The sequence below is a fragment of the Siphateles boraxobius genome, unplaced genomic scaffold (genome assembly GCF_051911475.1).
Source record: "Siphateles boraxobius isolate OS27281-9 unplaced genomic scaffold, OSU_SipBor_1 22, whole genome shotgun sequence".
Classification (NCBI taxonomy): Eukaryota; Metazoa; Chordata; class Actinopteri; order Cypriniformes; family Leuciscidae; genus Siphateles; species Siphateles boraxobius.
This window is the reverse complement of record NW_027508833.1, coordinates 12,997,934-13,142,112: the sequence shown is the minus strand read 5'-3', so window position 1 is coordinate 13,142,112 and position 144,179 is coordinate 12,997,934. Positions and strand designations below refer to the sequence as shown.

General features: G+C 39.5%; 2 protein-coding genes across 4 annotated transcripts in view; both read left to right on the top strand.

Annotated features, from left to right (window-relative positions):
- Positions 1-47,701, top strand: part of znf292a (zinc finger protein 292a) — a 59,934-nt gene extending 12,233 nt beyond the window's left edge. Inside the window, exons 3-8 of one of the 3 annotated variants that reach the window (XM_077238629.1) lie at positions 9,146-9,224; positions 16,431-16,566; positions 16,719-16,921; positions 18,881-19,017; positions 40,878-41,016; positions 41,099-47,701. In XM_077238629.1, the coding sequence (XP_077094744.1) occupies positions 9,146-9,224; positions 16,431-16,566; positions 16,719-16,921; positions 18,881-19,017; positions 40,878-41,016; positions 41,099-47,089 (6,685 nt within the window). In that variant the 3' untranslated portion in view covers positions 47,090-47,701. Of the gene's footprint in view, positions 1-9,145; positions 9,225-16,430; positions 16,567-16,718; positions 16,922-18,880; positions 19,018-30,926; positions 31,006-31,218; positions 31,304-40,877; positions 41,017-41,098 lie in introns of those variants that run through there. The other 2 variants (XM_077238631.1, XM_077238630.1) reach the window with 2 other exon arrangements.
- Positions 47,702-71,793: 24,092 nt separating this feature from the next.
- On the top strand, positions 71,794-136,959 carry mthfd1b (methylenetetrahydrofolate dehydrogenase (NADP+ dependent) 1b). The gene is made up of 28 exons (XM_077238690.1): positions 71,794-71,953; positions 76,513-76,597; positions 82,895-82,954; positions 101,554-101,607; positions 101,694-101,830; positions 101,968-102,068; positions 106,854-106,990; positions 108,273-108,384; positions 108,920-109,047; positions 109,176-109,273; positions 110,363-110,536; positions 110,667-110,801; positions 111,039-111,087; positions 111,173-111,280; positions 115,512-115,586; positions 116,342-116,444; positions 116,667-116,743; positions 119,054-119,194; positions 119,847-119,915; positions 120,133-120,244; positions 120,439-120,578; positions 120,751-120,792; positions 134,064-134,164; positions 135,373-135,550; positions 135,717-135,824; positions 135,960-136,112; positions 136,301-136,409; positions 136,499-136,959. The coding sequence occupies exons 1-27, from the start codon at positions 71,916-71,918 to the stop codon at positions 136,388-136,390; spliced, it is 2,805 nt and encodes a 934-aa protein (XP_077094805.1). The 5' UTR covers positions 71,794-71,915; the 3' UTR covers positions 136,391-136,409; positions 136,499-136,959.
- The last annotated feature ends 7,220 nt before the right edge of the window (positions 136,960-144,179 follow it).

Here is a 144,179-nt window from a genome sequence, read left to right as displayed (position 1 = left end):
ACAGGACATTTTATCATAGTGAGTCTAATAGGGTTAATATTGCTTACATTTTAAGTGTTATCATAACATTGTGCTATAAAATAGAAGTTAAGGTCTTTTGCCTTAGTAGGACAGTACTGTACTTTAACGTTTTGAACTTTTGTACTGTTCACAGAATACAGTGACTTGGTCTCAAGTGAGTTAGATGTTTATTGAGAATACTCAGGGTTGCTTTATTCATAGTGTGAATTCAGGACACACTTGTATCCTTTATAAAAATGTATTTTTATATAAATATTTATTTTTTCTTCTGAAAATCTGATGACATATTTTGCACACAGGTAAAGGTGCCCAATATCAGTCATTTCTGAAAATAAATTACAAAAGTAAAAAAAAAAAAAGTGTTTTGGAAAATAGCTCTTTATTTGATTATCATAAAAATGTGTTTTCTATACAGAGATATCGACATCGGTAAATATCGGTATCGGCCATAACATCAATATTAATATCGGTTATCTGTATCGGCCACAATTTTCACATCGGTGCATCACTAATTTATAGTATGAGCCCCTGATTATATGTTGCATGTTCTCTTATTTTTTAAAAAAAGACAAACCATACATTTTTGGAAAAAAATTGATGGATTTATAGCGTTCTGAAAAAAATGGATGGATTTATAGCATTTTGAAAAAAAATAAAATTAACTTTTTATTTATCATAAACAATATTGTTGTTTGATTTAATAATCATTGTTCAACATGTTCAGACTGAGCCAATAAAACATTTTTACAGGATAAGTGGAATATTCACAAAATGTGTGGGTCTAGGTAAAAAAAATAATTTTTCTGAAAACTACTGAAATGGATTTATAGCGTTTTGGAAAAGAACTCCTCATATTTACTGTCCTCTGAAAATAACTTAACATACAGCCATTATTGTCAAAATATCTGGCAACAAAAGTGAACATGTCCAAAGTGTCAATATTTTGTGTGAGCACCATTGTTATCTAGCACTGCCTTAATCCTAATAGGCATGGAATTCACCAGAGCTGCACAGGTTTTTGCTGGGGTCCTCTTCCACTCCTCCACAATGACATCACAGAGCTGCTGGATGTTAGACACATGGCGCTTCTCCACCTTACACTTGAGGATGCCCCACAGGTGCTCAATAGGGTTCAGGTCTGGAGACATACTTGGCCACTCCATCACCTTCACCTTCCTCAGCAAGGCAGTTGACATCTTGACTTGGCGGTGTGTTTGGGGTCGTTATCATGCCGTTTGGCCCAGTTTCTGAAGGGAGGGCATCATGTTCTGTTTTAGAATGTCACAGTACATGTTGGTATCCATGTTTCCCTCAATGAAGCGTAGCTCCCTAGTACCAGCAGTACTCATGCAGCCCCAGTCCATGATGCTAGCACCATGCTTGACTGTAGGCGAGACACAATCTTCTTGGTACTCCTCACCAGGCCGTCTCCACACATGCTGGAAACCATCTGAGCCAAACAAGTTTATCTTATCTTATCTCTTCAGACCACAGGACATGATTCCAGTAATTCATGCTCTTGGACAGGTTGCTTTCAGCAAACTATTTGCGGGCTTTCTTGTGTGCCAGCTTCAGAAGAAGCTTCCTTCTGGGACGACGGCCATGCAAACCGACTTGTTGTAGTGTGCTGCGTATGGTCTGAGCACTGACAAGCTGAACTTCCGCTTCTGCAACCTCTAAAGCAATGCTGGCAGCACTCATGCGTCTGTTTTTTGAAGCCAGCTTCTGCACCTGACGCACAGCACGAGGACTCAACTTCTTTGACTAACCCTTGCGAGGCCTGTTCTGAGTGGAACCCGTATTGGAAAACCTCTGTATGACCCTGGCCACTGTACTGTAACTCAGTTTCAGGGTGTTACCAATCTTCTTATAGCCTAGGCCATCTTTGTGGAGAGAAGCAATTCTAATTCTCAAATCCTTAGAGAGTTCTGTGCCATGAGGTGCCATGTTGAACATCCAGTGGTCAGTATGAGAGAATTGTACTCAAAGAACAAATTTGAACTGCTCTCATACAAGATGCACAAATTTGTATGGTTCTGTCAAGCAGACAAGAACATGAAAATTATTAATAGGACATGTGGCTTTGCATGGTTAAACGACATACAGCTATTATCACTTAGGGTGTACTCACTTTTGTTGCCAGCTATTTTGACAATAATGGCTGTATGTTGAGTTATTTTCAGAGGACAGTAAATATATACTGCTATACAAGCAACACAATGACTACTCTATATCAAATTTTCATTTCTATAGTATTGTCCCTTGAGAAGATATATATATATATATATTAGTGCTGTAGCGGCGCGTTAATGACGTTGACACTTCGACGTCAAAATTATGTCAACGCCATATTTTTGCGTCAACACTTCTTTATTTATTTATTTTTTGCACCGTTTCCGGCGGTACAGCTCGCCACCACCCCTATGGCCACCACACTTGGGAGACCGAAACATTGCAGAATGGAGGACGAAGACAACTAGAAGTTAATGTGCTTTCCATTAAATGAATCACACACAGTAAACAAACCATCTTCAGGGTCGACGATCACGCCGGCGTGATCAAGTTACATGACTAGTTTAAGACGTCGAAGCATAAAAACAAAGTCACGTCAAAGCCGTCTAAGAAAAGCCTGGCCACACCCTATTAAGCCCTATTGTACCGAATTTTGGTTGTAGTTCCACCAGAGTTCCACTGGGGGGCGATTGTCCGAGTGCAAAATGAATGGGAGTCTATGGGGCTAGACGGCTAAATTTGTTTCTTTCACCCGATTGCCGTTGAGAAATCTCAGATTTGAATGTAGATTTTGCAAATTCAACATGGGTTATAGGTCCAAAGTTGAATGAACAAGTACTTATGTCCTTTCGATTTCTTACAGGTTGAGTTGTGGTTGCCCATAACACGCTAGCATTCTGCTAATGGACTTTGATTGGTCAGTGAAGGACTGATTACGTCCAGAGATACCGCTTGATGGCATCGTGGCATCCGAAGTATTTTCGGCGTGGTCTTTTAAAACAACAACAACAAAAAAACTCTTCTAGCACGTGTATTTACCTGTGTCAGCGGTGTTGTCGATGCCTCGAGAGAAAAGAAAGTGCAGATCGCGAAAGCACCAAAGTGACTGAAGGATTTCCGTAAAGCAGTTCTCTGGTCGTACAATGTGTATGACGTCATTGCCATTTTAAAAGACTTTTTAAAGCAAATAAGTGACTCTAAAAAATCTAACACCCAGTAATCTGTAATTTATTTGCATCTCCTTTCAAAAACAACATTCAAATTACTAGACAAAAAATTATATCCTGAGAAAAGTGGATTTTTAGGGTTATAGCTCCATAGACATCCATTCATTCTGCACTCGTCCTGTGAGTGCCCTCATATGGAGCCAGAGATGAACTGCAACCAGTTCAGAACCAGGAAGTTTACTGCCAGTGAAACTTCGCCCCATATTAGACATTCTCTGGTCACATTGAGCGCTGCCGTCCACTTCTGTCGAAAGTGCTGGCTTGAAATTCTATTATACTTTTTGTTTTGTGTTGATAGACCAAGTAAAAAAGAGATATGATCATTTAAACTTTATATAAAAAAATGTTGACGCGTTCGTAAAAGAACACCAGATGGGATGCGACAGGCGTTGCATTTATTCTAATAACTTCGTCGGTTTTTGTCATAAAACAAAATGGAGAAAAATGTGTGAATCTGCTGACTCTGCTCTTCAGGCTGCACGTTTGAGGGAATGGAGGAGGAGCCAGCTGAGCAAACAAGCGAAATTGAAAGTAGGGCTGGACGATTTTGGCTAAAATCATAATCGCGATTAATCGAACAAGTTACCTCGATTACGATTATTGAACGATTATTTAAAATAAATTATTTCTCATGTGTCACTGGCAAGGCTTATACTGTAAATATTCACGGTTATTTTTTTTAATGAAAGAATGCATAATCCTATCTTTGTGATTCTAAAATAAGGAAACACATAGATAGCTTTTAATGCTTACTTATTAAATATTTCAAACAATTGAATCAAACAAAGCATACAATGCTTGAAATAAAAACATCTTATAAAAAAGTAATTAAGTTTTAATGTAAAAAGAAAGTTTCCTAAAAATGTAGAAAAAAGTTATTTTTGTAAACAAAATAAATTACTGTAAATATTGCCATCTTAAAAGTAAAATATAACTTGTATAAAACTAAAAAAACTAATCCTTTTCATATTGTGTAGCATTTGTAAATGCTTGTGTTATCGCAACCTGTTTTGTGGAGTGGAGGCACTTGTTGCTGGGCGTTTGTCAGTCTCTCTCTTTTTTCGCGTGTTTCTTTGGTACAAGCGGCTCCTGTTGCTGAGTTGACTCAGTGTTTGAGTTCCCATTCACACAGAGGTTCCGAAAATAACCGGATAAAGTGGCCCGGGATTTGACCCGGGTTCGTTTGACTTTGGTTCATTCACACTGCAAGTGATTTTCCGGAATCAACAGAGTGCGTTCACACAGACACACACAACCCGCAAAGACACGTGACATGTCCCAGCGGCGTCTATAGTTTGCTTATGAGCTGCGATTTTCTCTCGAGAAACTACGCTTGTGCATTTTTTTTTCTCTGATTCGATCATAAACTATCGCATTACGAACCGTTTCACGCTGGCGAACGATCCCGGCTTAGCGCCATCATTACGACACGGCATTGATTATGGCTTTTTTTCACACAGCGCGCGTTCCGGGACTGAACACGGCAATGTTACTATGTCCCCAACCTGGCATCAATCACGGGTCGTGTTTGCGTTCACATAAGGTGTTGGTTCTGCCAATTTCCCGGGATCAACGCGCTGTGTGAAAGGGGCTCATGTTGCTTCAATGTCGCAGACTGGACAGGGCGGAGTTACGTGACTACACACGCGGTAATATGTTTTAAGGGGAAGTTTTAAGGGGAACACACAGTGGGCGGAAAGAGATTTACAGAGTAGACAAAGAGAGACATATATACGTTATATATAGAGAGAGATATATTATTGCTAGTTTTTGGAAGAGTTTGAGTAGATTTTGAGAGTAGTTTAGGAGTACTGTAGATAGTTTAGGTAGTTTAGGAGTAGTTTACGAGTAGATATAGATAAACTGTTTTGAGGAGTGGCACAGATAAAAAATAAAATAAATAAAAAACACCTGATATTTGTTGTAAATAGTTATATGTATAGTTTGACTTTGTGTTAATTTTACCTTTTGTATGGTATATTTGCACTATTGAGTGCAACCCCTCTTACTCAAGGAATGAAAGCCCTGTAATGTTGATATCTGTGTAATTATACATTAAGTGTGTAGAGTTTCTAATCAAAAAAGAAAAGAAAAAACGCCTATTGCCACACCTACTTTTTGCTGTATATAGTTTGATTTTATCTCAATTTTACCTTTTTTATGTTGTATTTGCACTATTTGGGAACCCTCATACTCTGGGAATGCAATGCCTTAAATATAGCTCTCTGTATAATTGTGTGCACAACATTTTTTAAAAAGTGGCTAAGTTAAAAAGAAAGAAAAAAGCCTATGGCTACACCCGCTTTTTTTTGGTAAATCATATTTTTTTGTATATAGCTTGATTATATCTGAATTGTACCTGTATATGTTGACATTTACAACTTGTGTTTACATTTTAAACCTTTTAAAATGCTTCATTGAGCATGCTTGTGCAGGGTTCCCGCGGATCCTTAAAAAGTCTTAAAAAGTCTTAAATTAGATTTTTAAAATTTAAGGCCATAAAAAGTCTTATAAAGTCTTATTTTTACTTATGAAAGGTCTTACATTTTAGATGACACTTCGACTTAGACATATCTAAATGTTTTCCAAATTAAAACTATCTAATTAGCGTAATATTATTTTTTATTATTCTATCTTTGTGGATTTGCTTGTTCACGTGACAATTCGCATCACATTCGCGGCCGGCAGAATAACGTCTGTCTCCTGCACGCGAGAGAGGAGAGAAGAAGAAAGTTGGCAAATGTCAGTTCAGTAGTAAGTTCATTCTTTGTGCGTAGGGGTGTGCGATGTGTATTGTCTACTATGATATTGTAATCATTGTTTTAAGGATGTACGAGGCACTGTGAGCTGACATCGCATTTGTCTCTCGTGCTTTCACTGCGTGATGTGTCAGTGCAGTTATAGGTAGGCCTATGTCCCCAAATTAGTTTTTGTCTTATATTTATATTATGTTCTTATATTAGAATATCACATCAGTAAGAGTGCCGTTTTCCCGTGCACAAGTGTGATATTTTGTTATACAATAGTTAAATTAAAAATAAATTAACATTGTGAGTTACTTTTTAGACACCATATTGACAAAATTATTTGTTTTCCCTTTATTTCGCTGACGAGAATTTCAAAATGAAACCGTAGCAGAGTCTAATGCAACAGACACCGATGATTTCTTGACTGAAATCCACGTTTTAAACGAGTCATTTTAACGATTCAATGAACAATCACTTGTTTCTTTCCCGATTGAATCAGCCGTTTGAACAAATCGGTTGAATGAATGAATGACTCCCTCAACTCGCTTACGGTATTAAGACAGTGACTTGCTGCCGCCTACTGGCGGTTTTAGTTTCATATTTAAAGTAGGGGCCTACCCTTTAATTAAAACGTTAAAATTAGAAATCATTTCATATTTAAATATTGAATATGGATTTTTTTTAAACTATCTCATAGCTTTATTTATGCAATTGTAAATGGAGTGTAAATATTAATGCCTCTTCTGATGCTGCTTCTGTGTCACCTCTGAACTGCAAAGATGGATTTTGATTGAATGATTTAATTTGACTGGTAACGGTGGTACTGTATAATTATTGTGTAATTAAGTATTATTTTATAAATAAGTATAATTACTGTATAATTTAATTTGAATAATTTGAATGTTAGTATTTGACATAAAAGGTGATGCAGAACTCTAAATAAGTTTAGAAAAAATGTCCATATATAGGTGAAAATGCCCCTGGAAATCAATTTAAGGTGGCAAATATTGCACGTTAATTAATCATTTCTGTCACTGCTGTGAACTGACCACTGCATAGAATATGAAAAATATGAATATCTTCGTGAGTCTGCTGTCAACAACAGGCCTAAACCAGCCATTGCACCAGCACAAAAACATAATCAGTAAAATATCATCTAATTATTATCAACAAAACGTTTAAAATATCGAGATATATTTTTGTCAATATTGCACACCCCTAATGTACGGTCTTAATTTTGATTTCTTCAAGTCTTAAAAAGGTCTTAAAAAGCCTTAAATTTGACTTTAAAAAGTGTGCAGGAACCCTGTTGTGTTTTTTGTAGTAGAAAAGCTATAATTTTTCTATTCGTTCATCCTCGGTTGCGGCGAGGGCGCGCTGTTATAAAAAGAAGCCGTGCACACAGCCAAAGCGATATGGGGTCTTGCCGGTCTCCCAACGCGTCATTTTTAGGCTTTAAGCCTTGTTTATACTCAACGCGTCCGCACTAGTGCGAGTCTCAGCTGACAGCGCGCACCTCTCCAAACGGACGAGGCGTTTATACTTGACGCGCTCGCCGTTGTGCTATTCTGTGAAACGACAGGGGGCGACTCGGAGTAATTCTCCTCTAAACCACCAGGAATCAGCTGTGAAGAAGTAGTTTGCTGTTTATTAGTAGTTTATTAATAGCTGATTCATATTAAAAGAGTAATAAATGCAGTAGGTTTATTGTACTTTTTTGTACAAACTAGTTAAACAACTGAAGCCTTATTGAAGAGTGTTTAAACCTTAATTTCATCAGCAGGGCTTACTTCTGCTACTGTAGGCTTATTTTGTAAATTTAAGCAGTTACTTTAGACAAGTGTAAACTGGGTCCTTAATGCAAATGTGATCCTATTCACAAAATGAGAGGCTTTTTTGGTCACCCATCAATGCACATCTATCTGTGTATAGAAGGATAATAACATGCAGGTACAGACGTACCAGTTCGGCCAGATTCGGCTCAAAGTCGTTCATCTTCGGATGCGGTGCCGCGCGCAGGTGAAATGGGGTCTTGCGCACCCAATGCGCACGACCGCCCACACCGCAATGACGTCATTTTGCCGCGCGCACCTTCGCGCTCTTGCGGACATGTCGAGTATAAACAAGGCTTTACTCCGTGTCAGCGCGCGCTCTGATTATGTTTTTTTATTAATCGAGCAGCAGAAAAATTTGTCGTTAGATTAGTCGACTAATCGATAAAATAATCGCCCAACTAATCGTTTAGTTAATAATCGTTTACCCCAGCCCTAATATATATATGTGTGTGTGTGTGTGTGTGTGTGTGTGTGTGTGTGTGTGTGTGTGTGTGTGTGTGTGTGTGTGTGTGTGTGTGTGTGTGTGTGTATATTATGAATATAATTTCAGTTACATTTTAAATGAATATAAATATAATTCTAAAAACTTGTGTTAAAGGCTAAAATGTGAGGTTTATCATTTTCTAAAACTTTTTTTCGGCTTTCGACACTAGTGTAATGATGTTGGGAGGAAGGAAGGAAGGAGCTGGGAACCAGCGAACGTACACAAACTTTATTATATAAATAAACACAAAATGAAAGTAAAAGCAACTCATGGACTTAAACAAAACACAAAGTAAAAGTCTAGGCCTGGTCCTCTCTCGTCCTTCACTGTCGTCACTCGTCCTTTTATGCTTCCGAAGCTCCTCCGTGAGAGATCCTCAGTGTGTCCTAGTGTTTTAGGACCCCTCTTAGCCCAAATAAAATCACTGTAACAGACAGGGGCCAGGCCGGAAATGTTCAAAAGGGTGGGCCTTCATAAGAAAGGGTGGACAAAAAAAACAACAACAAAAACTGCATACTAAATTATCAGAAAAAAAACAGCAGTTTTTAAGTTCAAAGTTACAAAACAGCAAATAAGAAATAACCTACATGATTGAATGAATTTATATATGGTCAGACACTTGCTCGTGTCACTGTATTATTAACATTTGACCGAAATCAAGCTCATAGTTATGAGGTTTTTGACCAGCGAATTTCGGTATTTTACCATATAGTGCATTGTGTGCCTTTCACTATATAGAGAATAGTGCTAAGTAAACAAGTAAGTCAGTTTGAACGCAGTGTAAAGGAAATTTACTGAGATGTGTTTGTTCCCTGCTAGGAGCTGTCTGAATCTTCTGTTGTCATTCTCCGGGAAAATCCCTGGTGCCTTATGGGAAGAGTTTCAATCTTCTGTCAAGGTCAGAGACAAGACTTCATTAAATTTTTTTATTAACACAAAGGTAATGTGCAGTATCTTGTGGAATTGGTGGATGGACCTGGCTTATCAAATTATTATTACATTCATATAAGCATCACATATCAGCATTTCTAATTATTATTATTATTTTAAGAACGTATTGGGTTAGATGTCCAAATAAAGAATAAATTCCAGATGGCTTGGTTAATTGCTTTATGGGTTCACCAAACACGGAAAACTATTTTCAATGCACAATATATTTTCAATATCATCTCTGTGCCGTCAAGTATATGATTGCTGTCATTACACAGTGAATATGTGTGATCTGTGTTGGCAAAATAAGTCAGAATGAGCAAATTAAATATATATATATATATATATATACACACACTCACCTAAAGGATTATTAGGAACACCTGTTCAATTTCTCATTAATGCAATTATCTAATCAACCAATCACATGGCAGTTGCTTCAATGCATTTAGGGGTGTGGTCCTGGTCAAGACAATCTCCTGAACACCAAACTGATTGTCAGAATGGGAAAGAAAGGTGATTTAAGCAATTTTGAGCGTGGCATGGTTGTTGGTGCCGGACGGGCCGGTCTGAGTATTTCACAATCTGCTCAGTTACTGGGATTTTCACGCACAACCATTTCTAGGGTTTACAAAGAATGGTGTGAAAAGGGAAAACATCCAGTATGCGGCAGTCCTGTGGGCGAAAATGCCTTGTTGATGCTAGAGGTAAGAGGAGAATGGGCCGACTGATTCAAGCTGATAGAAGAGCAACTTTGACAGAAATAACCACTCGTTACAACCGGGGTATGCAGCAAAGCATTTGTGAAGCCACAACACGCACAACTTTGAGGCGGATGGGCTACAACAGCAAATAGGAAAAAGAGGCTACAATTTGCAAGAGCTCTCCAAAATTGGACAGTTGAAGACTGAAAAAATGTTGCCTGGTCTGATGAGTCTCGATTTCTGTTGAAACATTCAGATGGTAGAGTCAGAATTTGGTGTAAACAGAATGAGAACATGGATCCATCATGCCTTGTTACCACTGTGCAGGCTGGTGGTGGTGGTGTAATGGTGTGGGGGATGTTTTCTTGGCACGTTTTAGGCCCCTTAGTGCCAATTGACCCTTCGCAAAGACCCGCCCCCCTTAGTTACTGTCGCTATGTCCGACAAGCTACGCTGCTCTCACGCACACCATGTTCTCACGCAGTGAAAAATACATCGCGGATCAGAGAGGAGACTGACAATACGCTGACAGACAGGGCAGACCAGGTTACTTTTCGGTTACTTTTGATATTAAACATATTAAACAAAGACTCACCTTTCAAATTTGGTCATTTATAAAAAGAAATTTAAACAATAAATACCGTTTTGTGGCTCTTTAATGTGTCGTGACAGATCCCTGTAGAGCCTCAGTTAATGCTGCTCGTGAACCGATCATCTCTTCCTTCTAGTTCATTTATAGCATCAAATAAACATGAATGAACATAAGAAGGAATGTTGTTTTAACAGCGGAAAGACGTCAGTATATTCAGTTTTTCAAGTTCAAATCCTCCCATGTTAATCTACTAACTCTCCTGACTGCTTTGTCGGACAAAATGGCGGATGGCGAAGTATGATTGGTCAGATCATCTGTCAATCAAGCTCCCTGCGAAGGGTCAATTGGGCATTGTCTAAATGCCACAGCCTACCTGAGCATTGTTTCTGACCATGTCCATCCCTTTATGTCCACCATGTACCCATCCTCTGATGGCTACTTCCAGCAGGATAATGCACCATGTCACAAAGCTTGAATCATTTCAAATTGGTTTCTTGAAAATGACAATGTACTAAAATGTCCCCCACAGTCACCAGATCTCAACCCAAAAGAGCATCTTTGGGGTGTGGTGGAACGGGAGCTCCATGCCCTGGATGTGCATCCCACAAATCTCCATCAACTGCAAGATGCTATCCTATCAATATGGGCCAACATTTCTAAAGAATGCTTTCAGCACCTTGTTGAATCAATGCCACGTAGAATTAAGGCAGTTCTGAAGGCGAAAGGGGGTCAAACACAGTATTAGTATGGTGTTCCTAATAATCCTTTAGGTGAGTGTATATATATATATATATATATATATATATATATATATATATATATATATATATATCCGGTCCTTCTCAAAAAATTAGCATATTGTTATAAAGTTCATTATTTTCCATAATGTAATGATAAAAATTAAACTTTCATATATTTTAGATTCATTGCACACCAACTGAAATATTTCAGGTCTTTTATTGTTTTAATACGGGTGATTTTGGCATACAGCTCATGAAAACCCAAAATTCCTATCTCAAAAAATTAGCATATTTCATCCGACCAATAAAAGAAGTGTTTTTAATACTAAAAAAGTCAACCTTCAAATAATTATGTTCAGTTATGCACTCAATACTTGGTCGGGAATCCTTTTGCAGAAATGACTGCTTCAATGCGGCGTGGCATGTGGGCAATCCGCCTTTGGCACTGCTGAGGTGTTATGGAGGCCCAGGATGCTTCGATAGCGGCCTTAAGCTCATCCAGAGTGTTGGGTCTTGCGTCTCTCAACTTTCTCTTCACAATATCCCACAGATTCTCTATGGGGTTCAGGTCAGGAGAGTTGTCAGGCCAATTGAGCACAGTAATACCATGGTCAGTAAACCATTTACCAGTGGTTTTGGCACTGTGAGCAGGTGCCAGGTCGTGCTGAAAAATGAAATCTTCATCTCCATAAAGTTTTTCAGCAGATGGAAGCATGAAGTGCTCCAAAATCTCCTGATAGCTAAATGCATTGACCCTACCCTCGATAAAACACAGTGGACCCTCACCAGCAGCTGACATGGCACCCCAGACCATCACTGACTGTGGGTACTTGACACTGGACTTCAGGCATTTTGGCATTTCCTTCTCCCCAGTCTTCCTCCAGACTCTGGCACCTTGATTTCCGAATGACATGCAAAATTTGCTTTCATCCGAAAAAAGTACTTTGGACCACTGAGCAACAGTCCAGTGCTGCTTCTCTGTAGCCCAGGTCAGGCGCTTCTGCCGCTGTTTCTGGTTCAAAAGTGGCTTGACCTGGGGAATGCGGCACCTGTAGCCCATTTCCTGCACACGCCTGTGCCTGGTGGCTCTGGATGTTTCTACTCCAGACTCAGTCCACTGCTTCCGCAGGTCCCCCAAGGTCTGGAATCGGTCCTTCTCCACAATCTTCCTCAGGGTCCGGTCACCTCTTCTCGTTGTGCAGCGTTTTTTGCCACACTTTTTCCTTCCCACAGACTTCCCACTGAGGTGCCTTGATACAGCACTCTGGGAACAGCCTATTTGTTCAGAAATTTCTTTCTGTGTCTTACCCTCTTGCTTGAGGGTGTCAATGATGGCCTTCTGGACAGCAGTCAGGTCGGCAGTCTTACCCATGATTGCGGTTTTGAGTAATGAAACAGGCTGGGAGATTTTAAAAGCCTCAGGAATCGTTTGCAGGTGTTTAGAGTTGATTAGTTGATTCAGATGATTAGGTTAATATCTCGTTTAGAGACCCTTTTCATGATATGCTAATTTTTTGAGATAGGAATTTTGGGTTTTCATGAGCTGTATGCCAAAATCATCAGTATTAAAACAATAAAAGACCTGAAATATTTCAGTTGGTGTGCAATGGATCTAAAATATATGAAAGTTTAATTTTTATCATTACATTATGGAAAATAATTAACTTTATCACAATATGCTAATTTTCTGTGAAGGACCTGTATATATAGAGTTACTTTCATATTCTACAATTAAAAAACCTTCAAAATGATATATTTTTTATAATTTAATGAGCTACACCTGTTTGAAGACGATAAAGTCAGCAAAGTCAATTTTGAGAATGTTCAGATGTTCTCTGAACGTTCCGAAACAAAATCACCAAGCAACCATACCTTAAAATCCCTGGTAATAACACCAAATTTGGCACACACAAAGTCAAAACTCATCTATCATGAAAATATTTGTTCAACGTTCCGAAACAAAATCACCAAGCAACCACACCTTAAAATCCCTGGTAATAACACCAAATTTGGCACACACCAAGTCAAAACTCATCTATCATGAAAATATTTGTTCAACTTTATTGAGAATATTTATAGAATATTTAACATTACCTAACTGTTTTTTCTGCTTAGCAGTCAGTTTGAGAAACGTGTCTCTGGTTAAGGGCTTCACATGTAGCAATTCATGTAGAAAAATTATGCAACAAGATATCATTAATAACAATAAATAGCAAATTGCCCATTTCATGTTAACAAGTTTATTTAAAAAGACTAAATTCTGTGAAAGAATTTTCATGATTTTTCCTGCGTGGATGTGTGGCCAGATAAATAGTGATCAACACAGCTAGCAAAGTTCATTTTAAAACATACAGTTTCATATTGTGTCCATGCCCAACCATTGTTCAAGATTTGCTACATTAATGTCCACAATCATCTTATTTTTGTTAAGGCATAATAAGTTGAGCTAAATCTCAATTGCTCCGACAAGATTCGCAGTGCATTTATAGCATTAGCCATCGACTGAGCACTCTCAATATCCATTACAAAACAGGGATACATCGAAGAAAAATGTAATTATTAAAAGCTTGAAGATTTTTTTTTCTATTTCCGCCCACTGACATCTGGTTTGGCCAGACAAAATTACAGAAGACATTTGATTGCCAACAGTAGCAATAGTGTTGGGGTAAGGTGTGTGGCAGAAAGTTTTGACGCAAATCGACCAGAGATCGAATCCGCCTTTTGCCGAACTCGCTCTACTCCCTTTTCCCATCACATATCAGATGTGAAAGCCATTTATTTTCAATTAAAATGAAGAAAATATTCGTAAAGTGGAAATAAGGTGTCTAACGTGTGTTTAATAATAAAGTGTTTATTGGTTAGGGGGAGGTGTAGGGAGGGCTTTATTGTCCTAATAAGGCGGCATTCAATTTCTCATAATATACATTGCACATCACCACATTTTTCATGAATTCTCAAACAACTCGATGGATGATTCAGTCTCTCGAAATCCCTCCTTTCCGCGAGCCTGCTCTGCTCTGATTGTCCAGATGGCCCAGTCTGTTGTGATTGGTCTACGGCTTAAAGCGTATTTCGGAAGCTAAACAGCTATTATATAACCGGAGGCTTCCTAAAGCTCAGCGACTATACACACTACACACACACACTACACAGTAACGATGATGTGATCTCACCATATCAATCCAAGCATGAGTCCCATGATGAAAAATTGTAAGAACTATTTATTCAACCCGAACCTCCATGGCAAGGATGACTCAGTGATACACTACTCATGTTGAGGTACATTATGAGATGTTGCAACTGTAATTCACCATCAGCATTAACAAGTGTATGTCCATCAATAAACCCATGTGTGTATTTCAAATTTATTGCGGTGCACATGCGGGAACTGTATCAATAACGGTGAATACGTTCACCCAGGACTAACGTGAATGACTGATGTAACAAACGTTTGTAAAACAAATCTTGCTTCATCCTTTATCTTTACTCAAAGTAGTAAGAACAACAGACAATCTGCATTAATAGACACAGTTTGAGGTAATATTGGCTTTTGAGAATTTGAGAATCCCGTGTTGAACTCCGAGATTGAGAAGCAGTCGTCAATAAAGTGACGTGTTGTGGGCTGGTTAAGTTGTTTGCGGGTGGACAACGTACAACATAGGCGGGCATTATGCACATGTATTTTCTAGTGACGTAGAACTGTCACACAGTGAGATTCGAAATACATACGACGATTTCTTTTGGGAGACAATAACTTTATTTATTGGGCACTTTCGACTTTACAACTTTGCCGAATATTTACATTCACAAACAGCTACACACTGCATGAAAGGGAATATTCGGGGGGGGGAAACATAATAGGGGCTAGGGCTGGGTAAAAAATATCGATTTCTCGATTTTAATCGATTCTCATTTTTACGAACCGATATCGATTCTTAAATCCCAAGAATCGATTAGTCATCCTGTTTTCAGTTGATGAATGAATGGAACATTGTAGCGCGCATCCCATCCAATAAACGCAATAATCTTTGTGCTTTGTTACTATTGATATGAAACAAAGTCTCAGATTTCAAATTACGTCCATTTTCTTACGAAATTCAAAAACATAAATACCGTTTTGGCGCTGTGGCGTGAGATCGCTCTGGCGCAGCTCAAGAGAAGCAGCAGTGCCGAGCACACATAATCTTCTCTTCCGCCTTAATATTACCAGTTACAGCGTGAAATAAACATGAATGAGCATCTGAAAGTGTGTTAAAAGATAAGAGTATAACTTATGGAAATCCTTATTGTCACATGGAATCGCTCAATCATTGTTTCAACCAAGGAAAGACGTCAGTGAAACAGCTTGTAAACAATGTCATGTAACGTCACATTTACCTCAGAAAAACTATATCCAGTGACCATGAACTCGTTAGTCAGCTAGAAAAATTAACTCTAGAGAGGAGCATTTTGCTAAATATATGCACCATATTACATATGCATTTTATGTTATTTTATAATTATTTTATGTTTTTCAATATTTAATGCATGTTTGAATAAATCTGGCAAGTTTTTATGACAGCCACCATTTAAATATTTATATTTCATATAGCTTTATTATTAGAAAAATAAATAAAAGTGTAATTGTTTGTATACAAATCAGTAAATCTTTACCTTTAATAATAGGCTATAGTAGGCTAAGGAAACAATTTTAATGATACAACTGACTCCCATAGTTTACAGCATTGGTTAAGAGATTTGTTTTCCTTGAGAAAATTTGCCATGTATTGTACCTGATATCCAAAATAATCAATATTGAATCGAATCGAATCGTAATCGAAATCGAATCGAATTGCTAGCTTGTGAATCGAAATCGAATCGAATTGTGAAATTTGTGTCAATACCCAGCCCTAATAGGGGCACTTTAAGCTCACCGAAACTTCCAGTAGTTGGCGATTTCTGTTGAAATTGAAAAATCCTGATCATAGCACCCTTAGTTTTTGAAAAAGAAGAATCTAATGACTCTGCACGTAAACCACTTGCCAGTCATCTTGTGAATATCAGGGATAACGATTATGGGTAGGGTTAGGTGTGGCTGGAGTTAATTAAGATTTAAAAAGCTTTGTTTTTGTATTGTATTGATGATTTCTTTGATGCAGATGGCTCATGACATCCTTCAGGCACGTGGAAACTCGCAGCTTCACACCCTGTTGACTCTGGTGGAGGAGAATGGTGTGTGGTCCAACTCCACTCTGTGTAGCCTTCTCTCAAGTGACATCCCTAATTTAGAGATAGGTAAAAATGCTTTTACCATCTATCACTTTTTTATTTGAATATTCTCTCTTTTATGGTTCATACTTATTTGTTCCAAATTTTGGTAATAATAACATTCATTTATAATTGTACTGCTACTATTTTTAACTTGTTTGGATGTGCGTCTTCTGTAGTACATGAGTTTTTATCTCGAGAAGGACCTGAACTACTTCATATGCGTATAAAGCACCTCATCAAACTGAAGTGTATGGATAAAGCTGCAATACTAGCAAAGATATGCGCAGAGTTTCCTGAATTTGGAGGAAAGAAGAACTTTAAACAAATCTACCTCGTATGTCTGTGTGAAATAAAGCCACAACAAGAACTTATGCAAGAGGTGAGGGTCTTTTTTTTTAATCAGTATATATTGTATTAATGTTGAAGTTCAAGCATATTACAAATTTATTTCTGCTCTAACATTTTTTGTTTGTTTTGAAATTATAATCAGGCTGTTTGTGTTCCTTATGTTATCGGCAATTACAGTTGTATGCATGAGTGGATTGTACATGAAAAGCTCTCCTCTGTAACAAGCAGTCTTTATTTGTTGAATTAAGCTGTTTGAGCACCTCCAGAGGTTACTTCCTACCTTTTTTAAAAAATTTGTTGAACTTCAGAATTAATATTTCAATCGTATTTAAAATGTATAGTCTTGCACAACATGAATATATGAATGCCTCTTTTCGGTGTTATGATAGAATCGCTATAATTTTTAAAGAGTTAGCTCACCCAAAAATTAAAATGTAACATTTTTTCACTCACTTTCGTGTTGTTCCAATCCCAGAAGACTTTCTGAAGAATCTCTAATCTTTAGAGCACAATTGAATATTTTTAATATGCTCTTATTCATGATCAGTGCATATAAATAGAGTTCCTCAAATTTGGTAAGCATGAAGGCTCAATTATATTTGCTTGGCATGTGGGAACAAACCGCATTGGGCTTCTGTGTTTGCCCTGTTTGATGTGTGTTTGTACATTATGAATGTGTGTTGTTCAGTGTTTATATTGGAATAAAAAGCTAAATCTTACTGTAATATCATATAAAGTTCTTCCGAAGACTGCGATTAAACCGCTCAATTCATACGGATTACTTTTACCATGTTTTTTTGTAGGTTTTGATGACATTTTTTGTTGCATTCAGTTTCAATAGCGGGACAAAAATTATGAGAATTTTCATTTGTGTTGCAAAAGATAAAGGATTAGTTCACCTCAAAATGAAAATTTCCTAATAATTTACTCACCCCAATGCCATCCAAGATATTCATGTCTTTCTTTCTTCAGTAGAAGGGAAATTAAGTTTTTTGAGGAAAACATTTCTGGATTTTTCTTTGAATAATGGACTTCAATGACAACCAGCGTTTTGAAGTCCAAATCAATGCAGTTTCAAAGGTCTTTGAAGTGCTTCAGCGGACTGTGCACGATCGCAGCTGAGGATGAGGGTCTAATTTCGCGACATGATAGGTCATTTTCAAAGAAAAAAAAAATATATAATATACTTTTTAACTACAATTGTTCTCGATGTCGCGGGGGGCCGGCAGAAGTACCGCCCCACTGTTTACAAAGTGACCAATACAATTTGAACTATCCTCCTTCGCACGGTCGAGTGGGGCGGTACTTCCGCAACATCGAGCCTGACCTTTCAACGTGATGGCGTAGTTCCCGGCGCGTTGCAGATCAGTGCAATCCGAACAATTGTAGTTAAAAAAAAAAAAAAATTTTTTATTTTTTTTAAATGACCTATCGTTTCGCAAGATAAGACCCTCCTCCTCAGCTGCGATCATGTACAGTCCGCTGAAGCACTTCAAAGCCCTTTGAAACTGCATTGATTTGGACTTCAAAACGCTGGTTGTCATTGAAGTCCATTATTCAAAGAAAAATCCAGAAGTGGTTTCCTCAAAAAACTTAATTTCTCTTCTACTGAGGAAAGAAAGACATGGATACCTTGGATGGCATTGGGGTGAGTAAATTATTAGGAAATTTTCATTTTGAGATGAACTAATCCTATAAGAACAGACAAAAGAACAGAATTCTTTTGGGTTTGGACCAGGGACGAAGGCTGCAAATTAGCTTTATGCTATATTGGCTATGTACACGGCATTGGTTGTCTGTGTGTAACAATGCCTAGTGTATTGTCCCTGTTAAACAAACAAAATGGTTAAGCAAATGTTAACAAAACTTTCCTTTTTTTGTGTGATCTATCCCTTTCATTAATCTGTTATTATTATCTTTTTTTTTTTTTGCATAATTTTGACTATTGCAAATAATGTGTAACCTAAATTTACTCTGTTATGTTTGGTAGATAAAGGAGGTAGACTGTAAGGAGGCTCTGGACATGATTTGTAATTTGGAGTCCGAGGAAGACGAGAAGGGAGCTCTCAGTCTTTGTACTGCATTTTTCAAGCGCCAGCTTCTCAGTGGGGATGTTTATTGTGCCTGGTAAGACATTTGTTCTGATTTTTAAAGGTGAAGTGTGTAGTTTCTGCAACACTAGTGTCACCTAGCAGAATTACAGAATTAAAAGATATTTTCAATCAACCTTGTAAACATTGCATAGCACCTCCACCAACTCAAACATCACATACACAGCTCTTACGGGTCCTTGTGAAGGCATATTTTAACTGGTAAAAGTTGGGCTTATTTCAATAAAAGGTCCAAAATATTAGGAGTACTTTAAGCTTTGTTGCTATGGGTCATGAGTAAGCAACTGAGGGTTGGCTTGCTTATAATAAACCCATCCAACGTATCTGTACCAGGCACATTTTTGACATGATTTGCCACACCTGTTTGAGGCTGAGTAAACGTTATAAACTTAGATTTAGTAACAGCTGGCATCAGCGCAAACCCTCTTTTGGCATTAAAAAACTACTGACAGGATTTACTAAAGAAACGCAGTGGAAAATTAGTCAAGTCAACTCACCTGCATTTATATAGCACTTTTAACAATATGGACTGTTTCAAAGCAGCTTTACAGTGATAATAGGAAATTAAAGTAACAGAGATTGTTTTAGCTTTACAGCAGCTCAAAATTAAAGTTATTGTCCAGCTAAAGTTAGTTTGAATTGATTCACTTCCTTCGCAACGGTCATTAGCTATTAACTTAACTCTCTGGGGTCGAGAAACGCGCCGGCGCGTTTTGCTGTTTTTTTTCCACATAGCAGCAACATAGACTTAAAATACTCCGTCATTTTTGGTCATATAAATAAAATCAACACATGATTATAAACTATAGAGGGTCTTCTTTTTTTTGTGTACACTCACATTAACATCAAAACCGTGTGCTTTTGTAAAATGAAGAAAATAAACAGGGTGTGCTTTCTGCCTCTCTGTCTCCGTTAAATTTTTTTCTGGTGCACGTCTCTAAACTTAAACAAAGCTCAGCGAATACTATTCACACAAGCACGAGCAATATATCTTTATTATCATTTAAGTTTGTACTTTTAAAATATATAATTCAAAACTAAAATAAATATTCTCTGTTTATGTAATCTATTAAAAAAGAGAGAGGTGTCAGCCGATCTCATTATCGTTCTCTTAGCTCATTATTCTGCTAATCTGACACGCCCACGGAGAGCGCGCGGTATTCAAACGCAAATGATCTGAAACACATGCAAAGTGTCAACGCCCCTCATAAACGCGATAACACAACAAATGTAATCATCAGATTAATGTAGCCTACTATTTCTTCTTGCGAGGCTGTGTGAGGAATAATCCTGGGACATTTACCTCAGAACATGTACTGTTTTTTTTCATTTCGAGGAGCAACGGATCCATCTGATAAGTACGTTTTTTTTTTATTATTGTTCTAATCGCGATATCATAGTGTATGTAAACCGCAAAAAGACTGTTTAAATATGAATCGCGTCTGTGTGTGAATGAATGAACTGAACAGTTTTTACCAAACCCTATTGCTATACTGAGATGAGTGAAAATCGACTGAAATATGTTGAAATAACGTTAAAATGTCTTTGTATTAGCAACGTATTAAACTGCAAATTAATATGTATGCCCTAATATAGGCTCATAAAAACAAAAAACGACATGCCTATGTTACAGACGAAATATGAAAGACAACATTTCGTCGACTAGTTTTGGATAGATTATTAACTGTTTACTGTAAACTAGACTACTGCCACATTGAATAAGCTTTTGTTCACCAATTTCTGCTCAAATGTTATATATTAGGCTATGTTTGTTTTGTCAAAAATAAAGTCATCAACTAGGATGCTATTATAGTCTTTGTTCCAATGTAGGCTTTATTCAAACTAATGAATCCTTAACTTTGAAATATGTATGATAAAATGTATACTTTAGTTTTTACAAAGAAATATGAAATATCCATCTGAGAAGTAAGTTTTTTTACTATTGTTCTAATTGCGATATCATAGTGTATGTAAACCGCAAAAAGACTGTTTAAATATGAATCGCGTCTGTGTGTGAATGAATGAACTGAACAGTTTTTACCAAACCCTATTGCTATACTGAGATGAGTGAAAATCGACTGAAATATGTTGAAATAATGTTAAAATGTCTTTGTATTAGCAACGTATTAAACTGCATATTAATATTTATATGCCCTAATATAGGCTATCATAAAAACAACAAACGATATGCCTATGTTACAGAAGAAATATGAAAGACAACATTTCGTTGACTAGTTTTTGGATAGATTATTAACTTATTACTGTAGCCTAAACTATAGACTACTGCCACATTGAATAAGCTTTTGTTCACCAATTTCTGCTCAAATGTTAAATATATTAGGCTATGTTTGTTTTGTCAAAAATAAAGTCATCAACTAGGATGCTATTATAGTGTTTGTTCCAATGTAGGCTTTATTCAAACTAATGAATCCTTAACTTTGAAATATGTATGATAAAATGTATACTTTAGTTTTTACAAAGAAATATTACACTTGAAATATTGTTATTTTAATTGTTGCTGTAATTGTAACCTTTTTAATAAAATAGCAAATAATATATTTACAAGGTAGATGTAAACAAAATCTTAAAAGGTCTATATAAGCCTTCTCTTCAAATTATTTGTATTGTGTTTTATTAGTAACAAATTTGGGGAGAGGATACATATCCAAAACTTTCTGAAAATACAGTATGAGAATTAACTACACAATTACTAGAAATGTTCACCTTGGATATTATACAATTTGCAAGCAAAAATACAAGTGGAAAAATACTATTTTTTATAGATGTTTCCAACTGTGAACCAATTTTGTAGTATATATACACATTTCTTTTCTTGTGTCCTTGTATTCTTTCTTGTGGCTCAGTGACACACCTGTGAAAAGCTCATTATGCAGGCTCATTAAGCAGGTCTTTTGTCTTCACAGGTGTGAATCAGACCATTATACATGAGTCACGCCCATTTCGCATATTGCCTTTCCAAACAAAAAGTGTTTTACTAAATTTAAATCAATGTATTGTTTTATGTGAATGATTTGGAAGGATGATTTTCAGATCATTTTGAAGCAAAAATCCTAGGCAGGAACATCCATTAGTCAAAAGTCTTGTGGACACATATTTAGTATGTGTTTTGTGGCCTTATTTCAGAGACTTTAAGTTTTAGTTTTTTCAATAACCATGCATAAACAATATTCTCTCAAAAATACAAACATGTACATACATCTTGCTAACATATTATGGTAGCCCTGTTTGTGCTATATAGAGTGAATTTACACCTATGCCATTAACATGTTTATAAATAACTGAAAAAAGCACAAATGTTAGACCATGTCAGAACACCTCCAGGACCCCAAAAACACATAGGACCCCAGAGGGTTAAGGGCCCCTAACAAGACACCGTTCTAACAGATAACCTTTAATGTGATCCGGCCGCTCATTTGCACAACACAGTGCCTGGTGGCTCTGAGAATTTTTTATCGTTTCCGAATAGCCACGTAAGTCACCTGTTATCCCGACAACGTTTTATCTGTACAGAGGTAAAGGGAAGGAGGCCTTCACAGGGGAGAGACTAGTGACACTTCAGGGATGCGTTGTCGTCATGTCTAGGCGGAGGTCCTTCATCAGATACGGCCTGGATCCGGCGGACTGCGGTAAACCTCGGGATAAAAAGAGAGACTAATATTAGCGTAGACGCCATCCTTCTTATGATGTATCAAGTACATCAGGATTTATGGCAAGTGTTCCTGGTTCTGGCTGATCTAAACTATGCAGCCTAACATTGAATTATAGAAGTCTATAATGTGTATAATGTCTATAACTGACAGACTGTGTCTGCTTCCCGGACAATGTTAGGAAGATTGTTCCAAAGTTTAGGTGCTAGATAGGAAAAGGATCTACCGCCAGCAGTCGATTTTGTTATTCTAGGTATTATCAACTGGCCAGAATTTTGAGATCGCAATAGACGTGAAGGACTATAATGCATTAAGAGCTCGCTCAAGTACTGGGGAGCTTAACCATTTAGTGCTTTGTTAGTCATCAGCAATATTTTAACATTTATACGATGTTTAATAGGGAGCCAATCCAGTGTTGACAGAACCGGGTTAAAATGGTCATACTTCCTGGTTCTGGTAAGAACTGTAGCGGCTACATTTTGGACCAGCTGTAGTTTATGTATTAAACGTGCAGGTCAACCACCCAGTAGAGTATTAAAATAATCTAGCCTTTATAACTACTTAATATTTTAGAAATAAAAACGGTACAAGTAATTAACGTTCACCTTTTATTTCCATTTAACCTTTATACAAACAAGAAAAGTCAAATAAACATAAGACTCTCAGACTGACCTTATTAATATATTTAAATTTAAACCGTAACATAGGCTGATTATATTATTCTTTACACAAAACTTCTTGTAACAAAACTTGTTCTTATAAACCAAAGTGCTTCAGCCAGGATAAAAAAATATTAAAAGTGCTCAGCTGCAGAAAAAAGAGAGAGCAACAACAAAACACATGTTGCTGGGGGCAGGGACATTGTTAAGTGTTGATGACACCCTATGACAGGCTCTAGAGGTTTCTGGCAAGAAATATTAGCTGGTCTACATTATCTGGCTTCAGAGATGCTCTTTTACATGTGACAATGTTGCCACCTGTACTAAAAACCCTCTCAGAGGGGGAGCTTGTGGCCTGAATGCACAAGTAATGTTGTGCCAGTTGGCTTACTCTAGGGAAGTTCTTTTGATAGACTTTCCACCAATCCAGAGGATTTGAGTCATTGTCAGCATTTGGAGACAGAAGGTAGTTGCCGAGCTCCCTTTCAACTGCCTGCTGTGCACTCAAATCTTCTGTGTTAGTAGTAGTGGTGGGCCTATTTGAAAAAAAGCTAGCCAGGGACCTCTTTGTTTTCTTGGCTGGTATAGAAGTTTCTCCCATGGCTTCTTCTCTGGACTCCTCTTCCCTGACCACAACAGATTTCTCTCCCTTCAGCATCTCCAACACAGCTCTCCCTTTGATGTATTCTCTTTTCTCCTCCTGAGTGTACTGGAGCTTGAATCTGGGGTCAACGAGGCATGCCATGTTAAGTAGATCATCCATGGTTGGGTCATTATACTTTTGGTTGAGGTATCCCATCACTGTTGTCTTTATGGTCCTGGTGAGCTCTGTGTCATCCTCTGCTTCCTTCAAGATGGAGGTGTTGAAGAGATGCACCACTGGTTTTAGAAATGATACACTGACATAGGACTCTCCAGACAAGGCATCAGTGAATTCGAGGAGTGGGCTTAGAGCTGCATCTATAGACTGTAAAACATCCACATCTTGCCAGGTAGGAACCAGCGGTCTGGTCTTCTTGTCCTTTGAGTGGACTTCAGTGATGGCCCTTTTCTGTTCCAGAACCCGCTTCACCATTTGTTGACGGGAGCCCCATCTTGTTGGTGTTTCACTGATGAGCTTGTGCTTTGGCAAGTGATACTCCTCCTGAGGCGCTGCAAGGTCCCGTTTCTTCTTCCAGGAGTAGGAGAAGGCAGCCACCACCTTTTTACAGACTCCAATTGCTCTGTCCACCCGCTTGTCTTGGTTAACTTTCTCGGTAGACAGATAGAGGGGAAAAAAATTGCAAATTGCAATATATACTTATAATTTGTATATATATTTTAACTACAATTTTTTGTTTATTCATATTATTCTTACTGCAAAATTCTTCTGCTTGCATAATTTTTTTTGTTTTAACTTCACACCTGATTTGGCAAAGTAAACATATGTTCCAATGCCAGTAAAACACCTTTGAATTTAATTGAAAGAATTGCTGTATCCATACAAATATGCATGTCTTGAATAAAGATTAAATGAATAGCCTATAAAATCACTTAAATAGGGTGAATAAAATCACCTAATCAAAACTACAGGCTAAGTACTAGTTACAACTAAATATTAATAAGTACAATGATTTTAGTCATATATCCTCACACCATAAACAAAATCAGTTAAAGCTGCTGCAGTCCGTAGCTTTTGGCGCTCTGCATGCATCTTGCGGAAGAACATTGTTGCTGGAACTACTTCTCTCCGTTTATGTCTATGACGAATCACGCAGGTACTGGGCTACTCCGCAGCGGAGCCGAGGCGAAGTAGTTTAAAAAGTCTGAATATAAACACTTATTATAGATGTACCGTAGTGATTCATGATAAGACAAAAACACGGTTTGGATATTGGATTCATGATGTACTGGCTCATTATATATATTTAGCTAATTTTTAACAAGTTATGTACTGCAGCTTTAACATAACACTACCATTTATATTAACTGCGTATAACTTACCAATAGCAGAGTTCAGTCGATGCCCAAAGCATTGTAGTCTTGTCCATCTGTTTAACTCAGCGGCTTTGATGACATTGGTCCCGCTATCTGTGGTGATACAGACCTGCCGGTCCTCGCGGAGTCCCCTGGAGGCGAGCGCATCTGCCAGTCCGGCTGCAATTGCTTCACCCGTGTGATCCTCAGGAAAGTAGACCGTCTGGAGGCATAAGCTGACAAGCTTCCAATCTTGGTCAATAAAGTGGACTGTCAGGCTCAAGTATGGTTCTGAGGTTCGGCTTGACCACAGGTCAGCTGTGGTCGCAAAATATGACACTGACTTCAGTTGTTCCTCCACCCTTTCCCTTACTTCACCATAAAGTGCAGGGATAGATGTGCGTGAAAAATATTTTCGCCCAGGGAGCTCGTATCTCGGGTCGATGACTGAAATCATTTTCCTGAATCCTACGTTTTCCACCGTACTAAACGACATCATGTCCTTAGCCAAGAAGTTTGTAACAGCCTTTGTAATGTCTTTATGACGTTTAGACTGTTTGTCATAAGGCATGAATGCAGCCATCTGTGTTTGCTGCATGGGTTTCTCTTTTGACACAGCTGGTTTTGGGGATGAGGATGGTGTTGTTGTTTCAGGGACAGGTTGGCTTAAACTTTTATGCTGCCAGTGCTTCATCTTTTGACTCTCAGAATGTTCTATCGGGTGGCACTGCTTCAAATGGTGGAACAGGTTTGAGGTGTTCCCGCTGCTAGTCGGCACCACTTTCCGGCACATTTTGCAGCAGACTGAAACCTGAAGTTTATCCGATCCCCGATAGCCGAACCACTTCCATACTACTGAATTTGTCTTTCCTCTCTTATCAACTATTTCGTCTGAACGAGCTTCCACAAGTGAGGAGAAAGCAGTCAAATTTGAATTGCGGTCAGGGGCGCTCATTTTGTAGGCTAGTTAAAACTTGCCGTGTTGGAGATCAGCTACTACTGCTGAGCACTGGCTGCGCTTGTCTGTGGTGTACGTCATCACGAAAGTAGCCAATCGTGTTCTGCTCTTTCTGACGGCTGCGCGCCTAACGTCAGTTAGTGACAAATGCTATTATGTATATTGAAATATCGAAAATGTGTTTAAAATTCATATCACCGTTATCGAAAAAAAATGTATCGCGATATATATTGATATATTGAATTATTGTCCAGCCCTACGTAATTTAGATATATTTTTAAGATGAAAAAATGCAGTTTTACAGATACTAGACACGTGACTTTCAAATGAAAAATTGGTATCAAAGAGCACACTCAGGTTCCTAACCGACGACGAGGACTTGACAGAGCAGCCGTCAAGTGTTAGACAGTATTCTAGGTTATTACGTGATGAAGTTTTTTGCCCAATAATTAGAATCTCTGTTTTTTCAGAATTAAGTAGTAGGAAATTACTAGACATACAGTTTTTTATATCAGCTATGCATTCCGTTAATTTTGTGGATTGGTAAGTTTCGTCAGGGCGTGAAAAAAAATATAGAGCTGAGTATCATCAGCATAACAGTGAAAACTAATGCCATGCTTCCTAATGATATCTCCTAAGGGTAGCATGTACAGAGTGAACAGCCACGGTCCTAGTACTGATCCTTGTGGTACACAATACTGAACTTTTGACCGATAAGATATCTCTTTATTTACTGCTACAAACTGATAACGGTCAGATAAGTATGATTTAAACCATGCTAGTGTAATTCCACTAATGCCAAAATAATTTTCGAGTCTATTTAAAAGAATGTTGTGGTCGATTTGTGTCAAATGCAGCACTATGATCGAGTAGCACTAATAGAGAGATAGAACCACGATTGGATGATAAGAGCAAAACATTTGTGACTGATGAGAGCTGTCTCAGTACTATGATACAGTCTAAATCCTGATTGAAAATTCTCACAGATACCATTTCTTTATGAACATAGTTGTGAGGATATTGCCTTTTCTAGTATCCTTGAAAGAAAAGGTAGATTCGAGATCGGCCTGTAATTAACTAATTCTGTAGGATCAAGTTGCGTTTTTTTAACAAGTAGTTTAATCATAGCCAGCTTAAAGGTTTTTGGTATGTATCCTAATGACATAGATGAATTAATTATATTAAGAAGAGGATCTATGACCTCTGGAAGTATTTCTTTCAATAGTTTAGTCGGTATAGGGTCTAACATACATGTTGTCGATTTAGATGATTTAACGAGTTTATAAAATTCACCCTCTCCTATAGCAATGAATTAATTGAATTTTTCGTCAGTGAGACGACATGTCTGATGCGATACTGTAGTAGACGGTTGCATAGTTATTATTTTCTCCCTGATATTATCAATCTTGTAAGTAAAGAAGTTCATAAAGTCATTACTGCTGTGCTGCTTGGAAACGTCTGGTGTTGAAGCTTTATTTTTAGTTAATTTAGCCACTGTTTCAAATAAATACCTAGGGTTTTGTTTATTTTCTTCTGATAGGGTTGAAAAATAAGCAGATCTAGCAGTTTTTAAGGCCTCTCGGTACGCAATCGTGCTTTCTTTCCATGAAATGCGAAATACCTCTAGTTTTGTTTTCTTCCAGTTTCGCTCCATTTTTCTGGCTGCTCTTTCAAGGGCCTGAGTGTGCTCGTTGTACCATGGAGTTGGAGTATTTTCTTTAATCTTCTTTAAGCGCAAAGGAGCAACTAAAGTCTGTCTAAAGTGCTGGAAAAGAGAGAGTTAAAAGTTTCTGTCGCAATATCGAGTTCTTCTAAACTATCTGGGATGCTGAGATGATGAAACTGATCAGGAAGATTATTTATAAAGTAATCTTTAGTGGCAGAAGTGATAGGTCTAACATATTCGTAACCCTGAGTCGGCTTTGCAGGGTTTACACAAGACTTGATAGTGATCTGAGATGTCATCGCTCTGCTGTAGAATTTCAATTTAATCAACATTGATTCCATGTGATAATATTAAATTTCGAGTATGATTACGACAATGAGTAGGTCCTGAATGTCTTTAAATGCCAATCCCAATGCAATCTTTTTCGTTATCTACATGTATATTAAAATCACCTACATTTAGGACTTTATCTACAGCCAGTACTAACTCTGATAGAAAGTCAGCAAATTCTTTGATAAAGTCTGTATGGTGCCCTGGTGGCCTGTATACAGTAGCCAGCACAAATCTCAAATGTGATTTATCGTTTACACTAGATATTGTTACATTAAGCACCAACACTTCAAACAAATTATATTTGAAACTGGACTTTTTAGTAATTCTGAAATATTACTATAAATTACGGCAACACCTCCTCCTTTGCCTTTCATATGAGGTTCATATTTATAACCGTAATCTTGAGGGGTGGACTCTTTTAAAGTAATGTAATTAAGTTCTGAAAGACGGGGACACAGTTATTTTTGCAGCTGACCTTATTGCATATGCATTTGTAGGAGTTTCCCTTTCAGATGCAAAGTTTATGGGAGGAAAGTATTTAAATGAACCACGCAAGGTAATTTAAGGTTTGTTCTAGTCAATTTACTGGTATTTGTGCCATTATATACCGCCCAAAATAAGCATGTCTCAAACCAGACGCTGATTTGCGCTGCTCTTGGTAGATTTCGCTGGTCATTATGGGGCATAAAAAATTTTTTGTTGGGTTATGGTTTCCGACCGACCCTGTCAATTTATGTGTGACCCAAATTTATTTTATGAGCTTGGGGAAGAAATAATACAAATTAAATAAATACACAAATAAAAAACTTTGAGGCGAACTATAATTTATGTTTTTGTACAGCACCGTATTTGTATAGTCTGTTGTCCTCCAGCAATGCTAACAAACGAAGCAACCACGGGCATTCACACATCGTTGTTGTCATGTAGATGCACTGCTGCGCTTGTGACAGGGCGCATGAACTAAACGAGCAGAGATAGAGAGAGAGCCCCGGGCGCAATCTCTCTGCGGAGCCTGGCGAACGTATAGGCTTCACCGTCTCAAAACTAAGCACTGTCTTGCTCTTTCTCCCTCGCACATATTAATGAAAATAAATCGACACGATGGCAAGGTCAGAAGACTAAAGTTTCATGTGGAGATTTCTTTTTTCCTGAATTACCGCTGGGTTGGAATTGTGCTAAAATACATTACCTTATCTTCTCTGAAAAGCGCTCCGCTAAAATGAATCTCCGCTAAAATTCAAGCTTCCGTCAATGAGCGCCGCCGCGCGCATGCGCGCCAAACAGACGAGCACAATAGAACAGTAGCGCAATAATTCTGACTAAATACATATTACTAAAATATTTGTTGTTGGAGACAATAAATGTGCCATATGTGGAATTTTAAACCTACAAGTATATTTTTATGAAAGTGACCATTATAATGGGGTAATCAAATGCAGGCTAATATAATTAGTTTGTGCTTTTGTTTTTATTTTCATTTTTATTTTAGCCTTTAGTCATTTTTAAACACAAAAGCATTATTTTTGTTTTTTGTTTGTAATGTTACAATGTTAGAATGTAATGTGATTTAAACCACCTTTTTGCACATAATATATTGCATAGCCTACATTACATTCCCTATATTTGTTTCCATATCCTTCAATATCAACATTGTTTGGATATCATTGAGCAGGATGTGAAATAACTTTTTTTTTTCAAATAAATACATTTTCTTTATCCAAATAGAAAAATGTAGAGAGTACCGAGATATATATCGTATATCGCCATTTTACCAAAAAATACCGAGATATGATTTTTTGGCCATATCGCCCAGCCCTAGGATGTCCTAACCGCTGGGATAATCACACAACGCGCACATGCCCGATAATGACACGTCCAATTCGCGAACTAATGACTCATTTGAACCGATTCGTTTTAATGAATGGTTAAAACAACTGATCTTTCCAACACTGAACTCACGAGACGTCTGAATCGGTGTATAACTAATCGGTAACAATTTACATCTGAATGGGGTGCATGATGATGCTGCATGTTATTAAAGTGCCTATTGTAGCGCAATGCACCGCAGTGCTGTCCCTGTGCGCTCTGATATGTTCTTGAACTGTTTGATCTTCAAAGTTCTAAATGCAGTGAATTTTGGCTTGCATTTCTATAAAACCTTAAAACCTTTGCTATAGGTTGCTGGAAAGAGATTGACTGATCTGAGCGGACCGCTGTCAGTGTTTTGATGGTGCCTGGGGGGGCTCAATGTTTACACTTTTGGGGGAGATAAGCCCATGAATAGCATACTACTGGTAGTCAATAAATAATAAACTGGGTTAAAAGAATGTAATCTTTTTTAACACGAAAAATATTATATACTTAAACTTTAAATTTCAATCAGTGTGCGCAAGGGCTGCAAAATAATATAAAAATAATTGTGTTTGTGATTTTGCCTGTTGTATTTCATTAAACATGTCATGTCAGCTTTTCATTCAGTTCTGTTTCCATTATGTGAGGTTTTACTGTGTGTGTGTGTGTGTGTGTGTGTGTGTGTGTGTGTGTGTGTGTGTGTGTGTGTGTGTGTGTGTGTGTGTGTGTGTGTGTGTGTGTGTGTGTGTGTGTGTGTGTACTCTAGTGCGTGCATAATTATTAGACAAGTCAATATTCTGATCATATATTTTTTCCAATCATTGAATGAAACAGTGATTAACGCTCCTCCAATGGCGCATTTGGACTGTGTCAGCGTCTATTTCATGTGCACAACATGGATAAGCTACAACAGGTAAACATGTCAGCTGTGTGTACACTAGCTGGGTTGACAATATTGACACAAGTGTGATTTTAGTCAATCTTGAATCGATAAATGAATCAAGATCAGATTTATACTGTTTTCATTAACTGCGTGAACAAAACTTTCAGCTTTCAATTTGATCACAAAATTCAAACAATGTTGTTTTGAAACTCTTTAATGTCAAAACACTCCTTAATGTTCAAGCAGCAGCACGGAGCGCAATGAACGATCATCTCTTCATCTTTACTACTGTTTATAGCTCAAAATAAACATGAATGGACATAAGAAGGTATGTTGAAAAAAACAGTACAACTTGTAGTTGCTCAATCAGTTTCAATTGTGTAAAGACGTCAGTAAAAAAGCTTGCAAACAAAGTCACATAACATTACATTTACCCTATGGAAGCAATTCAATGTCCATAGCTCATTAGTTAACTAGAAACATAACTCTAGAGAGAAGCATTTTAATAAATATAGTAAAAAATATAGAAAATGTGTTATATGGTGCATATTACATATTCACTATATTTTGCTTAAAGGTGCTCTAAGTGATGTCACGCGTTGTTCAGGCCGAAACATTTTTTGTCACATACAGCAAACATCTCCGCACTATCCGCTAGTTGCCTGTCCCCTGAACACACTGTAAAAAAACGCGGTCTCTGTAGAGAGCCCAGGCGCCACAAACGGCAACAAAAACAAACTGGTCCTACCTGGACCACGAAACATGACAAACAATGTTCCAGCCAATAACCGACAAGAATGATTTGGGGGTGGGGGTTTGGGGGTTAGTGCTTGTGCACATGAAGGGGGTGTGGGGAGTGGAGGAGAGAGAAGCATGAAGAGGGAAGTTAGATAGAGGAGAGATGTTAGACAACGACTAACGTTAGAATTATATTCTCTTGAATTTTGATATGGCCGACACACAACCAAAGAGACGACATTCCTATGAACAAATAGTAAAGAAGAGGGAAAAGAAGAAGGAACGCGCAAAGTCCCGAATTTACATCCGAAAAACCTGTTTCAGGAAGCACGGAAGGGAGAGGACAGGTTGAGGTGGAGGGAGGGTCGAGCTAGCCTCGATTTTGTTTGACTATTGTCAACAACTATGATTGACTTCGGACGTCAACAAGTAGTGACGTCATCCAACATCGCTTAGAGCAGGGGTTCTCAAACTTTTTGGGACCAGGGACCCCTTAGAGCGGAGAAAAATTTCCAAGGACCCCCTCTCATAACAATAACTGTCTGTGATTAATATGCTTAAAACTATTTGTACTCTTAAATGCCATTGGAATTAATTGCATTGTAATCTTTTTCACCCTAAAAACTTAAGACCTGTTTTATAGAACAGAAACACATGTCAGTTTAAATCATGTTAATACCACTTATATACTTGTAAACAGTGGGTCTTTTTATTCAAATTGCATTTGGACTTAATAGCATTTACACTAAGTAATTTATCTTAAAAGCTTTCTTAAAATCAACAGCAAGACAGCAAGCACAGGCTTGTTCTAATAAAACCAAACATTAAAATTCCCTAGATTAAAATTAAAACATTAATATTTTACATTAAAATAATAGTTCACCCAAAATGAAAATTCTGTCATCATTTACTCACCCAGAAGTTTTTCCAAACCTGAATGAATTTCTTTCTCCTGCTGAACACAAAAGAAGATATTTTGAAGAATGTCAGTAACCAAACATGTCATGATCCTGGTTCTTTTCTTCTGTTTTCTTTCTTCTGCCTCCCTCTACTGGTCATTCTACGTCATTTCTTCCCTTTCCCTTTTCTCGCACACACCCATTATCTCTCCTCTCCAGTCCCGGCGCCAGGACAAACGACTTGGGGGGGCTTTTACAATTCTTAATGGGGGCCTTGCCGGGGGGGGGGGGGGGTTGACAGCTCTCCACACCGCTTCACTAAAGATATGTGCTAAGTCTATTTTCAACGGACGCCGCGTCCAAGCCGCACCGTGATACAAAATAAAAGTAAATAAACACTGTAAATTTTTAAATAAACACCATGTAAGGACTCCCAATTGTATTGCACACCAATATATCCTTGGTAGAAACCATAGACTGTAAGGTAAAAACCCAAAAATCAAGAAAAATCACATCGGACAGGCAAATCACATGGTCTCGCGCATACAGTCACGTTGCTTCTGAAATGCTTCTGCAGTGCAGCAGATTAATGGCATATTTCAAGAGAATCGTTCAAATTGGTATAGAAGCATGAAATTTGGCACAGATACTCTCCAAGGGTCATTTTTTGGGAAAAAGGCGTTGGCCACCCAAAAATTCAATATGGTGGCCATTTTTTCAAGATGGCCACTATTTCTGTCAAATGCTCATTGTCAATTGTTCAAACAGTGATATCATGTAGGCATAACATTTTGTGAAAATACTCTCTTCAGAATGTTGTTTTGGAAAACAGTGCTTGTCCCTCAAAAATTCAAGATGGCACCCATTTTTCAAGATGGCCGCCATTTTTCTTGAATACTTACATATTTTTTTTCAAATGGTGATGCTATCATGAAATTTGGTACAAATATTCTTCAAGGAACATTATCATGGAAAAATGTGTGTGCCACTCAAAAATTCAAGATGGCGTCCATTTTCAAGATGGCCATAGAATGTACATTTCCAGAAGAAAATGTGAGTGGGTGCTTGCAGTGGCAAAACTCGCCACTCGGTTGCTAGGGTGTGGTACATGATTGCATACGAGCCAACAAACATGTCTGTACGATGTTCTCGTGCCGAGATATGGATTATTCATGTGTTCAGGTGGTTGCTAGGTGGTTGCTAGAGTGTCCTGGGTCGTTGCTATGGTGTTGGTAGGCGGTTGCTAGGGTATTCTGGGTGGTTGCTATGGTGTTGGTAGGTGGTTAGTAGTTGTCACAGATGGTCACTATTGGAGTTCTTATCAGTTTCTTGGCATGATTTAGCACTTACTTAATCGCTATTAGCATGTAGCTGTAGCATGTTGGAACTCCTGTTTGCTAGCATGAGTCAAAAGAGCCAACCCCCATCTCCATACGATGTTCTGATGCAGAGATATGCTGCTGTGCAAACGCAAAAGACCGTAACTTCGTTTTTGGTTGAAAATGAGTTATTGATATTTTTGGCACATTTTTGGCCTGTGTACTTACAGTTGCCATCAGTCCCTGTAACTTCTGATGTCCTCAGAGCCTTGTCCTGCACTAATGTGGTCAGATAGTATGCTCTAAACCCGCTCCATCGACAAACGTGTGATATCGATCGCGAAGGATATATGCAGAGTTGACAGAAAAGTGTTACACATGCCGTGGCAGGTGAATACAACAAAGAACTAAAGCCTCGCCTCACCCAGTTCGGTTACCGGATCTGGTTGAAACATTAATGCATCTAGCTGGCAGAGAGCCAAAACTTCGCCGGCGCTTTCAGCACCGCCCTGAACACGGTCGAGCCGACGCAGGACAAATACATCACAGGGAGTGATAATAATGAAGCAACAAGGGTATATTGGTGCATACAACATAATGAAGCAAGTGCTGGTGCCTACAACATCAGACCAGCTCAGCTGTTACAAGCAGGTTATACAATCACAGCGTCCGGAATAAATCCGCGGGACGAGCGAAGTGCACAAGCACAATAATAGGGCAGACAGGCAGCTGAAAGCACCGCATACTGAAAAGACGCAGAACACAGAAGGTTGTGCTATAAATGCATTAGTTGTTTAGGTAGTCCAGAACGCGCTCCCTACTGAGTCTCAAGGGGGAAAGCACTGCATAGGCTACTTTTCGTGAACGGACAAGGAGCGTGACACCTTGAACACGAATCTCGGTAAGCGTCTGTGAAAGTATGCGTCTTTCAGATTCATCGCTATAATCCAGTCTCCGGGTCGAATGTGCGAGAGGATCTGTTTTATCGTGATCATTTTGAACGCGTGTTTAGAAAGTCTTATGCCACTCAGTACCACTTGAGGATAGCCTATACTCTTTACCGCTACGGAAGTATTTTGTCATGTCTAATGAATTAATAGGGCCACCAGAATCCAACCAAAGCACAATAAGTAAATGGCTATAAGTAATTGTAAATCATTCAAAATAAATGCCATGATCACTAGATTTTATACAGGTGTTACTATAATGATTTTGTTAATGGTGATCAGCAACCAAATATTGATAATGTGGAAGTCACTGTCTTTTGCCTTGGCATGACTTCTCACTTTTTGCTGACAGAGACAAAGGCAGAGTACAGTAACACTTTAAAATAGTGGTCAAAAGTCAAGTTTGAGCTCAAGAATTTTTTATGTAGATAATGTTTATTACTTAAACATCTAATTGCCAAATTTCCAGTGTCCTACCTATAATTAATTTGGCGGGACAACTAAAAATCTTTAAAGTCATTTTTCTTAGTTCCACACTCAAGCGAGTTAAGGCCTTTTGCCTTTGTAGGGCAGTATACGTCTTGCAAAATGTTAGCTAGGGTACTCTCTTTGGTTGCTAGGGAGTGGCTTGGCAGCTGCCAATCATGAAACTCTAAAGGCTGCGTGTCACTATGAATGATATAAACCAACTCCCATGTCTCTATGACATTCAGAATAGAAGATATACCTCTTTGGATTTTGGTTGCTAAGGTGCTCAACAATGGTTGCTAGGGAGGGGCTAGAAGTGTTCAGGTAATTCATGATTGAATGTTTGCTGCCCCGGGTAAAACGAGACCACACTCATGTTTCTATGATACTTCTATCCCTTTTATCTCTTTCAATGGAATGGAACTTGTTGCTAAGGTGCTGTAAATGGTTGCTAGGGCATGGCTTAATAGCTTCACAATGATCCTGAGAGACTGATTGGTCGTCTGATTAAAATGAGCCCGTCCCCTTGTCTCTATGACACTGTGATCCAGAGCTATGTTCAATACAAAATCCCTATGCAATGTGTATGACTACCCATTTCTGTCAGGGTTCTGTCACTTCTGTCTGGTCTTATCATAGTTGGTGACAGAGGTCTGACATTCCTGGTTTGTCATGTTCTTGTGTTCTAGTTCTGTTTATTGTGAGCACATGGCTTGTCATGTGTTTCCTTTGTGCCATGTGCTCTCCTGTCTATTGTCAGCCCCTCCCATCTCGTTACCTGTTAATTGTATTATCTCCCTCACCTGTCTTGCTTGTTACCTTCTGTCATTTGTTCCCTATTTAGTCTCCTTGTGTTTGCAGTCCTGTGTTGGTTCGTTATTATCTGTTTCCCTTGTGTTTCCTGTGTCTCAGTTTTGGTTTTCAGTTTTCATGTTGTTTTGTAGTCATTTAATTAAACTTACCTTCCTGCACTTGAATCCTCGTCTTCCTTATTTTCTTCATCACGTGACAATTTCATGGGCCGTCCTACACCATATTAAGTCAATGGGGCAACTTTGGGCAGCTCCTGCCCCCCAGGGGTGCAACTTTTACCCCGTTGTGAGGTATGTTCTTACAGAGCCTGCCAGCCTCTTCAAATGTGGTAAACCACACGTTTCTGCGAAATCCTCGCTCGGAGCTATGAATCGTCAAAGTTTGTCGCAATGTTAAGTCTATGGGATTTTTTTCGGCCGCTTTTTCGCCCATGGGGCGAACATCGTACCCCCGATCACTTATAAAAGTCATAGCACACCATTTCCGAATAATCTGAACGATTTGATGCCTCATCCGTGGGTCTGTGACAAAAGCTGCGGGAGATGCGGGTTGGGGACAAAAGTTGGGGCTTTGCCTTTGGCAATGGCGGCCATCTTGAAAATTGGCCGCCACTTTGAATTTTTGAGTGGCCAACGCCTTTTTCCAAAATAGTGGCCCTTAGAGAGTATCTGTGCCAAATTTCATGCTTCTACACCAAAGTGAACGATTTTTTTACTAATCTGCTGCACTACTGGTGTGAGTTGGCACCGCGTGGAGGACAGAATAAAATCTTGTCGGAGCCGTAATGCACTGCAGACGTGTGCAGTGTACAAAAGGGGTAAAGTCGAGAACAGTTCAGACGGTTCTCGTTTATAGTTATCTAAATCATAAGTGTTTAGAAAAACCCTGCACGAACGCTCAGTCACATAATCATCATTCAGATCACCTCTAGGGGGGCTTGCGATCATCATAGGGGGGGCTAAGCCCCCCCTTGACGCCGGGTCTGCTCCTCTCATTACCGTCAGCTGACTCTCATGTTCTTCTCTCCTACACACCTGTTCTCTATCTTCCCATTATTTCTACGCTACATCTAGCCCTCTCTTTCTTGTCTGGTTTGTCGGATTATTGTTTGACCTTCATGCACGTTAGATCGCTGTTTAGGCATCTACGCCACAGTTATCTACTGCTGTGTTTTACCACTTCTGTGCCGTACCCAGCCTTCTCCGTGGAGTGTAGCAGAGGGTCCGTTGTCAAGCCCGCTGTCCCGACTTCGATGCACACGAACCATCAGGTTCTTCGGCTGAGATCATCTGTCTTCGTTTGAACTATCAGCGGAACGCTTCTCAGATACCTTTTGTGAAAGAGACTTTTTCTGTTTATTCAGCCTGTGAGGCGTTGTCTTATTTTTCATTAAAAGATTTTCCTGCAATCCTCTCTGGACCCCTCTGATCCTTGACAAAACAGTTGATGGACCCCATTGACTTCCATATGTTTTTTTTTTTAAAGTACCAGAAACTGTTTGGTTACCCACATTCTTCAAAATATCTTCTTTTGTGTTCAGCAGGAGAAAGAAACTCATTCAGGTTTGGAACAACTTGAGGGTGAGCAAATGGTGACACACTTTTCATTTTTTTGGGTGAACCATCCATTTAAAATAACTTTTAAATTATGTAATGTGACTTTACGTGCATCAGCTTTAAATTAATTAACTAATTGCACCTTATATCAATGGCAGAACAATCAACAAATAATAACAGAATTAACACTGTTGCAGAACACATCCTAGTAATTAAGTTAAACAGAACTTTGATTTTGGTGGGTTGTAGTAAATAAAAGATTTTGCTACCTTGTCTTTCTCATAGAGCAAAACAATCAATCAGAAAAACAAATGTGAATAAGATTACAGCTGCCTTGATTACCTAATCATGAAAAGTGCATATTACAGTTTTATTTATATTTTTCCCTTTGCATTAAAGGTACTTACAACGTGCTTTTGCAGCGTTGATTATTGTGGCCAATTACAGACATGTCTGTTGAACGCATCGGCCAATCAGAGGCGTTTAAATGAGTCGCGTGCTGAAGATGTGTTTTGCGCGAGCTCATCGAGTTCTACACTTTTCGCAAACCTGTCATTATTATTGGCAATAACCTTAAGATGCAAATAAGAGATTCACTGCAATGTATTTTATATTCTTGATGCTGCTCTGCTCTGATGCTACTCCGTTACGCACCGCTCTGTTTGTTGGATGACAAAAAGTTCAGCGGTCTAGCTCATCAATGTCAAAATGATTAAAGAATACGGGGCTTACTGTTCACAGAAGGATGTTAACAGTGAACGAACGCCTGGTAAAATGTAAGTAGATAAAGATTTAATATTTTACAACTGTAATTATTTCACTAATACAATAAACCTTTCTTTTTCTTTATTCCCTTAAATCACTTTTATAATCAATTCATTAATTTAAAAAAAAATACCCAGTTTTAGTTTGGGCTAAAGCCCCGAATATCCACTGACCCTAGAACCGCCCCTATTTTTGTATCAAATTAAATCCTGAAACGTTCTCAAAGTGACTCATAGCAGCTCTGGAGATGACGCTCTTGTGTAAAGGCAAAAGGCACAAACATTTTTACTCATGTAGGCCTATGCCGCATATCAAAGAGAATGAAAGCCTGTGTCCGCCATATAAAACTATACAAAAGGAAGGCTAATTTTGACTCTTTAGTCTCACAATTCTGACTTTAAAGTCACAATTACCTTTTTTTTCTTTTTTATATTGAGTGTCGGAAACGGGCTTCCATTACAAATGACATAGGCAAGCTACTAAACGTATTAAACAATATTAATTTAAAACAGTTTAAATAAACTGACGGATAAAAAAAAAAGAACTGAAAAATTTAAACCTAGCCTCTTAACTTTGATTTTACAACTAGGTTAGGCTACTGTATATTCGCGGATTCACTCTTCTCTCTGGATATGCACGCGCATTTTTTGGGGGGAGAGAAAGAGAGAGCAGGAGCGCTCTGCCAAGAATTTCCCCGATGGTCTGACTGGATTCCGCGATTCCATTCATAAGGTTTTAAAAAAAATTCACGGACCCCCTAGCAACGGGTCGCGGACCCCTATTTGAAAACCACTGGCTTAGAGCACCTTTAACCTGTTAGCTGCCTAATGTGTAACTTAAATGTTTGTATACAACACAGTTTTTATTAAGTTTTTGATCATTAAATTAGATTAATTATTTTCATGCTTTATTTTCATTTTCAATTTTCAGCTAATTGAAAACTAATTTAGGTGTTTCAGTAAAAAAAATCAGAAAAAATCAGTAGTGGTATTTGTGAATTTCCCATAAAGTGAAAAACGCCTTATATTCAGATGTGTGAAATTATTAGGCAGGTAAATTGGGCCAAATGAATATATAACTGACACTGAAAAGTAAACAATTATGAAATAGCCATGAGAACGATGCAAGACTACAGAAATTTCACAAGGGTTGCTAAAAATTGTTGAAATATAAAGACACATTACCTGCGAAATGCTTTAAAAATGAAGTGTAAAACCACCAGAAATCCTTTACTCGCAAGTGACACCATTTTCCAGGCCTGCCATCTACCTGATATACCTATCGACTTGCATAATAATTATGCACACACGCAACATCACCTGGCACAAGTATTTTTTGTTCACTGGCACAGAAGAAAACCACTGATCATCATTGTTTTGTTCAGTGTAGGCTTTTTAACTGTCTGGATGACTGTGTAAACTCACTGTACAAATGTCCCTGTTATAGTCAAGTCATAGACAGTGTAAATCAGAGATTTATTGTGCAGTGTAGACAGCTGTATTGATTATAACAGGAGTTTTCATGAGTGTGCATAAAAATGATGAAACAGTTGTGATTATATTATTATTGGTGTGATATATATATATATATATATATATATATATAATTATATATATATACAGGTCCTTCTCAAAAAATTAGCATATTGTGATAAAGTTCATTATTTTCCATAATGTATTGATAAAAATTAAACTTTCATATATTTTAGATTCATTGCACACCAACTGAAATATTTCAGGTCTTTTATTGTTTTAATACTGATGATTTTGGCATACTGCTCATGAAAACCCAAAATTCCTATTTCAAAAAATTTGCATATCATGAAAAGGGTCTCTAAACGAGTTATTAACCTAATCATCTGAATCAACTAATTAACTCTAAACACCTGCAAAAGATTCCTGAGGCTTTTAAAAACTCCCAGCCTGTTTCATTACTCAAAACCGCAATCATGGGTAAGACTGCCGCCCTGACTGCTGTCCAGAAGGCCATCATTGACACCCTCAAGCAAGAGGGTAAGACACAGAAAGAAATTTCTGAACAAATAGGCTGTTCCCAGAGTGCTGTATTAAGGCACCTCAGTGGGAAGTCTGTGGGAAGGAAATCTCCATCAACTGCAAGATGCTATCCTATCAATATGGGGCAACATTTCTAAAGAATGCTTTCAGCACCTTGTTGAATCAATGCCACGTAGAATTAAGGCAGTTCTGAAGGGGAAAGGGGGTCAAACACAGTATTAGTATGGTGTTCCTAATAATCCTTTAGGTGCTTGTATATATACACATTACACTCATAATGCTAGCCTACTGTGTATTTTAAAGATACTTGTTAATCATTAAATATGTTTTAGTGCTTGATTTAATTTTTAAGAGCTCATTGATCATATAGTATATCTTACAGGGAGCTGACACTGTTTTGGAGTAAACTTCTAATACGGCTCGAATCAAAACAGGCCTTTTTGGAGCAATGCAGACTGTTATCATGCCTCGCTGTGAGTGTGTACCATATTCTGCTCCTCATCAAAGTCATTCAGGCTGAGGTAAGAAAAGGTTTTGTTTTTATATCAATGTTTCACAAAAACCAAGGCAATGGCACTGACAATGACATTTTTGTTTTCTCAGGATGAGAAAAATGGACTCTCAGTGTGCATTGAAATGTGCATTCAAGCACTAAAAATGGGAGTTCATGATAACGATGGCTGTAATATCACTATCTGCAAAACAATCTCTTGTTTGCTGCCTTTGGATTTGGAAGTAAAACAGGCTTGTCAACTCACTGAGTTCCTGATAAATCCGTCTTTGGACTCTTACTATGCTGTTGAGACTCTTTTTAATGAGCCTGACCAAAAGCTTGAGCAGGAGGATCCACCAATTCTGAACTCACTACGCTGTGACCTGTTGTTGGCCTTAAAGACGAAGTGGCCTTTTGATCCGGAGTTCTGGGACTGGAAAACTCTAAAACGTCAATGCTTAGCTTTGATGGGTCAGGAGGCAACAGCTATATTGTCTACTGACAAATGTACTGACAGTGAAGACAATGAAGTCCATGACCATGATGAAAAATATTTTCAACATCTACATTTTACCAATAGTCCTACTTACGAACTAGGTGAAGTTGAAGCAGAAAGAAAGAAGAAAAGGGAAATGAAGAAGATGAGAGAGATGGGATTTGTTTCTGCAAGATTCCGCAATTGGCAAGCTTATATGCAGTATTGTGTTTTGTGTGATAAAGAGTTCCTTGGACACAGGATTGTGAAGCATGCATTGAAGCATGTTCAAGATGGGATTTTCCGTTGCCCAATATGTGCTAAAACATTTGAAACTAGGGTAGATCTAGAACCTCATGTGGCATCTCATGTGAAACAGTCATGTAAAGAACGCCTTGCTGCTATGGGTGTAAGCAAGAAACGTACCAGTATTGACACCAAGTTGACAGCATCTAGCAGTACCTTGAGAAAAGAAGAGCACTACAGCAAAACTGCCGTGGAAGTTAGCCAAGGGACAATTTGCAATAACAGTTTATATGCTTCAAACAGTAGTCCCAGCACAAAAGTCAAAAGTAAAATTAAAGTGTCATCCCCCAAACAGGGCAACCCTATTCGTGATGTTAACAACACTGAATGTTGTTCATGCCCTGTTACAAGTTGTCAAAAAGTTTTCAAGTACTTCAGGAATTTGGTTGCACATGTTAAGGCCCACAAAAATGAGCAGGAAGCAATACATTTCCTAGAAATACAGAGCCAGAAAGCTTTGTGCCAGTATTGTCACCGTCAGTTTGTTAATGTGACCCATCTTAATGATCACTTACAGATGCATTGTGGCGAGAAGCCGTATTTTTGCATTCAGCTTGGATGTAATTTCAGCTTTTCCTCTCATGCTGAGCTTCAGGAACACAGAAAAGTACATGGTGAATTTCAGGCACAGTGTGCATATCCAAACTGTGAGAGAATATTCAACGAGACATACTTGCTGTATGATCATGAAGCACAGCACTACATGACGTTCTCCTGCAAAAGTCAAAACTGTGACAAGGTGTTCTACACACTGTCTGAGCTAGATCTGCATCAGAAAGGACATACAAAGAAGAAGGGCCACTCTGCTGTTGATGGGGGCTCACCTTCTCAACTTGAAGTACTAACTCCGACTTTTCCTGCCTTAGAGTTGCCTCCAAGCCAAATGAAAGAGTTTTCTCAAGAGTTTACCCCAGTAGAAAGGAAATGCACAGTTGAAAGCATTACAGACACTCAAGACTCCACAGAACATTCTGAGCATATTGTGTCATGCACAGCTCATCTGACAGTTAGCAAAAATGATTCCCAGACTAATGCTGTTCAGCCTGATGAATCTGAGATACCTCATTGTCTTGAAAGTACAAAGCAATTGCATCTTGAATCTTGCTATGTTAAACTGGAGCCTATTCCAATCAAGTGCAATGATCCAAAATATTTAGATGCTCTAAGGAATGCTGACAGTGAAACTCAAACACTCTTGAAAGATAAGAAATTGTTTTCTTTAACATTGCGTCAGCTTAAGTCTTCCACATTGAAGTCGTCTCTCTCTATGAAAAAAGCCAACAAAGAAGAAGGTCTGACTCATGTGTGTCCATTCGAAACCTGCACACGGAAATACAGCACCTCAAAAAGTTTGTCGAGACATGTCAAAAATGTTCATTCTGAAGCTTTTGAGGAATGGAAATTATCTAAGAAGTACAAAAGGATTGCAGAAATTGCTGCAAAAAAGTCGTCGTCTGAGAGCACAACCACTAGTTCTCAGATAGTGAAATGGACAAGCCGTTACAGACAAACTGAACATACTACATTTCTGGACTCAGTGCTTGAAAGTACTTCCTCTGTTTTCTCCAGTCACGATAGTATGCAGTCCATAAGTGCCAAGTTTTGCTCTCAGCTTGAAAACACTCAAAGGGCAGCATTACCAAACCAGACAGATCTGATGCAATTACCAATAACTCAGACATGGGCAGCACCTTCAATGGAGAATTTGGATTCAGGTTTTTCTGTACATCCCTACCGCTCTACGATTTTATCTGACAACCAGCACACAAACCCATCATACCATTCTGACACAGTCTTAGATTACGCATCTGCCTCATCTTATGATGACATCATCCCCCTTTCTGTGAATTCCAACACACCCTCAAGTGTGATGAACGAAGCCACAAAATATGTGTCAAACTCTCTTAGAGTTCTACATGCCCTTAACAGTGAGCAGACTTGTGATTTGTCACAGGTTGAATCAAGCGTTAATCCTGGATTCAGTCGGATTGGACAAAACCATCCCGGTGATATTTCCATCTGCTCTTTTTCTGGGCAGAATGGCAGCCTATATTTTTCAACTTTGCCTTCAGAGGCAGGTCCTATTTCAGTGCAGCCATTGGGAAATTCAAACAAAGAAATCAGCCCTGATAGTACTGATGCATTACTCTCATCAGATGTCAAACATGTGTCAAATCTTTTAATCCCTCATTTTAAGGAATCATCAGAAGATTTCTTTAGTGTTGCCCCCCTGACTGGTGAGAAAAGTCCAAAAGATTTTTGTGATCATGAATTGTCACAGGAAGGAACAGACGTAATCCCTTCAGATGATCAGAATGTTTCAGGTTCTGGTGAAACTAGGAAATCCAAAAAAATGAAATCATCTAAGAGAGCAAAATGGCCTGCCATAATACAGGATGGGAAAGTCATCTGTTGCAGGTGCTACAGAGAGTTTTCAAGCACAAAGTCACTTGGAGGTCATTTATCAAAACGTTCCCAGTGCAAACCTGTAGATGAAATTGATCTTACTGCTGACTTACCAGTATCATTTCTTGATTTTCTGAATGATCCTGATATTTCAACAGCACAAATACCTCTCCCCATGAATGACATACTTGAGCACACTCACAAACCCTGCATCTATGCACCATCAGAATCAAATACCTTTAACAGTAATGCTTTAACAAGCATGCATGGTGGCACAGATATCATCCAGAACACTAATATTTCCACTCAAGACCCCTCTGGAATGACTAGAAATTACAGTTTATTCCATCCACCTGTATCAAACACTGGCATAGAAATCAAACATGAAGCTGAAATCATCTCTGCAAATACTGGTGAAGATGGCAAAATCGTAGAAATTGAAAGGGCCTTACAACGTCTCGATTTAGTTGATATACTCAGTCGAGACAAATGTGAGATCAAATCTGAGAGCACTAACCTGGATGATCAAAGCTCTAAAGATGTCACCAGAAATGATCAGTGTCACACAATTGAAGATCCTGTACAAAACGAGCAGAAATGTGTTTTAAAGCCCTTTAGATGTGAAGAAGGCTGTGTTTATGGAGCAATGACAAAAGAAGCTTTATTTAAACACCTTAGCCGTGTACATGATTATAGCGAGGACAGGATAAATCAAATGAAGAAAAATCCTGACAAATTAGCACCATACAACTGTCATTTATGTTCAAAGGGATTTACCAGAACCACAGGCCTTAAAATCCACTACAAAAATGTTCACCATTTTTCAAAAGAAGAAATGTCTCACTTGAAAATCGGTCTTGGTTATAGAAAGATCAGAAAATCTACATCAAAGTCAAAAAATGTGCATGCTAGCCTCATCACTGACCAGGGAAATGACTCCCTATCAGAGCAGATTCAACACCAAATCAATCCAAATCTGACTGTTACATCTGTTGATTCAAATGTTGGAGAAGCCAACATTGTTACCAAAAGAAAAAAGAAACAGCCCACACAAAAGTCCCTTACAGTTTCCAGCACTGACACTTGCAGAACTGTGGAAGCATCAAAGGAAAACGTAAACCTTATAGGGCTTTCAGCTACATGTTTAAAACCGCTAACAGACCCCTCTCTGACTGAACAGAATAATGTCAGTGAATTAAATGAACCAGGTATATTTGCGATGCAAGAGCTGAGTGGTAGAAGTCCCCATCTCTTTGACAAAATGGATGCTCCAGACAAAAGAACAGAAAATGCAACTCCAGAATCTAACAGACAAATTGAAATGAATTCAGATGTGATGGTTGATATTCAAGAGAAAACTACAATGCCAATAGACACTATTGATTCTGCTGATTCAAGTGATCCGCACTGTGTGTTCCGGCCATATCGATGTGTGCATGAAGGATGTGTGGCTGCCTTTTCAATCCAACAAAATCTTATCCTCCATTATAGGGCTATGCATCAGTCAGAACGTGATGAAAAGAACAGTGCTAAAGAAACTGATGGAGTTGTCCAAGTGCAGGAATACAGATGCCAAGTCAAACAATGCTCAAAAGTAGTGTCGAAGGTAACCAGTTTGTTGAAACACTATCTTTTGCTCCACAGATGCACATTGGAAAAGGCAAGTGCATTGTTATCTGGTGTTGAGGTAGGCACGTTTCAGTGTGACCAGTCAAAATGTTCTGCTCACTTTACGTGTCATTTGAAATACATTGATCATATCAAAAATGATCACAAAGCAATAAAGGTTTCAGCAGATGGGGACTTTGAGAGAGTGGATCTCACATTCAGATGTCAATTTGAAGGTTGTGATAGGGTCTATACAACCAAGTCAAACCTTCTTCGACATCTTATGAAGAAACATGATGCTACTTTTGAAACTATGAAAGAGAAACAAAAAAGTGGAATTGGGAATGATGTTCAAGCAAAAAAGTTAAGTGCAAGTTCTAACAATGGAAAAGAGAACATTGCAAATAACAATATAAAAATGAAAAAGAAGAATTCAAAAAAGAGAGAGGACAAGGCCAAAAACCTTTTGATCACCTTAGAAAAGCCTGCTCTTAAATCCATTGATGAAGCATCTTCCATGTGCAATCAAAGACTTCCTCTACAGTACCCATGTATGATTGAGAGTTGTGATTCAATAATGAGTGATGAGCAGAGTATATCAAAACATTACATCACTCATGGCCTCACGGAACAGTACATTGAGGATCAAAGAAGCCAGTTCATATTTTGCATGAAAAGCAGTGAGATGCCCGGAGCAGATAGTACCTCAAAAAATATTGAGGTAGAGCAAACAGTTTTTGATGAAGATCACACAGAAAATTTGAACATCAGTCCTCAAGATTTAGGCCCAGATCCTGCAGCTGAGGTTCTAGTTAATGAAAGTTTCACTGCCACAACCATGCCTGTCATCAAACGGAAAAGAGGTCGTCCACGAAAGTCAGAATGTAGAAACAAAATGTGTGTAGAAAGAAAGCAAAGTCTTCGTAATTGCACCGGGGAGCATGTTAAATGTATGCTGAAAGTCTCAGGATCCATATTGAACTCATCTAGCTCTCAAGGGAACCAAGTAGAGAAAGACGTTGCACTAAAACTTTATAAGTCTTCAGAGTTTGAGTCATCTGCCCTGAAATTCAGTGAAGACACTCTATCCAATCCATCAAAACGACAGCGAACACTACAACCAATCATCCAAGAGAGAGATCAAGTCCAATGTCTTGTTAATTTCAGAAATCCACTAAAGATTGAGAATGTGAAGAATGTTAAAATTGTTATGTATGAGAACCTATCCACTTGTTCTGAACTTTTGCTGAAGCAACTTCAAGATATGCAGCCCATGGTCATCCTGGAAAAGGGGCTGTACAGTTGATGGTTAGATTAGAGACACATAAAATCAAGGCCTTGCTCTCAGGACCACATACTGTGTCACATGCTGCTGGCAGGTACATCCAGTAACACTCCCTTGCATTTATAGTAGTTCCAACACCTTGTTTGTTAATGGATTTTGATTAGTGCTTTAGAAGAAAAACAACTTTTGTACAATATTTAACATTTTGATGTACCATTATGGTTGTGTTAAAAAAAAACATTTTGTATTTCTGAAATTCTCAGATGATTATTAGATGATTTTTTTTTTAAATGTACAATTTTGTGTTCGATGAAAAAAGTTATGATATATCCCTGTGGGATTTGTATTCTTTTTTTTGTTGTTGTTGTTGTTTTTGAAAGTATTTATTTTTAACTTAACAGTAGTGTCAATGTACTTGTCTTCCACCTAACATTCAATTTAAGTAAACTGAATGCTCAGTGTAAATTGTGGCATCCACATGACTGCTTGGTGTAGGATTGTGGTGTTTGCAATTCTGAGGTTTTCTCCAGAAATCAAGAATGAGGTGAAATGTTTCAGTGCGAACATTCAATATAGCACAGAATTGAAAGACAGTACAAATTAAGGGCGGAAAAAATAAAGATGTTAAAAGAATCTACAGGTGCAAAGTATTTTTGTATTTTGTGTGTGTGTGTGTGTGTGTGTGTGTGTGTGTGTGTGTGTGTGTGTGTGTGTGTGTGTGTGTGTGTGTGTGTGTGTGTGTGTGTGTGTGTGTGTGTGTGTGTGTGTGTGTGTGTGTGTGTGTGTGTGTGTGTGTGTGTGTGTGTGTGTGTGTGTGTGTGTGTGTGTGTGTGTGTGTGTCTGTGTATCTGTGTGTGTGTCTGTGTGTCTGTGTCTGTGTAGTGTTATAGTAAAAATGTATGCACACTACATGTAGTGAAAAACAATACATACAAATCAAAATTAGTGGCAGTCAATAAAAACCCTGTTTATGGATATAAGCCCAGTTCACGGAATGAAGTCACATGAATGCAGCTCCACTGACTTCGCAAGTACTTCTGAAATACATCAGGATTGATCTAGTCAAGTTTGAGCCTCCCCTCCACACAAGACGTTAGGGCCATTGCATCATAAAACTAGAGGTACCACCCCTGAGATCCCTATTGACGCCTGTTGCACCTGTTGAAGCAGAGATGTTTCTCGGCTGACACAGAAAAAGTTGAAGGCGCATATAAAAAATGTTACAGTAAAAGTTCTGAAAATTTGGATTCTGTTAGAGGAGCTTATGTCTCTTTAATGCACTGTCTATGACGGCCAAAAAAACTCACAGCAAAAAATGGGCTGATGGTGCAATAGGCTGCTCGGTATGTATTGTCCATAAAAGGTGGCACACTGTCATATGGTAGTAAGCACAAGTTCCTAAAGTCAGCTTTTATAATAAGCATTTAGGAGTCCGATCATTTAAAAGGTGATGTGCTGAGACAGTGAATTTGTGGACAGGTGAAAATGAGGACACAGATGAGGATAAGGAGAAAAGTATTTCTCAAATAGTTTTTCCTTGTGTTGCTTGTATAGAGCTGTCACCGTAATACTCACTTAATTTTTGCCATCCTCCATATACACTGAGTGACTAAATAACTAACGGTAGGCCTTGTAAAATCTTTGGAATGATGTCCATCAGCGCAGAATTGATCTAAAGTGCTGTGAAAGTCGCATGAATACCGAAATAACTGTATTGCCTTTGCAATACATCAGACCTGTATCTGATTTAGGACCACATTTGGAAGTGGCCCAAATCAGAATTGTAAAGATTAGATTCCATGTGGTTCATAATATTGCAAAAAAAATTAAAAATTCAGATTTGGACCACATTTGGCTGTAGTCTGAATGTAGACTAGTGTTTTAAAGGGACATTGTGTAGGAATTTCTCCTATCTAGCGGTGAAATTGTTTTAGATTCAAACGAATTGTGCTCTACAGCGCCTTGCTTTTTCAAATGCGTGTTGCATCTACGGTAGCTGTTATGTACCAAAAAGCTATGACAGGATGTCTTCTAATAGCACTTCGTCGAGTTTTCCTTCGGGTGAACAGGTTTGTTATTTCAAACAAACTGCAAATTGACACAATGAACAAATAAATGTTACAGTATGAATTACTGACTGAATTGCCGGGGCAATGACAAGTGCCTCTCACTGCTCTGCTCCTCCGTTTCTGCTGCTTTCAGTTACGTGATGCTGGCTCTGAATGAAAACACGTTGGCCTAGTATTTTTTGACCCTCTCTGCTATTATAGTTTTTCAAGATGGCGGAACTACATGGAAGCCCCCGTGGACCTACCCCTCACATGTATATAAAGATAATAAATTCTTTGTTTACGAGGATAAGTCAGATAATTGCCAGAGGTATTTGTACACCATTGAGGACATCTTTATGAATAAAAATATTGATTTTAGATAATAAAATACCTAAAAAACTACACATTGTCCCTTTAAGGACTGTTCATTGTTTATATCCTCAGTGTATAGTTTATATCCTCAGTGTGAAAAGATGGATCTCAAAATCATAATCAGTGTTGGAAAGGCTATATGCCAGAGATGCTGTAAAATCAAAGAATGTTCAAGACCTGGAGGATTTGTCTGGGAAAAAAGTGGCCAGTTTAACTGCACAGGAAAAACAAGGGACTCATGAACAAAAATATTTTGTCTTGTGGACTATATGTAAACATCTTATGTGAAATAGCTTATAGTATAGTGAACTAAAAAAAACATTATGCACAAAACAATGTTTGGTGCATTTTATTTTTTTAAATTAAACATTTATACAATCAAGTCTATATAATCTTATGACTGCAACTGTATTTTACCCTTTTATAGCCTGACATTTTAAATGTTTTTGAATTTAACAGTTTATTGAAACTTTAGACACAATATAACTAAGACAACATCCAGACCATAACTAAAATGGAGAGACACTTTTATATCAATACTTTGTAGCTGTGGTATAAAAGGAGTGTTTGGAAACCTTGAAAGCTGTAAAGCTACAGCAATCATGACTACTCGTACCACTTTTCTCTTTTTCGTTTCACAATACTTGTCTCTAACACACACTCTATACACAGGGTTTCAGCTCATGCTGAAGAAACACTCGTTGGCTCTGACTGTCCTCACTGCGGGCATATGCTGTGCACATGAAATAAGATGCTCCCGAGCAGGTTTGAGCTTACGGACATGTTGCTATGACAGCAACTCCGGGATGAGCTTCGAAGAACCTAGCAATCCTGGATCATGTCGAATCATCAACAATGAAATCCAGCTAAGTAATCCACATACGAAGAACGGATCCCTGGTGTGAGTAAGTGGAGTTAGAGCTAATTTGCATATTCATAGAAATGCATATATGAAGCAAGGGTGATTTTTTTTTTTTAAATATGTCATTTTGGTGATCAAAGATAAGTCAGGAGCACTATAAGTAGCACACATTGGATCTTCAGATGTTGAAAGAGAGTTATTGGCAGACTTGACATTAGCTTGTCTTACAGGTTTGCAGAGTACAGACAAGAAGACGAGGGTTGAGAACTTGGGTGACTGGATCGAAGTAACAAGGCAGGTAGAGTATTTCAGGAACTTCTAGCAGGTGCCTACCTGCCCTCCCTATTTATTCTCCTTGTGTTTGCAGTCCTGTGCTGGTTTGTCGTGGAATGTACCCCTTGTGTCCTGCCTAGATCCTGTTGCCAAGTCCCGTCCAAGTCAAGTCTTTTGTTTTCCCCCACAGGTTTTTTTTTGTTTGTTTGTATTTTGTTTTATTTTTATTAATAAAAAAGCCCTTGTTTCCTGCACTTGTGTTCTCGCCTCATCTCCTCAACCCCAAACCCTGACAACTACAATCCAGAAGGGGGCATTCGCAGCAATGCAACGCTGTTTGCCACCAGTAAAAAGCACAGAAAAAGAAGAGACGATTAATCAATGGGTGCTTCTCAATACTCAAATCGATGCTTCCACGTTTCCTCGCTCCTCAGTTCTTTGACCCGGAAACCGGTCAAATTCAGCCATCTTGAAAGACATCTCAATTCTGTAACTGCACCAAGAGGAGGCGAGGAACGAGGAGGAAGGAATACTTTGAGCACAGTTTATGACACTTTGAAGTGACTCTCAAATGATCAAGAATATTCCAATTTACAAATAGGGTGCCTCTCAATTCTTATTTTTGCATCCTCGTATCCTTTCCTCGCGTCTCAGCTCCACCCCCAGTAGAATGCATGGGAAGGCTGCAAGGAAAGAAAAGGAGGACGGAGGAAAGCTTATTTATACATTGGAATACTTGATCACTCGAGCATCACTTCACAGCGTCATCAGCTGCGCTCAAAGGATCTGCCCTTATGTTGTTGAAGTTTGGTTATTTAAGTGTAGCCTGTGGGCCTGGTTAGGATTGGGTTCCTTCAGTTTACGCTCGTTCTGACTCTTTCATTTTCATGTTTAATCACGTCACTAATTGGTGGGTGGAGCGGGCATTTAGTAAGCCATCAAACGCGATTGAGGCAGGCTTCTATATAAACACCTGGCGTCCTTAGACTGGGACAGTGTAAATGTACTGCTGGCTTTGGTGTGGGGAATCAGCGATTCAGATGCAGTTTGAGTGTTGAGTGCGTGAAGGAGCCGACACTGATTGAGCCGCGGCGCGCCATTGTCTTCCTGTCTGACCATGTATGGGCGAGCGAGCAAAGTAATGCCAAACTACGTCCGCGTTTAATAAGCATCGGCTGGAGACTGACTGCAGTGGGATGTTTACATTCAACTAGTCTTCCCCTTTTCACTGTGAATGTTACGACAGATCTGTGCAGTTACCCTTGAGCTGTTAGCTGCTGTTCTCCACACTGTGTGATTGTGTATGCTGCTTATATTATAGGTCTAGGTAGTTTATGTTATTATTATTATTATTATTATTATTATTATTTTCTTTTTGTTGGTTGTTTGTTTTCCTCTAGCCTGTTGGCTGTAGCTGTTATTGTATGTGGTGGTATGAATTGTGCGTCACAGGCTAGAGTGGGTTTATTTATTTTATTGTTTCATTTATGCCCAATTCCCCTTTTTGTTTGTAACCAGCCCCGGTGTTAGTGGAGCCAGGGTAACTCCTGTATAAGAGACCTCACTGGAAAGCGGGTTTCCTTTTTCTTTTTTTTTGTTTCGTTTTTTTCTCTTGTTAAACGAAGAAGTTTGCAGTGCCGTGTATGGTGAACCCCCATGCCTTTTAACCATATTTATTAGAGTGCTGTGAGTGTGCAGTGCGTAGACCTTGAACTCTAGTGTGTAGTACTTCAAAAGAAGTCTGTGTTTTGTTCACCGGTGGTAGTGCAAACCTAGCCTTCCCTTAGTGTTTTCTCGATTGCTTTACTGGCTCCCTTGCGGGTGGCTTGGTATTCCCTAGCTATGTTTATTTGTTTTATTTATTTATTTTGACCAACCAACATCTTCAATAATTCCTCAATAAATATTGTATTTTTATACTTTCCTAAGAACCTGTGTTTGTACATTTCATTGGGGTAGAGTTCCCCTTGCTCTAACACTGGCACTAACTAGTTTAGCCCAAGGGGTGGCGTAGTCAGTTGTACAACCGGGTGCCACAAATTGGCGTAGTCGGCAGGGTTTCTTTTTCCTTTGAAGTGTTGGTTGGCTATATAGAGCAGCAAGTGTGTGTGTGTGTGTGTGTGTGTGTGTGTGTGTGTGTGTGTGTGTATGTGTGTGGAGAACAGCGGCTGGCAGCATGATGGACTCGGGCGACGCCGGTGGAGGATTTGATGCGGCTCTGCAGCAACTGCGGGACCGTGTGGCACAGCTCCAAGCTGAAAATGAGAGACTGTCAGGTGCACAAGGAAACGATGCTGGCGGAAGTGATCCCCTGCCAGTACGAAGAGAGCAGGCAGTATATCTGCCTAGAGAGAGACGGTGCTCTAAATTCTCTGGCTCTGTAACAGCTGGGTCACTTTCTATTGTAGAGTGGAGTGAAGAAGCACAAAGTTGCATTAGGTCGAGGTACATGTCTGATTTGGAAAAGGCAATGTTTTTGTATGACCATTTAGAGGGCGAAGCCCGAAGTGAGATTAAATATCGACCTGTAGTTGTAAGAGAAAATCCTACAGAAATCATTTCAGTGTTAAAAGAGGTATATGGATGTTCTAAGTCATATGTATATTGGCAGCAGCGTTTTTTTGACAGAAAACAAAGAGAAAATGAGTCATTATTTGAGTTTTCCCATGCATTACTGGAGCTTATGGAAAAGGTGAAACAGTCCAAGGGGGATTCAATTTCTAATCCAGACATAGTGTTGAGAGACCAATTTTGTGAGAATGTGCGAGATCATATGTTACGAAGAGAACTTAAAAGACTGGTACGGGCTAATGGGAGTTTGTCTCTCTTGGATGTAAGACGGGAGGCCACTAGGTGGGTGGAGGAGGGACAGACAGGTCGTGACCGGAGTCACCGTGTACCGGGGCGCAGTAGTGAAACATCTTATATGTCTCAGTGTGACTCCACTGTTGCTCAACCTTCTGAGATGGCGGAGTTAAAGGAAATGATTTTAAAGCAACAAGCCCAACTAGATATGCTGGTCCAACATTTGGGACAGTTTAGTGGTAAACCTCACGCCCCTCCGTTAAATAGGGAAGGCCGTTTTAAACGTGCTCCTAATGGTCAGCCTATCTGTATTAGATGTGATCGACCTGGACATATAGCCCGGTATTGTCAGTCTGCTCCTTCTAGCAATAGTAGGTCTATCTCTCACACGTTATCAGATTCCAACAGTCAGTCAGTGCCCTTTGTAAGTAGTTCCAATAGCCAGCTGGGAAACTAGAACCCCCCAGTGTGCAGAGCCGCACACTGGGAGGGATGGGGTCTGGCTCTGCATGTCCTTCCCTTCTTGGACAGTTAGTGGGTAAATGCCCGGTGTTGAGTGTGGTTATGGGAGGTGTGACAGTCCCTTGTTTAATTGACACTGGATCCATGGTTACAACTGTAACTGAGAGGTCCTTTAGTAAGCATTTTAGTCATTTGCAGAGGAAAGATTGCAGGTGGTTAGGCCTTAAGGCAGCTAACGGGCTAGACATACCTTACACTGGCTATATTGAATTGGATGTGGTCGTTTTAGGACAGCATATTCTGGGGAGGGGGATATTGATTGTCAGGGACCCACCAAATGTGACCCTCCAAGACCGTAAGGTGGCTACCCCTGGTATATTGGGTATGAATGTACTTTCAGAGTGCTATAGGGTTCTCTTTGAGCTGCATGGGTCACAGCTCTTCCACTCCCCTCCAGTTAAGTCGGCGGCCCCAGCAGCTCTACGGGCCCTGCGACATTGTGCGAAGATCCAGACCCTCGTCAACGCCCCAGCCGTTTAAGGTTAAAGTCCAGGGGAGGTCTCCAATCTGCCTTGGGGCTGGTGCCCTGACTTTGGTTCCAGTTACATGCCCTCAGCTGGAGACCGCTGAGTTCTTGCTTGAGCCGTTAGGTTTTGAAGATGGACAATTGCCTGAAGGTCTTCTGGTGTCTCCCACCCTGGTCTCTGCCAAAAAGGGCCTTTTGTATGCCCCCGTAGTTAATGTTGGGTGTACTGAAGTGTGGCTCTTCCCCTGTCGTGTCGTTGGGACTGTGCAAGCAGTAGTGGCGACCTCTGCGGGAACCAAATCTGTCGCCGTTGAGCCGTCATGGGAGGAGTGTTGCGCTTATGTCTCTACCCAGGAGGCAATCACTTCCTCCAGTGTCCCTGAATCTGTTCTCCCTGACTTTGAGGGGCTGGCTCCGCAGCAGGTTTTCCAAGCCAAGGCCCTCTTTGCCCAGTACGAAAACATCTTCTCCAAGGGTGATGGAGATTTGGGATGTACCTCTCTGATTGCTCACGAGATTCCGTTAGTTGATGATGCCCCAGTCCGCCAGCCCTACCGGCGAATCCCGCCCTCTCAGTATGAGACTGTGAAGGCACACATTCAACAGCTCCTGGATAGCCAAGTTATAAGAGAAAGCAACAGCCCATACTCTTCCCCCATCGTCCTTGTAACAAAGAAAGATGGGAGCCTTCGTCTCTGTGTGGATTATCGGCAGTTGAATTCCAAGACCCGTCGTGACGCCTACCCTCTTCCCAGGATAGAGGAGTCCTTAGATGCCCTGTCTCGGCAAGATGGTTTTCCACCCTTGATCTCGCAAGTGGGTATAACCAAGTCCAAGTAGCAGATAAAGATAAGTCAAAGACTGCCTTTTGCACCCCGTTTGGCCTCTTTGAGTTTAATAGGATGCCATTCGGGCTCTGCAATGCTCCAGGCACCTTCCAGCGCCTTATGGAGCGCATGTTTGGAGATTGCCGTCATCAATCAGTTCTCCTGTACCTTGATGATGTGATTTGTAGGGTATGGACCAATCAGACACATACTATTTATTCATTATATACAAAGGTTTATGAAACTCCTCACACAGCCCAAATGAACAAACACAAGTGAAAGAAACAGTGTCATGTTACAGGGCATGATAAGGAGATTTTACGACCTCCGAGGAATGTGGCCACATACTCAAGAGAGAGACTATGAAACAGAAACCCTCTTTAAAACAGACTTTGCTGCGTTAATCATAGACTAACTGATCTATAAATGAACATGCATAAAACTGTGAAAGAAACAGTGTAAATGGTTTACTGTCTCGTGTTCTATTAGGTATATATTATGGTATGTATCCTGGTATACAACCAACTAACGATCAATGTAACCTCACCTGTATAATGCCTCCTACCTAAATAATCCTCATTTAATGACTCACACTTTGATGTACATCACCTTCTTCTAGAATGCAGTGTGGATGTGTTATAGCTATTTTAGCATTAATGAAGGTATAATCATATTATGGGACAAAGATCCGTAAATCAACTAAGAGCCACTTTCCCTCTCAGACATGTCCCCTTTCTGATTGGTCGAGTTCAACCCTTAGGGGAGGATCTTCTCCAGGCCTTATTAGAGACAGTCCACATGTGACCTCCCTCTCTTAGTTCTTTCATCCAGCCGCAACACTGTTCTGGTGATACTGGGGAGCCCCCCCTCCCCCTCCACGGGGGCCCCAGGGCCCAGCAGGCCTCGATTCCAACCAGATATGGGCTCAGGCAGGAGAGAGATGACTCTCTCACAAAGAACCAAGGACAATCTCAAGAGTTTTGGAACAAAGACTCCAACCAACAACGACTCCAATCACCCATCCTTCCGACTTCCTCACTTCTCCTGGGTGCTCGGCGTGGCCTCAACAGAGTCCCAGGCCTTGCCCAAACCAGCCATGCGGTCCTGGAGAAAGAGAACGCTCAACCAACTTCCACTTGACACTGCCGGAACCATCAACGACTTCAATTTTCAACAACTTCAAGAATTGTTCCCATTACAAATGCAAGTATTCAATTCAATGAAATGTGAAAATGAAATTCTGATGGTTCTTCTCATAGACCCTCTTCCGGTTTCCAATTTCATCCTATCACTAACCTATTTATGTATTCATGTGTGTATGTTGTTTAGTTTATTTATATTCATATAAATATCTATATTTAGTTAATAAAACTTGTACATAATATGTATTTGGTTCTGTTTTGCTTGCAATACAAGTCACTTTACGATCACGGTTTTTGCTACTGGCTCAAAGTACTGTACAGGCGAAGAAATAATTATTCTTCGGTGGCCATGGAAGATACCCTTTTCTTAGAATAAATTAATAATCAAAAGAGTTCGTTGGAAGAACTGATTAATTGATTGTAATATTAATTCAGCCACATCAAGTTAATCCAATTAACTGACCCAAATATTTATAATTAATAATAACAAGATATTATTGATTATTAATATTTCCAAAAAGCTGAGTTCCTTACAGATTGTATTCTCTACTATAGTAGAACAACATCTTGAGCGGCTAGGGGAAGTGTTTGCTCGCCTTCAAAATCAGAACCTGAAAGTTAAGTTGCCCAAGTGTCAATTCTTCCAGCATCAAGTGAGTTATTTGGGGCATGTGGTCTCTGCTGATGGGGTGAGATCTTTTCTTGGCTTTGCAAGCTATTATCGGCGGTTCGTGGAAGGCTTTTCTAAGCTTGCAGCCCCATTACACCATCTTGTGGGGAAGCTCAGTGGACCACGGCGGAAGGGGAAGACTCCTCCGGTTCCTTTAACCACAGCCTGGGATGATGTTTGTGAGAATGCATTTCAGTCTTTGAAGGTGAGACTTACCTCTGCCCCAGTCTTGGCCTATGCTGACTTTAAAAAGCCCTTTATTGTGGAAGTAGATGCCCGCCATGGGGTTTGGGGGCGGTTCCCTCTCAAGAGTGTGACGGGAAGGTCCGCCCGATCGCCTTTGCTAGCCGAGGGTTGAAACCCAATGAGAGAAATATGGAGAATTATAGCTCCATGAAGCTCGAACTTCTCGCAGTGAAATGGGCAGTGACAGAAAAGTATAGAGAATACTTGCTGGGGAATCATTTTACCATTCTGACAGATAATAATCCTCTGAGCCATTTGCAGACTGCCAAGCTGGGGGCGACCGAACAGCGGTGGGCCTCTCAACTTGCATCATTTAACTTTACTATCAAGTACCGCCCAGGGAAGAACAACCAAAATGCTGATGCATTATCCCGGCAATACCTGGACCGTTTTGCTGTTGGGACAGATGTCCCATTGCTGGGAGCCCTGGCTGGTATGGGCCAGCCGCTTGCCGCCGAGGGTCACTGTGGAGAAGTTGTGGCGCTACCTGGCCGTACCCCTCAGGACCTAAGCCTGCTGCAAGAGACTGACCCAGTCATAGGGCCGGTGCGCCAATACCATCAAGCAGGGCGTCGTCCAAGAGCTGAGGAGCGTGGGTTGTTGTCTCGCCCCAGCAGGGCACTGCTGCGTCAATGGGACCGCCTAGTCGAGAAGGAAGGGGTATTGTACCGCCTCATTCATTCCCCAGGTGAAGGCCTGGAGACACTCCAGCTGCTGCTCCCCCAGTGCTTGCAGGAAGAAGTCCTCCATAGTGTCCATGATAATCAGGGGCACCAGGGCACTGAGAGGACCCTCCAGCTCCTACTGGACCGGTGCTTCTGGCCGAATATGACCAGGGATACTGAACGGTGGTGCCAACGATGTCAAAGGTGTGTGTTGGGGAAGGCTGTCCAGCCCAAGATTCGTACCTACTGGGGGACACTGCAGGCTACCCAGCCAAATGAGATCCTGGCTATCGACTTCACAGTTTTGGAACCTGCAAGTGATGGTCGGGAGAATGTTTTGATCTTGACTGATATCTTTACCAAGTACTCTCAAGCATTTCCCACCAAAGATCAAAGGGCTTCCACTGTGGCCAAAGTGTCGGTCCAGCAGTGGTTCCATCGTTTCGGCCCCCCAGGCCGTATCCATTCTGACCAGGGGCGGAACTTTGAAAGCATCCTGATTAAACAACTCTGTCAGATGTATGGCATCCAGAAGAGTAGAACTACCCCTTACCACCCCCAAGGTAATGGACAGTGTGAAAGATTTAACCGTACCTTGCACGACCTGTTGCGTACCCTACCGTCAGCCGAGAAACGACACTGGCCCCACCATTTGCCGCAGTTGACTTTTGCCTATAACACGACACCCCACCAGACTACCGGGCATACTCCATATTATCTTATGTTCGGTAACCATCCAAGACTACCCGTGGATTTCTTGCTTGGGACTGGGGTAACAGTGCAGGATGCCGGCAACTTGGAGGACTGGATCCAGAAACATCAACAGAGTATGCGGGTGACCCAGGAGCATGTCCGACAAAGATCAGATGAACTGATACGCCGACGGAACCGAAGAGGGGAGGCTGGTGTACCTGCGTAACCATGTGCCTGGACGGAATAAGATCCAAGATCACTGGAACTCTGTTGTGTTTCGGGTGCTACGGAGTCCCTCTGGGACTGGAACGGTATACACTGTGGCCCCTAGAGATGGAGAAGGACCAGTCAGGCAGGTGCACCGGTCTGAGTTGAGGGCTGTTCCAGAGGGATTACAGTCAATGGCAGAGGAGGCCATTCCTTCCACGAGCCAAACTGACTTGTCCACTAACTCCACGGTCAGGGAAGAGGAAGGGCAGGAAGATGTGGTCATTTTTCATCCTGAGGAGATCCAGGAGGCCCTAGATTCACCCAGTTCCCTCGCTCCTGCTGAAATGGAGGCTATACCTGAAGACGTGACCATGCCTCTGCGACGCTCCGTTAGATCTACGGCAGGTCAGCACCCTAACCCCTACCGGCTCCCTCGAGCCGTTTCTATGGGGTTTGAGGAGGGGATATTGCCAAAGGGTGGTGACCAGAGTATTGGAGTGTAAACTGCCATCGTCGGGCCGCCGATTCACTTGGAGGGGGTGGAATGTAGCCTGTGGGCCTGGTTAGGATTGGGTTCCTTCAGTTTACGCTCGTTCTGACTCTTTCATTTTCATGTTTAATCACGTCACTAATTGGTGGGTGGAGCGGGCATTTAGTAAGCCATCAAACGCGATTGAGGCAGGCTTCTATATAAACACCTGGCGTCCTTAGACTGGGACAGTGTAAATGTACTGCTGGCTTTGGTGTGGGGAATCAGCGATTCAGATGCAGTTTGAGTGTTGAGTGCGTAAAGGAGCCGACACTGATTGAGCCACGGCGCGCCATTGTCTTCCTGTCTGACCATGTATGGGCGAGCGAGCAAAGTAATGCCAAACTACGTCCGCGTTTAATAAGCATCGGCTGGAGACTGACTGCAGTGGGATGTTTACATTCAACTAGTCTTCCCCTTTTCACTGTGAATGTTACGACAGATCTGTGCAGTTACCCTTGAGCTGTTAGCTGCTGTTCTCCACACTGTGTGATTGTGTATGCTGCTTATATTATAGGTCTAGGTAGTTTATGTTATTATTATTATTTTTTTTTTTTTTTTTCTTTTTGTTGGTTGTTTGTTTTCCTCTAGCCTGTTGGCTGTAGCTGTTATTGTATGTGGTGGTATGAATTGTGCATCACAGGCTAGAGTGGGTTTATTTATTTTATTGTTTCATTTATGCCCAATTCCCCTTTTTGTTTGTAACCAGCCCCGGTGTTAGTGGAGCCAGGGTAACTCCTGTATAAGAGACCTCACTGGAAAGCGGGTTTCCTTTTTCTTTTTTTTTGTTTCGTTTTTTTCTCTTGTTAAACGAAGAAGTTTGCAGTGCCGTGTATGGTGAACCCCCATGCCTTTTAACCATATTTATTAGAGTGCTGTGAGTGTGCAGTGCGTAGACCTTGAACTCTAGTGTGTAGTACTTCAAAAGAAGTCTGTGTTTTGTTCACCGGTGGTAGTGCAAACCTAGCCTTCCCTTAGTGTTTTCTCGATTGCTTTACTGGCTCCCTTGCGGGTGGCTTGGTATTCCCTAGCTATGTTTATTTGTTTTATTTATTTATTTTGACCAACCAACATCTTCAATAATTCCTCAATAAATATTGTATTTTTATACTTTTCTAAGAACCTGTGTTTGTACATTTCATTGGGGTAGAGTTCCCCTTGCTCTAACACTGGCACTAACTAGTTTAGCCCAAGGGGTGGCGTAGTCAGTTGTACAACCGGGTGCCACAAATTGGCGTAGTCGGCAGGGTTTCTTTTTCCTTTGAAGTGTTGGTTGGCTATATAGAGCAGCAAGTGTGTGTGTGTGTGTGTGTGTGTGTGTGTGTGTATGTGTGTGGAGAACAGCGGCTGGCAGCATGATGGACTCGGGCGACGCCGGTGGAGGATTTGATGCGGCTCTGCAGCAACTGCGGGACCGTGTGGCACAGCTCCAAGCTGAAAATGAGAGACTGTCAGGTGCACAAGGAAACGATGCTGGCGGAAGTGATCCCCTGCCAGTACGAAGAGAGCAGGCAGTATATCTGCCTAGAGAGAGACGGTGCTCTAAATTCTCTGGCTCTGTAACAGCTGGGTCACTTTCTATTGTAGAGTGGAGTGAAGAAGCACAAAGTTGCATTAGGTCGAGGTACATGTCTGATTTGGAAAAGGCAATGTTTTTGTATGACCATTTAGAGGGCGAAGCCCGAAGTGAGATTAAATATCGACCTGTAGTTGTAAGAGAAAATCCTACAGAAATCATTTCAGTGTTAAAAGAGGTATATGGATGTTCTAAGTCATATGTATATTGGCAGCAGCGTTTTTTTTACAGAAAACAAAGAGAAAATGAGTCATTATTTGAGTTTTCCCATGCATTACTGGAGCTTATGGAAAAGGTGAAACAGTCCAAGGGGGATTCAATTTCTAATCCAGACATAGTGTTGAGAGACCAATTTTGTGAGAATGTGCGAGATCATATGTTACGAAGAGAACTTAAAAGACTGGTACGGGCTAATGGGAGTTTGTCTCTCTTGGATGTAAGACGGGAGGCCACTAGGTGGGTGGAGGAGGGACAGACAGGTCGTGACCGGAGTCACCGTGTACCGGGGCGCAGTAGTGAAACATCTTATATGTCTCAGTGTGACTCCACTGTTGCTCAACCTTCTGAGATGGCGGAGTTAAAGGAAATGATTTTAAAGCAACAAGCCCAACTAGATATGCTGGTCCAACATTTGGGACAGTTTAGTGGTAAACCTCACGCCCCTCCGTTAAATAGGGAAGGCCGTTTTAAACGTGCTCCTAATGGTCAGCCTATCTGTATTAGATGTGATCGACCTGGACATATAGCCCGGTATTGTCAGTCTGCTCCTTCTAGCAATAGTAGGTCTATCTCTCACACGTTATCAGATTCCAACAGTCAGTCAGCGCCCTTTGTAAGTAGTTCCAATAGCCAGCTGGGAAACTAGAACCCCCCAGTGTGCAGAGCCGCACACTGGGAGGGATGGGGTCTGGCTCTGCATGTCCTTCCCTTCTTGGACAGTTAGTGGGTAAATGCCCGGTGTTGAGTGTGGTTATGGGAGGTGTGACAGTCCCTTGTTTAATTGACACTGGATCCATGGTTACAACTGTAACTGAGAGGTCCTTTAGTAAGCATTTTAGTCATTTGCAGAGGAAAGATTGCAGGTGGTTAGGCCTTAAGGCAGCTAACGGGCTAGACATACCTTACACTGGCTATATTGAATTGGATGTGGTCGTTTTAGGACAGCATATTCTGGGGAGGGGGATATTGATTGTCAGGGACCCACCAAATGTGACCCTCCAAGACCGTAAGGTGGCTACCCCTGGTATATTGGGTATGAATGTACTTTCAGAGTGCTATAGGGTTCTCTTTGAGCTGCATGGGTCACAGCTCTTCCACTCCCCTCCAGTTAAGTCGGCGGCCCCAGCAGCTCTACGGGCCCTGCGACATTGTGCGAAGATCCAGACCCTCGTCAACGCCCCAGCCGTTTAAGGTTAAAGTCCAGGGGAGGTCTCCAATCTGCCTTGGGGCTGGTGCCCTGACTTTGGTTCCAGTTACATGCCCTCAGCTGGAGACCGCTGAGTTCTTGCTTGAGCCGTTAGGTTTTGAAGATGGACAATTGCCTGAAGGTCTTCTGGTGTCTCCCACCCTGGTCTCTGCCAAAAAGGGCCTTTTGTATGCCCCCGTAGTTAATGTTGGGTGTACTGAAGTGTGGCTCTTCCCCTGTCGTGTCGTTGGGACTGTGCAAGCAGTAGTGGCGACCTCTGCGGGAACCAAATCTGTCGCCGTTGAGCCGTCATGGGAGGAGTGTTGCGCTTATGTCTCTACCCAGGAGGCAATCACTTCCTCCAGTGTCCCTGAATCTGTTCTCCCTGACTTTGAGGGGCTGGCTCCGCAGCAGGTTTTCCAAGCCAAGGCCCTCTTTGCCCAGTACGAAAACATCTTCTCCAAGGGTGATGGAGATTTGGGATGTACCTCTCTGATTGCTCACGAGATTCCGTTAGTTGATGATGCCCCAGTCCGCCAGCCCTACCGGCGAATCCCGCCCTCTCAGTATGAGACTGTGAAGGCACACATTCAACAGCTCCTGGATAGCCAAGTTATAAGAGAAAGCAACAGCCCATACTCTTCCCCCATCGTCCTTGTAACAAAGAAAGATGGGAGCCTTCGTCTCTGTGTGGATTATCGGCAGTTGAATTCCAAGACCCGTCGTGACGCCTACCCTCTTCCCAGGATAGAGGAGTCCTTAGATGCCCTGTCTCGGCAAGATGGTTTTCCACCCTTGATCTCGCAAGTGGGTATAACCAAGTCCAAGTAGCAGATAAAGATAAGTCAAAGACTGCCTTTTGCACCCCGTTTGGCCTCTTTGAGTTTAATAGGATGCCATTCGGGCTCTGCAATGCTCCAGGCACCTTCCAGCGCCTTATGGAGCGCATGTTTGGAGATTGCCGTCATCAATCAGTTCTCCTGTACCTTGATGATGTGATTTGTAGGGTATGGACCAATCAGACACATACTATTTATTCATTATATACAAAGGTTTATGAAACTCCTCACACAGCCCAAATGAACAAACACAAGTGAAAGAAACAGTGTCATGTTACAGGGCATGATAAGGAGATTTTACGACCTCCGAGGAATGTGGCCACATACTCAAGAGAGAGACTATGAAACAGAAACCCTCTTTAAAACAGACTTTGCTGCGTTAATCATAGACTAACTGATCTATAAATGAACATGCATAAAACTGTGAAAGAAACAGTGTAAATGGTTTACTGTCTCGTGTTCTATTAGGTATATATTATGGTATGTATCCTGGTATACAACCAACTAACGATCAATGTAACCTCACCTGTATAATGCCTCCTACCTAAATAATCCTCATTTAATGACTCACACTTTGATGTACATCACCTTCTTCTAGAATGCAGTGTGGATGTGTTATAGCTATTTTAGCATTAATGAAGGTATAATCATATTATGGGACAAAGATCCGTAAATCAACTAAGAGCCACTTTCCCTCTCAGACATGTCCCCTTTCTGATTGGTCGAGTTCAACCCTTAGGGGAGGATCTTCTCCAGGCCTTATTAGAGACAGTCCACATGTGACCTCCCTCTCTTAGTTCTTTCATCCAGCCGCAACACTGTTCTGGTGATACTGGGGAGCCCCCCCTCCCCCTCCACGGGGGCCCCAGGGCCCAGCAGGCCTCGATTCCAACCAGATATGGGCTCAGGCAGGAGAGAGATGACTCTCTCACAAAGAACCAAGGACAATCTCAAGAGTTTTGGAACAAAGACTCCAACCAACAACGACTCCAATCACCCATCCTTCCGACTTCCTCACTTCTCCTGGGTGCTCGGCGTGGCCTCAACAGAGTCCCAGGCCTTGCCCAAACCAGCCATGCGGTCCTGGAGAAAGAGAACGCTCAACCAACTTCCACTTGACACTGCCGGAACCATCAACGACTTCAATTTTCAACAACTTCAAGAATTGTTCCCATTACAAATGCAAGTATTCAATTCAATGAAATGTGAAAATGAAATTCTGATGGTTCTTCTCATAGACCCTCTTCCGGTTTCCAATTTCATCCTATCACTAACCTATTTATGTATTCATGTGTGTATGTTGTTTAGTTTATTTATATTCATATAAATATCTATATTTAGTTAATAAAACTTGTACATAATATGTATTTGGTTCTGTTTTGCTTGCAATACAAGTCACTTTACGATCACGGTTTTTGCTACTGGCTCAAAGTACTGTACAGGCGAAGAAATAATTATTCTTCGGTGGCCATGGAAGATACCCTTTTCTTAGAATAAATTAATAATCAAAAGAGTTCGTTGGAAGAACTGATTAATTGATTGTAATATTAATTCAGCCACATCAAGTTAATCCAATTAACTGACCCAAATATTTATAATTAATAATAACAAGATATTATTGATTATTAATATTTCCAAAAAGCTGAGTTCCTTACAGATTGTATTCTCTACTATAGTAGAACAACATCTTGAGCGGCTAGGGGAAGTGTTTGCTCGCCTTCAAAATCAGAACCTGAAAGTTAAGTTGCCCAAGTGTCAATTCTTCCAGCATCAAGTGAGTTATTTGGGGCATGTGGTCTCTGCTGATGGGGTGAGATCTTTTCTTGGCTTTGCAAGCTATTATCGGCGGTTCGTGGAAGGCTTTTCTAAGCTTGCAGCCCCATTACACCATCTTGTGGGGAAGCTCAGTGGACCACGGCGGAAGGGGAAGACTCCTCCGGTTCCTTTAACCACAGCCTGGGATGATGTTTGTGAGAATGCATTTCAGTCTTTGAAGGTGAGACTTACCTCTGCCCCAGTCTTGGCCTATGCTGCCTTTAAAAAGCCCTTTATTGTGGAAGTAGATGCCCGCCATGGGGTTTGGGGGCGGTTCCCTCTCAAGAGTGTGACGGGAAGGTCCGCCCGATCGCCTTTGCTAGCCGAGGGTTGAAACCAAATGAGAGAAATATGGAGAATTATAGCTCCATGAAGCTCGAACTTCTCGCAGTGAAATGGGCAGTGACAGAAAAGTATAGAGAATACTTGCTGGGGAATCATTTTACCATTCTGACAGATAATAATCCTCTGAGCCATTTGCAGACTGCCAAGCTGGGGGCGACCGAACAGCGGTGGGCCTCTCAACTTGCATCATTTAACTTTACTATCAAGTACCGCCCAGGGAAGAACAACCAAAATGCTGATGCATTATCCCGGCAATACCTGGACCGTTTTGCTGTTGGGACAGATGTCCCATTGCTGGGAGCCCTGGCTGGTATGGGCCAGCCGCTTGCCGCCGAGGGTCACTGTGGAGAAGTTGTGGCGCTACCTGGCCGTACCCCTCAGGACCTAAGCCTGCTGCAAGAGACTGACCCAGTCATAGGGCCGGTGCGCCAATACCATCAAGCAGGGCGTCGTCCAAGAGCTGAGGAGCGTGGGTTGTTGTCTCGCCCCAGCAGGGCACTGCTGCGTCAATGGGACCGCCTAGTCGAGAAGGAAGGGGTATTGTACCGCCTCATTCATTCCCCAGGTGAAGGCCTGGAGACACTCCAGCTGCTGCTCCCCCAGTGCTTGCAGGAAGAAGTCCTCCATAGTGTCCATGATAATCAGGGGCACCAGGGCACTGAGAGGACCCTCCAGCTCCTACTGGACCGGTGCTTCTGGCCGAATATGACCAGGGATACTGAACGGTGGTGCCAACGATGTCAAAGGTGTGTGTTGGGGAAGGCTGTCCAGCCCAAGATTCGTACCTACTGGGGGACACTGCAGGCTACCCAGCCAAATGAGATCCTGGCTATCGACTTCACAGTTTTGGAACCTGCAAGTGATGGTCGGGAGAATGTTTTGATCTTGACTGATATCTTTACCAAGTACTCTCAAGCATTTCCCACCAAAGATCAAAGGGCTTCCACTGTGGCCAAAGTGTTGGTCCAGCAGTGGTTCCATCGTTTCGGCCCCCCAGGCCGTATCCATTCTGACCAGGGGCGGAACTTTGAAAGCATCCTGATTAAACAACTCTGTCAGATGTATGGCATCCAGAAGAGTAGAACTACCCCTTACCACCCCCAAGGTAATGGACAGTGTGAAAGATTTAACCGTACCTTGCACGACCTGTTGCGTACCCTACCGTCAGCCGAGAAACGACACTGGCCCCACCATTTGCCGCAGTTGACTTTTGCCTATAACACGACACCCCACCAGACTACCGGGCATACTCCATATTATCTTATGTTCGGTAACCATCCAAGACTACCCGTGGATTTCTTGCTTGGGACTGGGGTAACAGTGCAGGATGCCGGCAACTTGGAGGACTGGATCCAGAAACATCAACAGAGTATGCGGGTGACCCAGGAGCATGTCCGACAAAGATCAGATGAACTGATACGCCGACGGAACCGAAGAGGGGAGGCTGGTGTACCTGCGTAACCATGTGCCTGGACGGAATAAGATCCAAGATCACTGGAACTCTGTTGTGTTTCGGGTGCTACGGAGTCCCTCTGGGACTGGAACGGTATACACTGTGGCCCCTAGAGATGGAGAAGGACCAGTCAGGCAGGTGCACCGGTCTGAGTTGAGGGCTGTTCCAGAGGGATTACAGTCAATGGCAGAGGAGGCCATTCCTTCCACGAGCCAAACTGACTTGTCCACTAACTCCACGGTCAGGGAAGAGGAAGGGCAGGAAGATGTGGTCATTTTTCATCCTGAGGAGATCCAGGAGGCCCTAGATTCACCCAGTTCCCTCGCTCCTGCTGAAATGGAGACTATACCTGAAGACGTGACCATGCCTCTGCGACGCTCCGTTAGATCTACGGCAGGTCAGCACCCTAACCCCTACCGGCTCCCTCGAGCCGTTTCTATGGGGTTTGAGGAGGGGATATTGCCAAAGGGTGGTGACCAGAGTATTGGAGTGTAAACTGCCATCGTCGGGCCGCCGATTCACTTGGAGGGGGTGGAATGTAGCCTGTGGGCCTGGTTAGGATTGGGTTCCTTCAGTTTACGCTCGTTCTGACTCTTTCATTTTCATGTTTAATCACGTCACTAATTGGTGGGTGGAGCGGGCATTTAGTAAGCCATCAAACGCGATTGAGGCAGGCTTCTATATAAACACCTGGCGTCCTTAGACTGGGACAGTGTAAATGTACTGCTGGCTTTGGTGTGGGGAATCAGCGATTCAGATGCAGTTTGAGTGTTGAGTGCGTGAAGGAGCCGACACTGATTGAGCCACGGCGCGCCATTGTCTTCCTGTCTGACCATGTATGGGCGAGCGAGCAAAGTAATGCCAAACTACGTCCGCGTTTAATAAGCATCGGCTGGAGACTGACTGCAGTGGGATGTTTACATTCAACTAGTCTTCCCCTTTTCACTGTGAATGTTACGACAGATCTGTGCAGTTACCCTTGAGCTGTTAGCTGCTGTTCTCCACACTGTGTGATTGTGTATGCTGCTTATATTATAGGTCTAGGTAGTTTATGTTATTATTATTATTATTATTTTTTTTATTTTTTTTTTGTTGGTTGTTTGTTTTCCTCTAGCCTGTTGGCTGTAGCTGTTATTGTATGTGGTGGTATGAATTGTGCGTCACAGGCTAGAGCGGGTTTATTTATTTTATTGTTTCATTTATGCCCAATTCCCCTTTTTGTTTGTAACCAGCCCCGGTGTTAGTGGAGCCAGGGTAACTCCTGTATAAGAGACCTCACTTGAAAGCGGGTTTCCTTTTTCTTTTTTTTTTGTTTCTTTTTTTTTCTCTTGTTAAACGAAGAAGTTTGCAGTGCCGTGTATGGTGAACCTCCACGCCTTTTAACCATATTTATTAGAGTGCTGTGAGTGTGCAGTGCGTAGACCTTGAACTCTAGTGTGTAGTACTTCAAAAGAAGTCTGTGTTTTGTTCACCGGTGGTAGTGCAAACCTAGCCTTCCCTTAGTGTTTTCTCGATTGCTTTACTGGCTCCCTTGCGGGTGGCTTGGTATTCCCTAGCTATGTTTATTTGTTTTATTTATTTATTTTGACCAACCAACATCTTCAATAATTCCTCAATAAATATTGTATTTTTATACTTTTCTAAGAACCTGTGTTTGTACATTTTATTGGGGTAGAGTTCCCCTTGCTCTAACACTGGCACTAACTAGTTTAGCCCAAGGGGTGGCGTAGTCAGTTGTACAACCGGGTGCCACATAAGAAATTCATAATAAATAATATAGCATGATACCCTGTTGAAATATGTGAGATGTGTGGTTTATTTAAATTGCAAAGGTAAAGTATAAATTAAAATGATTGTGACCATTGTGAAGGGGGAGGAGAATTTACATGCGTCACGTTTAGTTGATAAAACACTTCCGCATAGGATACACCTGTGTATCCTCGCTCATAACTACTCAGGAAGCCTCCTCACATCGATCCTCACCTCCTCACGGTGCAATCAGAGAATTGAGATGTTCTTCAAGATGGCTGAGCTCGATCGGTTTCTGAGTCATAGGATGGAGAACGGAGGAGCGAGGAAACTAAGAGGGATATTGAGAAGCACCCATAAAAACTTTCCTTCGACTCCTCTGTCCTCATTTTCTTCCCTCGCTAAGGAGGTAAGAGTCAAAGACTGAATTAGTGATTGATGAATCTCTCATCTGATGTAGAATGGCGGGGAAGACAACGCTGAAGACGGCAGGCAGACTGGAGCCTGGATGACCATGATCGCTGAATGGGATTTCTGGAAGAAGGTAAGCACTTGTAGCAGGTAAGTAGAAAAGTCTCGGCAGAGAGAGTCAGGAAGTCAATGGTGAGTCGACGAGACCAGAAAACTGTGTGAGGGAACTGATGAGGTTTTTAAGGTGAGGGTGAAGTGAGTGCAGATTGCCGGCAGGTGATGATGACAGGTGCAGATGATTAATACTTCAGTGATGCTGAACGAGTGGGTGGAGTGTAGAGGTCTGGCGCTGACGCTGGTGTATCCGTGACAATTAGCCTATTGATTATATTTACTTAACCTGTTAGTAATGTCTTGATTATTTAATGTATGTTCAAATAAATTTGTTATGTCAGCCATTGTGTAAATTATTATATTTCAAAGAAGAAAATGTTGTCTACTTTTTTTTGTGTTGGTTATTATATCTAAAAATAAATAACATTAATAATTTGAGCTCTGTTGTTAATTGTAACCTTTTATATTATAATAATGTCATTAAAAGGAGCATTGCGTAGGTGCTGAAATTTCTAACCGTTACTGACACCATTGGCCGTTAGAGAAACTGCAGCCAGTCTCATGCTCGTTCTCGGGTGCGCACGCTTGTGTGAGCACGACCACAGCAACCAGAGAGTTGTAACTATGTCTTACCTTTGCAGCAAAAAGAAAGCCAGCTCGGGTCTGTTTTTATATCCAGGTGCTCCCTCCAAGAATCAAATGCAGCTCCGATGTTGACTCTTGTCTTTGTCTTTGCCCGACGCCGGTCACTCTCTATTTTTGCCGCACTAGATAAGGCTTTTATTTTATTTTTTTTACTTACGAGGAGTTTCCGTGGGTGTCTGGATTGTGCTGGAGGCTGGTCGCTTCTTTCCGTCCGCAGAGTCCATTTGAAACACTAACGTTAATGCTAGCGATTGCCTGATATAAGCACAAGTAGACGAGAACGCGCATGACGTCACATTTTGTGAATTTTCGAGCCAAATCGGACCCGACTACTCCACACACAATTGAGTCTACAGGCTGATGGAGGCAACCGTGGTGGACATTAAGGTGTCATTCTTTCTATTACATTATGGTTGCCTCATAAATGTACAAATCAAAACTCTATCTTAAAGATTTTTTTAAGTAAAAAGCTACGCATTGCTCCTTTAAGGGTTTCCCACATAGTTTACCGCATTAGCTAAGATAGATTTTTTTATCCTTAAGAATATTTTAATTATAATACAGTTTATTTAAACACATAAAGAAGCAATTTTATGTTTTGTTTTCTCCCCCCGCTGTACCGAACAGTGACTTCAATACCGAGGTACGTACGGAACCGACGGAACCGTCATGTTACATTAATTAAACATGACCTAATGAACGCTTTTTGGCTGAGCAAAGTTGGCGGCGAGGTGTGTAAGACACTGTATAAAAGTGAGAGCCTAGACTGAGGTTGTTAGATGGCATCTCGGCTTTATTGTCTCCACCAATAAAGTCTAAGTTTTTGGCATCTGGAACTCTGTGACTTTAGTGATTTCTTACAAAAATAAGAAGACTTTTTCTGCTGCACATGGTAATGTTATGAATAAGACATCTGTATTGCAACTGCATCTTCTCCCTTTTTTCAGATCAATTCCCATGTCCCGCTCAAGTCCCGCCGGTGGTTTCAGTCATCCATCGCTCAGTTACTTCTGAGACAATGTTACATGTTACAAGACAAGTACAAAGAAGAAGACACCCATGTGCAATAATTCAAACAGCTTTACTTACAAGACTGCATCAGTGTTTCCATGTAATTGAATTACGTCACTTACTATACGTACACATGTAACTTATGCAGGAGTTGTGGATTAATATCATAATATCAGCTCTATGTGTGGCTTTTTCAGATCAGACATTACTTCTTTTGTGTAGCCTACTTTGGACTCATAAAATGGCATAAAATCTGCTCTGAATGTGCTACTACTAATTTAACTCCCAATAATTATTCCAGACATCTAATGCAATATTCCTATCATAACTCCTCAAACTTATTCAATATGCCAAGAACAACAAGTGTGTGTGTGTGTGTGTGTGTCCGCGCGCTTTTGTGCGCGTGTTGATTTAACTGCTCCTAGAAAAAATTCTTAGTGATCTGTTTTGTTCTCTTATCGTTTTTCATTTTAGTGTTGTTAACAAAGCATTTCGACACAGGCATAATCAAAAACTGATCTTATCATCACTTGGTAGATCAAATGTCTACCCCCCCCCCCCCCTCTTTTCCATTTATTGCCTCCTACATTTTTTTTTTTATCTTCCAAAACATAATCTTAGGTACTTGAAAATACTGACTCTTTCTATTGGCCTTTCAAAATTTTATGTAACACCAGTTTTCACATATTTTACTACTTAATATTAATAATATTAATAATTTACTTATCCCAATCAATAGACCTTCTTCCACCTTTTTAATAGCTGAAAATATGTTTGTTGATTGGTAGGTAAACTAACTAACTATTTACTATAAATAAATAAATATTGTTCATTGGTAAATAATAGTAAAGAAAAAGTTCCACTCTTATTTCAGCAGACAAAAAGAAGAAGAAGAGAAAAGTTGATTGGTGCAGACAGCTACACCCATAGATATCATGATGTCTATGGCTACACCTACACCATTGACGTATATACACGCACTTGATGATATTCACAAACGTAGGGGCGTATTCATTTCGTAACGCCAGACAGTCAGACACAGTTGCACACACAGAAGTAGAAGAAGAGTTCAACACGTGCTCTCAGTTAGCAGCGTAAACTTTAGAATACACAACTTTGTCTCACTTTAAAAGAAAACTAAAAATCTTACGATGCCAGCCCAAATCATCTGCGGAAAAGCGATCTCAGCGTAAGCTATTTTCTAACATTTTTCATGTTACGTTGATAAAGCTATAAAATCATGTTTATGTTTTTGTTCAAACGTGTTAACGTTACTTGTGTGAATTAGAAAACAATCATATTTTAGAGAGAGTGTCTGTTTTTTGTTTTGTTTTTACACCGCTCAGATTCGTGGTTTATAAATGGATTTTTTTCACGAATTGAACTCTGAACTCTTGAGAAATGCATTGTAGGTTTTTTATTGATCGCTTTTTATCGATGATGTTAAAGTCTGAAAGAGTATTATGTAAACCAGGACACACTTTAAAGGTGTAGGGATCTTATATTTTTTTTGGAGACTAAACATCACATGATTTCCATCTGACTATCATTACTCTGAAAGAATGGCACAGCCATTTAGTTAACTTGCGGTGCACACACGAATTTTTTTAAAACTTAGAACATTTTTCTTATTTACCCTTAAGGCTAATTTTAATTTAGCTAACATTATATAATTGGTTCAGTCTTCGTAGAGTAACGTTAGCTTACTCACAGTGGTGTATCCAATGTGTAACTAATTTACATTGGCCATTTTCTACTCTAATTCTAACGTGTATGCTACTTTAAACAATTTTAACACTAAGTTGCAAAATTAAAATAAGCCTGTATTTCCTGTACTGAAAAGTGAGCAATCAAGCAAAAAACTTGTAGCCTAATTCAGATGTCATTGTCTTTAAAAATTGAAAAATTGAGCAAGTACATAAAAAATGTTTCCTTTCCTTACTGTGATTGACAATGGAAAGCTAGTGATTCATAATTTGATTTGGTCTAATTTGAATAAAAATGACAGTTTTATGTAATTTGCCTTTGAATGATCCCGAAACATATAGGCCCAGTTACAAATGGGTGTTTCTCAAATGAAAAGCCATCCTAGTCCTTTTGCGTCTTCTTGGCTTAAGTCCTCCTCAACCTTAACTACGTTTACATGCGCCCTCATAATGTGATTGTGAGATTTAGGCAAAATTGTGATTTCAACTTTACCTCATGTAAACACAATACTTTGAACAAATTCTGATTAAGCTCATAATCGTAACAACCATAGTCATTGTATAATGTGGTGTGTATACTTGCAGATTTTAATTACAAAAACAGGCATGTAAACACTTCAACCGCATCTACTCCACTCTGACCACAGCGCGCATGTGAATTTTGGGGTGCTGAAGGAACTTAGTTCATGTTGACAATATTGCACAACATAAATAAATATTGCAGTATATTGATGGTTGAAATCATTGAAATGGAGACATTTTAGGCCAAATACCAAAGAATCAGCAAACAAATCCTTGTGCACTGGAAGAACTTGGCTATGAACACACCTACTGTATGTGAGTTCATCATATGTTCTGTATATTGGGCTATGTGAACAATCAGAATAATGAAAATTGCATATAAACAGGAGTGAAAAAGTTAGCTTGTCATGTTAACATCTTACAGCATTTAAGTCTTTACTCTAACATTATTGGTGCACGTGTAAACATAGGCCAGTCATTAAATGCTAGAATGAGGTGGTCTACTCTAAAATATTCTGGTAGATGGATCCCTAGGTCTCTCTAGTAAGTCCGCATGGCTTCATTATAAAGATTTCTGCGCAAATATTGTCGTTTTTCAGCTCGAGTCAGTTCAATGTTGATTCAATTCAATAATGGCCTCGATGTTGCAAAATTCAGTTTTGAAAAAAAGGACAAAAAGATTCAGCTATAAAGCTGAAGACGTGAGTGTCATTATTCAACTCAACTCAGTTTAAGTTTTGTTCTCATCCGAAAGTGTCAGTGCAGTGTCAAATATTAAGTGTCCCCAACTAAACAAACCAATGGTGACAGTGACAAGGAACCCAAACTCCTTCAAGTGACAGAAATTGAGAAAAAAAAAACCTTGGGTGAACCCAGGCTCAGTCACGGGGCCAGTTCTCCTCTGGCTTAAATGACCACTGCGTGAAAAATGGATTGGGATAAGTCACACAGGCATTAGGTGAGAAGAGTTGTACAAGCAATACAGTCAGTGCTGGGTAGTAACTGATTACATATAATCTGGATTATGTAATCAGATTCCAAAAATTAAGTACTTAAAGCAGCTCTAAGTAAGATTTTTTACCTTAAAATAATGTTTCCAAAATCGTTTCAGTGGTTCATCAAGTCGTGACATGGTGAAATGCACTGAATGGTGAAATGCACGTGAAATGCCACAGCTTTGCGGTCCTTTATCTGATATATTATCCACGCTATGTAAGATTGCCAGATCGGGTTGCGTTTCTGTAGTTCTAATGAGACATAAGAAAACTATTAATTTGACTTGCTTTATGGCAAGCGTTACAATTGCTCGTTTGTGATGTCGCATCATACTTTCATAAAATCATGCATGATACTCTACCTTGTCTGTGGCCATTGTTGATTCCAAAGCTGGTGCTGGGTAAACAGAGAGCATGTGCGTGCACATGTGACAGTAGGCTGCGGTAGGATAAATTATTTACGACAGCAGTAATGGACATTTCCGCTTCCAACCTGTAGGGCGACCGCAGAGGAAAAGTTACTTGGTGCTGCTTTAATTATATTATATTACATTTTTACAATGCTTGTAATCAGACAACAGTTACTTTTTTATTGAGTACATGTCATTCTATCAATAGCAGTACATTATTCACAATTCATTGATTCTCCCAACTACTCCTTTTTTAATTTTTTTAAATGTTCCTTTCTAAAACAGCCTAATGCTTATGTATGTTCACAATGTCTTCCAGGTTTGTGGAATTGCACACACAGATCAGCCACTAGTCATGTGCCTATCACACTGAAAACAGACATCACTAATCACTCGATCTACACACATAATTTCACTTTTAAAGGGATAGTTCACCAAAATTTTTTAATTGTCATCACTTTCTCACTCTAAAGTTGTTCCAAACCTGTATGAGTTGCTTTCTTCTGATATTTTGAAGAATATTGGTAACCAGACAGTTTATGGAAGCCATTGAGTCCCATAGTATTTTTTTACTACTATGGAAGTCAATGGCTACCATCAAGTGTTTGATTACCAACATTCTTTAATACATTATTTCTTTTGTTCAATAGCTGTGAGACTTGTAAATGTAGGCGTTGATCTTCTTTCACGGCACTATGACGTCATAATTCCACACTTTTTAGATCCTGTCGTTTTCATTTCGTTATTTTAGTACACAATTAGATAATACCAATTTATGTCAACCAATTAGCAAGCAATGCTTAATTTTGTTCAGTCTGTGGTGTAAAAAGGTTGCATTAGCAATTAAAGAAAAAGCACTTAAAGGGGTGGTAAAACACGATTTCACTTTTCTAACTTTAGCTAGTGTCTAATGTTGCTGTCGTACTTAACGTTATCCGACAAACACCTAACGTTACAAACTTTTTTTTTAATCTCAACAGCGAACTTGGAATTAGTGTAAATTATTCTTTGATTAGAGCTTTTATGTTTATCTACATGCTTGTTTATCTACAGGCATGCTAAACGGTTCTGTGTTTGATTTGGCAGCCGATGTTTAGTGTTCGCTTTGGGTTAATAGTTCTGTCAACAGATATTTGTCTACAATCGTACTAAAAATAAAAAAGTAATGGTGCCATACAGTCAGAAACGATCACTATAGATCCGCAGTCTTTACTCAAAAAAATCCCTTTGAGGACTGTAGTATAATTTGTTATAACGATTATATGAAATTCTTGTTTATGAAGCTTATTTTTTTGTAATTCTATAATAATTAGTACAATTAAATAACAGCATATTTAAAAATTAATGAGAGAACAACAAAAAACAAACCTTTCTGAAACGTTGTTTAACAGCCGTTCTTGAACAGGTTCTGCTTGATCATCTTCACTAACGTTTCCCGGGTCCGATTGGTTTTTATTGACTCCATTTTTTATAATACACCAAAGCACAAACTACCATAGCAAACTACCGGTAAAGGTACGGGGCGTGACGTTTCCGGGAGACGTGCACTAGACGGTTAGCGAATCACAACACACTGGGCCAGCTAACCAATCTGAGCCCATTGCGTAATTTTGAGGGACTGGCTTCATAGAACCAGGAAACCATCAGACCGTTTTTACAAGGAGGGGCAGAGCAGTGTAGAATAAAGGTAAAATATATGAAAAATAATGCAATTTTTAAAAAACGAAGCATGAACACATGTTACAGTGCACCCCACAAACACAATCAAGCCTTCGAAAAAATGCATTTTACCACCCCTTTAACCAAAACATGGTCAGGTCAAAGTATCTGAATAATTTTTGGTCCCAAATTTGTTTAAATTTTACTAGTAGTCCACTGTGTGAAGAATCTGTGGGTATATGTCACAGTTTACTTTATTTTGCTATCCTCACTTAAATTAATGAACTACAGTGTCCTGCACCCACTAGTAAAATAAAATATATAAAAAATTATATCTGGTGTCTGAATACATTTTTGTTTGACTGTATATCATAAATGTGTGTATGTACGACCATGTAGCTTGCTTTGTTGCGCACTGCCTTGCATAACTCATTTTGAATCCTTATGTTTCTCCAGTCAGGTCAGAGAGAGGTTGAAGGAAGAGGTGAAAGGCATGAGGATGACTCATCCCAATTTCAAACCCGGCCTTGTGGTGTTACAGGTTAGTGGTGACAAGATACTGCTTTAAATGTTGAATGACACAGTATGTGTTTTATGGCCTTATTTCGGTGACTTCAAAATATATTTTCAGTAAACGTCTTTTTTCTCAAAAATACAAACTTTTACACACATGCTGCTCACATATTATTGTAGCAGAATTTATGCTGAATACAGTGCAATCAGACTTTAGCCATGAAAATTTTACAAGTTACTGAAATAAGCACAAATGTCAGAGCATGTCAAAACGCCTCCAAAGCCCAGAAAACACCTCAGACCCCAGACGGTTGTATGTGAAAAATATTTCAATGTGATAATAATTGTGATGATCAAAGATGAGTTTTAAGGGATACAATTATTGACTGCAGGGGAAATTATGGTAGTTGTTTTATTGTGCACTTGAGCAATGGTTAAATTAATGACACCATTAAACGTCATTATTCGGTAAAATTTATTCGGCCTATTTACTTATTCAAATAATTTTGGTTGCCGACATTCGGTGCATCCCTAATTCAGACGCGCATACCTATAGCGTAATACGCATGTGCACCCCATCGGTATTTTCACAGGTTTGCGTTTTTTGAGGTTTGCGCACAGCACTGCTCCTGGAGGACCGCTGTCCTGCAAATGTTAGTTCCAGCCCAAATCAAACACACCTGCCTGTAATTGTTCAAGTAATCCTGAACTTTGATGAGATTTTAAATCCTGGTCCTGGGGACTAACAGCACTGCATATTTTGGGTGAATTCCAATCAGAATTAGCATCTCTATATTCACTCCTAAGGGCAGAGCCCTACAAGTGGGTACTTCAAATGGAGCAGGGCACTAACGTGCTGTAATGTAGCTGTTTGGAATGCACTTGCTGAAGGGATCAAAGAAAGACAATGTAATTTCCTCTTTTTCAACTGGAATGTTACCTTGACAACACATCGCAATATCTATTACCCAAATAGCTGTTTTTACAACAGGAACGTCTTATTATTGCTTTTAATATAATTGTTTCAAATAAATGTACATTTTAAAATGAAGTTTCTAAAATGTGTTTTAAATATTTGTTTTAAATCTGTTCTCAACTTTATGAAACTTTATAAACTATAAACAATAAACTATTGACATACTATCAAACATTTCTTACCTATACATTTTTAAAATTAAGAAAATTTGTATAATATCACAACATAACATCTTGAATTATTCTGTTTACATTTACTTAAACGCTCAGACCATTTAGCTTTTAAATTAATTGCGAGGACTCCTGGGTCATGTGACAATAAACAATCAAATTACTTCCTTGAAGTGACCATCGTCTATATGCTTCACTACCGAACTTGTGGATGGGCCCTTCAAGGGCAAGGTTTAATTTGTGATGGAACAAGCCAGATCTGGATCCAACACCTGCGTAATCTACCTTATTTGTGGGATCCCCCATGTCATACACCACTGAAAGATAGTTATACAATGACCTGTGTACATATGTTCAGGAAAATGAAGTATAATAATGATAATGTTGTTAATAACTTGCCATGATAAATGTATAAAAGAAATGAAGTGGTAGAAATGCAGTTAAGTTGTCCATACCATGTTTTGGTGACGATTTATTGGATTTGACCACTATTCACATTTTCAATGCATAACAAGCAACGTATAGAGAATATACAAGGCTTAAATTTCGGCTCGGGTATTGCGCATAATTTTACTCATTCCGGCAGGTTTCGGACTTAAGGTGGGAAATCCCTCCAAACAATTCAATTTTGTTGAATGAGGAAATTAATCCACACAGATGATCAAACAGTAATTTGAAACCTTTGTGTCAAGTCAAGTCTCCTTTATTTATATAGCGCTTTTTACAATACAAATTGTTTCAAAGCACCTTTACAGAGATAACAGGAAAGTAAAGTTGTAATAGTATTGTTAAATTCAAAATTAAATGTCCCCAACTAAGCAAGCCAAAAGACAATGGCGAATAAAGGCGAAAAAAGGTGACAGTGGCAAGGAACCAAAACTCCATCAGGTGACAGAATGGAGAAAAAAAACCTTGGGAGAACCTAGGCTCAGTCAGGGGGCCAGTCCTCCTTTGGCCAACAAACGAACAGTGTATGATTATGATTTAGGCGGCATAATAGGTCAGAAGTCAGATTGGATCAGAACTTTCACAATATTTATCCATTTCATCTGGTTGGGGGTCGGAGTCATCACGCCGATATGGAGATGTGTTTGTTGAGGTGTCCATGAGGCCTTCACAGTGTTGATGAGGCTGGCACTTCAGGGAGGCGTTGTCGTCGTGTCCATGTGATGGTCCTTCATCAGATCTGGATATGGGCTGGATCCGGTGGTTTGCGGTAAACCTCGGGATAAACAGACAGACTATTATTAGCGTAGACGCCATCCTTCTTATGAAGTACAAAGTACATCAGGATTTATGGGAAGTGTTCCTGGTTCCGGCTGATTTAAACTATGCAGCCTAACATTGAATTATAGCAATCTATAATGTGTTATGTGTATGCTAAGCCAAAGAGATGTGTTTTCAGTCTAGATTTGAACTGACAGAATGTGTCTGCTTCCCGGACAATGTTAGGAAGATTGTTCCAAAGTTTTGGTGCCAAGTAGGAAAAGGATCTACCGCCAGCAGTTGAGTTTGATATTCTAGGTATTATCAACTGGCCAGAATTTTGAGATCGCAATAGACATGAAGGACTATAATGGGTTAAGAGCTCGCTCAAGTACTGCGGAGCTAAACCATTTAGTGCTTCGTAAGTAATCAGCAATATTTTAAAATGTATACGATGTTTAATAGAGAGCCAATGTAGTGTTGACAGAACCGGGCTAATATGGTCATACTTTCTGGTTCTGGTAAGAACTCTAGCGGCTGCGGTTTGGACTAGCTTTAGTTTGTTTATGCGTGTAGGGCAACCGCCCAGTAGACTAGAGCATTACAATTATCTAGCCTTGAGGTCATGAACGCATTAACTGATTGTTCTGCATTTGTCAATGAGAGCATATGACGTAATTTAGAAATGTTTTTAAGATGGAAAAATGCGCTTTTACAGATACTAGACACGTGACTTTCAAATGAGAGATTAGTATCAAGAGCACACCCAGGTTCCTAAATGACGACGAAGACTTGACAGACCAGCCATCAATTGTTAAACAGTATTCTAGGTTATTGCGTGTGGAAGTTTTTAGTCCAATAATTAGAATCTCTTTTTTTTTCAGAATTTAGTAGTAGGAAATTACTAGACATCCAATTTTTTATATCAGCTATGCATTCCGTTAATTTTGTGAATTGGTAAGTTTCGTTAGGTTTTGAGGAGATATAGAGCTGAGTATCATCAGCATAACAGTGAAAACCAATTCCATTTTCCCCTAATGATATCTTCTAACGGTAGCATGTACAGATTGAACAGCAGCGGTCCTAGTACTGAGCCTTGTGGTACGCCATACTGAACTTTTGACCGATAAGACATCTCTTCATTTACTGCTACAAACTGATAACGGTCAGATAAGTATGATTTAAACCATGCTAGTGCAATTCCACTAATGCCAAGATAGTTTTCTAGTCTATTTAATAGAATGTGGTCAATGGTGTCAAATGCAGCACTAAGATCAAGTTACACTAATAGAGAGATACAACCACGATCGAGGATAAGAGCAAATCATTTGTGACTAATGAGAGCAGTCTCAGTACTATGGTGCGGTCTAAATCCTGACTTTTTTTAACAAGCGGTTTAATCATAGCCAGCTTAAAGGGTTTTGGTACGTATCCTAGAGACAAAGACGAATTAATGATATTGAGAAGAGGATCTATGACCTCTGGAAGCATCTCTTTCAATAGTTTAGTCGGTATAGGGTCTAACATACAAGTTAACGATTTTGCAAAATCTGTGAGACATAATTTCACAAACATCGAGAGAATGGTTAACCTTGTACTAGTTTTTTGTAACCGGTATCGCTTCCTCTATTTTAAAATGCGTACATGGCTTCACATCACCATCATCGTCTGTACAAGCCAGTTGCATGCTGTAATACAAGACTTTCGCTCGCGTTTCGGGACACAATTTTCACTCACCTAATCGGCCCAGTGTTGCATCGTTACTAAAGTTTATCATATGCACGACTTATCAATTTAAACAGTAATTGTTTTTTTGGTGATCAAATTTTTATTGTCTTTAGATATAACAAAATAACATTCAAACAAACAAACAAACATTGAAGGGGGAGCAACAGACATATTAATAAATTAACAATCTGAAAGAAAACAGGAGGAAAAAGCTTTATATGGTCATTCCTTTATATAATCCAATGTGTAGGTAGAAATAAAATTGCCCTGAATCAATGGTACTAGGTTTAGCCTTGTTTATTTGTGTTTTTGTACATTCACAAATCACTATTTTAAAGAGGCTATGAATACAATGTTTTTGCACACAGGTGTGGAGTAAACCAGTTCTGTATTATTGTCGTCTTTGCAGCTGTAAAACTAGCAAACATCATTATTGAATGTATACAGGAGTCAGAATCATCATTGAGAAGACATAAACCTGAATTAGATATGTAATCAATTTCTAGTAAGGAGGACAAGACAAAATAAAGTGTGTCCATAGGTTGACAACAATTGGACACTCCCAAACCATGTGAAGAGAAGTACCTAATGATACAGTGTTACAGATATGGCAGTTATAGGCCGATTGGAGTTTAATTTTGAAACTCTTGTAAGGAGTTATGTATGCTCAATGGATGACTTTGAAATGGATGAGCCCAGTTTTTAGAAGTTAAGATGAGATTAAACCACACCCTTTCCCAGACGACAGATAAGTAAAAATATTATAATTGACGATTCCAGATAGATTTAATAGAAAGAGGCTTTGCAATGTGATCATTACGTTTACTATGCATTAAAGAGACAGATGGCTGAACAGAGGATGGTGCGATCCAATCCCACATAGGATGAGAGAAAATGGGGGATGCTCAGGGAAATCGGTCAACCTTTAGCGCGCACATAAAGCCGCTTCTCAAACGGCTCGCGAGTGCCAAACTGAGGATGCTCTCTGTGGATTACTCTTGTTCTTGGATTTTCTGTTTGTTTTTTGTTAATAAACTTGTGCTTGCATTTGGATTCTCTGCCTCGTCGCCGCTAACATGTTACAGTTATAACACAAATAGAGTGAGCCAACATTTAGGTGAGATAAATGTAATTAAAAAAATTTAATTTAACACCTTATTTTCCTAAATGAAATTCAGGCCCTGATATATATAAATTTCAGTGCAATTCTGTTATTCTGGGAAATGGTTTTCTGAAACGTATGCATGCAAGTCGCTATGGATATTTTTACATTTAAGTCCACTTTACATCTTTACGTGCAGAGCTGGTTTTCTAGTTCTAGCTGAGCACGTTAACATGATTATTATTTATTACACATTATATCTTGAGGGAACTTATCGTGATGGAGCCCATTGCTTCGGAGAGAGTTATGGTTGTTGTTGCACATCATTTTATTAAATTCTGCCAGGATTCTGTAGGAAGAACTGATCTGGCAGCCTCTGTAAATGTCTGCAAGTGCCCGCAGCCCTGTTCGCAAAATTACTTAAACATCTGATTCTATATGAATGTCAAGGGCTGTGTTGGTCAGACATTTTGTTGGGCTTAATGCATAATGCCATGGTGTTTTACATGCACAAATGGTCACAACACGTCATCAGTATGTAAATAAACTGTTACAAACTTACCATCATCTTAACGCTCATTTGAATTAATGTAAAACTCAAGATAATCTGCCTCTATTGCATTACATTTCTATGTTAATTCAGAGAGTATATTTTCATGTCTGTTTAGTGTTTACATTAAAGATTTATTAAATCAAAATACAGTAGTCAACATTTGAAGTGGATCAAAACCTTTTATACATGAATTTTGAACAATACCGGTTCTTGTCTTAGGACAACTTTGAACTTTTTTGATCCACTTCAAATGATGACTACTGTAGTTGGATGGAAAAACTCAACTGAGATTGCGCATACAGTATGTTCCATTACCTTTCTCTACCCCACTAACTTGCTGAATACTTTATCAGGATTGAAAATCACTGGTCCAGATGTGTTTAATTAGAGGTTGAATAAAAATCTGAGAGAAAGTGGTCCCACAGGAGTTGCCCATACTTTTCATCTAGTAGGAAATGTACATTATAGTACTAGGAAAACATATTACTTAAGATAAAAAATTACTAAACAAATGCATTAAAGTTCTCTTAAAGGGTTTACAAGCTATGTTTGGTATACTTGTTTAAATGTTGATTGTTTGTCTGTTATAGGTGGGAGACAGAGAGGACTCAAACTTGTACATCAGCATGAAACTGAAAGCTGCTGCTGAGGTAAAGCCACGTCAAAACAGTGTATAGGGATGGTTCACCCAAAATTGAAAAATTGCTGTTAATTTGCTCACCCTCAGGCCATCGAAGATGCAGGTGTCTTTTTGTTCATCAGTAGAAATGTAAAGAAGACTTTTAGCTGAAACCATAGTCCTTGGTGAATCTCTTGGAGGACGGGTTAGTTCACCTCTATCTATCTCCAAGCATAGGTCAATCTGAGACTTTGCATGAGACCCAGGTTTAGGGGAGCCTCTACTATTAGGAAGCCCAGAAGCAAACTTCCTCTACTCATTAGCACTATCGCCATGGTTGAGCACCCATCCAAAGGGGAGCAATATCCCTGCTTCATGACCCAGCGCTAGTCTGGGAGGGAGGTAAACGAAACATGGTTCCATTCCCTCTGCTCTACCCTAAGGGGCTAAGCAGCCTATCACAAAGAGCAAACCAGGCTCCTTAGAGCTGGATCATATCGATGGAATGGTGTTCTTAATTCTCAGCATGTGGATGTTTTTCACTGCAAGACTAAAAAGTTTGTTCGGGTGTCTCGTGTCGCAAATCCAATGATGCTGGTAGTGACGATCCTCTGACCAATCAGTGATCTGCAGTGTTACATGTCACATTTTAGTATCGGTTCTGCTCGCTTGGAACCTCAGCCGAGGTGGTACTATTTAAGTGAGCTGTACCGATCTGTGAAAGCGCCTTTAAAAACTTCAATGTTATGGGGGTAGAGCAGCTCATATGAAAACAAGGGTATAATGTGCCTAAAACTATCATTCCATAGGCTCCAACCTGAGGGTGAGCAGTTTCTCAAAGGGAAATCTCTGTTGCCACCACTTCTATCAAAGAGACAGGCTGTCCTCAGTCATAACCAGCCATAGGGTTTCATTGTAGAATATTTGCATTGTCTACACTGTAAAAAAAAAAATATATGTAAAATGCTGGCAGCTGTGGTTGCCAGAACTTCACTGTAAAATATATGGGGACAATGCATAACACTTTACAGAATGCTTTTTGGCAACTGTAAATTTTACAGTTGAGAATTGTTTGTTTACGGTAAATTACTCTTAAATAAAACAGATATAATGTAAACCTGTTTACAGGAATTTACTTGTAAATGAATATCAGCTGTAAATGTAAACTTGTTTTTTTTTTGTTAACTACTTTAACAAATATACTTTAAACCTATGTACAGTCTATCTCCGTAGTAAATAAATATTATAGTATTTTATTGTAAAGTTCAGTTTTACAGAAAATTACCGGCAGCTGTGGCTGCCAGAATTTCACTGCAAAAAATACAGTACAACACAAGGCATTACAGTTAGTTGCTATAGATTTTAAAGTCATCAGTCAGTAAGGTCATTGTAAATTACTAAATGAACTTTTAAATACCACCAATTGTAAATCAAGGCACAGACTATCATTAATAGACTTTAAAAAAAGCGGTGTTTTTTTTTTTATTCAGGCACTGTGTTATAATAGTTAGAGCTGATCCAATAACTTTTCCAGTATAACATCAATCAGTGCCACTTGCTCTGGTTGAACAATAGTAATGGGTCCACACTTGACTGTAGATATGGGTCTGTGTCGGTTCGAAAAACTGGAAACGTAAAGCTTGCATTGTCCCGGGTACTACCTGAAAACTCGCATGTAGTCACTATGGACTGGCATAATCTCTCTGCAGGAAATAGACACAATAAGAAGTTGGTTAGATACAGTCCATGAGCATTATGGCTACAAAGGGATAAGTTGTCTTTTGTTGAACTAAATTCCAATTAACTACACATAAGCAAGCAACACTCTGGCCACTTTGATAATCAACAGAGTATCAGGGCAAAAGATTGAAAGAAATCTTAGCACCTATCACAAGCATTTGTTTCACATCTGTTAGGTTGCAGCCCAAATACACAGTTGCGTACACTTACTGTAAGCAATCTGACATCATCATATTTGTTAAAAATCATCAGATGAGACCAGTTACCAGCCAAATACATAAAGGTGGTGTAAAATCACTGGACTATACCATTACTTACCAATTATCCTTAAGACTGGTGTCTTTTGGAATTTTGAGCTGGTGTTGTCGTGTTCATTGTATTTTGACATGATCCTCTCTGCAAGCAGAAAAAAACTATTTATTTATTTTTTTGCATTGAAGAAAAGTAGGTTTTTGTTTGTGCTGTTAATAGACATTATTCACAGTGCCATCTTTGATTTTTAACAGGAATGAAAAGGAGGCTGTGAGGGATAGACGTACATCGTACTTCTCTTTTTGGCTCATTCTGCTGATGAATAACTGCAAAAATATCGGTCTAATAAACTTCAATGGAAAATGATTGGTGATTCTCACAGCCTCGTTTTTATAACTGTCATGGCGTTGTGCTGAATAAGGTGTATTACATTTAAAATCGGAATCGTCAGGTCACATTTACAAAAAACAATCGTAAATCTGAATCAGCCAAGAAAACTGCAGGTGATGGTATGTCTAGCAATATTGCCAAACTGATATTCGTCCAAGTGCAAGACAACTTTAGTAATATGATATTAAGAGTCTGATCATAATGTACACCAAGGTTGTTAACATAAACATTAACCTATTAAACAGTTGAGATCAAGCATATGGACCTCTGTTTTAAGAAATTTGAGATATTTGGAAATTTGAGACATTCTCCGTTTTACAAGGAAATATTATGAAAAGATTGTGATTGCAATGAAAGACTCTGAAAATTGTAGTAGGCTACTGCAATTTTGTCCATATCAATGACAGTAGAGTTAAAATAGATGAGCAAGTAACCAAAACTTAACAGGTATGATATGACAATAATTGATTCCAGTTTAAAGCTTATAAATTAAATGTACTCAATGAAGCCCAGTGATGATAAAGCTGACACAAAATCAGAGAATTGACCATCGCCCATTTCTGCATAGTTGGCAGCACTGAATTTTACTGCCGTGCCATATTAAGGAAAGTGTTGAATTATTTAGTAGTAAATTGTTTGGTAAGGAAGTCATTAATGTATGCTGAATATAGTACAACTTACCGCTAATTATTCTCTAAGGTATCTAATACAAAAGACTCGCAGGAAAAAGAGATTGAGGTCCATGCCACGCACAAATGTCATTTGAAAGTCACGTGTCTAGTGTCTGTAAAACCGCATTTTTCCATCTTAAAAATATATCTAAATTACGTCATATGCTCTCATTGACAAATGCGGAACAACTAGTTCATTCGTTCATGACATCAAGGCTAGATTATTGTAATGCTCTACTGGGTGGTTGCCCTGCACGCTTAATAAACAAACTACAGCTAGTTCAAAACGCAGCCGCTAGAGTTCTTACCAGAACCAGGAAGTACGACCATATTAGCCCGGTTCTGTCAACACTGCATTGGCTCCCCATTAAAGATCGTATAAATTTTAAAATATTGCTGATTACTTACAAAGCACTAAATGGTTTAGCTCCCCAGTACTTGAGCGAGCTCTTAACGCATTATAGTCCTTCACGTCTATTGCGATCTCAAAGTTCTGGCCAGTTGATAATACCTAGAATATCTAAATCGACTGCTGGCGGTAGATCCTTTTCCTATTTAGCACCAAAACTTTGGAACAATCTTCCTAACATTGTCCGGGAAGCAGACACAGTCTGTCAGTTCAAAGCTAGACTAAAAACACATCTCTTTGACCTAGCATTCACATAACACTCTATAGACTTCTATAATTCAATATTAGGCTGCTTAGATTAGGTCAGCCGGAACTGGGAACACTTCCCTTAAATCCTGATGTACTCGTTACATCATAAGAAGAATGGCATCTACGCTAATTTTAGTGTCTTTGTTTATCCCGAGGTTTTCCCGCAGCCTGCCGGATCCAGGCCGTTTCCAGATCTGACGAAGGACTTTCGCCTTGACCTGATGACAATGCAGTGCTGAAGTGCCAACTAGCCTCTCCCTATGGAGGATCCCTATACCACTCTACAGATAAAGCGTTGTGGAATTTTTCGGTTCGCGTACCTACCCAAAGTGATAAGATAAAATAAAATTCTGCATCAAAATTTATAGACAAGACAAGTAGTTTGTTTAGTCTTGGTTTGTAAGGAATTACAAACCTGCACACATATATTCAAACGCACATAACTATAGAATAAATTCTTAATGCGCATGTGAACGCCATCAGCGTCTATCACAGGTTCACGTTTAAAGTCTGTTTAGAGAGAACGGTGTCGTCTTACAAAGCCCCTAATTTAATAACAAATGATCATTTAGACGGAAGTGAATCAATCAAAACTAACTTTAGCTGGAAAAAACATTTTTCAAGAACCACTATAAAACCAAACCAATCTCTGTTACCTTAAATTATATGTTTATCTCTGTAAAGCTGCTTTGAAACAATCTACATTGTTAAAAGCACTATATAAATGAGGATGACTTGACTTGACAAACCCTGTAGACATAAGAAAGAGGATATGAAACAAATTTGTCTTATTTAGGACAATGTATTTTCTTTTAAGTATGTCTTTCAATCTTCTAAAAGCACAGTTTGTAAATTACATGTAATAAATAAATGGCGATATTCAGTGAAAAATAAACACAACTCACAAATGGGTCACCTGGTAGAACACAACACGTTGCAGAAACCAAAGTTCGATTCCATGCAAGGCTTGGTGCTGCAATTCTGGTCTCTTTAAACTGTTTCCTGTTGATCCCTACTTCTGCAGTTCAGCAAAGCAGATATGGGAAAAAAACAAAAAAATATTCTTTAAAGGTAAAATAGTAAGAAACTGTTGAAATAGATAATATTACCACTTTCTTTGGTGTCACAAAGGTCTAGCAAGTTGTTTCCTCCGAGTCAATAACCACTCATGAGTTTGAAAGCAATGCCTAAAATGTGACTAAAGTGAAAGTCAACTTTTACACTTATGATGAAAAGATGATTTTCACCACAGAAGTGTATCCAGCTAGTTTCTGTATAAAGACAAGTTACTTTTAATATAAAGTATGTTATAGTGTTCAGTTTACCTACTTTAAAGTAGTGTCTTAGATCTTAGCAATGCCACCAGCCATTAACCTAATCTGAAGGGTCAAAAAAATTAAAAACACTGAAAAAAAAAAGTGTCCAGAAAATGTTTTCCAAAAGATAATAAACCTCAGCATGTGGACAGGCAAACACTTTGAACTCCATACTGCTATCATAGACTATTTTAAAATGACAAACTGTTCAAAAGACAAATGTAAACCCATATTACACTATATGCAGGTAGTTTAATCAAAATTCAGAACTATGCATATAAAAGTTTCTTTCCCTCAATTTTCTTTCTCGAACAAAAATGACCAAAAATTTTGCTACATTGGCCGTAAAGGGTTAGTTCACCCAAAAATGAAAACTAAGTCATTAATTACTCACCCCCATGCTGTACCAACCCCGTAAGACCTTCGTTCATCTTCGGAACACAAATGAAGATATTTTTGATTAAATCTGAGAGGTGGATCACTGCTACATAGGCTGCCTGAGGGAATGAAACTTGACGGCCCAGAAAGTCATTAAAGAACATGTTTAAATATTCCATGTGCCTACAGTGGCTCAACTATAAGTTTATCAAGCGACGAGAATACTTTTTTTCCGAAAAAAACCCCCCATAAATAACGACTTTATTCGACTATTCCTTTTCTTCCTTGTGGGCCTGAGACGAGAGTTCAAGAGATTTCGACGACGCATGCGCGAGAACTGAACAAGAAGTATTAGAAGAAGAACGTCCTCTTCTCAGTTCTCGCGCATGCGTCGTGGAAATCTCTTGAATTCTCGTCTCAGGCCCACATAGTCTCGTCGCTTGATAAACTTATAGTTGAGCCACTGTAGGCACATGGAATATTTAAACATGTTCTTTAATGACTTTCTGGGCCATCAAGTTTCATTCCCTTAGGCAGCCTATGTAGCAGTGATCCACCTCTCAGATTTAATCAAAAATATCTTAATTTGTGTTCCGAAGATGAACGAAGGTCTTACGGGGTTGGTACAGCATGGGGGTGAGTAATTAATGACTTAATTTTCATTTTTGGGTGAACTAACCCTTTAAGTACTCAATAGACAATAGTAACTTTCACCAAAATGTGTAATAAACCAGTTTGTAAATTTAACAGAACTAAAAACAATGTAAAACAGTAACATTAAACCTCAAAGAATACTTTTTCTGTTAGTGGTTAACAGAACAGTAGGTACAGTAAAGTGGATACTGTTCCATATAACTAGTGCTGTTTAAGTATTAAGTCTTAACACTTTAAATGGATGTTAACTGAAGGTCCATATTTAACATGTCTCTCTCCACTCATGATCATAGAGGTCAGCGATCAGGGTGAGGACACTTGGATTCACTGATAGTTTCTTGTTGTTTTTTCAAAAAGAAACACCTTTTTGAATGCAAAGATTCCCAATCAACCACTAGATAAAGTGATTTTTTGTAAAAGAGAAAACATCGGAGAAAAGAGAAAATACCTCCGAAGGAACTCAAGTGTGGAAACCCATGACCCACAGGATAGTGGATATTGAGGCAGTAATAGCTTGCAAACATGCAGACAGCAGACATGAAGTTGGGGATCTGGTCGTTCACAATTCTTTGGTCTACACTCAGCATGAATTGCTTTGCAGCATAACATGATGATCCTGCTCAAAGATACAGTTAGGAAATAACTGTAACTGAAAATAACTCACCAGCCCATACATGCATTCATACACACACACACACACATATATATATATATATATATATATATATATATATATATATATTACAAAAAATATTTTCTTACATGAGCGCAAGCTCATTCCACTTGTACTTCTTTTGCCGTGCAGGTTTCTTCAACATAGTAGTAGAGGTTTTCCTCTTATTCATTAAAATAGGAGAGTATGAGGAGCACCAGATCATTAACACATTCTGAGCAGCCCTCCAACTGCACTCTCAAAACTTTCAGCTTTTTTAAAGCCTGCAAATCTAGTTTGCTCTTGTCTGCAGAAACGGCTCTCATGAAGTCCAGAACCCGTTTTCCTTTTTTCTCAACATTACTGAGGAATGTCTCTTTTAGGATACACCAGCAAGGTCATGAAAGTGAACTAACTATCATGCCAATCTCCTTAAACAAAAAAGGCCACTCTTCCATGAATGATTGCAGATCTGTTCCACTGTTTATTGCTTTACTCTGGGAGAAGTAGTTGCCTGTTCACTCAGCTCACCTTCAATTTGTCTTTTTTTCTCCCATTTGCTTTCCAGTGTAACTTATTGGCATGAATTTCATTTCACACTGTATGTCCCACTGCCCTTCGTTTAGCTAGTATTTCATCTGTGTCATACTCATCTGACACCCGTTTGCGCTTCAATACCCGTGGTAGTGAAGACTGCGTTACATTTTTAATTCGAGCTTGACCAGTGAGTGATATCCTGGTCCTATCACATCACTTTCTATGACATCTTGCAGTGACTGCGGATACTTTGCAACCATTTTCTTGGCAATTTCTGTCGAGGCTTGTTTCTTGGGACAGGCAAGCATCATCTCAGAAACGACAATCAGGATAATTTCTCTATGTAAATGTGGGCTTGGCCTTTTCTCTCTCTAAACACTGCATTGAGGCTTCAGGAAGCTTCTCCCTTGGAACCTGGAAGCTGTCAACCCAATCTGCAGCAGTAATTAAGTGGTTTGGGGAGGGAGAGAGTGAGATTGAGGAGCATGCTGAGGATGCTGGAGAAATTAATGTTGACTGGCTATTGGAATTCTGTGGTCTGTGCTGTAAAATTAATTGAAATTCAAATGTATTGACTGACATTTATCTTAAATGGATAGTTCAAAATGTAATTTGGTGTTAATTTACTCACCCTCAGGCCACCCAAGATGTACTGTAGGTGACTTTTTTTCGTCAGTAGAACAGCAAAGATTTTTAGCTGAAACTTTGGCCCTCTTTGAGTCATATAATGTCAGTCAAAGGGGGCCATCTCGGAGTCAAAAAAACATATACAGACAATTACAAAACAAGGTTAATACCCTTTGCTCATGACGATACATTGAGGTCTTGTGAAGCGAAACGATCGGTCTGTGCTAGCAGTTGAACATTTACCTCAAATTCACAGTGTATGTATACTGTCCTGAGAGCAATCATTTATGTTGAACCGGTGAACATTGTAGCCTATCACAAACATGGTCTTTGCTTTGGAATGCGAATGGCCAATAAGATGCGTTTCTGATTATCCATTCGCGTCTGTGATTGGCTGTTGTTCACAGATGTGGTTGGTGATATCTGAAACATTCCATTCACATGGCCATTCCCATGCCAGAAATGATGTCTGTGATTGGCTACAATGCTCACCAGTACAACATAAATTATTGTACTAATGGCTGTTTCCACACGCAGCCATTTTGAGGTCAAAAAATTTTAAATAATGTTCAGTTTCTTGCACAAATCGATCGTTTCGCTTCATAAGACCTCAATGTATTGTCATGAGCAAAGGGTATTCACTTTTTGTCTGTACATGTTTTTTTGGACTCAAAGAAATGGCTCCCTTTGACTGCCATTATATGAATCACAATGGACCACGGATTCAGCTAAAAAGATTTTTTACTATTCAACTCAAGTAAAAAGCCACCTACATCTTGTAATGCATAAGGGTGAGTAAATAAACACCAAACTAAAAAAATTGGGTAAACTATTCCTTTAAAGCTGCAATCTGTAGTTTTTCCTCTTTGTTGCCATCTCTGTTCGAAATCTGCAATTGCAGTTATTTGCGGAATTATTAACTTTACGTGGGTTGTGCCTCGACGCGGCACAGCGCGGATGAATCCAATGTTTTGAGGAGAATGTGCGGCTGTCAGTCACCGCGCTGGTGAGGATACTGGCATTCGCAATCACAGATTCTACTTTTTGGAAGTATGTCCAACATAAGAAATTTCACCAGAAAATTTCACCTGAACAAGTAACATCCACTTTAGTTCTGACCAACTAAGGGAAAAAAAAGCATTGCAGTAAATTGTGCTGATTAAATCTAACAATCGCTTATATCACGTCAAACTGTGCAAATTATACTTTGTTAGGTGTTCAAGCACGAAGTGCTGAAAACCTATTGTAATTGCTATTTGAAAAAAACAAAAAACCTAAAACGCATCGTGCAGCCCAAACCGTAAGGCCTAGAGACTTGAAACTCGGCCAGATGGTAGGCCACACTTTTGGGGAGAACCTATCAGAGTATGACCCCGATTGGCCCATAGGTGGCGCTACAGCAACAGCAAGTACTAAATTGCTCATAACTCATAGACCGTTGGTCCTAGCCTCAAGCTTTTTACACCACTGTGATCCTTGGCTCAAGACGAACAAGATGTATTTCTCAGATTTCAATTTGGGCCTAAAAAATTGTTTTTTACGTCCAATTTTGTCCAAAACCTACTTTTGCGAACTAGTCGCTGGTTTTTCGCCCGATCGGAACCAAACCAGTCTAGGACAATTTTTGTGGAATCTCTAGATCAATAATTATCGAAAAAAAGTTGAAATTTGCAATTGGGTGGCTGTAACAGGGTCATTTAGAAAAAGGGTCGTGGCAAAATACACTCAAAAGCCTATAAATCATAAATAAAAACTCAGAACTTCACAAAAATTGATGAGCATATGTGTCATAACATGGTGAAGAAGCATGCAAAGTTTCATGGAGATCGGACCATAGGTGGCGCTATAACTGTCAAAAAGGTCTCATTATTATTAGGTGTTCAAGCACGAAGTGCTGAAAACCTATTGTAATTGCTATTTGGAAAAAAAAAAAAAACCTAAAACGCATCGTGCAGCCCAAACCGTAAGGCCTAGAGACTTGAAACTCGGCCAGATGGTAGGCCACACTTTTGGGGAGAACCTATCAGAGTATGACCCCGATTGGCCCATAGCTGGCGCTACAGCAACCACAAGTACTAAATTGCTCATAACTCATAGACCGTTGGTCCTGGCCTCATGCTTTTTACACCACTGTGATCCTTGGCTCAAGACGAACAAGATGTATGTCTCAGATTTCAATTTGGGCCTAAAAAATTGTTTTTTACGTCCAATTTTGTCCAAAACCTACTTTTGCGAACTAGTCCCTGGTTTTTCGCCCGATCGGAACCAGACCAGTCTAGGACAATTCTCTGGAATCTCTAGATCAATAATTATCGAAAAAAAGTTGAAATTTTGCAATTGGGTGGCTGTAACAGGGTCATTTAGAAAAAGGGGCGGGGCAAAATACACTCAAAAGCCTATAAATCATAAATAAAAACTCAGAACTTCACAAAAATTTATGAGCGTATGTGTCATAACATGGTGAAGAAGCATGCAAAGTTTCATGGAGATCGGACCATAGGTGGCGCTATAACTGTCAAAAAGGTCTCATTATTATTAGGTGTTCAAGCACGAAGTGCTGAAAACCTATTGTAATTGCTATTTGAAAAAAAAAAAAAACCTAAAACGCATCGTGCAGCCCAAACTGTAAGGCCTAGAGACTTGAAACTCGGCCAGATGGTAGGCCACACTTTTGGGGAGAACCTATCAGAGTATGAGTCGAACATGCCCATCGAGTTTCGTTCCGATCGGCCTCCGTTAACCTCGTCTCATTGGTGCTCAAACTTCATTGGCCGATGGCGGCCATGTTTTTTGAGATACGCCAATGTCCATATAGACATTCATGAGGCCTTGGACCAAGACACTGCATACCAATTTTCAAGTCAATCGGACTAACGTTCAGGTGGTCATAGCACTTTTTATGTTTTTTTGATGTTATAGCGCCATCTAGTGTTAGATCGACGCGATTTTTTTACTGTGACCCCAGACTGTCCTCAGAATGAACATAATTGCATATTAAGCAATAACTGGTATTCTACTGCCCCCTGCTGTTTAAAATAGTCATTTTGTCATGCTACTAACTAATATAATTCTATAATTGTTATTTAGACTTTATAAAATCACTATTTTAACATTTACACTCACATTTAGTCAAAATTCATCTATTGAAGTATTGCTGCTGACTATTGTAGCACATTGAGAAATGTGAATCCTGAAGGAGACTTGCAGTAAACATTTTGTTTTTCCATCACATAGTTCAAATGTCTGTATCTACAACAGAATGTGTGTGTGTAATCCTATATTTCTGAATAAATGCTGAATAATCGGATTAATAGATTACAAAGACATTATGTGAAATGCTTATAGACCATTAAAGTATATTTTCATAATGACACATCCCAATAGCATTGAAAAAATCAACAACAACATTTGTCTTTGTGTGTGTGTGTGTGTGTGTGTGTGTTTGTATGTGTGTGTGTGTGTGTGTGTGTGTATGTGTGTGTGTGTGTGTGTGTGTAAGCATATGTCTAAATAAGATACCTGTGAAAACACTTTATTAATAAGTATAATGGCCAGCAGAGGGCAGTAGAAGACCACTTATTGGCTCAGTTTCATTTTGATGACTTGATTTTCATCACTATTCTACACTAAAGCAAACCTGTTTTTCCATGTTAACTATTATAAGACAATCATTTTTTTGTCAGTTTATCACTTCATGGCTATTGACACTTCACATCAATGCTAGCAATGTGGTAAATCATGGTAAATCACGATAGAAACATGGTAAATCATAGTAAATAATACTATTACATGGTGTATCATGGCAAATCATGCTAGCAATGTGATGAATCATGGTAAATCATGCTACAATCCTGGTAAATCATTCTAGAATGTGGTATATCATGGTAAATCATTCTATAACATGGTAAATCATTCTATAACATGGTAAATCATGGTAAACTATGATAAATCATCCTAGAATCATATTAAATCATACTAAAATGTGTTCAATTGTGGCAAACCATGCTAGAGCAGGGTAAATCATGGTGAATCATACTAGAACTTGGTATATCATGGTAAACTATGGTAAATCATGCTAGATTCATGGTAAATCATAGTGGAACATGGTAAATCATGAAAAATCACGCTAAAATTTGGTATATCATGGTAAATCATGCTAAAACAAGGTCTATTCCATCTATGATGTCAGTGTTTCATGCTTGCTACATGAAACTTAATGTCTTTTGATGCTTTTGAGCTTAACTGCCTTAACTGCTTGAACACCGATAAATGCTGCTTGCAGCTTTAATTCTCATTGTTAATGTTAACAACATCAGCATCGCGTGACTAAATTTAATGCCCTTCAGATATTTATCCTTGTTTTGGCATGGGCCCGGTTGCAGTCTCTTTTTTCCTGTAGCCACTCCGAAGTCTTTTGCATTTCATCAGTTGTCACTGGTGATTGTCGTTTGAACCTTTCTTGATCCGCCATCAAATTAATGTTTAATTATATCAAGTGCTGTGAGAAAAGGCTATAAATCTAAAATCTCCACCTCCAACATCCTCACACGCAATATAGCTTACTAGCAGAGACACCTTCTTTATGTGTACAGATGTGACGTAATGACGCATAGAATATTTCCCGCGGAAATCCACCAGTACCACTGGAATTAAAAATGTTATTAAAGCTTACTGTTTTGAATCAAGCTAAGGGCAAGCAGATAGTTTTGAAAGCTGGCTGGCTTATGTACTTGCTCAAATTTTGGGATAATTTGGGATAATTTTTAACCCAAAAAAGTTATGGACAGGAGCTTTAAGTTATACTTAAATACATTATAGCATAATTTACTGGTTTGTTTCCAAGAAGCCAACAATTTTCTAGCTTGAATTGTTCTCATTACTGAAAGCAGATCAGCTTCCTGGATGAACTGAAAATCCTCAGAGATGCTATAATCTTTGGTTGTGGAAACCACTAATACAATATTTACAATTGAGGCTTAGCAGAAGCATCAGAGGCACAGTATTTTAACTGTTTAATGTGTCTATTCAGGGTGGAGTATGTGAACCATGCTTTTGTTGTTGTTGTTGTTGATGAAATACTTAAGATAAAGTGCAACACCATAAGACAAAACACCCTCGAAGATGTCATGTCCTAAACAAGGTGGCAAACCTGGCTGACACACATTAAAGTATTTTAATGAATTGAACACTGACTTTAATTGTACACCTTCCACTTGTGTTTCTTCAGTCTGGATGCGATCTACAGCTGAATTGTAGCTCTCAATGGTGCGGGATGGTCCACATAGATTAGGATCGTCACCCCGAAATTCAGATCGGGTTATTTGACCGTATCTGCAGAAATGTGCTGTGTGGCTGAATTTTTCAGAGAAGCCACCAGTGCAATGTGAACCTAGATTATCTCCAGCAATGCAATACAAGGTTCCTTTGACTACCATTTCATCTGGTACCGCAATCCCATTCTCCTTCAAATTCCTTTAAGTCTGCTAGTAAATCAGAGAACAACTTAGCATGCCCAAATGCTTTGAAATCTTTCTCTCTGCACAATAGAACAAGTGACATGGTTTGTATCAGACTGTACATGAATTGGCAAATTAGCAACAGAAAAATAAACGGCTAACACGTTGTCTCGTCTTTGCAGAGGCTAAGGGTTAACATCTTTTAAGGCATCCTGGTATAGTAGTAGCTTCAAACTTAGATTTTGAACAAAAATGTATCGGATTTGAAAATCTGACCATCACTAAAATCAGTTAAAACATCTGATGGAGGCTTTGCAGAGTGCTCCTCTGACACACATTTCTGCCACATATCAGATTGTAAAAAGCATTTTAAAGTCTCTCTGACATGCAGATAATAGGCAAACCTATCTATTCTGGTCTCATCTCCTCCTAAAAACACTTTCTTAGGCTTGAGTGTTTAGTCCTCATTGTATGACATGACAGTATGACATGCAGAGAACAGATCAGATTCCCTGACAGACTGACAAACTTTGGAGATGTCATTATCTGATAAGGATGTTTCATTTTTTAGCAGTGAAGGAAGTTTACTTAAAGTATATGTCTGACCCAACTGATGGATATTTTGAATCTCCTCAACAATGTTCAGTGTGGTTGAAGCAGGTAGTAAGAACTGCCCCAGCAGTTTTAAGTAAAATAAACAAACGTTTCTAAGAAATTGAAATCATCTGATGTGTCCTTCCCACCTTCATCTGTACGTGCTGCAACAAATTCAGGGCCAGAGTCATGTATTTCAGTTGGAGCAGATGATACATGAGCCGACTAGTCTCTATACAAGTTACTGATACTGTTTTCTGTAAAATCTCTGTGTTTCCGTGACATGTGGGAGGTAAATGAAGATTTGACCTTAAAAACATCTGTGCATCCTCTCACTGGACAACTCACGGCACATCCTTCCACAATATGGTCTTTCAAATGTGATATTAGAGCTTTAGCATCTTGACACTGACGTTCACACAACACCACTACACATTTAACACCAGTAACAACTATTCCAACAGTAATGTTAATAGGCTCATTTACATTGTTTTCGGTAAAAATTAGCCTTGAACGATGCATATGTACAGAAAGTCTGTTTGCAGTCGGCTGCAAAGCACTTAAATAAACAACGTGGTTCAGTTCGAAGAAGTTTGCAATGGAGTACATAACGTTAACGTTACCCCCTTAATGATTTGAGTGACTTGCCACAGAAACTGCAACTAAACTACTAATACTACTAATTGGCAACTAATAGCCAATCTTGGTAAAATAACTACAACGAGAGTAAACCTAAAATAATTTTTTTTTACTCTGGATCAATGTTGTCAGGCTTACCTCAAAAATAAATGTTGAGTCCCCAGAAGTCGGGTTGTGCCACCATGTATTCCTACATATTATTTGCGTGCTAAAATAGCGGTAAAATATTTGGTGTAATTTACACAGAATAATACCTTTGATTTTAGGGTAATTGCTTGTGAAGTTATGGTGTATTCCCATTAATTTTACAAAAAAATAGAGCGAACTGCCTATAGTCTTTGTTTTGACTCCCCATTGCTACTAAGTGTATTGGAAGGGGATTTACTAAAAAGACTCTTAAAGGTGCAGTGTGTGACCATTAATTTTACAAAAAAATAGAGCGAACTGCCTATAGTCTTTGTTTTGACTCCCCATCGCTACTAAGTGTATTGGAAGGGGATTTACTAAAAAGACTCTTAAAGGTGCAGTGTGTGACTTAGCGACATCTAGCGGTTCGGTTGCGAGTTTAAACTAAGGGCTCAGCCCACCGCTCACCCCTTTCGAAGAAGCAACGGTGGCTAAAACGGGACAAACATCGTCGTCTGAGACGGCAGAGAATAGCCAGAGTAAACCAAGTTTATGTACCATTATAAACCACATCATGGATAAAGTTTACAAAGCCATAGTCAGGTGAGGATCAAGGGTCTTAATACGTAATATAATATTAGTAATTAGTTGATTGTCTCACGAACGTAACCAGCACATTTCTCCCCACATAGCAAACCCATAATACAGCGAGGGAGAAGAACCACATGAAACTATGCAACTATATATTTTTTCTAACAGGGTAGTAAAAGTTTAGCTGGCTAATATGAGCTGTTACTGTGGCTGAGCTGGTTAAAGCGTTAACCCTTGTTTATACTGGACGTGTCCGCGTGAGCCCAAATGTCCGTGCGGCAAAAATAACGTGATTGTAACAGCGCGCGCGCCTCCGCATCCCCTAGACACCATTTACTACACACAATAGGCTTTTTTCTCTGATTTTGGAAACTCGATCGACTTAAAATACTTCCAAGATCGACGGGTTGGTGATTCCTGTAACTGTTTTACGGTCAATGACAAGAGTACTAATCAGCTGTCTCACGAACGTTACCAGCACATTTATCCCCACATAGCAAAGCCATAACACAGCGAGGGAGAATAATTAAGTTACATGAAACAATCCAACTACATCACTACTTCACGGTGTTTATGGCTAGCTTCTAGCTTTCTGCGGCTTCTCTTTCAAGGTAGTGATGAAACGCGCTCTGTAACGATGTTTGTTCGCTGTCGGCTACGGTAGAAACATGACGTCACAATATGTCGACCTTCATAGAAGGGGATTCCCGCGCCTATGTAGACATAAATGCCTCATTCTAAGGTAATAAAAACATTACGGTTTATTAAGTTCTTTATACACCACTGAACACATAGTTATGGATGTCATATTGCATTTCTGTTAATAGATACTCAAAATTTTTACACATTGCAGCTTTAATATTGCACAAGCAGCCACACTATCCTTCTGACTCGAGGAAGTCTAGTGTTTGGACTCTGCCTTTTGGGGAATAAGCCTCGTAAAGGCAGTGAACTGCACTTATTTGAATAAAAAATACAGCAAAAATAGTAATATTGTGAAATATTTTTACAATTTAAAATAACGGTTTAATATTTTAAAATGTAATTTATTCCTGTGATCAAAGCTGAATTTTCAGCATCCTTACTCCAGTCTTCAGAAATCATTCTAAAATGCCGATTTGCTGTTCAAGAAACATTTATTATTATTATCAATGTTGAAAGCAGTTATGTACAATTTCTCTTCAGGATTCTTTGAATAGAAAGTTCAAAAGAACAGCATTTATCTGAAATTTATAAATTGTATCGTTGATCATTGTAGCCAATCACAGACATATATTTTAAGCGCTTCAATACAATGGCCAATAAGAGACATAAATGTTGAGTGTGTCAACACAATGGCCAATCAGAGGTGTTTAAGATTCCGTTCAACAGCGATAAAAATGCTGGAGGGAAATGCTGGTATTGTCATATTTTTTAAATTTCAGTACCAAGTTGCTTTACTGATACTTTTGACAACTCTAGTCCAGTTGTTGGTGAGTGCGCTTCAATGTGGCAGCAGAGCGCAGGTTCAGCCTCCAGAATAAAATTAAAATGAGAAGTCGTCTGTCTTAGGTAAAGACAAAATCTAACGACAATTTCCTCTGCATCCAGTTTAAGTCAATGCGGACCAGGAGGATGATTTGAGTTCAGGCAGATAGAGTGTCGAGTGAATGTAGTTCAGTTAAATTTTTTACGTTTTGTTCATATTATAATCGGAATTGTGAAAATGTGAAAGGAAACAAAGCTATTAAAAGTTTTATTATCATTTAAATATGAGAATTAAAATGACAGGTAATGATAGATAATGACATAATTGATGCTACCCTGTCCGTCAAAATGATGGCAATGAGAGTGCAAAGCGACTCATGAGAAATAATATATTAGGCTCTATGTTTATTTGTTGTGGTGTTTGCTGTTTAAATTTCATTGTGGTGTAATTTCACTACTGGGCCACCCTAGTTCCCTGTATAGTTTACAGTTGGGTTGTCAAACGTACCAGTACTACCAGTACCAGTAGGTAGGTACTACAAAAAAAAAAACATTGACGATACCAGCATTTCTGTATTACCTAGTGCCGGGTAAATTCGGTACATGCTGAGAGATGCTGCTTCCAAAAACTCTCATTGAGCATATGACCACAGTCATATCTGTTGAGCGTGTGAATGCAATGGCCTATTGCAGGTGCTAGTTAGTCAGAATCCGCTGAGGTTTTGTTCAACTCAAGCCTAACGCGCACAAATCCTTTCATTATAACCAACAAAGTGTAAACACGATGTAAATAAGAAATTCATTCTGCAATTAAGACAGCTGCAACCAACCGCTGTTTACACCTGCTATTAAAGGGTTAGCTATAATCTGGTTAAGAATATGGGTAACCAAACGGTTGATGGGCCTCATTGACTTCTGTAGTATAAAAAAAAAAAAAAGGAATTCATTATTATTTGAATTAATATAAATCGTCATATTTTAAATTTCTAGTTATAAATGTCTGTTGGCAATGTTCCCTTATTCCCTATGTCGTTCACAGCTCCTTTTGAACTGAACACGTTTTCTCCCTTTGGATTGAAATCTCATTTAGGGTGGTGGAATACATCGTGAAATTAACTTTTTCATCAAACTGCATCGTAGCAATTACACCATGTCCCATGTTGAAACACTCATAAAAAGTGTTCCTTCATAGGTTTGCTCATTCATTCATTTGATTCCTGTTCAGAGTGACCCTGACTATTACTGTAATTATTTTCAAGTAATTTTACTGTATAGTTTTGGAGAAAAGTAAATTGTGAATTTCACTATTCACTGTCAATCACTTGCTCAGCACAAGTATTGTTCGCTCCAAAAATTCATATTAAAATCATTGAAACAGTCTACTACATAATGAATCTCATATTTACATTGTCTACACTTTGTTGGTTATGTTGAGAGCATTTACGGGAATCTGAGCTTGCACTTAACAAAACTCTAGCCATTGTATTGAAGCATTGATTGGCTACAATGCTCAGTGCTGCAAAAACACATTGTTGAAAGGAACCTTTGATGGAGTCGATGTACTTTAAACTGCACTGTAATCCACACTTTGCACGATTAATTGCAGCAACTGCAATCATAATTCAAGTTCCACATGTATAATGCTTATTTCATATGCAAAGATGCAATGCAATCATAGCAATTGGCATTTACATTGAAGTATTAAAGGAAACATAAAATGAGTGTTCAAACCGGAGTGTTAATAACTGGGTAGAAAATGGCTTTTTATGAAAAAAAACTGACCTAAGTTATAAGTTGATTGTTTCCTCAGGGAACATTTGTAAAATAATAAAGAAATGTAGTTCAGGACCACTTTAATTACTGTTACTGTCTTGATTTTTAGATCGGGATCAATGCTGTACATGTGAAACTTCCACAGACTGCAACTGAAAATGAGGTAGGGCAGATCAACAGTGATTAACCATTGTTTCATATTTTGTCATTTATGATTAACTGTGTTAATCATAAACCATCATTTTGAAGGTTATGCGCAGTGTAATTGAAGTCAATGAGAACTCCAAAGTTCATGGGCTCATAGTCCAGCTGCCCCTCGACTCCATCCACACTATTAATACAGAAAGGATTATCAATGCTGTGGATCCAGAAAAAGATGTTGATGGGTACAGAAAATATAATTCAGTCTTTACCGTTATGCTATTAGATTATAATTCTGTTTTAATGTGACTTTCAACAATTTGTATTCTGCTCCATGAAATGATGAAAGCTGTTTTGATGTCTGTTTGTTTGCTTGCTTCAGATTGACGAGTATAAATGCAGGGAAACTTGCACGTGGTGATCTTGGAGACTGTTTTATACCATGTACTCCTAATGGATGTATGGAGCTCATCAAGCAAACAGGTGAGACGGACACCTTAGACTAAAGCAGGGAACACGCTACACAACCGATTATAAATGTAATTTGGTTGTGAAAATTGATAATGCCCAAACGGGTGAGTTTCGCTCGCTTAAAATTGTGTAGTGTGCAGTGTTTCTTCAACAGCTCTCCTCATGAAATTAATTTCAAATATAAATTTGATAACACAGTGGAAATTATTAGCAACACCAAACATAACTGGACGTAATGTTTAATGTTATTTAAACTTACAATGTTACAAATGTAACCTTGGTTCCCTGAGAAAGGGAACGAGACTGCTTCTGGCTTGACGATATGGGACGGCATCAGTATGACTGGTGTCTGAAGCACGTGACAAACTTGCCAATTGACTGACTGACGACAGTCAAAGGCGTCATAAGCGGAATTGCCTATAAGTATAAAAAGGCACCCGCAACATGATTTGCATAGACTGTCTAGGGGCACTGCTTCCCTAAGTCAATATTCTCTAAGAATAGAACGATACCTGAGCTACTATGCTCTTTACCAAGGGAAGTCCCGGCCTTTGCAACCTTAAAACGGCCTGACGAGTGAAGCTCCAGTCAAGTCACACTTTTTTTTTATATAGCACTTTTTACATAGCACTTTTTACAATACAGATTTGTTTCAAAGCAGCTTTACAAAGATAACAGGAAAATAATGCAACAAAGTTTGTTTCTAGAAGAAAATAGTATCACATTCCAGCTTAAGTAAGTTCAGTGATGGTTCATTTTTATCGTAAAAAAGTTAATTTACATATATAGCCGCTCTGGAGAAAACCGCCATGTCACCGTCCGGCTCAGTTCAGTTCTCATATAATGGTATCAATGCAGGCAGATCAATAAAGGAATAGGAATAAAGGCTAAGAATAAAGGCTAAGCGGCAAGCGGCGAAAATAGACCTGCTGCCTATTCTCTGCAAAGCGGAGCGTAGAGCCCCTTAAATCCACTGGATCTGTCTACGGCGTGAAACCGTCTCCGCAGAGAATAGGCAGCAGGACTATTTTCGCCGCTTGCCGCGTCAAGCAGCACAGAGCACATTGTACCGGGCAGGAAGTCAGACACAGAACGGCATAGAGGATCCGGTCGATTTCCAAAATAAAATACCCTGTGGAGACCACAGTCGCGTCTGAGACGCTTCCAGTGGACTTTGACGCCGAGCTAGGGACGCATCAAAAACGTGGCGCTGACGTTCCGCGCCGTAGACGGATCCAGTGGATTTTAGGGGTTACACTCATTGGTGGGCACGCACTGCCGGTGATGGCACCAGTTGTCGGCGCGACGGGAGGATGAAGGCCGAGGCGGGAGATAGTCGGTTCGGCCCCATTCACCAGTAACAGCGGATTATCAGTGACTCCCAGTTGTCTCCGACGAAAGTTTATAAAACTATCCCGTGTAAAATAATCACTACAGAGGCGGGTTTTGGCGGTGATCCTCAGCTTTCCATCAAGGTGGCTCTTCACAAAATTAACCCACCTCTTCTTAATGTGATCGTTTTTAGGAAATTTAAATAAGGACACCGATCTGATTTGTACATGATCGCATCCAGGTAGTACACATTTCCGTGACGAAGACATAACTAACAAACTGTACGCTGTAGTAACTATAATAGTACTGACAGTAACTCGCGATTGAGTGGCAAACGAATGCGAATGTGCTCTATTTATATTGTTAGTGGAGCGGCCAGCCTCAGTGGCTCTAGTGCGTCATCAAATAGGGGTATGTCCAGGAGCTCAGGGGCTCCAGTGCGTCATCGAGCCCTGTTTTAGACCCACCCAAAAAATCCGGAAAATAGCAATGGTGAAAAACTGTTTAATGGTCTAACTCCACAATTCAGTACTTCACAGTTCACAGTCTTTGTAATATGTTTTAGCAATACATTTCTAACATGTATAATGTGTTTAGAATTTTTTTTTTAATTGCCTTTACAGGGACTTTAAGTAAGTTCAATCATGTTTCATTTTTGTTGAAAAAAAATTAATTTATATATATAGATGCCTTTTTATTTAATGTATTTGGTCTTTCACATATCTGGGTGGACTTGGCATCAAAAAGTTTGAAAACCCTGCTCTAAATGATTTTCTTTCTTGAGACTTCAGACAGACATCTCGAGGAAGAACTAGTGTGTGGATTTGTGAATAGAGCGTGAATGGATAAATTGCATGCATGTTTGGATTGATGTGTTGCATGAGTGGATTATAATTCTAATTTAATATTACTGTTGTGTGTATTTCTGGTTTCCTGTGTGCAAGGATACTGATATCTGTTTGCTTATGATATTCTTACTGTTTTCACTCCATATGTGTTGTCTACTGTAAATATAAGCTTTCTATACAGTTTTCAGACAGCGTTTACATTAAATCATAATGGATTACCAGATAGAGTTAGGGGTGTGCGATATACCGGTAGACATCATTGACTGGTAGAAATTTGTTAACCGGTAGAGATTTTGGACTATTTTCTCTATTGTGGTTGAGCTCATGTGACGTTGCTGTGCTGCACGGTCACGAAACCTCATTGTTTGCATTTGTTTTTAAGTACAGCACTGCAGTTTAAAAACAGTTGATTTTAAACCGTTGAAGCGTAATTAGCAGCAAAAGACAACTTATTTCAGTAAATGCGTGCACTGTTTGAGAAACTCTTTCTCAGCCATGTTTGAGCGCACATGAAGCCAAGTGGTACTCACTGCAGAGTCAAATGACGTCAGAGATGTATAAAGTACTAGAGACACAGACTTGAGTAAAAGTACAAGTGCTCTATCAAAAAAGTGACTTGAGTAGAAGTTGAAGTGCTCTTTAAGGACCATACTTAAGTGGAAGTACTAAAGTATTCAAAAATTTTTTTACTTAAGTATTGTAAGTAGTTTATTTAAAAATTTACTACTCAAGTACAGAAAGTAAAAGTACAAGTATTGTGTTATGTAGTAAAGCATCTCACCCTTCTCTTCCCTGCTTGTGCCTTTTTTCTCCACAGCTTACTGGGTATTTATCTGCATGTTACAGCAATATCTGAAAGCTTTGTTTATGTCAGGGACTTCCTATAATGTCACATGATATGGCTCTTCTTCATGTGTTCCACATATGGACTAAATGTGCACAGGACGCCCTCAGGTCGCCAGTATGGATTGAAAACACAGTACATCACAGTGTCCAGCGCTCATAATGATAACATTGGCCCATTTTGGGTATAAATTAAATAAATATTATTTCCTCTCTATAGAAATCTGACGTAAACCTATGAAAATCTATCAATATTTTTCAAAATCTGAACAAGCTAAAAGCCCAGAGGGACGTTGTTTTGTCAAGCGCTTTCATGACGACTACACAGGAGTTTTTTTTTCTGAATGGGAGCGGCTGACGGTCATAATTCATATTAAAGGTATTGACTAATTTTTTCATTACATAACTCCTGACACAAATTAAGACATAACTGTCTCTATAAGTTTCTCAGAATAAAATAGTGGTCAAATACTGAAACTTAAGTCTTATATATTTTTAATAATGTATAGTTTGTCATGGTAATAACATTAAATTTAATAGTAACTTTGAACTATTAAAAACAAAGAACGATTCAGTGTGTCGGCGTCCTCGCACATTCTATATGAATTATCTTTCACTCCGACAAATGAAAACATGGACTCTAAGTAGGGGTCTCCTTCCTCACCGCCACGATCACTCGAAGTTGAAGGCGGTGTTTCTGGTTCTTCCATTTCGAAACAAATCCACAAATCTCAAGTGTTCTCAATGGAGGCAGACAGCAGAGCGAAAGGCAGAACGGGAGCACGCGCGGTTTTCTTGATCGCTTGATTCGCTCAATGATGAGCCAGCTTCATCAAACCTGGTGACAGGGCCATCTAACGCTCTGGCAGTGATTATGTGGGTTTGGAATGATTCGTAACATGTTTATAATTGTAACGAGTAACGATGCAGCACATAAAAAATGTATCGAAGTAAAAGTATTCAACTCATCGAAAATATGTACTGAAGTAAAAGTGGAAGTAGAAGAAAAAAATTATACTCTAGTAGAGTACAGATACAGCCTTTTAGTACTTAAGTACAGTAGTGAAGTAGTTCTACTTCATTACAATACATCTCTGAATGACGTCCAGTTCCACCTCCGTTTAATGGGGTGGAGGGATAGAGTTGTGCGGTAGGGTTAGGGTGTGGTTGGATATTTTCTAGCTCCACCCATTACACCCAAATTACATTCGCTCCTCTTCGCTGGACGTCTAGCGCGGAGCTAGACAATAAGCTCCAACCATTTGCTCTGCAGTGAGCAGCCTCTCCATGAAGCCGCTGCTCATAGAGTGTGTGAGAACTGAACTGAGCGCTTTTTGCTGCCTAATTGGCTTGAACGGTTAAATACACAACCTATGTGTCAAAGTGACATGTATTTGCAAGTAAACAGAGTCTATTATCTCTTAAGTGAACGTAAACAGTTGAGAAAGAACAACCCACGAGTATATTGGATCAGTGTAGTCGGTCTTAAAGTAACAGCATCCAAATTTACTTGCTGTCATTATTAATGCTATTCAAACAACAAAAAAAGAGAGATAAAAATCACTGAAGCACCTTTGTAACTTTAAGAATATATGTTTAGTTAATTTACACAGAAAAGACGATGTATTGTTTTTGTATATACTTAACGAGACATATCGCCACCCCTAGATACAGTTACACACAGCTTCCATACCATTCATCTACCATAAATGAACTTGAATTATAACAATGGTGATTATTCATGATTTGCATTTCCTCAATGTCTTGTGTTTAGGTGTGTCTGTGGCAGGAAAAAGAGCTGTGGTAATTGGCCGCAGTAAGATTGTTGGTGCACCAATGCATGACCTTCTCCTTTGGAATCATGCCACTGTAACAACTTGTCATTCAAAGACTGCAGACTTGGCCTCTGAGGTAAAGAGCTCTGGAGATTTATTTACACTTTGTTTTTTGCAATATTATATTGTTATAATATAATAAAATTATATTTGGTAATCAATCCGCACACACACTATTCACATTTTAGAATACTAAAGTTTTAAAACTATGAAATAAAACATGGAAAAAAGTCTTTTGGAAAGAGCCTGGAAATTTCATGGAAATTCTTTGGTCTGCATCAAGTAGCTTATGTGGCATTTGAAACTTTATTTTTATGAGGCTTGCATTAGTCTGGTTATGAATATAGCAACAGATTAATCATAGAGAAGCTGAACATGCTGGGAACCCTAATGTTTTTTTCCCCCCAGGAATATTAGGGGTTTAACTGTAAAGCTGTAGAAACCTTGTACTTGTTTCTTCTTCTTCCTCCTCCTCTTCCATAAAAGTATATAGGCGTCAGAGACCCCAGACTTCAGCAGGATGGTCCCAATCATTCACCACTACTCAGGCTCACAGATGCACATTTGTCCGACACTGGGCAGCTATAAGAATCAATTTGCATTTTGGATTATAAATCCCCTGAATACTTGAGTCATGTCCTACAATATGTATATTATATTAACAGCCATTTCAACTCCCTCTACTAGAGGGAGCCACAGGATGAGGAATCTTTTAAGCCAGATTTTTTTTAATTAGTTTCCATCCCTTTGAAATAATAAATGCATTGATCTAATTCATTTGTGTAACTACTGTATGATGTCTGTGACAGTATAGTCTGTGAAATGCTTAATGATCATTAAATGTTTTTCACTTTTATACACCACAATAAAATATATTTTTCAAGTTGCCAAAACTGAAAAATATATTGCTGTCCATTTAAAATGAGGAGACAATTTAATTTGTCTTTTCAAGATAATGTATGTAAAGGATAATTGTACATCCAGCCGGTTGTTCTCTCTAAATAATCCCCTGACAGGGTGGTGCGCATCGGGGTCTTCATCAGCCGCTTATTACACGGTTACTTGCCACATAAGTAAATAATTAGACACGAAATATTGATCTGAGTTGAAATATTTTATTAGGTCTTTAAACTCAAAGCTTCAAACTGTGGCAAAGTCAAACTAGATGGACATTCAAGAGATACGGTATACAGTCATACCACGTATTACACGGCATTTTGCCCCATAAATAATTATGGAGATAAGAGATATTGATTTCAGATTAAACTGTTTTAAAATCGTACCTGTCTGTATTTTATAATCCGACAGTGTACAAAACAATAATCACAAAATGGCAGCAGCTTTGGTTTCTATTGTAGGTGGGAAAGGCAGACATCCTGGTAACTGGGATTGGTAAACCAGAGATGGTTCGCGGAGAGTGGCTGAAGAATGGTGCTTTGGTCATTGACTGCGGTATTAACACCATCACAGGTGTGTATGTGTAACCGATCTTTTTTGGTAAAAAGTCTACTATGTTTTCAGTTTCATTTTCAAAGATATATTTTTTTGGTTAGATGTTTTCTTCATTTCCTGTAGTTGTTTAAATGGTCTCAATTAATGAATTAGTGATGTCAAATTTTTTTAGGAATATTAATAATCGAGTTTCTTTAAATTGATGATCAAATATATATACTTATTTTGCATGCGCAAAAATAAAACAACAACTTTGTAGCAGCATAAAACAAGTGTGCTGTGGATGTTGCTTTCCTATGAATTTTATTTAAAAAAACTTTGTTATAAATGAACCAAATAAACAGTATGTTGAAAAATTGTAAAAAGTATTTGAAATGTAAGAAAAAAATGTAATTGCAAAAAGTGCCTGAAAGTTGTTTAAAAAATATTAAATAAATATTATTATTTTCCAAACACTGAAAGGATTGTGAGGATTGTCTGTAATGTGCACTAGAATTTAGGAGAATTTGTGAAATCCATGGTTCAAAAAATAGTCACTTACATTTGATCACAGACACCAGCAGACCAAGTGGAAAGAGACTTGTTGGAGACATTCACTTTGATTCAGCCAAAGATCAGGCTGCGTTTATTACACCTGTACCTGGAGGAGTCGGCCCAATGACTGTAGCCATGCTCATGCAGGTAAATTATTCCTGTTTCTCATGGAGATCACATGTGTTATGATTGTGGGGGGGTTTTTGTGACAAAGTGAAGTAGCATGTATTTATTATGCTTCTTAGAAAATTCAATGTTTGCTTTTAATGTCACAGAACACAGTTCTGAGTGCCAAGCATTTCCTTCAAGCACAAGAACCTGGGAAGTGGAATATAAACTACACCAAACTCAACCTGCAAAGACCAGTTCCAAGGTGAGATTGCGAATGCATAAAGAAAGAGTGATAAGAGTGTAAATATCACATCCATCATAAAAGTAATCGGTAACACTTTACAATAAGGATCATTAGTTAACTACCTTAGTTTTAACATGAACTAAGAATGAACAATGCTTCTTATTGTTCATCTTACTTATTAATCTTAGTTAATATTAATTTCAACATTTACTAATACGTTATTAAAATCAAAGGTTGTATTTGTTATTTTTGTTAACTTACATTAACAAAGATTAATAAATACTGTAACAAATGAATTGCTCATTGTTAGTTGATACATCAGATAATGTTAATTAATGAACCTAATTGTAAAGTGTTATCAAGTAATCCATACGGCTCCAGGGTGTTAATAAAGGCCGAAGCGATGCGTTTTTGTAAACAATAAAATTCCCATATTTAGAACTTTATAAACTAAAATCATTGTCTTATGGAAACTGCTTTAAAAAATCTTGTTTTAGCCTTCTAATTCGTGTCCGATGTTTTGTTTTGCTCTGTCTATCTCGCGCTTCGAGTTCATCAGTACGCCATACGGCGGGTCAGAGGTCACTCTTCTGCCGGAACTAGACTCACCTACTGCCGGAAGCCAGTGATTCTAGTTTATTGAGTTATAAATATGGATATTTGTCTTACAAAAACGCATCTCCTTGCTTCAGAAGGCCTTTATTAACCCCCTGGAGCCGTATGGATTACTCTTATGATGGATGGATGCACTTTTTTGTGCTTCTAAATCTAAGGTACCATTCACTCCCATTATAAAGCTTGGATGAGCCAGGATATTTTTTAATATAACTCTGATTGTTTGGCTGAAAGAAGAAAGTCATATACACTTAGGATGACTTGAGGTTGAGTTAATTATAGTATAATTTTCATTTTTTGGGTGAACTTACGCTTTTATTAGAGTGACTTTTATAGGAATGGTTGAAAAAAAATTGCACTACTGTTATGCATTTCTTTTCTTTTAACATATGAACGATTTCTTGAAGTAAACGGTTGTTCCAGTATATTTGACTTTTGACTTTTTGTGTTCTTGTAATTTTAATAGCTAGTTTGTTTATTTTCATCATGCAGTGATGTTGCCATCTCTCGCTCCTGTGTACCTAACCCCATTGAGTGTCTTGCTAAGGAAATTGGTCTTTTTTCGGATGAGGTTGAGCTCTATGGCAGGACCAAGGCCAAAGTCCAACTGAAAACAATTGATCGACTGCAGGCTCAACCTGATGGCAAATATGTGGTTGTTACTGGGTAATCTTTCTCTCTGTCTCTGTCAAGTGTTATTCTAAAAAAATGAAAATCAAATTCATATTTTATAGGCATGATTTGGTTTGGAGATTTTGATACTTTGTGCAAGGAAGTAACATTTTGTTTAATGTAGAATCACTCCAACTCCTCTGGGTGAAGGAAAGAGCACAACTACAATAGGGTTGGTTCAAGCACTCGGGGCTCATCTCAGACTTAATGCGTTTGCAGCTGTGCGCCAACCATCACAAGGCCCAACATTTGGCATCAAAGTTAAGTTATGCTGATAAGACATAGTCATATACCAATTGGTTAACACTGAGGTTAAAGTTTGGTCAAAAATGTGTAAAAATGATGTACCAAGTTTTGTTTACCAAGCATTTGATTGATAGTACCACATGACAAAGCAAGTGAATTTCCTGTGCAATCATGATGATTTTTTGTCAGTTTGCATAGGAGTAAGATCAACTATGGAAAATGAAATGTCTACCTCAATTCTCTTGTCTGTAGGTGGTGCTGCTGGTGGGGGCTACTCTCAAGTTATCCCCATGGAAGAGGTATTTTTTCTTTTTTGTCAGCTGTTTGGTTGATTGTAAAAAAAAGTATGAAATCATGTGTTAAGTGATGGTCTTTTCTTCTTAGTTCAATCTTCATCTGACTGGTGACATTCATGCAATCACAGCAGCCAATAACCTAGTAGCTGCTGCAATTGATGCTCGTATCTTTCATGAAGCCACCCAGTCTGATAAGGTAATGTCTGTCTGTCTTCATTCATTTATTTGATCACGGAAATCACATTTTGGTATGATTGTTGGAAAATTATTAGTGCTGTCAGTTGATTAAATGTTTTTATCTAATTAATTACATGCTTATTATTTAATCAAATTAATTGTGATTTAATTGTATATTAATATTTACGGATAAGACTACTCTGAAATGCTCCAAATAAATAAATTAAAGATAATATTTTTTGCAGACAGAAAAATATTGGATAGACATCACAAAAAGTACCTTTAGAAGTTAGTTACTCCACACAAAAAAAGTATTATTTATAGTATTTTTGTCTAATTTTCCAGTTAAAATTATATTATGAAATTACATATATCTAAAATAGAGGTGGGCATAGATTAATTTTTTTAATCTAGATTAATCTCACTGGAATCTTGGAATTAATCTAGATTAATCTAGATTAAAATGGCTCATTTGAATTCTGCCGAAGGCATTCAGAATATGTGTGCTTCCCAAATAATGTCTAAAAGTAAGTCTTTGAGAATAGTTTGCCTCACGTAGGGATGTGAATTTCTGCCAAAACTGCCATTCGACAATAGAGGAGCAAAAGTCGAATATCGTTAAAATACAATATAAAATAAAATAAATAAATAAAACGCACAATTACAACGACAGAAAGGGAGGCCAATTTCATCTTTAGAGATTTGTCATCAAACAAACTGTTTATTAATTGAACAAGTAACATGTTTTCGTCGTTTTTTTTTTTAAACATAGTAACTTAGGCTAATTGGAAGAAGAAAAAAACAATAAGCACGATGTAGCTACAGTCCGTTTTTGCATCGCCAAACCAGATGCTCGTTAGATCAAAAAATAATGTCATATGTCATAATGATTTTATGTGAACCTGCCTTTACCGGCAAAAGCCTCATCCTTTTTAAACAAATTAGTTTCAATCAATGTAAACTATTCGTGTGACTATGCCCCTGCGCAATACACACACATTACCGCGGGATGGCGGGTGTTCATTTTATAAACTGTACACAATGGTAGCTTATTTATTTTGTAGCCCATAAATTAATGTATATGTCCAACGGATAATGTCATACTTTTTAGTAGTGCTATCGTGGCGTAATGATCTGTTTGGTTGTAAAATGTATTACCTGAAATGAAATGAAATCGAATGTATCGTCCTGTGGTATCATTCATTCACAGACAGCTTACGAAGATGTTCAACTAATAAAGATCTTCATCGCTGGCAAAAAATATGATGAAGCTGGCGCTTCAGTGATTCAGTGCGTGAGGACTGAACAGAACTGATTCGCGAACCGATTTAGACAGATCTGCCAACTTGTTTGATGAAGTCTTTGAACAGAATCGACCCAAAAGAGTGATTCATTTGTAAATTGAGCATCGCTCATGCCCATAAAATACAGCGCGCTTGGAATAAACTCATTTAACAACATGTAAAGTAACGAGAGGAACGATCGCCCAACGTAACATGTAAAAGTATACACCTTGTGTCCCTGACAGGAAAATACCCTGCTGCGCAATTTGCGCGAAAATATAACGATATTCGAAAAAGCTATTTTATGACTTTGAGACTTTGAGAATAGATTAACGGCGATATTTTTTTTATCGCCCGATAAGATTCTCACGTTAACGCAGCACGTTAACGCGGATAACGGCCCACCACTAGGCAAGGCAAGGCAAGGCAAGTTTAATTTTGGCAAGGCAAGGCAAGGCAAGTTTATTTATATAGCACATTTCATACACAATGGTAATTCAAAGTGCTTTACATAGAAGAAATTCAAATAATCAAAAGAAATCAGAATAATTAAAACAGTTTAGAATAAAAGATAAAATACAGAAATAATCAAATGAAATCAGAATAATTAAAACATAAAATAAAATACAGTGCAAACAGTCGGACGAACAGTGGCACAGTGCTCATTCAGTAAATGCACAGCTAAACAGATGTGTTTTGAGTCTGGATTTGAATGTGACTACTGTAGGAGCACATCTGATCTCTTCTGGAAGCTGGTTCCAGCTGCGGCTGGCATAGTAGCTAAAAGCAGACTCGCCATGCTTAGAGTGAACCCTTGGTATTTCTAGCCGATGTGATCCTAATGATCTGAGTGATCTGTTGGGTTTATATTCACTGAGCATATCTGCAATGTATTGAGGTCCTAGGCCATTGAATGATTTATATACCAGTAATAATACTTTAAAATCAATCCTAAATGTAACTGGCAGCCAGTGTGAAGACCTGAGGACTGGTGTAATGTGTTCATATTTTCTGGTTCTGCTCAGAATCCTAGCAGCAGCGTTCTGTATGAGCTGCAACTGTCTTATGGTCTTTTTGGGAAGGCCAGTGAGAAGTCCATTACAATAATCCACCCTATTGGTGATGAAAGCATGCACAAGTTTTTCTAAGTCTTGACTGGAAACATAGCATCTAACTCTTGCAATATTTTTCAGGTGATAGTATGCTGATTTAGTTATTGCTTTGACATGACTACTGAAACTAAGGTCTGACTCCAGAGACACACCCAGATTCCTGACTTGATTTTTAGTTGTTTGACCCCTAGACTGAAGGTATGCGTTCACCTTGAGAACTTCATCTTTGTTTCCAAACGCAATGACTTCAGTTTTGTCTTTGTTTAACTGAAGAAAGTTTTGGCACATCCAATTGTTTACTTCATCAATGCATTGGCAAAGGGAGTCAATGGGGCTGTAATCGTTAGGCGATAGGGATAAGTAGAGCTGTGTGTCGTCTGCATAGCTGTGGTAAGCGATTTGGTTCTTTCTCATTATTTGGCTCATTGGGAGCATGTACAGGTTGAATAGGAGTGGCGCAAGAATTGAGCCTTGAGGGACTCCGCATGTCATGGATGTCCACTCAGACTTATGGTCTCCTATACTCACATAATAACCTCTGCCTCCTAAGTATGACCTGAACCATTTTAGGACTATCCCAGAAAGCCCGACCCAGTTTTCCAGCCTGTCAAGAAGTAATTTGTGATCGACAGTGTCAAATGCAGCACTGAGGTCGAGTAGTACCAGCACTGATAATTTGCCTGTGTCAGTATTTAAGCGAATATCATTTATTATTTTTATGAGCGCGGTCTCTGTACTGTGGTGCGGTCGGAAACCAGATTGAAAATGGTCAAAGTATCCATTCGAGCTTAAGAATTTGTTCAGCTGATTGAACACAACTTTTTCAATGATCTTGCCTATGAAAGGACGATTTGAGATCGGTCTATAGTTGTTCAATATGGTTTTATCCAGATTGCTCTTTTTCAGGAGGGGCTTGACAACAGCAGTTTTCAGGGAGGTCGGAAAACTCCCAGAGAGAAGTGAGGCTTTTACCACTTCTAGGAGATCTGCTTCTAAGCTGTGTAACACATTTTTGAAAAAAGATGTGGGAAGTGCGTCAAGGGCGCAGGTTGATGTTTTTAGGTGCTGTACGGTTTCTTCCAAAATTTTGCCATCAATTTCTTCGAAATCAGACATAGTGGCTACTTTCTCAGGCTGTTGTCTGATCTGCCTGACACCAGCGCAACTCAAGGATGAGCTGATCACCTTTCTGATATAATTGATTTTCTCAGAGAAGAAAGAAGCAAACTCACTGCACTTTCTCACTGAGAGCATTTCACTGGGAATCTGGCTTGGAGGGTTTGTAAACACTAATCTAAAAATACTTGAAACAGGACACATTTACTTCAAAAACACCACATATGATTTTTGGTTTTCAGAGAATGTCTTTAATTTGAATGCATTTTGTCTTCCTGCACTGGCAGAACAAGTTCAAAACAAATGAAAAAATCGGCGAGTGATTTATAAGACAAAGTATATGATAGAATCTATGAAACAATGCAGTGTTACTTCTCTAATAAAAGTACCTTTTGTTTAAAGAACTTAATCTCTTGCTTCTCTCCTCGCTTAAGTATCTCGCCCAGTCAGTATTTATAGAAGTGCAGTAAAAGTTTTATTCCCCTATTATCAGACTCGGAACAGTGCAAAAGAGAAAGACTGTGGCAAAATTCTTTATCTCCAAAATTCCTTATCTCAGACGGTGTTCTAAGCAGTTCTATACAAAATAGGGACCATGGCTGTGTACTTAGATGTTGACAATTAATGTGGGGAAAAGTGATGATGCTCTAAGATTAAATAAAACTGAGAAGATACACAATTTAAGTGTGCTGTCAAAAGTCCAAATCAACAGCTAAATATTATTCTATCACTGCACTAGGCTCTCTTTAATCGCTTGGTACCCTTGACTGAAGGTCATAGGAAGTTTTCCCCAGTTCAGATCAACAGACTTGAAGTAAGAAGTGTGCGTGTGTGCGTGTGTGTGTGTGTGTGTTCATATCCCCCTCTCTGAGAGTGTGTTCACACTTGGTAGGTTTGGTTCGATTTAAAACAAACCCGGTGTGATTGTTCTGTTAGTGTGGTTCATTCGACGCTGCCATCCGAACCATGGTGTACACCGAGACCCCTGAGAAGATGAGTGTCTGTACGCTTTCAAATTAACTCTAATGTGGCTCTACTAAAATATTAACGCAACACAGACCAAAGACGTATACTAACCAAACCAGGACATGATGTCACAAGATGCGACCCTGAAAAGGACCGAATGCACAAGCAATACCTGTTTTTACCAGTCATAGTCGTGATGTTGCCCATTACAATTCGTTACAGGCATCAGAACCGCGTCTTATCGCAGCAGATCTTCTTTTGTGTGTGACTGCGGCTGTTTTGACTCCTTTACACATTTTATAAGCTCTTCACGAGCTCAATCATATGTACACACATACAGTCAACGGCTCAACGCATTTAGCCCTGCACACAGCAATGTTTTGGATATTCGACAAGGTCCGCTGAAATATACGACTTTAAAGCGAACCAGGACTAAATGTATCATTTTCTTTTTTTTTTGGTCAAGACCAAAACAACCAAGAGAACCGAACTACAAGTGTGAACACACCATAAAACTAATCTTTACATTTAGATTTGCTCATATAAACTTTGTCATGATTTCTGTAATTTAATACAGTATACTTGATGTTCTTGTACCCATAGAAACTAGGCATAAAGAAAACAGACCCCAGCACGTTAACAGAGGAGGAAATCACACGCCTCGTCAGGCTAGACATGGATCCTGAGTCCATCACATGGCAGCGAGGTGCGATAGAATGTGTTTTGTTGTTTCTGTTTTTCTTACAATTTATGCTAAGGAGATGAATTCAAACTGAATTCAAGCTGAGAAAATTAATCTCAAACTGAATCTATAAAACTAGAACATTTCTTTAGATTGCTATTGGCTTTGATGGTGTTACAGAACATTATGATTTGCTGTATATACACATTTAGGTGAAATGTAAATCTTTTTTGGATTTTATCACAGTGCTGGACACAAATGATCGTTTTCTGAGAAAAATCACCATTGGCCAGTCTCCTACTGAGAAGGGCTTTACCAGAACTGTGAGCATCACACACATTGCCTAATTCTTTATACACTGATGAACACAAGCATGCACAGGTGTGATCAAACATTGTTTGACTAGCCACTTCACTGTCCACAGCCTACATCATTTCAGTTGTCTGAAATAAAATATTAAATTATTTTTTAGAATTCAATAATTATCTTAACGCATTAAATTCTAAATTAAATAAATGGTGTTGGCTTCACTTAATTTTGATGGTCTCTTTAACACATTCTGTTGACTATAAGTAACATTGCACCTACATCTCTACTAACTCTCATTAGATTGTTAGTAGACTATTAGTAGCCTGGTAGAGTTAGAATAGGTTGACATGTAGTTGCAAAGTTACTTCTATTCAGTAGAATGTCTGTTGGAGGACCTTCACAATAAAGAGATAGCAGATATTTAGCAGGCAGTGTACTAATACTGTAATGAGAGTTAGTTGACGCATAGGTTCAACGTTACCTAGTCAACATAATGTTCAAAAGGGACCATCCAAATAGTGTTGCCATAGTATGTTCAAAGACCGCTGGACTACGCTTAAAAAATACTGAGCATCTAAAAAAACACTTTGACATGGCATTGTAATGTAGCACTTGTGGCGCAAGACACTTCAGTGGACAAAGATGTCCACATGTGACAAAAAAAACGCAGCATAAAATTTTATTTCTTGTGTTCTTGTCACATTTAATACTTTCTCAATTGAACCATTTATCTAGTTAATGTCATTTCTCTGCAAACACAATGAATGATGCTAGATACATTTTATATTACACAAGACAAAATAAACAAAAAATATAACTCACGTCAGTCCTATTTCCTCTGCCACAAAATGCAAAAAAATATGCAAAAAAATAAAATCAGAAAAAAAAGAAAAAAATTTCAAGCAGAAACCTTGTCAGCTAAAACTGCATCCATTACAGCATACATCATTCTTTATCCTTAGAGTAAAACATTATAGAAAATCATCCACAATTGAACACTACTAATACTAATTTTCATAAATGCCACAATACTCTCCAGACAATTGTTTTCACTTTGGTAAACCAATCTCCCCCAGCTGTTGCAGTTGCAACATTTTCAGAACAATGCATCTGTGTCAATATTGTATTTAAGCCAAAGGTACAAATTTTAGCTTCGTACAGAAAAACGCATCCTCGGAGCTGGCCGAACCTTTTTTTGTTCATTTTTCTACATCAGTTCATCAAGAATGCCAGAAGATTACTGAACACCGATATAATAAGGGTGTGTGGCTTTAGTTGCAAACTATACCACTGCATAAATCTAGCGAATAATACACAGTAGCACAATTATTGATTTGCTTATAGTTCCAAAAACCTCAATCGATGCAAATGCTGAAAAAATTTCGGAAACTCTTGTATAATTATGTAAATGTCGATGTTGATTCATTTAATATTGAGTTTCACAAAGTGTATTTCAGACAAAAATCTTGTATGTTTTTTTTTGTTTGTTTTTTAAATGATGTTGAAAGTAGCAGCTTTGGTAGCAATCAGATACTGAAAATGTAGAAATCTTTGTGAAAATGTTGGCGTTATTTTGTCACTTATTGGGAGCAATATGCTAGCTGAAGCCATTTACTTCCAGTCTTTGTGCTAAGCTAGGCTAGCGGTGGGTGCGTCAGACAGAGTTACGGGACGCACTGGGATGAAAAGGGTATGTATGCACTTATCTAACTCTGGGGGATACGGTGAATAACGGCGTGTTCCTTTAAAGGCACGGAAACCTAAAAAATTTAATTTTCGGAAGAATGTAATAGAAAGGTGGAACAAAATCCCTTTTTCCAGAGTGAACATGTTTTTCACATATTTTTTTGTCTGAGGTAGAGCCTCCAGTACAGACTCTTTTCTGTACAGTGGAATAATGCTTTCCTTTGGCTTGAATACAGCATCACTACAGACATATTGTTCTGTAAACCATGCCAGTTGGTTCACCTAAAGAATATCTCAAATTTTGACCTGGCATTGTAATGCAGCAATGTGGCGCAAGACTGCAATGGACAAATATGTCCACCAGATATGTAGACAAATTAAAAAACACAGCATAAGTAATGTGTTCTTGTTTGAAGAACCTTGCATAAGAGCTCCGTAGTTATACATTTTTTTTAATAACTCACAAGTTATTATAGTTTAACATTTTAATTATTTCCCAAGTGAGCCATGCAACTAGCTAATTGTAAACACAATGCATGATGCTAGAACATTCATGTGCAATCAATTGTAATGATGAAAATTTATTTTATTCTGTTAGCAGACCAGGCGAAATAACTTTTTTGTGTTCTGTTTTGCAGGCCCAGTTTGACATCACTGTGGCCAGTGAGATTATGGCAGTTTTAGCTCTCACCACCAGTCTGGAGGACATGAAGCAGAGACTTGCAAAAATGGTTGTGGCCACCAGTCGCAGTGGTCAGCCTGTCACCACAGAGGATTTGGTGTGCTGCTGTCATATGTTAGACTGGGTAAACCCAGCCCGATCTGCCGGCGATTTGATTTCGCCCTGCAGCTCAGGCTGGAGACCTATACATTTTTCTATTCTGCTTCCGTTACATATCTGCGGGGACTATTGGTGGGTTTAACACAATGACGATAGAGAAGCGACGTCAATCCAATTCCTTTTAACCTATCAACGATGCTCAATGGCTCTTTTGCTTAGCAAACAAATCGCTTGAGTGGGTGTAAATACCACTCACTTTCATGTGTTTTTTGCACAACCTGCAAAAATTGCTCGATGCCATTGCTGCTTCTGCAAACCGTTGATCAATGCTACAAACCAACACGTTTGTTGACACGTTTCCTGCCTGGAGTTTTCGCGTCGCTCTGCAAATGCAAAGTACATCACCCGGATCGTTGGTCTGAATGGTTGAAGGACTATCCAATTGCGTACAGAGTCTTTTGAGCTATGCTCATTGATCACGCCTCTTGTGCAGTAGAAAATACAGGGCAGACTCCCCAGACTAATATTCAATCTTAAAAGATTGAGCTTGGTTTGGTGATGGCCAAACTAGTCATTTGTCTTATTTTATCTCAAATTAAATTATCTAAATGTTTTGTGCGTGTTTTGATTCTGTAATGCTTGTGTCTTAGGGAGTATGTGGAGCTCTGACAGTACTCATGCGAGATGCCATCAAGCCAAACCTCATGCAGACACTAGAGGTAAGAGGAGTTGTCCTGGGTTGTGTGTACTATATTCAAGTTAATATGTGAATCACCTAGAGCTACACAGCTCTTAAAGGCTTTATAGATGCATCTTCTCTACTTCATGCTCAAATCCACTAGTTGCATAGCTCAGTTTTGCAGCTGTTTTCTTGTCAATTCTTTCTTTGGTGCTTTAGAGTTTTGTTCATAAGCTGTTGTATGAACAATTGTTTAGGGAAACCCTGTGTTTGTTCATGCTGGACCTTTTGCAAACATTGCGCATGGCAACTCATCAATCTTGGCTGATAAAATTGCTCTGAAACTTGTTGGACCTCAGGGATTTGTGGGTAAGTTACATAGATGAAAGAACTTTGTTATTGTAATAATTTAGATTTTTTTGAAGATAAAATCTATAATTTACCAATTTTTCAAAACTAAAGTTTTGTCAATTAAAAAGAAAAAAAAAAGTTGTTTACAAAATGTCAAGGTGTGTCAAGGATCCCATCAGCATGGATTTACTCTAGTTGTTGTTTTCTTGCAGTCACAGAAGCAGGTTTTGGAGCAGATATTGGGATGGAGAAATTTTTCAACATCAAGTGTCGCTACTCTGGTCTCAAACCTCATGTTGTGGTCTTGGTTGCTACAGTTCGAGCACTTAAGATGCATGGAGGTGGGCCAACGGTGAGTCTGAGAATAACCCCTTTACTGTGTGGTGGGAGAGAAATTTAAAATATAAGTGAGAACATTGTTGGTATGATTTAGTTTCATGCTGTTTGACATTTTGCCTCACCTCTTGTACATATAATTTTGTACAGGGAGTTATTAATGTGCATTGCTTGTATCTTTTCTATAGGTCACTGCAGGTGCACCACTTCCAAAAGAATATATTGAAGAGGTACTGTAAGATTTTTAATGTTTTTCTGTTAGATCTTGTAGATAAAGTAGTCTTTGAAATGTGTTCTGAAACCGGCTGACTTATGTGAGATGTCCCGATCATAAGGGATGGGAAACATACTTTTACCACACTTTGACGCGCGAGCAGCGCTCTGGGCGGAAGATCTCTCTGTAAGCGTGAGCGCGCGCACGCGGGCACGAGACTTACAACTGTATCTGACGCCTCGATCATAATAGATGGGGAGCGCTTTATTAACGCCCTGTGTTTTGTGATAACACTTAAATGCGCAGGCGGGGCCCGGGGGGAGGTTTGTGTTAGCAAGCGTGAGCGCTCTCTGGCGGGCACGAGACTTACGTTCATAACCTGCTTCTTTGATCGTGTAACAGAGCGGGCAGATAGTGGGCACAGACCTGTGGACACATTTCTTACATTCAACACTCGAGCGGCTTTTCTGCGCTTTATGAGAGTGTGCTCTGTGAGTGACACGGGATTGGGGTGCTTATGTGTAGGGGTGAACACTAGGGCGTGGGCACATTCACTACACTTAAAACACTGACGGCGTGAGCCGGACCAGACATTATACTCTTTTTGAGATTTCTCTGGGTCGCCGTGAAAACGGCGTTTGTGTGCAGGCGAGAGGGTGAATAAACCGGCTCGTTGGCTGCTAGTTGAACCACTGCAGTAGCCTGTTCGAAGGGGACTGACAGGGAAATGAACTTTGACGGCGGTCCGGCCGCAGCGGGACACGCGCGTTCACCTTTTCTCTCTCGCTGTTAGGAGGGCTTCGCGTGCTCGGACTTCAGCGTGATTCTTTGCCGAGGCCCTCTGGGGGGCGGCGGTCTGTGACGGCTGTCTGAGCGCGATCTAGGGCGGCCGCCCTGACGTCGCTGCGAAGGCTGAGGCTGTGCTGGACGCTGGGTGCTGGTTCGCACAGGAGGCTGGCTTTGTCTCTCGCGAGAGCGGCCTGTGGCAGAACTCGAGCGTCGCGGCAGGAAGAGGTTCATGGCCTGCGTGAACCACAGAGAAGCGGTCAACAATCCCGTTCACCGCTGGGCCGAAAAGACCAGTGGGGGAAAGCGGCGCGTTCAGAAAGGTGGCTCGCTCAGTTTCCCTCATGTCCGCAAGCGTTAACCAGAGGTGCCTCTCCGTCACGGTCAACGCGGCCATGGCTCGTCCAATGTTTTGGGCTGCGGCTTTGGTGGCGCGGAGAGAGAGATCCGTCGCGCTTCTCAAATCCGTAACCGCAGCTGGGTCCCGGCCCTTCTCATCCCATTCACGGAGGAGGTCGGCTTGCAGGATCTGAAGCACAGCCATCGAGTGTAGAGCAGACGCGGCCTGGCCGGAGGCGGCATAAGCGCGGCCGACCAAGGCGGAAGTGGCTCTGCAGGCTTTAGACGGGAGGGCTGACCGTGACCGCCATCTCGCGGAGGGCGGGCAAAGGTGCTCTGCGACCGCTTCTTCCACAGGGGGAATCGCTGTGTACCCTTTCTCGGCGGCGCCGTCCACTCGGGAGAGCGAAGCGGAGGCCTGTGACTGAAGTCTAGCAGAAAACGGTGTATTCCATGACTTCGTCAGCTCCGCATGAAGTTCCGGCAGGAATGGAGCGGGCCTAGTTTCTGAAACTGCGCGGCGGCGACTTTGAAGGAAGCAGCCGTCGAGCCTGTTCGGCGGGGGTTCCGTCGGCAGCGACCACTCGAGCCCGAGACGGTCAACAGCTTGCGTCAGCAGGCGCATAAGTTCTGCGTCAGCTCCAGCGCGGGTACGGGTGGATTCCTGGGTTGACGAGGAGGCGGAGTGAAGCGACCATTCCTCGCTGTCTGATACCAGGATAGAGCAGCAGTCTCTTGTGACGTGTCCCTCGGACTCATCCTCCGAAGCGACGGCAGTGAGGCTCGCAAGCGGCAGCTGCGCGTCGGTGAGGAGAGGTGGGGAAGGCGAGAGTGAGGCTCGAGGGAGGTTCTCCGGCGAGCGCGTCGCTGTGGCCACCGGTTCCGGCTGTCTCAGGGAACGGCGCTTCTTTCTGTGCGGTCCCACAGGGGGCGGAGTGACTGCTGTGGTGTTGAAAGCTTAGAGTCGAGCCCGCAGGGTCGACAGCGGAAGCTCCTCACAGAGCTCGCAGCCCCCGGACGCGAGGGCGAGCTCTGCGTGTTCCAGGCCCAGGCAGAGAGCGCAGATCAGGTGGCGGTCTCCGGCGCTGAGCGGGGCTTTACACGAGCCACAGGAAGTGCGAGACATCTTTAAAAAGACGCTCGCTGCTCTTTTAGAATAACAAGCAAAAAAGGATACGTCGCCGGATAGCGTAGCTCGCACGGATGGCTGAAGGTGGCGAAGACGGCCGGCCTCCTCAGCGCTGTCCTAGGCTGGCTGTTCGCTGTTCGACGGCGGCGGTGGCTTCTCTCAAATCCAGCGATGCGAAGAGCTCGCTGAAGAGTCGAAAAATCAGAGAATTCAGCCTACAGCCCCTATTTTATACGCTAAGCCACGCCTATCTGGCGGGCTGTGACGCTATAAAGGCGCGGGCGCCCTTCATTGGGCGTGACGTCACGCCGGGCTCACTGGTAGGCTGCAGCAGTTGCCCGCAGGGCAGCCAATGAGCACGCGAGATGGCCTGCTCTAGGTCTGCTAGCTGCTGCACTGCGTTGACAAGGTATACAAAATTAAGGATAATTTTTTGGCTTCAGTATCTCGAGAAGATGAATCTTTCCCGTAGCGTAAGCTAAACTTACACAATACGAGAGAACCTCTCGTAAGAGAACAACAGATCCTTTGGCGGAGGAGCACCTTAACATACATCTTGTATGTACAAAAAGTGGAATGAGAGAGCAGGTTGTGAGAAAGGCAAGGGCTTCATCATCTCCAGGGCCTAATGGAGTTCCGTACAGAGTGTAGAAGAGTGCTTCAGGAGTTCTACGAATTCTGTGGAAATTGATAAAAGTGGCATGGGAAAAGCAGATTGTACCTAGAGCATGGCACCGAGCAGGTGGAGTCTTTATACCTAAAGAAAAAGATGCTACAAGCATCAGTCAGTTTCGTCTTATTTCGCTATTAAACGTCGAAGGTAAGATTTTCTTCAGCATTATTGCTCAGAGATTGTCAACCTACCTATTAAAGAATGGCTTCATTGACGCTTCAGTTCAAAAAGCAGGCATTCCAGGGTTCTCAGGATGCTTAAAACACATCAATGTTATCTGGCAACAAATGCAATCAGCAAAAAAGGAGAGGAAGGAGCTCCATGTGACATTCCTGGATTTGGCTAATGCATATGGTTCAGTGCCACATGAGCTACGTTGGGCAGCATTTGATTTTTTCAGGGTACCAATGTCGATAACAAATTTAGTGAAAGCCTATTTTGGAGATTTGCAATTTAGTTTCTCAACTCCAGAAATCAGCACTACATGGCAATGCTTAGAGGTTGGAATAATGGGAGGATGCACAATTTCTCCACTGGCTTTTACCATGGCAATGGAAGTAATCATTAGGGCATCAAAATGGATAGGAGGAGAGCGCTTGGCTTCTGGGATGCGACTACCACCAATCAGAGCATACATGGATGACATGACAACCATGACTACAACAGTAGCCTGCACTAATCGGTTATTGGGCAAGTTAACCGATAACATTGAATGGGCACGAATGCAATTTTAGCCCTTTAAATCAAGGATCATCTCGATAATTAAAGGCAAGGTGGCAGATAAAACATTCTTCTTTAATGGTGAGGCAATACCAACAGTTTCTGAGAAGCCAGTGAAGAGACTTGGGAGATGGTACGATGGGGATCTAAAGGACACAGTTCGAGTGGGAGAAGTTAGACGACAAGCAGTGGAAGGGTTGAAGAGCATAAACAGCTGCGCTTTAACAGGGAAACTAAAACTCTGGTGCTTTCAGTTTGGTCTACTGCCGAGGTTGCTGTGGCCACTGACTGTGTACGAGGTTTCTTTGACAACAGTGGATAAGCTGGAAGCATTAATAATTTCATATATCAGGAAATGGTTGGTAGTTCCACGCTGCCTCAGCAGAGTGGTACTTTATAGTAAAGGAATATTGCAGCTGCCAGTCTCTGCTTTAACTGAGGAGTTTAAGTGCGCCAAGGTCAGACTGGAAATTACCTTAGTAGAGTCACGCGACAAATGTGTAAGGGAGGCAGCACCTGTGTTAAAAACTGGTAGAAAGTGGTCAGCAAAGAAATCTATGGAAGAGGCAAAGGCTGCCCTTCAAATTGGTGATATTGTGGGGCAGGTACAGCATGGAAGAGGGGGTTTTGGACTCAGTTTAGCTGCTCCTAAATGGCACAAGCAGGGAGAGTGGATGAGATGGGAGAGTGTGGAACAACGCAAGATGGGCTGGCAAGACCTTTGGTCAATGGAAGAGAGTAGGATCAGTTTCCTTATCAGGTCAACATATGATGTTCTCACATCACCACAGAACCTAAACCTCTGGGTAGGAGAGGATCCCTCTTGTCCTTTGTGTTCATTACCTGCCACATTAAGGCACATTTTGACAGGATGTAAGGTGGCTCTTAGCCAAGGTCGGTTTACTTGGCGCCATGACCAAGTACTCCGATGTTTGGCTTTAGCATTGGAAGACAAGCGTAACATGACCAATAAGTTGCCACCTGTTCTAGCAAAACATTACACACAGAAGACAATATTCCTCCGCCCAGGCGAGCAACCACCAAGAAAAGGTGTTAAAACCAATTCTCGCTCAGGACAACTGGGAGCTGCTAGGGACTGGAAAATGCTGGCTGATCTTGATCAATGGCTTATTTTTCCACCTGAGATTGCACCCACTAACCTCCGACCAGATATTGTTTTGTGGTCTGGATCAGCACGCATTGTTCAACTGATAGAGTTAACAGTGCCATGGGAGGATGCTGTAGATGAGGCATATGAGAGGAAGAAACTGCTGTATGCTCAGCTGGCCACTGAAGCAGAACCAGCGAGGATGGAGAGTCCGGGTTTATCCAGTGGAAGTGGGTTGTAGAGGATTTGTGGCACACTCCACAACCCGGTTCCTCAGAGACCTCAGATTCAGTGGCCAAGAGTTGTGTCGCACAGTAAAGTACTTATCTGAAGCAGCAGAGAGGAGCAGCAACTGGCTGTGGTTGAGATGGAAAGAGTCTGGCTGGCTTTGTACAGGCCGCCATGCTACGGTTTCGAAAAATTCTTGAAAATTTGATGAGTCTGTTGGTTTATTTGTATAGTTTGCATAGTGATTACAGTTATTACGTTCCTGTGAATTCTGCGTGAATGAGGATTGGTGTTTGGACAGATATTGTGTTTTGCGGTAGTATGCCATACGGAACCGTTGCCACTGACCGCTTTAACGTCTGCAGTGGGGCTCGACAGTCTTAGTCAAACGGGTTGGCGCGTATGGTCGTGTTGTGGAGAGGTTTTGAGAGATTGTTGTTAGGTCAAAGGAGCAGCCTCAGCAGCAGGAGGGATGTAAAGGTCAGTAAGCTGGGCTGAGTTGAGTGGGGGACGGAGGGGGGTGACTCTGGGACGCCAGAGTCACTGTCGAGCCCTCTTGAGGTGTCGTGGGCTAGTCGACGAAACACTGAGGACGGAAGGTGCCCACTTGAAGACCCTAGAGATGTCCCCTACTCTGCTCAATCCAGACGGTTGTCATGAGGGGACCGTACTGTGGTTGCAGCCGTTGTGTGTGCAAATACACTGCAGCTATTAACACCAGACAGAAGGAGATTCACAGCACCATTTTGAAAGAAGCGTAAATGGATGGAGAAGCATAGGTTACTGTAAAGCTACGTCTTAGTTGGTGCTTATCTTGGCGAAAGCCGAGTACAAATCAGCATGAAGTTTTAACATCTCTTGTGTAATGGAAATCATAATCTTGCAAGTGTTAATTTTGAATAAAGATTTATGCTTTGTAAGGTATGCACATTTAAGTGGTCAACTGGGCTGGAAAACTAAATTCGATTTTTTGTATTTTTTTTTTACCCCCAGATTTTTTTAATTTGTAAAATTCTAATTCTATTAATTTTACAGAAAGCGCAACAAATAAATATAAACAAAACCGCACTGTGTTTTTGTTTTTTCACAAAGAACAAACCTGGCTGGTTAATAAAAGGGTATTTTTGTTTTAAATATTTAATATTTTTTGCCCTGATTTGTAGTCTGAAGGAGTCAGCATGTAGGCGTGTGTTCGGTATGACTTGTAAGTCTGGTAGTGTATGATGCCCAGTTTCTCTCAGTAACCAATTTTAAAGTTTGCAAGTGTTTGATGTGTAGCATTTTAAAATCTGTTCAGTGTATTCTAGCCTTAATGTGCAAATAATTCTGAGAAAAAATTCTGCTGTTTCCATTTCTTTTCCATTTCTTTCCAATCCAAAGGATTATTAGGAACACCATACTAATACTGTGTTTGACCCACTTTCGCCTTCAGAACTGCCTTAATTCTACGTGGCATTGATTCAACAAGGTGCTGAAAGCATTCTTTAGAAATGTTGGCCCATATTGATAGGATAGCATCTTGCTGTTGATGGAGATTTGTGGGATGCACATCCAGGGCACGAAGCTCCCGTTCCACCACATCCCAAAGATGCTCTTTTGGGTTGAGATCTAGGGACTGTGGGGGCCATTTTAGTACAGTGAACTCATTGTCATGTTCAAGAAACCAATTTAACATGATTCGAGCTTTGTGACATGGTGCATTATCCTGCTGGAAGTAGCCATCAGAGGATGGGTACATGGTGGCCATAAAGGGATGGACATGGTCAGAAACAATGCTCAGGTAGGCCGTGGCATTTAAACGATGCCCAATTGGCACTAAGGCGCCTAAAGTGTGCCAAGAAAACATCCCCCACACCATTACACCACCACCACCAGCCTACACAGTGGTAACAAGGCATGATGAGAAATCGAGACTCATCAGACCAGGCAACATTTTTCCAGTCTTCAACTGTCCAATTTTGGTGAGTTGTTGCAAATTGTAGCCTCTTTTTCTTATTTGTAGTGGAGATGAGTGGTGCCCGGTGGGGTCTTCTGCTGTTGTAGCCCATCCGCCTCAAGGTTGTGCGTGTTGTGGCTTCACAAATGCTTTGCTGCATACCTCGGTTGTAACGAGTGGTTATTTCAGTCAAAGTTGCGCTTCTATCAGCTAGAATCAGTCGGCCCATTCTCCTCTAACATCAACAAGGCATTTTCGCCCACAGGACTGCCGCATACTAGGGGTGTCACGATTCTCCAAATCCTCGATTCGATTACATTTTCGATTCTAAGGTCACGGTTCGATTCGATCCTCGATTTTCACTTTTTCTTTTTTTTTTTTAAGCACAGGTTGCTCCTGCTCCTAAAAAGCTGACATCAGTTCATCGCGATCTCACACATCTGTTATTATCAATGAAGCTGACTGCACAATGAATCTTTCATAATATATAGCTACACTTTGTTATAATTAGTGGATTTCTCATCATGCAGGATTCAGCATTGAACAAAAAGTCAATTTTGAGCGGTGAGGAGAATCTTAAATGCTTCTGATTGCCCATTGCGTTCAAGAAATCAACACATATGTCTGTGATTGGCTAAATCGCTCAACGCTGCAAACATGTTATAAATAGGAACTCTGGCCTGTAAATCGTTTCTATTTAGTTTTATTTTAGTTATAGAGTTAAATATCGGCTCTAGTTGTGGGAAGTTCGGATCATTTTACTGACTCTGATCTTTGAGTCTCGTTCAGCAAAATGAACGAATCTTTTTTCGAGTCATTTCGTTCATTTCAGCATAATATCATTAAAATGGCATGTTAAATATCCCAACACATCTAGTACTTACGAAAATGTTGATTACATTTGTAAAAAGAATAAAAATAAACTATAGGGTAATGCAGCCGATGCCAAATTATAAGAAACCGAAATCTTTTATTTTGATTAGTTGTTGGGTCTTAAGTTCAGGCTATTGCAGTCTGATTCTGCTGGTTCACCTCACCTCCTGATCCGAGGCTTTCTTTCCTTTGCAACTTCATATTTATCAGGTTAGTTCTCCTCTCGTGTCTCGAGACGTTAGTTGTCGACTCGCCAGTGTCTGACTCCGATCTGTCTGCTGGGCGGACCAGTGTGTGATACAGCAGGGCCGGAAAGAGAAATGATTAGTTCATCTTTCGAATCTTGGGTTCTGGTTCGGACGGGTCCGAGTCTTTCGTTCTTCCTGTCAGTCACATAGAGGCCATAGCCGCTGTCAGTACCGGAAAGAGAAATGATTAGTTAATTTTCCTCGAGTTCGGGTTTTAAATCCTTCGTTCTTTTGTCACGTGACCGCTGGCATCTCGCAACAAATGCAACATTAGATTTGTATTATTGACTGCGTCTGAATGTATATTGAATTTAGGAATTAAAATACAAAAAATGTGCAACAAACATTATCTGAAAAATAAGTTACATCTTATTAGCCTATCATCCCTATCCGTCTCTTTTCTAAATGTTTCTTTTGCATCTGTGGTGTGTTTTATTATATATTATACATTAATTAACTACTATTATATTATACATTAACTACGTGCTTGTTTGTAAAAAGGTTGTGTATTAGTAGGCTATTCAATACGTTTACAAGTCACGGGACAAAAGAACGAAGGACTCAAACCCGAAGACTCGAAAAAATGAACTAATCATTTCTCTTTCCGGCACTGACAGCATAGCCTATATGGGACTGACAGTAAGAACGAAAGATCGGACCTGGCTGAACCCGAACCAGACGAACTAATCATTTCTCTTTCCGGTACTGAAAGCATAGCCTCTATAAGAATGACAGGAAGAACGAAAGACTCGGACCCGGCCGAACTCGAGACTCGAAAGATGAACTAATCATTTCTCTTTCCGGTACTGACAGCATAGTCTGAATGGGACTGACAGGAAGAACGAAAGACTCGGACCCGTCCCGAACCCGAAGACTCGAGAGAGATGAACTAATCATTCTTGTTTCCAGTACAGATTCAGAACCCATATGTTGCGCAATGCGTATGCGCGGTCAACACAAAACGAACGAATCGCTCTCTGAGACAACTCGGTAGTCCCGAGTCATATTAAAGATTCGTTCAAAATGAACGAATCGTTCATGAACGACACATCACTAATCGGCTCGGGTCGGGCCAAGTTCGGGCTCGGGCATAGAATCTAAGTTAGAGGGCTCACAGCCAGTGGCGGTTCTAGACCATTTCAACTGGGGGGGCGAAGCTGGGGCCAGTTGTACTGTTAGAGGGGCCAGTTACATATAGACCTTATTGTTGTCATATCATTTTCTGCACTGCACTGCAGGCATTAACAGGCAAAATACCATGTTTATAATCATTCAACAATGTATTTGCATTTCCATTATATTTTTACATTTGCATTACATATTCAGTATTAGTCACAGTAACTGTAATTGACATGATGTCCTTCTTTCTCTTCATTTTGGTGAGAACTATAGAGCAAAAGCAATGGGGACCAAGCAGCTTATTAATTAATTTACTGAAAATAACTGACTTGCTAGGTAACTATGTCTAACCGTTTACAGGGTTCGTGCACACTTTTTAAAGTCAAATTTAAGGCTTTTTAAGACCTGAAGAAATCAAAATTCATACCGTACATTAGGGGTGTGCAATATGTATTTACATAGTCTTTTTTGATAATTAGATTATATTTTACTGATTGTGTTTTTGTGCTGGTGCCATGGCTGGTATAGGCCTGTTGTTGACAGCAGACTCACAAAGATATTCAATGAAATGATTTCTAATTTTAACGTTTTAATTAAAGGGTACTTTAAATATGAAACTAAAACCGCCAGTAGGCGGCGGCAAGTCACAGTCTTAATAAGCGAGTTGAGGGATTCATTCATTCAACCGATTTGTTCAAACGGCTGATTCATTCGGGAAAGGAGCAAGTGATTCCTTCAAAACGCGGATTTCAGTCATTAAATCATCGCTGTCTGTTGCATTGAGACTCTGCTACGGTTTCAGTTTGAAATTCTAGTCGGCGAAATAAAGGGAAAAGAAACAACATTGACAATATTGTGTCTAAAAAGTAACTCACAATGTTAACTTATTGTTAATTTAACTGTTGTATAAGATAAATATCACAATTGCAATTGTGTACGGGAAAACGGAACTCTTGCTGATTTGATATTCTAATATAAGAACATAATATGATATAAATATAAGACATAAACTAATTTGGGGACATAGCCTACCTATGAACCGCACACAGCAGTGAAAGGACGATAGACAAATGCAATGTCAGCTCATAGTGCCTCGTATAGCCTACAGTTAAAACATTGATAACAATATCATAATAGACAATACACATCGCACACCAGATACGCACATAAAGAATGAACTTGCAACTGAACTGACATTTACCAGCTTTCTTCTTCTCTCCTCTCTCGCGTGCAGGAGACAGACGTTATTCTGCCGCGATCCCCGCGAATGTGATGCGAATTGCCATGTGAACAAGCAAATCCACAAAGATGGAATAATAAAAAAATAATACGCATACAACGATAGGAAAAAAACAGTTTTGTAAAAATTATTTCAAACTCCACATTTAGGGGGGCCACAAGGGGGGCCAAGCTTGTTGTCACAGGGGCACGGGCCCCCCTGACCCCCCCTCTAGAACCGCCACTCACAGCCTTTCAACACTTGTGTTTTTTTTTCTCCCACGCCGTGATGAGTCGTTCATGAACGATCTGTTCATTGCCTCTGTCACGCGACAAATGAACAAAAAACTCGGAAGGTAAAGTAATTATTAATGTTCCCTGTAAATTATCTTTGACTGCATTATAATGGTTTCTTAATTCAGAATATGATCAAGATTGCGTAGGTGGATGTGTTCCGGGAATTTGCCTGTTAAAAGTATAACATTTAAAGGCCCTGACATGAACGAAATGACTAGAAAAAAAGATTAGGCCTAGTTAATTTTGATGAACGAGATCGAACAAGAGAGTAACTAAAATGATCCGAACTTCCCATCACGGGCGTGACATGGGGGCGTGGCAGCATCGACGATTACATTTTTGAATTCGAAGTTCGAGATTGTGACTTAATTTAAATCGAAATCGTGACACCCCTACCGCATACTGGATGTTTTCCCCTTTTCACACCATTCTTTGTAAACCCTAGAAATGGTTGTGCGTGAAAATCCTAGTTACTGAGCAGATTGTGAAATACTCAGACTGGCCCGTTTGGCACCAACAACCATGCCACACTCAAAATTGCTTAAATCACCTTTCCTTCCCATTCTGACATTCAGTTTGGAGTTCAGAAGATTGTCTTGACCAGGACCACACCCCTAAATGCATTGAAGCAACTGCCATGTGATTGGTTGATTAGATAATTGCATTAATGAGAAATTGAACAGGTGTTCCTAATAATCCTTTAGGTGAGTGTATATTAAAATATAAGGAGATTAATTCAATCCATTCATTACACATTTGTCATTTTGTGTGACTTTAATCTCAAAGAATACTGTAGGTTAGCTTCTCCGTCACAGAGATAGCTTGTATCTTATCAGTCCAGTATCAATCAATAAAGCTGTGAGGGTATGCTGACACATCTTCAAAAAGGAAACCTGGGACAAATTTAATCCAGTAATCAGACATCATAGCTGCCAAAGAGACATGCCTTTGTCTTCATTTGCTTCATTTGGAAAAATGGAGGTGTTCTAAACCTTTTGATCAACAGTGTATACCATTACCATATAATATAAAATTACTCATAGCATGATGTTAAATTTTGGTCATAATGTATATACCAAATGTTTGATTTTATATCTGTTTGTCTATGTGTTTATCTGCTTAAAAATTGAATTATTTCCCCCCAGTGTACCACTCAAGGCATTACTGAAAGGCCACATACACACTGTAAAATTTTGAGAGTGCCAGCCACATTTAAATATGAGAGCAAATCACAGGAGTCACTCCAGAACATTGGATTATAGACATTAAAGTGATAGTTCACCCTAAAAGGAAAATTAAGTCAACATTTACTCACCCTAGTGTTGTTTTAATGCTGTATGCCCTACTTTCTGTATACTCAAATATTTCTTCTTTCTATGGACCACAAAATGAGAGTTTTTAAGAAATGTCCTGCTCGTGTTTGTCCATATAATGGCAGTGAATAGTACCAGCATCAAGCTTTTTTTAAAAAGATCCAAAAGTATCACAGAACGACATGAAATACAATGCCTAGAAATCCCCAAAAAGCATCCATGTTTTATATCACCAGACTGGAAGTCTGAATGTCTGATGAAAGTCAGAATGACAGTTGACAGATATGAACGTGATGACTTCTTGTTTATGATAAACTCAACGGATATATTCACCTCATAGAATGTTACTTTTTGTTCATCTTGATTTCTCAATTTTTCCTGGGCGAACAGAGTGGACTGCGGTGCTAATCGAGTCTCACGAATGTGCACGTCGTGTAGCCGTGCAGAGAAGACCAACAGCCAAGGTCAAGAATTTCGTTAAATAATACATTTAAATTTCTATTTTAAATAAAATTTCATGTGTTGCATGGGATCATTCTTTGATACTTGTGCGTCTTTTCTAAAAAGATTGATTGCTGGTCACTATTCACTCCCATTAAATGGATGAGTGCGAGCAGGACATTTTTTGTTTTCTCCTTTTGTGGGCATTCGACACCACCAGGGTGAGTAAATGACTTCATTTTAATTTTGTAGTTCATGAACTATCACTTTAATTAATTGAAACAGTTCCAGTTTTAAGTGGCATGCTCTTTAGTTGGGGAGATAGAAAGTGTCAACATTTGCAAATGACTCAAGACTTAAGAGAATAGCTCTGTGAGTCCGAAGCTGTGTCCCAAATGACGCACTATACACTATGTACTCAATCGTGTAGTGTATTAACTTTTTTTTAAAGTTTATTTTGTCTTTCAACATCGGAGTCTGATAGCCCCTCCCCCTCCGCTTTGTATTTAAAGCTGCGAAAGTTGAGTGCATGAAGTGTCCAACGTTATACACTTTGTTTTTTCGGTTAAATAAGTGCATCATCTGGGTATTTAAAGTGCACTTTTTCTTATTAGAATTATCTGTGAGAACGCACTACTCGCACTATTTATACTGCAAAATGATGCACCTTGAGTTTTTTTTGTTGTTGTTGTTGTTGTTATACTCATCATTTGCGTAATAAAACAAATTGCACTGTGTAAGTGGCATCTTAGATGCTTAAGAATCTACATATAATTGAATTATATCTAAGAGAAATCACTTAAACTGTTCTGAGTGAAACTTGATGTGGTTCTGATGAAAGTGGTTTGAACTCTTACAGAATCTGGCACTGCTGGAAGGCGGCTGTAGTAACATGAGGAAACAAGTGGAGAATGCTCGGCTTTTTGGAGTTCCAGTAGTTGTAGCTGTCAATGCTTTCAAGTAAGACCGCATCTGCTAAATAAACCTATAGAGTATAGGTATTCAAGATAAATGTATCCGTGTTATGGTAGAGCATATACAGTGTCTACTGAAATTCCCAAAGCTTAGTGTATTGAGTAGTTCGTTCTATAATAGTTTACGATGGACAGAGATGGTTGAAAAATGTAAGTAACCAAAAGAATGTGCTTTTTGTCCTAATAAAACACATGATGCCTTGCATTTAAAAAAAGCTAGACCACTATCCCAGTGGATAACAATAAAATGCAGAAGTCTCAAGACACATTTTTCAGATTTGAACCACTTCTGAAGTAATAGCTAACCCAAAAATATGTCTTCTGAAACAATACAATATTTTGTGTAAAAAAAAAAAAAGCACATTTAAAGTCTCTCATTTAAGTTCACTGAAAGTTTACCTTCAGTATGCCGTTTGCTGCTGCTGCAACGGGATAATTGTGAACCAGATCTGTCTGATTCGTGATTGAATCATTCAGTTTACAAATTTTATGTGTTATGGACATTTTTTTACGTCTTCTATGAATGTCAAGAAGAGCTGTCAAAATGGGCAGATGTCAGGATTTTTAAGATGCAATGGCCAAAGACATCAGATTGCACATGTACACAGACAACACACAATTAAAATATTGCTCTTAGTCAAGTCACCTTTATTTATATAGCGAATTTACAATACAGATTGTATCAAAGCAGCTTCACAGTGATAACATGAAAATAATATAACAAAGTTTGTTTCTAGAAGAAAATTGCGTCATCGTCCACCTTAAGTAAGGCAGATCAATAATATTGTCAAATATTAAATGTCCCCAACTAAGCAAGCCAAAAGCCAAGGCAACAGTGGCAAGGAACCAAAACTCCATCAGGAGATCGAATGGAGAAAAAAACCTTGGGAAAAACCAGGCTCAGTCAGGGGCCAGTTCTTCTCTGGCCAATGAACGAACAGTGTATGATTATGATTCAGGCAGCATTACAGTACATGATTAATCTGACTAAATTACCATATCATGTTAAAATTAAGCCAACAGCAGGTTTGACTGAGACTAGATTTATTTATTTGAGTAAAGGTTCTTGATATTAAATGATATTGAGCATCATTTAGGAATTTTGGGTTTTATTCTCTCTACAGACAATGTAAATCAAACTGCTGTATAGCTAATATGCTGTTCAAACTAAATCTTGCTGTCTCATGTTTGCAGGACAGACACAAAGGCTGAACTGGATCTGATCTGTAAACTAGCCAAAGAGGCAGGAGCGTTTGATGCTGTGCATTGCTCTCATTGGGCTGATGGGGGTGCCGGGGCTGTAGATCTGGCTAGAGCAGTACAAAAAGCTGCAGATTTACCCAGCAGCTTCAAATTTCTTTATGACATTAAGGTAAAAAATAAGAAAGTTATTGTTGTAGCATTATAATTATTTTTATAAATAAAACAAAATTGCAAGGAGGCATGTTATACATAAAATTAGTGGGTTTACTCTACTGCCATATTTTACCAATGAACCCATTCGCACACCATTTGCTTATATATTTTTGTTATCTTAGTTACCCATTGCAGACAAGATCAGAATCATTGCGCAGAAGATATATGGTGCAGATGACATTGAACTTCTCCCTGATGCCCAGCAAAAGGTGGACCTGTATAGCAAACAGGTATGAATAGCAGATTGATTGTACCCTGTAAAGTAAAGAGGGTGGGATTTTCAACTTGGAATTTTTGTGTCTCATTAGAGAACCTTAATCATGAGATTGCCATTATGTTTATACAGCTTTTTTGTCTCCATCAAGGGTTTTTCAAGTCTACCCATATGCATGGCAAAAACTCATCTGTCTCTGTCACATGATGCTGAAAAGAAAGGCGTCCCCACTGGATTTGTTCTCCCCATTCGTGACATTCGTGCCAGTGTAGGGGCAGGCTTTCTCTACCCACTGGTTGGCACAGTAAGTAGCGTAATATGGACATTTTTAACAATATGCATCTCTTTTTTTCAACCCCTCAGAGGATTTTCCTGATTGTTTAAATAACTTTTCATTCATTAATTCACTTTTATTCAATCTGTAATTATGTAAAAACAGTAGTTATAATGTGATTAGTATCATGTAAACGAAATGTTCATAATTTTATGCAGATGCCGACTATTCCTGGCCTTCCTACTCGACCATGCTTCTACGACATTGATCTTAACACTGAGAGTGGAGAGGTTATTGGACTTTTTTAAATGAGGCACTTTTTTGGGGGTATGTAATAATTGCATCAAAATGCATCCATAAAATGGCACATCTTTTAATGCAGTTGTAATTATACATTTTCTTGTTTAACATTACAGTTTGTGGCAGTCCACATAGGATTCCTTCCAATGGACTAAAGTCTTCCATCCTCTCAGATCAGAGGTTATTGGTTGTTTATATTTCTAACAGAACAGATGTTGTCATAACTTTTGATATATTCTGATCCTTTACATTTGTCAAGTTTCCTAATGAACATTTATTTCTAATACATATTTTTGCTGCTATACTGGAGCACAAAACTGTCCTTGGTATGGTCTGGTCCAAGTGTTTTTGTGGTTAAAAAAATGTTTAATTAATTGTCATTTCTAAACATTATGAACACTTGTTATTTCGGTTAAGAACTATGTTCTATCTATAAGGTTTCTGGCTACAATTTGAAACTTGTCAAGTGCCAAATGAGAGTGGGTAAGCTTCTGTATGCTGAAAGATTTTCAGATTCTGTTTGAATGTTGAACATTGGGTGAATAAAAAATTCAAATAAATTGTGAACTGAGCCTCAGATGCAATCAATCTCATCTGTGCCTGAAATGCCAGCTTTTGATTTGAGAATCTGAGAAGCAGTAGAGTTCACAAAAAGTAACCAATATGTTTGTATTTATTTTTATTGCTATGTAGGAGAAACACTTGAAATCTAATTTGTGATTTTTACTTTTTGTTGCTGCTTGACTGAATTAAAAGGTAAGCTGCATTTGAGATCCATTGTTTAATTAGCTTAATCAAAACAACTTTAAAAAGCATAGCCAGTTAGCATGCAGTGATTTTGAGCTCAATAATTGAGATTAAATGGAATATGTATAATGTTTGTAATTAAAAAAAAAAAAAAGTATTATGTGCTTTTTACAGTAGAGATTGTTTCAAAGCAACGTTACAGTGATAGCAGGAAAATAGTGCAACAAGATTGTTTTGGCTGAACAGCAGCTCTACAAAAAAGTAATTGTCTAGCTTAAATAAGTTTTTGATTGATTCATTTCCATTGTAAAAATCATTAGTTATTAACTTGGGGGCCAATTACACGGCACCGTTTTCAAATGAAAACAGAAATCTTTTAATGTGTTCTGGCCGTTCGTTTACATGACAACAGCGTTTTGATGGCCTGAGAATGCAAACTTTGAAATAGGTTTTAGTAAATACGTTTTTGAACGAGAATCATTTTGATAACACAGTGGAAAAAAAAATTGTTGTGTCGATGAGGCCTTTGCAGGGGATAGTCTATTTGACACGTTCTCTGTTGACACTTCAGGGATGCGTTATGGTCGTGTCTAGGTCCATCATCTCATCTGGATATGTCCTGGATCCGGCTGACTACTACGGTAAACCTCGGGATAAACAGAGACTAATATTAGCGTAGATGCCATTCTTCTTATGATGTAACGACGAGACATCAGGTGTTAAGGGAAGTCTTCCCGGTTCTTGCTGACCTAGTTTATGCAGCCTAACAATAATTTAACTGATTTGAATCATAGAAATTGATAATGTGTTGTGTATGCCAGGTTAAAGAGATGTGTTAGTCCAGATTTAAACTAACAGAGTGTGTCTGCTTCCCGAATAATGCTAGGAAGACTCTTCCAAAGTTTAGGTGCTAAATGGGAAAAGGATCTGCCGCCTGCAGTAGATTTTAATAGAGAGATTAAAATCACTAATAGACTGATAGTACTGAGACTGCCCTCTTTAGATTTACAAATAATTTGCTCTTATCCGATCGTGGTTATACATCTCTATTAGTGTTATTTGATCTTAGTGTTGCATTTGATACTATTGACCACAACATTCTTTTAAATAGACTCTTAAATTATGTTGGCATGAGTGGAATTGCATTATCATGGTTTAAGTCATACTTATCTGACCGTTATCAGTTTGTAGCAGTAAATGAAGAGATGTCTTATCGATCACAAGTTCAGTATGGTGTACCACAAGGCTCAATACAAGGACCGTTGCTGTTCACTCTGTACATGCAACTCTTTGGAGATATCATTAGGAAGATTGACATTAGTTTTCCACTGTTATGCTGATGATACTCAGCTCTATATCTCTTCGTGCCCCGACGAAACTTGCCAATTCAATAAATTAACAGAATACATAGCTGATAAAAAAATTTGGATGACTAGTAATTTCCTATTACTTAATTCTGAAAAAAACAGAGTTTCTAATGATTAGACCAAAAACCTCCTCACGTAATAACCTAGAATACTGTCTAACAATTGATGGCTGCTTTGTCAAGTCATCGGTTAGGAACCTGGGTGTGCTCTTTGTTACCAATCTCTCATTTGAAAGCCACTTTTCTGTGATCTGTAAAACCGCATTCTTCCATCTTAAAAATATATCTAAATGACGTCATTATTATGCTTTAAGTCATGACCTCAAGGCTAGATAATTGTAATGCTCTTTATGGGTGGTTGCCCTGCATGCATAATAAACAAACTACAGCTGGTCCAAAACACAGCAGCTAGAGTTTAGCAGCAGCAGCAGCAGCTTACTAGAACCAGGAAGTATGACTATATTAGCCCGGTTGTGTCAACACCGCATTGGCTTCCTATTAAACATCTTATACATTTTAAAATAATGCTGATTACTTACAAAGTACTAAATGGTTTAGGTCTCCAGTTCTTGAGCGAGCTCTTAACGCATTATAGTACATCTATTGCGATCTCAAAACTCTGGCCAGTTGATAATACTGTAGCGATTCGAGCTCAAATAAAGGGAATATAATTGTAATAACTGATCAAGAATAAGATCGTGGATCGCATACATAGATTAAATTACCCGTAAAGGGAATAGGTTGCCTACATATCTGTATGGACAACTAAACACAACGGATTATAATCAATTATCCATACAGGTAGGCAAAAATAGATCAATTTTCTATATCAATTATCAATCACAACGTTAAGTATTATAATTAAATATTAATATATCAATTGTCTAGAATAGATCGATTCTCAGGATAACCCTTAATAGGATTAATTTGTTATCGAATAATCTGTTTGTCCAGCAAAATTGACCGTCCGATCCTTTATCAAACCTCATGAAAAGTTATCCTTATAGACTTTCAAGAAAGGCTAATGTCATTTCTCTTGCCATGAAAAATAACTTCCCTGTTCTATAAAAATACTATTTAAAGCAGGGGTGTCCAAACTCAGTCCTGGAGGGCCACTGTCCTGCAGAGTTTATCTCTAGCAAGACTCAACACACCTGCCTGGAAATTTCTAGCCTTGATTAGCTGGTGGTCCAGGTGTGTTTAATTGGGGTTGGAGCTAAACTCTGCAGGACAGTGGCCCTCCAGGACTGAGTTTGGACATCCCTGCTTTAAAGTATCAACAATTGTAAAGCTTGTAGCTTTGATCGAACATTTAAGGGACTTCGTAATATGAGAGACAGAGTCAATAAATTAATATAATGGATTGGTTTCACTTTATTTTGATGGTCCCTTTAACACATTCTGTTGTCTAAGTAACTTTGCAACTGCATGTCTAGTAACTCTCATTAGAGTATTAGTAGAGTGTTAGTAGACTGGTAAGTTGACATGTAGTTGCAAAGTTACTTATAGTCAGTAGAGTGTCTGTTGGAGGACCATCACAATAAAGAGTTTGCAGATATTAAGCAGACTGTACACTAGTACTCTAATGAGAGTTAGTTGACATGTAGTTGTAAAGTTACTTATAGTTAACAGAATGTTCAAAAGGGACCTAAATAAAGTGTTACCAATGGATTTAATAAAGGACAACTATGTTTACCGGTGACTAAAGTTACATGGAATAAATGTATATACAACAAAATAAAACAACAAACTATGAAAGAGAATGAGAATAAGAGAGTGATAGAAAGAGGGAGAAGATGAGAGAGATCACGGAAAGATCACAGAATGGCAAATTACCTGGACAGTTAACCTTTGAGAGACAACAAGAATCAAATCGCCCTATAAGCGGGGCGAACAAATCTTAATGCTTTGAAAGCTCGATAAAACGAATACTTGCACATATAGCTCTCTTGTGTTGCTGAGTCAAGAAGGCGTTTGTGTGGCGGTCCTTGGGAGCTTCACGCATTCTCTCGGTTCTTCCGGAGTGTGCGTCGTCACAGGAAGTTTAAATGTCCATTGAAACTAAAGTTTGCCAGATAAGTCAGGCTAAGTCAATTTCGCTTGCAAGTAGAAATTACCAAAGGAGAATACAAAACTAACAAAAACTGAAAACAAACAAAAGAAACTGAAGAGAAGACAAGAAGATGTCAATGGATCACAAAAAGAAGAGGATCACAAAAAAATAGAGAAGGCTAAACTGGAGTTCCGTCCTCTTAAGGACATGACGTTCACACCTCCTTTGGGGTGAATCACCAATCACCTTAGAGATTTGTGAGCGGGAAACATCTTTCTTTGTCCTGTCAAGGCGGCTCATCTGCATAGTTTATGATGGTGTTAAGAATTCGTCATTTCTACTCCAGAAAGTTGGTGCACATAGAATCATACATTTTACTGTAATCTCCTGTATATGACAAACTCAGTTAGACCGAGAGTATTAAAACGGTACCAAGAAAACATGTAAAAAGAATACATGTAAAAAGACATGTAAAAAGAATAGGAATACAAAGTTACATTCATATGCATGAATATAGGCACTTAGAGTTCCACTGATACACTAGGAAATCATAACTAGATTAATATGAACTGGGAAACATGCAAAAACACAGGAATATCGTATACAGTTGGCAATGGCTCATATTCTGAGTTTAATGTAAAAGTGTGTGTGTGTGTGTGTGTGTGTGTCATGTCTGTGACATGAAGAGGCCTCTTACTCTCCCTCCTGGACCTAGGAGAGACGATTAGTATCTCTTTGAAGCTTGGACCCAGAGCTGGGGAATGTCTGGGGTGTTCTGGTGATGCTCTAAGGGCCCATAAAAGGTGTCAAAAAGGCGACCTACCCCAGACTTTCTGGCGCTAAACTGGAGATTCAGATTGGGTGAGTCACAGGTTGCGAGCTTTAGGAATCTTAGCACAAATGTGTTCATTGCGTTCAAAATGAAAGAATCATGATTCTTGTTCATACGCTACAATACCTAGAATATCAAAATCGACTGCTGGCGGTTGATCCTTTTCCTATTTAGCACCTAAACTCTGGAACAGTCTTTCTAACATTGTCCGGGAAGCAGACACATTCTGTCAGTTTAAATCTAGACTAAAAACACATATCTTTAATCTGGCATACACATATAAAATTATACATTTCTATTATTCAAATCAGTTAAATTATTATTAGGCTGCATAAATTAGGTCAGCCGGAACCGGGAACACTTCCTATAACACCCAATGTACTCGTTACATAAGAAGAATGGCATCTTCGCTAATGTTAGTCTTTCTGCTTATTCCGAGGTTTACTGTAATCAGCTGGATCCAGGCCGTATCCAGACCAGATGGAGGACCTAGACACGGCCACAACGCATGATGTAGTCAGCCGGATCCGGGCCGTATCCAGACCAGATGGAGGACCTGCACCTAGATACGACCACAACGCCTCCCTGAAGTGCCAGCAGAGATTGGGTGCTTCTCATTTCTTATTTGTGCCTCCTCGTTTCCTTTCCTCGCTTCCTTTCCTCGCGTCTCACCTCCACCCCCTGTAGGATGCTAGGGAAGGCTGCAAGGAAAGAAAATGAAGACGGAGGAATCGAATGACAGAATACTTGATCCCTTGGAATACTTGATCACTCGAACGTCACTTCACAGCATCATCATCAGCAGCGCTCAATGTTGTTGAAGTTTGGTTATTTAAGAAATTCGTAATAAATAATAATGAAGCAAGATACCCTGTTGAAATAAGTGGTTTGTATAAACTGCCAAGGTAAAGTATAAATTAAAATGATTGTGACCGATGTGAAGGGGGAGGAGAATTGATACGTGAGTAACGTTTAGTCAAAACACTTCCGCATAGGATACACCCGTGTATCATCGCTCATGACTCCTCAGGAAGCCTCCTCACTCCTCGATCCTCGACTCCTAGCGGTGCAATTAGAGAATTGAGATGTCTTTCAAGATGGCTGAGCTTGATCGGTTTCCGGGTAATAGAATGGAGGACGGAGGAGCGAGGAGACGAGGAGGGATATTGAGAAGCACCCATTGTGTCAACTAGACTCTCCCCTGTCAAGGCCTCATCGACACGACAGCCATCGGCACTGATCCTCAACAAACCCGTCTCCATACCGGCGTGACTCTGATCTTAAACCAGATGGAACTGGATAATATTCTGATTGTTCCAAACCAATCTGACATCTGACCTGTAATCAGGGCCGGCCCGTGGCATAGGCGGACTAGGCAAATGCTAGGGGTGCCACTCAATAGGGGCGCCAAAATGAGTGAATGAGTGAATTTTTTTTTTAAATTTTTTTTACTAATACTATTTTAAAAACATTAATTCAAAATACTACAAAATAAAGCAAAAAACCTAACTAAGTCCCCCGACTCCGGTCCGGCGCATCAATCTTGAAGTGCGAGTCAGCGAGTGCTTGAAGTGCTTCAGAAACAGAGCGCGCACCATCAGTTTACTGTTGGTAATTTGTTGTGTAGCGTCGCCCCTCGCTGCATCCAATGTAGACAGCATTTCTTTCGTTTGAGGGCACTTAACACACTCAAGCACACCATAGAAACGGGCCTGGCAGCTCGCGCCAGGCCCGTGAAAACATGGTGAAAGTTACCTGATTGTGACGGATGGCCAAATTTACATGACATATTTTAGATTAGCATTATAGTCTGCAATAGATACAGTGCCAAACGGAAGAGAAGAGGATAAAAGGGGATAAAGACAGAGGTAATGTAATGAATGAAAAGTTTATCTAATTGCATAGTAGTAAGTTATATAATTTAATGGCGGTTATTTTTACCTTAAACTTTAAGCTAACAATTGTTCTGAGTTCTCCAGAGGCCCCAGACAGTGTGATTTGTAACAATCACGTCAGTTTTTTTAGACGCATTCACTATCACTTTTATTAATTAATGTTTTACTCTACAGTTGTGCAGTTTTGAGGGGGGTATATGGCCTTTTTTAAATTTATTTGCCAAAATTATTAATGATATTTATATAGGCTACAGGTTTTTTAAAAGTAGCAACGTTTTATGTTAAATTAACATTAAAGAAGACATTTCGCAGTTTCATTCATGGTGAAAACATGAAACGTGCCATAGGTTTAGTGGAAGATTGCTGCCATCAACTGCGAAACAAACACTTTTGCTAGCGCTCAATGAATAGTTTGTGCATGAATGACATTTGGACGATGACACCACTGTTTATCCAGAGCGGGAGATATATACTGAACAAAATTATGAACGCAACAAAACTGTAAAGCTGTAAATCTGCCTTGAAATAATCTACATTGTAAAAAGCGCTATAAAAATAAATGGGACTTGACTTGAATGCTCTATATATATATATATATATATATATATAAATATACATATAGAGGATAAATAATCATGAACAAAATGACAGGGCGAAATGGGCTGTGATGTATGGGGCACCAGGTAAAATCTTGCCTAGGGTAGCAAATTGGCCAGAGCCGGCCCTGCCTGTAATACTGCCTGAATCATAATCATACACTGTTCGTTCGTTGGCAAGAGGAGAACTGGCCCCCTGACTGAGCCTGATTTCTCCCAAGGTTTTTTTCTCCATTCTCCCACTGATGGAGTTTTGGTTCCTTGCCACTGTCACCATTGGCTTGGTTTGCCTTGCTGCCCTGCCCTGT

Bases quoted from the DNA above. Each gene is read 5' to 3' on its own strand.
- mthfd1b (XM_077238690.1), top strand. From the start codon at position 71,916: ATGCCAGCCCAAATCATCTGCGGAAAAGCGATCTCAGC. The intron at 108,385-108,919 runs GTGTGTATGTGT...ATTTGATCACAG, and splicing joins CGGTATTAACACCATCACAG to ACACCAGCAGACCAAGTGGA. The intron at 120,579-120,750 runs GTGAGTCTGAGA...TCTTTTCTATAG, and splicing joins TGCATGGAGGTGGGCCAACG to GTCACTGCAGGTGCACCACT.